Here is a 144,179-nt window from a genome sequence, read left to right as displayed (position 1 = left end):
ACACTGCCTGGGACATTCAGTCCATATCAGAATGCATTCCATTCCCTCTCTGCTTCTGATTCAGTGTCCTGTTTTTATTTTCTTTTTATTATTATTATTATTATTATTATTATTATTATTTTGACAGGCAGAGTGGACAGTGAGAGAGAGAAAGGTCCTCCTCTGCCATTGGTTCACCCTCCAATGGCCGCCACGGCCGGCGCATCGCGCTGATCTGAAGCCAGGAGCCAGGTGCTTCTCCTGGTCTCCCATGCGGGTGCAGGGCCCAAGGACTTGGGCCATCCTCCACTGCTCTCCCGGACCACAGCAGAGAGCTGGCCTGGAAGAGGGGCAACCAGGACAGAACCGGCGCCCCGACCGGGACTAGAACCCTGGGTGCCAGCACCGCAGGCAGAGGATTAGCCTATTGAGCCGCAGCGCCAGCCTATTCTTTTTATTTTCTTTCTTTTTTTTTTCAGCTTCCTGTTGATGCACACCCTAACAGGCATCAGATGCTGGCTCAAGTACTTGTCTCTGATTCCCACATGGGAAACCCAGGTAGAGCTTTGGGCTCCTACCTGTATATGGAGAGTAAATTAGCACATGGAAGATCTCTGTCTCTCTACTTTCCAGATTAATATAAATAAATAGGGGCCGGTGTTGCGGCTCATTAGGTTAATCCACCGCCTGTGGTGCCAGCATCCCATATGGGCACTGGTTCTAGTCCCGGTTCCTCCTCTTCCAGTCCAGCTCTCTGCTGTGGCCTAGGATAGCAGTGGAAGATGGCCCAAGTGGTTGGGCCCCTGCACCTGAATGGGAGACTGGGAAGAAGCACCCCGCTCCTGACTTCGGATCGGCACAGCTCCGGCCATTTCGGCCATTTGGGGAATGAACCAATGGAAGGAAGACTTTTTTCTCTGTCTCTCTCTCTCTCTCCCCTCTCCCTCTCACTGTCTCTAACTCTACCTGTCAAATATATATATATATATATATATATATAAAATGTATATAAATAAATAAGTAAATTTTAATGTGGTAGATATACACAAAGAAAACTAGTATGCTTAATGAAATAAGCCAATTCAAAAAGGACAAATGTCATCTGTTTCTCTGCTATGTGGTAATTCATATTGAATACAACAAAATGCATAGGGATGAAATGGGCATCTTGTGATTCGATGTTTGCATTTGGCCCTTGTCTACACTCCTGTGGAACTGTGGCCTTTCTACTCCCTACTTCTTGAATATTACGTCAGTAGGGCAGCAGCCTGTGGTGATGGAGTAGATTGAAATCACGTTTTTGCAAAAATTGAAGAAAAAAATAAAAGAAGGAAGAAGAGGGATTGAGAGAGAGAGTAAGGGATGGAAGTATGGTTATCTTCTTAGAATTTTACCTATGAGGGGCCAGCACTGTGGTATAGTGGGTAAAGCCTCTGCCTGAAATACCAGCATTGCATATGGGTGCTGGTTCATATCCCAGCTGCTCCATTTCTGATGCAGCTCTCTGCTATGGCCTGTGAAAGCAGTAGAAGATGGCTGAAATCCTTGAGCCCTTGCACCTGTGTGGGAAACCCAAAAGAAGCTCCTGGCTCCTGACTTCAGATCGGTGCAGCTCCGGCCATAGCAGCCAGTTGGGGAGTGAACCAGCGGATGGAAGACCTTTCTCTCTATCTCTGCCTCTCCTCTCTGTGTGTAACTCTGCCCTTCAAATAAATTAATAAATCTTTTTAAAAAGGGAATTATACCTATGAAATACATGAAATCTCTTTATATTAATAAAATTTTAAAAATTAATTTTTTCCTCAAGGACTTGGAAGGTGTTAATGAGGGGGAAAAAAAACCACAGGTCTATATAAATTGGTATGACCTAAACAGCACTCTGGCCTCAGAATCAGCCCTGAAGGCATTCGGATCCGGCTGAAAAGCCCATGAGAGTATTTCAGGCATGGAAATTCAAGACACTCTGGGGAAAAAAAAACTAAATGAAAGATCTCCGTGAGTGAGATCCCAGTGGAAAGAATGGGCCATCAAAGAAGGAGGTACCTTTCTCTGAAGGGAGGAAAGAACTTCCACTTTGACCATGGCCTTGTCTAAATATGATCAGAGTCAGTGAACTCAGGGGGCTTCCATAGCCTTGGCAGGTCATGACAAGAGGCTAGGGTGATTACTGAGGCCATAAACAAGAGTGTCAATTTGTTAAGTCAACAACAGGAGTCACTGTGCACTTACTCCTCATGTAGGATCTCTGTCCTTAGTGTGCTGTACATTGAGATTTAATGCTATAACTAGTACTCAAACAGTACTTTTCACTTTATGTTTCTGTGTGGGAGCAAACTGTTGAAATCTTTACTTAATGTATGCTAAACTGATCTTCTGTATATAAAGAGAATTGAAAATGAATCTTGATGTGAATGGAAAGGGAGAGGGAGTGGGAAAGGGGAGGGTAGCAGGTGGGAGGGATGTTATGGGGGGGAAGCCATTGTAATCCATAAGCTGTACTTTGGAAATTTATATTCACTAAATAAAAGTTAAAAAAAAAAGAAATAATAAAAAAAAGAAATTGAAACCAAGGTCAATATAAATTTTCCTGGATTCTAGTTCTTTATCTGCTTCTGAGTAAGCTTCCTGCTATTAAACATTTCAGAAGCCATCAGGTAATTGCTAAAGTACTTGGGTTCCAACTGTCCCCATGGGGACCCCAGGTTGAGTTCTGGGCTTCTGGCATTAACCTGGCCCAGGAGCAGCTACTGTGACCACTCAGAAAAGTAACCAATGGATCAAAACTTCCCTTTCTCTGTCTCTGTGCCTTTAAATTAACATAAACAAATAAACATTTTAAAAATATTTGAGAAGTAGAGTTACAGACACACATACACAGAGAGAGAGAGAGAGAGAAAGGTCTTCCATCTGCTGGTTCACTCCCAAAATGGCCACAAGCAGGGATCCAGGAGCTTCTTCCCTGGTCTCCCACTTGGGTGCATGGGACTAAGCACTTGGTCCATCTTCCACTGCTTTCTCAGGCCATCAGCAGAGAGCTGGATCTGAAGAGGGGCAGCTGGGACCTGAACCAAAAATTCAAGTTCAAGCCAGTCCTAATAAATAAAATTTTAAATGGTACACACACGTAATAGAATATGATTAAGCCACACAAGAATGAAATTCTGTCATTTTGTACATCATGAACGAACCTGGGGGATGGCAAGTGAAATGAATGAAGCGCGGAAGGACAACTACCATGTGAGCTCACTAGTAAGTAGACTCTACAGAGTTGACCTCTTAGAAGTGGACACTACTGAGGTTAGTGGTTAGCAAGGACCAGGGAGTGTGACCAGGGAGGATGGGTAGAGGTCAGTACTGGGTACAAAGTTTCTGATGGAGATTCCAAGATGGCTGATTTTGAGCCTGGGAAAATACCGGGAAAATTAGGGGATTTGTTCTTGGGAGATAGTTGAAGAGAAGTTTCTCCAGTGAAAATCTACAGTAGGAACAGCAAGGATCACACAGACATGCAGAAGCTCATGGGACACCACGGTGCCGCCCATGGCCAGCTGCTTCCATTGCTCGCTGACTGGGTGGGCATTTCCCTGGAGCGAGGTAACTGGGTTCTGCAGAAGTCTGTGCTCCACTGATGATCTTGTCTGGGGAAGAGACTCGTGGTCCCAGGCTTGGGAGCTGGTGAGGGGCGGGGTCCCCACCCAGGTGCCCAGCTCAGGGATGGAGTGGTTCTCTTTTTGGATGGAATGGCTCCCAGGGCAAAGAATGGATCCCCTACAGCCTGCAACTGCAGGAACCCTGCAACTGTGACACTGGGAATTCTGGGACTGTGCTATAAGCCAGGAGGACCCCACACTCACACTACAGAGCACATAGATTCTTAGTGTAGTTCATTTATCTGAGTGAGTGGATGGGCAGGGGGTGTGCAGGCAGAGAGGCTCACCTTGGCACAGAGGATGGAGCCGGGGCAGTCCCCCTCTATGCTACTGAGAGACACCACGCATGTTTCAGGTACTACCCTGGTCTTCTGCCCCAGCCAGCACACACCTCTGACTATCCCCTGAGGGTACAGGCATTCCAGTACACATGGGACACATTTCCAAGAACAAAGACTTCAGAGGAAACATCAACAAGTGTTTTTCCACATGCATAAACATCGAGAAATGTTTATGGTTTATAGATATAATGATTATATATATTTAGTGTGGTATACTACTCAGCCATAAAAAAGAATTGAAATCCTGTCATTTGCAACAAATTGTGTGGAACTAGAAAGCATTATACTTACTGACATAAGCCAGCCATGAAAATACAAATACCATATGTTTTCCCTGATCTGTGGTAGCTCATAGAGCCAAAAAATCTAAGGTATAGGAGCATAATTGACATTTTGAGAGTTGTTGATACTTGCCAGCCCTTGTCTCTACTTCTGATGAACAGAGTTATTTTCTGCTTACTATTTTAGACCTCTTTACTTAGTATAGGACTAATATTATGAGTATAAAACTGACTGATATTAGATCACCATAAAAATTAAAAGAAAGAATAAGAAAAGAAGGAGGAGGGAGGGAGGCACCTGGGTGGGAGGAGGGTGGGGTGGGAATTATCGCTATGTTCCTAAGTTTCTATATATGATACACATGATATTTGCTCACTAGCTAAATTAATTAATTTAAAAAATTGAGAAAGGAAGGAGGAGGAAGGGAAGGAGAGAGGGATGTATCACAATATTCTTAGAACTGTATCTACAAATGACATGAAATTAGCTCTCTTTATAGTAATAATTTTTTAAAAAAAAAGAATTGAAGAGCCTTTGGTTGTATTTCAGAGAAAGTTTTCCTTGATTTTGAAGAGGGAAATACCACTTTTCTGCAGCTGTGTTACCAAAAACACTCTTGGTTTGAGGATGCTACAGAGATCTTCAAGCTAAGTTCTTCTGCCATGACCTCAGATAAACTTCAGCTTGAGACTGATTAGATCTGGGGAGATCTGACCTCCTGGAGGCAGAAGAGTTCATAGACAAGGAATAATCAGAACAAGGTTCACTTGACTTCTAACCTGATCTGCTGGGAACAGAGAATCAGCAGGAAATTTCTTTCTGCCCAGACCAGTGTCCCCACAGGGAGATCAGATGTTTAGGGGCCTGGACCCCAAGAGGGACATGTGCCTAATGAGCAGAGACACATAGCTGTAAATTCACCTTCTGTGGATTTCTCTCACAGTGTGTAGTCAGGAGCTGCACAGGATGTGCTGGCTGCTTCTGGGATTCTGTTCTGACCAAGGAACTTCTGTTTAACTTCTCCCTACTCTCTTGTGTGTTGACAGAACTTCAGTCTCCATCATCAGCCATCCAGGGGACATTCTTCTGAGAGAAAAAGTGCAGGTGGGTCTGAGAGCCTGGTGCTTACTGTAAGAATTGCTTAGAAACAGTGAAAGTTGAGAAAGCTTCCCTGAGGTCACTGGATGATCAAACCCATCTAAATCTACTTATGTTTAAGGATCTATTTTATTTATTTGAGTAGGGGGTAATGGGGAGGGAGAGGGAGAAAGTGAGAGAAAGAGAGAGAGAGAGAAGTCTTGCATCTGCTGGTTCACTCCCGAAATGGCTGTAACAGTGCTGGGCCAGCCCAAAGCAAGAAGCCAGTACTCCATATACTTCTCCCACATGAGTGACAGGAGCCCAACTAATGAAGCCATCAGGTGCTGTATTCCAGGGAAGAATTAGGAGTTGAGCTGAGACAGAGACCAAGGCAAGCACCTGGTAGAAAAACCTACTCACAGACCCCAGTAGGGAATCCCCTAAAAAAATCACACCCATACACAATATACAAGAATCCATTTTCTTACCATTAAATATCAATCTTAACTTTTCACTTGTGTGATGAATGAGTGTGTGTGAAACTTGGTGATTTTTTCCATAGCCGGTGGTCACCTCAACTACATGGAACTGGGCAATGGAACACAACCTTCAGAATTCCTTCTCCTGGGATTCTCAGAGGACCCAGCACTGCAGCCCCTCATACTTGGTCTTTTCCTGTCCACATACCTGGTCACTGTGGCTGGGAACCTGCTCATCGTCCTGGCCATCCTCTCAGACCCCCACCTCCACACGCCCATGTACTTCTTCCTCTCCAACCTGTCCTTGGTGGACGTCTGCTTCACCTCCACCACCGTCCCCAAGATGCTGGTGAACATCCAGACGCAGAGCAAAGCCATCAGCTATGCAGGCTGCATCACCCAGATATATTTCTTCCTGCTTTTTGTAGAGTTGGACAACTTCCTCCTGACCATGATGGCTTATGACCGGTTCGTGGCCATTTGTCACCCCCTTCACTACACAGTCACCATGAACCCCCGGCTCTGTGTGCAGCTGGTACTGGTGTCCTGGGTCATCAGTGTCCTGCATGCCTTGTTGCAAAGCCTAATGGTGCTGCGGCTGTCCTTCTGCATACACCTGGAAATCCCTCATTTCTTCTGTGAGCTGAACCAGGTGGCCCAACTTGCCTGTTCTGATACTTTCCTTAATGACATGGTCATGTATATTACACTTATACTGTTGGCTGCGGGTCCCCTGGCTGGGATCTTTTACTCCTACTCCAAGATCGTCTCCTCCATCCGTGCAATCTCCTCAGCTCAGGGAAAGTATAGAGCATTCTCCACCTGTGCCTCTCACCTCTCTGTCGTCTCCTTATTCTATTGCACAGGCTTAGGCGTTTACCTTAGTTCTGCTGTAACCCATGACTCACACTCAACTGCAACAGCCTCGGTGATGTACACCGTTGTCACCCCCATGCTGAACCCCTTCATCTACAGTCTGAGGAACACAGATGTAAAGAGGGCTCTGACAAGACTCTTTGGAGGGAAACTGTAAGATTCATTTGTGTGCAGCGAAGTAAGTTCCCAGAAGTGTAGGGTTCATTGCCCCGAAGCTTGAAGCTGTGATTCCGTGGTCATATTGTGCTGTTGTGTTGTTTATTTCCTGGAGTCTTTCAACCTTTGTGTAGACTTGAAGTCACTTAGTAAGGCTTCTGCTCTTTGCAGTATCCAATATTTTCCCCTTCCTACCTTTCCTGATTTCCAAATGTCTTTCCAAACATTGGATCAGAAATATTTGCAAATATCCATGTTCTCAAGGGACCATAAAAATATCTTAGGAATCCTTCTTCCCACATGATATATGTTGTACTGAGTCACCTGTCTTTTATTTTCCTGACAAACATGTTCATTGTTTTATTACTGCTATAGGTAGGTGGCATGTAGCAACTAAGGCCATTTATAGCAGTTTAGTTCTGGAAAATTTGTAGCATGGGCCACAGCTTTTTCTCCTTTATGCTCACTGTTCATGTGAATGGAGTACTTCAGCTGCTGTCCCTGATAATGTGAAAACTAATACCTTTGTATGTGTTTAACTTGTCATTGGGTTTGCTTCTCACCTTTAGGGTCCAGTGTTTATTTCAGCTCCATGTCCACGGTGTCTGCCTTAGTGATTGCAATCAGGGTCCTGCAGGCATCTATCCCATCATTTTCTCAGGCAGACATACTCCATATAAAATTTTGAAATAATTTCAATACATAAATGGTGTGCTCTCGAGTGGTTGCTGGGCTTCAGAGTGAAGGGAGTTGATTTTGCCTGTAAAAGAACTACACTGAGGATCTTTCGCTGATGCACCTGCTTTGTATTCCATTTGCTCTTAGTGGTGCTATCCTGGGTGTGATGTTTTGATGGGTGTTGGTATTTGGGAACTGAGTCTATGTTGCTTTGTCCTTGCTGTATCATCTCATACAAATACTTGTCCATCTACAAGTATCTTCACAATGGTTGATCCCAGTGTTTGCAACCCTTGTCTGTACTATCAGGGGACAATGGTTTGTCTACTTACTACTTGTCAAATTCTTTATTTAGTGGAGGATTAAGATTGTGTTTTTCTTCATACTATTTGTTGAACCCTTACTTAGTGTACGGCTAACCTTATGTGTATTAAGTTAACTGAAAATAGATCTTTGGGAAAATTAAGAGTGGGAATGGGAGAGGGAGGAGGAGGAAGGGTAGGAGCATGGACAGGAGAGAAGGTAGGGTGGGAAGTATCACTACGTTCCTAAATCTGTATATATGAAATACACAAAACTTGTATACTTCAAATAAAATTAAAAGAAAGGATAATTGGCAAGCAAAAAAGAAAAAGCTTCATCATACAAATTGTGATTATGAAATAAAATGAAAGTATGTCTTTGTAAAAATTTAAAAAATAAGAAAGGAAGGAGAAGGCGGTTGGGAATGTAGGCATAAAATCTGTATATATGAAATACATGAAATGTGTTTACCTTACACAAATAAAAAATCTCTATATATTAATAAAAATAAAAACCAAAGTAAAACATTTGACAGTGTTGTTCTATCTGATTTATTTAATTTAATATCTTGAAGGGCATTCCCAGGTAGGCTTTGTTTAAAGTTGGTGAAGAGAATTGGTGCCCAGTGTAGAACATTTCAGTATGCTGGTCTTACCATTTCAGTGAAAAGTTCAGGTTCTGGAATTAAGCCTTTCCTGAAATAATGAATCTCTTTAAAAGATGTAATGGTCAAAGTACTAAAGGGCAAAGAAATGAACAAGATTTTTATCAGAGTAAAATCCTGACTTCTACTTTCTACTTTGTAGCACAGAAATTCGTGCTATCATAATCCAGCCTATGATTCACTTCATCTAAATGTATTTCCTTATAATGAAAACATAGAAATGAATGTTCTTCTTTCAGTGTGCTGTGTTGTTATGTCGCTCTGCCCAAGGTGGGGTCTCTTCATGTATAGCCATCTGCAATGCACCTGGCATTTCAGATCAGGGGAAGAATGTTGGGAGATGAAATACAGATTGGGGCAAGAAGGAGATGTCAGCCTCAGACTTATTCCGTTATTATTACTGTGAGTGCATTGGGGCAGTCAAGGCAGAGAATGGTGTGGACGGAAACATGATGTAGAAAAGTGACCTCTACAATAGATGACATCTTCTACTCCTCCATCCATTCACTCTTCTCAACTCTAGTGATTTTCCCTGAAAATGATCTCCTGCCCTTCTGCTAGGAGCACCTAAGAGTCCCAGTGTGGTGCTATTAACAGCACCAAATAGCTTCCTGACAATTAGTGTGCTGTGTAGCATTCCCATCCACATGATCAACACATTTCCTTTACTCAAATTTCTCACATTGATCTGGTATTTCAGGGTGACTTTACCAGTGCTTATAGACATTCCTGGGATGAGTTACACAGAGTAGATAATTTCAACTGTAGCTTTCTGTACCAAGAGTCTTATGTTAGGCTGATAACCCTGAGCTGGCCCCTGCCGACTGAAAACTGAAAGGGAGTTGATTTTTCTGTTTCTAAATTGACCCCTCACAGACTCCACCTGAAGCCACTTAAAAGCCACATCATTAGTGTGGTTCTGTGGCATAGTAAGGTGTTGTGCCTTTTCTATGGCAATAGACAAACCCAGGAATTGTAAATGTCTTACTCTCTCACTTAGGCCTTCAGAGTTGCTGTATTCTCGTGAGCAGGTAAGATATTATCCACATAATGTATGACCAAGCACTGATCTTTAAGTGTGCTGGTCGCATGAGAAATGTATCTTTGGCAAATGGCAGGGTTATTTTTCATGACTTGTGGGAGTACTGTCCACTGAAATCTTTTTGCAGGGAGCTGGAAATTAGGCTCCCATACTATAAAGGTGAAGTAGGCCTTATCCTCCTCCACGATGGGAATGGAAAAGAAACAATCTTTGCTATCAATGGTAACTATGTGGTATCCATTAGGAATGGCCCCTGGATGGGGAATGCCAGCCTGGAATGTTCACATCTTTTTTATAATTTTGTTGATGGCTCTCAAATCCTGTAGGAGCCTATATTTTCCCTGCCTTTTTTTGGTATCACAAAAATGGGCGTGTTGTGAGGGCTAGTGGAGGGCTCTATGTGTCCTTTTTCCAATTGTTCCTGTACCAATTCTCTAAGGATGCCAAGTTTGGGTTGTAATATTGGCCACTGCTCTACCCAGATATTTCCTTTTTTTCCCCATTCAATGGGGATTGGGCCTGACTTTTTTATGAGGTGAGCAGTGGCCCCTAGAATTGGGGGTGAATCATCCCACTCCTTGGAATTTACCCAAAGGAATTTAAATTGGCAAACAAAAAAGCTGTCTGCACCCTAATATTTATTGCAGCACAATTCACAATAGCCAAGACCTGGAACCAACCTAAATGCCCATCAACAGTAGACTGGATAAAGAAATTATGGGATATGTACTCTTTAGAATACTATACTGCAGTAAAAAAAATGAAATCCACTCATTTGCAACAAAATGGAGGAATCTGGAACACATCATACTGAGTGAAATAAGCCAGTCCCAAAGGGACAAATATCATATGTTCTCCCTGATCGGTGACAACTGACTGAACACCAAAAAGGAAACCTGTTGAAGTGAAATGGACACTATGAAAAACGGTGACTTGATCAGCATAGCCCTGACTGTTAATGAACAGCTTAATACATTATCCCTCTTAGTATTTTTTGACTGTTCTACTTAATACTACTGGTTTAATTCTGTAATTAATACACAGTTATTCTTAAGTGTTGAAATTTAATACACAGTTATTCTTCAGTGTTGAAATTTAACTGAAATGTGATCCCTGTTAAACATAAGAGTGGGAATAAGAGAGGGAAGAGATGTACAATTTGGGACATGCTCAAGCTGACTTGCCCCAAATGGTAGAGTTAGAAACATACCAGGGGATTCCAATTCAATCCCATCAAGGTGGCATGTACCAATGCCATCTCACTAGTCCAAGTGATCAATTTCAGCTCACAAATGATCATAATGAAAGGACTAAGAGTCAAAGGGAGCACATAAACAAGTCTAGTACCTGCTAATACTAACCGATAGAATAAATAAAGGGGAGAGTGATCCAACATAGGAAGCGAGATACTCAGCAGACTCATAGAATGGCAGATGTCCTAAACAGCACTCTGGCCTCAGAATCAGCCCTTAAGGCATTCGGATCTGGCTGAAAAGCCCATGAGAGTATTTTAGGCATGGAAAGCCAAGACACTCTGGCAAAAAAAAGGAACTAAATGAAAGATCTCTGTGAGTGAGATCCCAGTGGAAAGAACAGGTCTTCAAAGAAGGAAGTACCTTTCTCTGAAGGGAGGAGAGAACTTCCACTTTGACTATGACCTTGTCTAAATAAGATAAGAGTCGGTGAACTCAAAAGGCTTCCATAGGCTTGGAAACTCATGACTGGAGCATAGGGAGATTACTGATGCCATAGACAGGAGTGTCAGTTTGTAAAGTCAACAACAGGAGTCACTGTGCACTTACTCCTCATGTAGGATCTCTGTCCTTAATGTGCTGTACATTGAGATTTCATGCTATAACGAGTACTCAAACAGTATATTTCACTTTGTGTTTCTATGTGGGTGCAAACTGTTGAAATCTTTACTTAATGTATACTAAACTGATCTATATATATAGAAAATTGAAAATGAATCGTGATATGAATGGAAGAGGAGAGAGAGCGCGAAAGGGGAGGGTTGCAGGTGGGAGGGAAGTCATTGGGGGGTGGGGGGTAGCCAATGTAGTCCATAAGCTGTACTTTGGAAATCTATATTCATTAAATAAAAGTTAAAAAAAAAGAATTGGGGGTGAATCTTACTTGTAGGTTCTCCATTAAATCTGTTGGCTTGTGGAGATTTGTGATCTGTAGTAAGGACCACTTGCATTTTTGAGAGCACATCTCTCCCCCATAAGGTTGTGGAAACCTCAGCAATTAGCAGAAAGATGGTTCCAGTATCTCCACTGTCATCTCACCATGTTACAGGCGTGATGACCTGATCAGCCGATTTTAATCCTCTAACACCTTGGAGGTCGGGCCCGGGTGCTGTCTTCCAATGTTGCATTTTACTTGTGTCCCTAGCTTTTAAGATAGTGGCATCCACCCCTGTATCAATTAAACACACAAAGGCAATGTCATCTAAGTATAGGGTAGATTTTGGCTTCAGATAAAGATGAGCATTGACCAATTAATGGTGTTGGGACTCCCTCTTACTTGCCTGGCTGAGGGTCACCCTGCTGGGAGTTTAAAGGCTTGGTCTTGCAATCTTTTGCCCAATGAAAGCCTTTTTTACACCTGGGACATGGTGTTTTGGGCTTGCCCCATCTGTCAGCATTTGGGCAGTTTCACCATAGGTGTCCCGTTTCCTGACATCCCCAACAAACCAGAGGATCATTAGACTTCCTTGTGTTCAGTTTGTTAATGGCCACAGTTAGGGTCTGTATGGGTGTATCAGCAGGGTTTACCTCCTTTGTAGCTACTATCCATTTAGAAAGGTCTTCATTACAGACTGGGGCGATTGCAGCTTTTGCTTCTTTGGTAGCACCTTCCCAAGCTAATCGTTTGACCAAATGGTCTTGATCAAGGCCACGGTAATCTTTTCTCTACTGCCTCCAAGACTCTGGTGAGGAAATCAGGGAACCATTCGCCTGGGCCTTGAACTAGGTTTCTAAAGAGCTGACTATAATTAGGAGGATTCATATTTTTTAAGGCTCTAAGTGCCAAATCTCTGATCAAAATAGGCAACTACTCCAATGTGGGCCTGTTCATGAGGATATATGTAGGTGCTGTGGTCTATAAGCATATCAAAGGTTATTGCAATTCCATAGGCAGCATTGTTGCTTGCCATGGTCTTGGTCTCTTCCTCATAGGAGGCTTTCCACTGTAAGACTGTGGTCTTGACAAATATGCTTTGAGCAGTGTAACCCAGTCAAAATGAGTTTGCAGGTTCGCCGTCCATTGTGTGAGCACCTGTTCAAAGTAGGGAGAGTTGGGGCCTGACTCTTGAGAAGCCTTTTTTAGCATAGTAAGGTCATTTACAAGTGAACGACTCAACCTCAACATCTCGCACCCAACATGACTCAGAGACAGCATGTCAGACTGGGTAAGGACCCCAATTGATTTCAGCAAGTAGGCCCCTCAGTGTTTTGTGTGCTGTTTGGTTCTGTGAGGGTGAGCACAGAACCCCCTCCTTTGCCCATTTCCTTGTCCTTGTCCTCGGTTGAAGTGACCCCAGGTTAGGCACACACAAATTCACATAAGTGATAAGAGCATGTCACTCCAGACCTCTGCCTCACAGGCAACAGTTGATGACTTGGGGGAGAGCTCTGACAGTGAAAATGACATGACAGCAGACAACGCAGCAATGTCTGGTCATCCCCCTCCAAATATCCATGGAATGAACTTAGATGACCTCGAGGCAATAACCCATGGGAGGTCATCCCATCTGCACCCAGTGAGGGGCTGCAGTGCTGGGTCCTCTGAGAATCCCAGGAGAAGAAAATCTGAAGGTTGAGTCTCAATGCTTGGTTCCACGTATAGGACATCACTACCAGGAAACAGACAAATAACATGATTCAGGCTCACACATTGGGTTTTACTCATGTTGTTGAAAAGCTATATCATTTATATTTTGTGGTCAAAGAATTAGATTTCTGTGTGTACCCTGTTCATTTTAGTGGGTCCCTTGTCCCTGCTCTATATTTTTCTTATCCACCTCAGCATTTTGCCCACAATGTCATTGTTCTACAGCTTTAGGTAGAAAATCTATTATGAATTGGAAAAAATATATTCAGTGCCAGCCATGTTCCAAGTGCATTCAAGGAGATGAGTATCAGGTGCTGGACAAGCAGAGTCCCTACAGTCCAATCATGGAACTGGAAGAGAAGCACAGAAATAATCAGAGGTCCTGTTGGGGCATAGTAAGTTCTCTAAAGAAAGTGTAAGCTGACCAGAAGGAATGAGTGTTAGAGGATTGTACCCTCATGGGGTACCAGGCAAAAGCAGTGGACAAAATGACATTTGGAGAGAGATAGCAATAGGGAGAGTCTGGATGCCACAAGGTTATTGAAGGAGCTGCCTGACAGGAGGTCCAGGCAGGACAAAGGCTCTGAGAAAGGTGCTGGCTTCAGATGAGCAAGTCTATCAGGAAGCCAGCGTGCCCAAACCCCTAATGTGAGGACTGCCCACTCCCCACATCACACACACACACACACACACACACACCTTCTCTGACTGCCCACTCCCCACATCACACACATACACCCCCTGACCATGGCCTCTTGGGCTGCGGATGTTACTCCATATTCTTCTCTCTTCACACACACAGATTAGGGAAAGCATAGACAGTGGATGAGCTGTCAACATCAGATTCTGTTTCCCCTAAAGAATGAAAACAGGCTTTCCATTTCCCACAAGGCACAGACGTGGAAACTTGGGGTTCCATTAGAAAATGATTATTGTGTGCTCTGGATTTAAAGAAACACACAGAAAATCTGTTCAGTAAACAGAGAAGGAGCTTACATTGGCATTAGGGTGAGAAATTACTGCAACTGGCTTCTGAGGGACTGTGATGGAGAGGAGTCTTCTCTCCTCACTATCTCCTCTCTTCTGTCTCTCTCTCTCTTATACTCTCTTTCTCTTTTTCCCTTCTCTGCCCCTTCACTCCAGTCTGTTGGGTGTTCCCCAATAAACCCTTTCCCTTACTCCGGTGTTCGGTGTGTTTTGTGATGGCTAACATCAATATATAACATTGGTGCCGTGACTTGGATAGCCTTGCATTGTTAATCCAGCATCCCCCAGTGCTCTGAGGTCCTGGAATTCTGCCAGTCGCAAAGCACACCCCCAGAACTCCTTCCATGCCACCAAATGCTCTGCGATCTCCATCCACACATCGGCCTTCCAAATTTTGAGGTAAGACACAGAACGAAAATTCCTCACAGTGACTGCTATTTGAGTGGTGGTCTTCTGTCGTATACTTGCCTGACTCTCATAAAGGTCACAGCACTGGACTCTAGCCACCACTCCTACTTCTCCTACTTAAGACCTTTAGCTTCTACGGACACTGTGTCCGGGTGACAGTGGGTGCGAGTGATGACTCCATCTCTGTTCCCCTTTTTACAGGCTAGCCCCTGGGCCCCAGTGGGTGCTTGGGTAATGACCCCGCCTTCTGCTCCCATATTCTCTCACTAGTCAGATAGCTGGGATGCAAGGATGTGTGTAATCCACGGATCTGACTCTATAGGTCGCAATGGGAACTTTTCTCTAACTGCGTTCCATCTGATGGTCCCTCTCAAATTGGCTCCAGCCCTCAAAAAGTGGCCCCTACAAAGAGATGTGCAATTCGGGACATGCTCAAGCTGACTTACCTCAAGCAGTAGAGTTAGAAACATTCCAGGGGACTCCAATTCAATCCCATCAAGGTGGCATGTACCAATGCCATCTCACTAGTCCCAGTGATCAATTTCTGTTCACAATTGATCATAATGATAGGACTAAGAGTCAAAGGGAGCACATAAACAAAAATAGTGTCTGCAAATACTAGCTGATAGAATAAAAAAGGGAGAGACTGATCCAACATGGGAAGTGAGATACACAGCAGACCCATAGAATGGCAGATGTCCTAAACAGCACTCTGGACCTCAGAATCAGCCCTTAAGGCATGCGGATCCGGCTGAAAAGCCCATGAGAGTATTTCAGGCATGGAAAGCCAAGACACTCTGGGGAAAAAAAAAACCTAAATGAAAGATCTCTGCAAGTGAGATCCCAGTGGAAAGAATGGGTCATCAAAGAAGGAGGTACCTTTCTCTGAAGAGAGGAAAGAACTTCCACTTTGACCATGGCCTTGTCTAAATATGATCAGAGTCAGTGAACTCAGGGGGCTTCCAGAGCCTTGGCAGCTCATGACAAGAGCCTAGGGTGATTACTGAGGCCATAAACAAGAGTGTCAATTTGTTAAGTCAACAACAGGAGTCACTGTGCACTTACTCCTCATGTAGGATCTCTGTCCTTAGTGTGCTGTACATTGAGATTTAATGCTATAACTAGTACTCAAACAGTACTTTTCACTTTATGTTTCTGTGTGGGAGCAAACTGTTGAAATCTTTACTTAATGTATGCTAAACTGATCTTCTGTATATAAAGAGAATTGAAAATGAATCTTGATGTGAATGGAAGGGGAGAGGGAGTGGGAAAGGGGAGGGTAGCGGGTGGGAGGGATGTTATGGGGGCGAAGCCATTGTAATCCATAAGCTGTACTTTGGAAATTTATATTCATTAAATAAAAGTTTGAAAGCAAAAAAAAAAAAAAGTGGCCCCTCTATGGTGGCGCATTTGGCCCTGAGGGATCAGAAGTCAGAGTAGTTTGACCCTGATAATATTCAAGATCTTTATCACTTCCGTGAATGGGAAAATGGAAGGAGATTCCATATGTTCAAGCGTTTTCCTATCTTCAAACTATCTAACTTCCTACCTTCCCTGTGTACTTCCTGCTCTCCCACTCAAGTCCTTCTGGTCTCCAAGACTCGCACTAGGGGTCAGAGGCCTGAGCAAAAAGTCCTTCCTTCTACCCTTGATCCTGTTCCCGCCACTACCACAGCCTCCTTTGATCCTGCAGATGAACCTCCCCCTTATTGCTCCAATCTACAGGCACTGGCTCAGCTGCCTCCTGAGGCCTCAGAGGCTGAAGTTCCAGCGCCATTATCTCCCACGCAGCAGCTGCAGAATATCCACCATCGGCTTCGGCCCTGGCTTCGTCATCACCTCCCCCTCCTGCCGAATTCCAGGGGGTGGACCTCTCCTGTCCTATCTCAAGCTGCTTGCTCATCTATTCCTCAAAGCCATTCTCCGCCCGCATGTACTTCCTCCCTAGCTCCTACCCCCACTCTCACTATATGTCCCCCTCCCACCTAGGAATTCGGACTTTATCTCTGTCTTATTGGTTTGGAAAGGCTGTCTCCATGGTTTACAACTGGTCTTTTGTCCCTCTCTTGTCCCAGTCTTACCATAAGAATAGCAAGGGAGAAGTAATCCAATCCTTTTGGGCTCCCTGCTTATTGAGAAACAAATTAAGTATCCCACCCTTCTGATGGCTCCTTTTGTTTTATCATGAGCAAGCAGACAGGAAAATCAGGTTTCCTGCATGGACCTGGCCCACTATAACTAATTTTTCTTTAAATCTAGGAAGTTCGCTACCTTTGAAAACATTGCTTTGTAACTTGCTGAACATATTTTGCAATTTATTTTAACAGGTTTCCTGGTAATCAGTACTCAATGAAACAGCAATGGGTAATTAGTACTTGTTTTAGATGAATGCAATTATAATTTTAATTTAATTCAGATAGAGATATATAATATCAGCATCTTAAGTCATTTAGGTGTAACTGCTAATTGGGTAAAGACGAATGAAATAAATGCATATAAATCTAAACTTTTGTATACTCAGCATGTTATATTCTATAAAAACATTTGGGATAGTTCATAAACTATCTATGAAAATAGTTCATTGCTTGGAGTAGCTCAGGCTGAAATTTGATGTGTTACAATATTTAAAAATGTTATCTTAATTTGAAAATTTTTAACAGGTTATTTCAAAATGTAAATCAAGGACATTGGAAAATGGAAAACATCACAAGTATACTAATCTATTCCTCTTTAATGTAAAGTTAGAATCTGATCCTCTGTTAAAGCAGTAAGTTAAAGTAATCTATTATGTTCTCTTGATGTCTGTTAAATTCTAATTGTTTGAAAGCAGCTGAGTTTTTATTAAGAGCTATGAGTTATTTAAACCGATAGAATAAATAAAGGGGAGAGTGATCCAACATGGGAAGCGAGATACTCAGCAGACTCATAGAATGGCAGATGTCCTAAATAGCACTCTGGCATCAGAATCAGCCCTAAAGGCATTCAGATCTGGCTGAAAAGCCCATGAGAGTATTTCAGGCATGGAAAGCCAAGACACTCTGGCAAAAAGATCTCTGTGAGTGAGATCCCAGTGGAAAGAACATGTCTTCAAAGAAGGAGGTACCTTTCTCTGAAGGGAGGGGAGAATCTCCACTTTGACTATGACCCTGTCTAAACAAGATAAGAGTCGGTGAACTCAAAAGGCTTCCATAGCCTTGGAAACTCATGACTGGAGCATAGGGAGATTACTGATGCCATAGACAGGAGTGTCAATTGGTAAAGTCAACAACAGGAGTCACTGTGCACTTACTCCTCATGTAGGATCTCTGTCCTTAATGTGCTGTACATTGAGATTGAATGCTATAATGAGTACTCAAACAATATATTTCACTTTGTGTTTCTATGGGGGTGCAAACTGTTGAAATCTTTACTTAATGCATACTAAACTGATCTTTTGTAAAAAAAAAAAAAAAAAAAGAAAGAAAAAGAAAAGAAAAGAAATTATTAATTCCCAACTTGACTCTCACTGGGATTAGACATGACAATAGGTCTGATCTGATTTCAGCATCATTTAAAAAAATCATCTATTATTTTTCACTTTATGTTTCTGTGTGGGAGCAAACTGTTGAAATCCTTACTTAATGTATACTAAGTTGATCTTCTGTATATTAAGATAATTGAAAATGAATCTTGATGTGAATGGAAGGGGAGAGGGAGTGGGAAAGGGGAGGGTTGTGGGTGGGAGGGACGGTATGGGGGGAAGCCATTGTATTCCATAAGTCGTACTTTGGAAATTTATATTCATTAAATAAAAGTTTAAAAAAAGAGCTATGAGTTATTTAAATATGTGCTTATTTTCAAACATTTAAATAATTACCTTGTAACAATGATCACATTTGGTCTATATTATGTCATGATGTTAAATCCTATTTCAACCAGATATTTTGGATTTTGAGCCTTCTTGACATTCTTGACAGGCATTCAAAAAATCAAAAATCAAAGTTTCAAATAATTTGGACTCTGAAGTTTCCAGTAAATTCTGGACTTCGATTTTTCCAGTTCGGGCCCAGCTGAAAACATCAAAGGACCTATGTCTCTCATCTTGTCGAGACACCAACTAATCAGGCTATTTGGATTATATTAGAAGTACTGTCAAGATGTGAAGTGGTGCTAAATTTTAAGTCTCTATAATATAAAATACTACTGCTACAAAGGTCTAAATATTAAAAAGTCTAATTATCTTGTGTTACGAGACATGGTGGCTATCTTAATGAGAAAGCCCCAGAGGCCTAAAGGGTTAAATGCTTTATAAAATCCTACAGGTGCTTTCAAAAGTACTGTGAAGTAAGCAGGTGCCTCTTGTTGGTTAATGAGTTTATAATTTTAAATGTGGCAACTTAAAGTCCTTTGTCATCCACAGTTTTGTATATCAGACTTGCTGTTCATAAAACTAAAGCATTGTTGGTTCTGAGTTTAGCTGTCCTATAGGTTATGATGGACTTTTCCAGCCAATTCTATTGTATTCAGTACTTGGGGATGGCTCTGTAAACAGATGTAGCCAATATGTATTACAGGTACCAACTGAGAGAAAGTGTGGTTAACTGAGGTTACTAAAAACAAAAGTAATTCAAATCAATTGGTAATTTACAAACAGGAGTTAGATTCTCTTTTTAAAAAAGCTATTAAAACTGCTATATTGGTTTATTATGTTATGTTATGTGTGTATACATATTGTATGTCCACATGGGAAAATTTATTGAGTTTTATTTTGGTTGGCTTACAGATAAAATATTGCCCATAAATTCAAACTGCTAAAATTAGTCAAAGATACATTTTAATTCATGTGACCTAAATCTCTGTATCAGATGTTTTAAACGTGTTGGTAGAAAAAAAACTAGAAACATTTTATATGCTTGTCCTTAAGTTTGCTGGTTAAACAAGCTACACCATGATAGATATTTAAGAGATGTTTCCAAATATATGTATTCTTAAAATTTATGGAAGGCATTGGACCTTCTGGTAAGTGTTTTCTTAAGTAGTTATCTAATGGTTGAAACTGTTTGCTAAGTTTTCACTTGATACTGCTATTGTCAGTAAGCGATCTGGGACCGGCACCCCCATTTCTCTAGTCTAAGCCCAACTTGTTCTTTCATTTCTCTATTCTCTTCAAGGTAGGAAACTAATTCTGTTATGAAGGAATCTCAAAGATGCAACATTTGATTTTTAGATCTTATAAAAGGGATAGCTAACATTTTCTGTAATAATAGCATAGCTAAAATGAAAGCTTAAATTATAATTTCACAGCTAGATCTACATCACAATCAGTGAAGTAAATAGTAAACAGGGATAACCTCCCTTTCAGACCAAACAAAGAGAAAGAAAGTTTTAAAGTAAGAACATGACTTTCCTCATGGGCATTATCTACCTCAGAAAAACTACTACAGAACATGCCTGTGACTACAGACTTCTACTTTAGGCCATAAAGATTAGAGATGGGACTTGAGCACCCCCTTGACTTGCATCCTCTGGTCTGCTTTCACAAAAACCAGGAGGAAAAGAAACCTAGGCATCAGAAGAAATGTAAAGATAGGTGGCAGGCCTATTAGTGGCTGTTTTTGTACAAGGATCTGCCCTTGAAAAGACCCAACAGGCCAGTCCACTGCAGTGGCTTTCAATGAGGTAAGCCTGGGCTTTAGCAGAAGTCAGCTTATGAAGATCCCTGGCAGCTCTGCCAGCCAAGATTTGGAACACAGGAAATAGAACTGCCCTGAAGTCGAAGGACACCAAGGTCAGAGCCACAGATCTTATTGGCTCTAAGATAAAAAGCCCTTCACTCAACCCAGCTTCCAAAGTGACCACCGCTGTTGAGGGGATGGCCAAGTAGGGTCAGTAACATTGCAGGCAGAACTGTAAATTTCCTGTTAGAGATGCCACCTGCCTTTACCTGGCCAGCTCTCCTCCCAGGCCAGCTGGGTAATGAAAGTCAACAAATTTCCTGTTAGAGATGCCACATGCCACCTGCCTTTACCTGGCCAGCTCTCCTCCCAGGCCAGGTAGATAATGGAAGTCAACAGGGTGCCTTCCCTAAGGAGGTTCATACCTCCCTTAGGATGCACCCTATGTGAAGAGATAGATAGGTCTGGGCCTCTTAACTTACAAGGCCTAAAGCCCACCAGATTATTATCAAGCCCCTTTTTTCAGGCTCTACGTGCCTCTCAATCAGAGACACATACAATTTGTAACTTAGCACATTTCTTAGTTCCTCTAATAACAACTCTGTCCTTTGTATCTAGCCCACTTGAGCCTCATTCCTTTATAAGCAAAGCCTCTACTCTAACATCAATGGCTCTACTCCCAACCTGTATGTACTGATGGTTCTCTCCCCCACTTAATGCTGTTTAAGAGTGATTGAATTAGTAACTAAAAGTACCAATCTGGAATACAGACATTTCCTATTATGTTTTTAAATATTGTTGGAGATGCCAGGCATTTGTTGAAAAGGCTTTATTCCTTCTCAGAAAAGATAAATAGGAATTCTGTGTGATGAACAAGGTGTGCATCGAAAATAATGTTGCTGCTATTGGCTCACATAGAACCTGTTTGTGAAAACAGCCTCAGATGATGCAGGAAGATATGTGTTTCTGTCTGTGCTAATGTGTATGAAGTATCCATGTGTATAGTTTGTACCATGTCACTTGTACAGATGTTCCTTGTCTAGATATATGTGATATGAGATTTCTCAGTGTCTGGGTCTTGTTAGGGGAGATGAAGAGAGGACACATGTGGGAGAATTATATAGCTGGAAAGTGGTGCTTCCTTAAAATATAGACCCTCCACCCCCCAAAAAAAAAAACTGAAGTGATGCCGGGAAGGGATGGGCGTTGTGGGGCAGTGGATTGAACCACTATCTGGGAGGCCTGCATCCCATACTGGAGTGCCAGTTTGAGTTCCAGTTCCTCTGCTTCCAATCCAGCTCTCTGCCAATGCACCTGGGAAGCAGCCACCTATGTGGGACACCCAGATAAAATTCCAGGCTCCTGGTTTTGGGTCTGGTCCATCCCTGGCTTTGCAGCTTTTTGAGATGCCAACCAGAGGATGGAAGATCTCTCTCCCCCTCCCCCTCCCTCTCCCCCTTCCCTCCCTCTCCCCCTCCCTCTCCCTCTCCCCCCCCTCTCAAATAAATAAATAAATAAATAAATAAAATTAATTTTAGTGGCTGGCTGTATGGCATAGTGGGCTAAGCCTCCACTTGCAGTGCTGGGAGCCCCTGTGAGTGCTGGTTCATGTACCGGCTGCTCCTCTTCCAATCCAGCTCTCTTCTATGGCCTGGGAAGGCAGTAGAAGATGGCCAAAGTGCTTGGGCCCCTGTACCCATGAGAGAGACGTGGAAGAAGCTCCTGGCTCCTGGCTTCAGATCAGCCCAGCTCTAGCCATTGCAGCCATTTGAGGAGTGAACCAGTGGATGGAAGACCTCTCTCTCTCTCTCTCTCTCTGTCTCTCTGCCTCTCCCTCTCTCTGTAACTATGCCTCTCAAATAAATAAATAAAATCTTTTAAAAATGAGTTTTAATAATAAAGACTGAAAAGGGCATGATATAATGGTAACGATATCAATGCAATGGAAGGTATAACAATTGGAGGTCTGTGATTATGATTCATTAGGCTCAGGAAAAAATGAATTATGATTCATTAGGCTCAGGAAAAAATGAAATAATTAGGAGTAGGTATTTAGCATATTGATTAAGATACCCACATCCCACATCAGAGTGCCTGGATTTGATCACCCCAATTTACTGTTACAGAGAATTCTGGGAGCTCCCAGTGATGTCTCAGTAGCTGGGTTGCTGCTAACCAAATGAGAGACCTAACGTGTGCTTTTGGCTCCCTGCTCTGACCCTGGCCCTGCTGTGGTCACTGTGAGGATTTGAGGAGTAAAGTACCAGATGGGAGCCCTACCATTTGTCTGTATGTCTATCTGTTTATTTCTCTGTCTCTATGCCCCTCTAATACACTGAAAAAATATCTTAACATTTTATTTAAGTTTATTTAAGTGCAAACCAGTCATGAAACCCATGCTTGTTAATTTTATGCACTTACAAGAACTTTTTTTGAAGGCTCCTTGAGTATCCACCTAACAGTGGAGCACCAATATGATGTAGAAAGTAGATGTTAAGGGGCTGGTGCTGTGGCATATGGGGTAAAGCTGTTGCCTCTAGTGCCAGCATCCCATATGGGCACTGGTTTGAGTTGCAGCTTCTCCACTTCTGATCCAGCTCTCTGCTATGGCCTGAGAAAGCAGTAGAAGATTGCCCAGGTCCTTGGGCACCTACACCCATGTGGGAGATTCTGAAGAAGCTCCTGCATCCTGGCTTCAGGTTGGCTCAACTCCACCCATTGTGGCCATTTGGGGAGTGAAGCAGTGGATGGAGGACCTCTCTCTCTCTCTCTCTCTCTCTCTCTCTCTCTCTCTGTAACTCTTCCTTTCATATAAATAAAATGAATCTTTAAAAATCACATATAAAAGGATTACTGTCCAGATTACATAACCAAATGCTATAAGATACAATGGATGTTCAAATTCAAACCTCAACAAAGCCAACTTAACTCACTGGGAACTTCAAGATGCTGGAATTCTCCTGTTCTGGGTTTATCTCCCATGATGCATTGGCCTGGAAAGATAATATGTACAAAATTAAACACACAGCTTCTAAGAGTGGAGTTTGGTGATATTTGACTAACATTATCTGTGTAACTGCTGGACCCTGATCAGGACAGAGAATATTTAATGTCACTCCATAAGATTCCTTTTTATGCCACTTTCTGAGGCAATCTTTGTCCCCACCACACACTTTTGCAAATGGATCTGTATAGTATTAGCTTTTGGTTTTCTGACTGACCTAATATTTTGGAGTTCATCCGTTCTAGTTCAGAGATCATCGCTCTTTGTTTCTGAGTATAATTTAATCACAATTTTTATTTTCTGTTTCTTTTTTTATTTTTAAGGGAACAGATTTCATGTATTTCAAAAATACAATTCTAAGGTAACCATGCTTCCTTCCCTTCCTAACCCCTCCCTCCATCCCTCCCTCTCTTCCTCCCTTCCTTTCCTTCTTTTTTATTTATTTTTGCAATAATATAATTTTAATTTAATTTATAATTTCAGGCTTAATACACCACTATTTATTTAATGCTCAACAAGTAAAAAATAGAAAGACTATAGTTCCACAGCAATATAGACAAGGGCTACAAACAATAATCAGATCGTAAGATGTCAGTTTCATTCTTATACTTTTTTTCTATATTAGCTGCCACATATCAGAGAAAATATATGATGTTTGTCTTTTGGGACTGGCTTAGCACAATAAGTATGATGGTCTCCAGTTGCATCCATTGTGTTGTGAATGACAGGATTTCATTCTTTTTTATGGCTAGCTAGTATTCCATTGTATATACACAAACATTATGGAAGACAGTATGTAGAATCCTCATAAATCTGAAAATAGGTCTACCAAATGACACAGCCATCCTACTCCTGGGAATTTACCCAAGGGAGTCAAATCAAATATGAAAGAGTTATTTGTACCCTCACATTTAAGTCAGCTGAATTCACAATAGCAAAGATAAGGAATTAACCCAATGTCCATCAACAGATGACAAAGATGAAAGGAAGGAAGAAGGGGAATTGAGGGAGGGAGAGAGGAAAGGAAGGAAATATGTTTATCACCTTGGAATCATTCCTGTGAGGGGTCGAGTCGACATTGTGGAGTAATGGGTAAAGCCACCGCCTGCAATGCTGACATCCCGTATGGGTACTGGGTCATATTCCAGCTGCTCCACTTCTGATCCAGCTCTCTGCTATGGCCTGGGAAAGTAGTGGAAGATGTCCCAAGTCCTTGGGCCCCTGTACCCATATGGGAGACCCTGAGGAAGCTCCTGGCTCCTGGCTTCGGGTTGGCGCAGCTCCGGCCATTGCGGCCATTTTGGGAGTGAACCAGTGGATGGAAGACTCTCTCTCTCTCTCTCTCTCTCTCTCTCTCCTCTCTCTCTCTCTTTGCCTCTGACTCTCTGTAACTCTTTCAAATAAATAAATAAATATTTTTTAAAAAGATCTTCACATATAACATTGAGAAATGGAAATGTCTTGACGAGGTCCCAACCAAATCTTGATTCTGACATGGGTCATAATTTTTTAAGATCATTTAACCCTTCCAAGCCCAGACCATGAAGAACAGACTTTTGCAGAGAGTAAATAAGAGAATACAAAGAATACATCTTTTCATTACCAAATTTCTCAGTATTATAAAACTAACTGACAGCTCTTAGCTTGGGGTATAAATATGACATTTCTAATGTTTGAGCAAGGTCATAATGCAGCCAAGAAATGTAGTGTCCATGGATTTATACAAAGAGAAATAAATTCCATTTGTTCACCTCTTTGTTGAAAAAGGGGTTTCTTTCTGGGGATATCAAGCACTGTGTTCTCACTACGGGTGAGTGCTTTGGAAATCCAAGGATCCCAGTCAACCTAAGGAATCTTCAGACTTTACAAAAAATTACAACCTGGTGCTGGGATAAAGTATTAGGAGATTAAATCTTGGGAACACAAGCAAGTCTGTGGGGAAGGAGTAACAAAGACTGATTCGACCTCATGTTTAACCTGGTGTCTCGGGAACATAAAATCATCAAAAGAAAATTAATTGCAATGCAGAGCGATGTCTCACAGGGCAATGATGAGCTCAGGGTTGGAGTAGCAAGAGGGAAATGTGCCCAAGGGAAGGAGATGCACGGAGTTGTAAGTATCTCTTCTGCTGTTGTCAACCCTAGACTGAACAGAGTACAGTGGTTGCTTTAGGAGACTTGCCTGTGACTTGGGGATTAATGCTTTACTCCCTCCTGCTGTCTTCTCTGGGAGAGAGCTTTGGTCCCCAACATCAACCATCCAGGGAGGCATTCAGACTTCCACACAGAGACTGTCCTCTTGGAGAACCCATCCAGGTGAGCCCAAGGAACCACCAGTACTGCAGGCAAAGTTTAGATAGAATGGAAGCCAAGAATATTTACCTACAGTCACCTGAGAGCAAGTTCATCCCAAGTCACACCTTAGAGATTGCTGTGAGTGTTTGATTTATGGCTCAGCCAGTTGAAATATTTATTTATTTATGATGTTAAAGAGGGAAATGTTGAACACAGTGACACAGAGTGGTATTTCTGACGATTGCAATGAAAGAAGGAATGGGAGGCTTAAAGTGAATTCATTAAAAAAATCAGAAGGGACTTCATCAAGTTTTTGGAAAAGTAGAATTGGAAGGTAGTATACTGTGGTGCAAAAATTTTTGCCATCCATGTATTATTTTTCAGAGCACCCATTTTGCATGAACTTCTTGATGATCCAATGTATGTCTAAGGACCTCTAGAATCAGTAAGAGATATCATATATTTTTCTGTAGAGGATTAGACAGTGAAATGAGGCTATTTATTATTTCTGAGATGCAACACTATTTCAAAAATATCTTTAACAAATTTTAAGTTTATTTTAGCTTTATTTGAAAGACACACCACACAGAGAGAGAGAGAACATACACACACTGGTTAGTTCTCAAAATGCTTGCAGTAGCCAGAACTGCAGTAGACTGAAGCCAGGAGCTGGGAACACAATCTGGGTCTCCCATGTGCATGGCAGGGACAACACTACTTAAGCCATCACTGGCTGTCTCCTTCAGTGGCACTGGAATCAGCAGCAGAGCCCAGATTTGAGCAGAGACACCCAGATGTTGAATGTGGAAGCCCCAGATGGTGTCTTAACCCTTCACCAAATGCCCTCCCACCATCCTCTTTATTCCACAACTTCAAGTTGACTTCCTTTCCTGCAGAATGCACATGTGTTCACACAGCTCTGCGACAATACAGAGGGGATGAAGCAGGTGAGATCTTGCAAGATACAGGTGAAGACTGAGTGCTGTGTAATTAACATGATAATGACATCATGGCCCCAGGGATAACTCACTGTATATCCTGTTCAGTGTAGAAGGGACAGAGCTGTTGTGCAGGGCACAGGACCTTACAGAGTATGGTCTATGGAGCCCTTTACATTCTGGACAAAGAAGGGAAGCAGGACTTGAGTGCACTCCTAAGTTTTGTCACAAAGGAGATCTGAATTCAAAGTCCATGGCAGGCATTGTGGACACCTGCATCCCTAATATGAGGACCTAGGTTTAAGTATTGCCTCTGCTTCCAATTCCAGCTCCCTGCTAATGCACAGCTGGGAAGGTGCCAGGTGATGGGTCAATAGCATGGGTCCCTGCCACCCACATGGGAGACTCAGATGAAGTTCAGGGCTCCTGGCTTCTGACTAGCCCAGCACCAGCTGTTGTGGGCATTTGGGGAGTGAACCAGCAGCTGAGAGAAGATTCATTCTCTCTCTCTCTCTCTCTCTCTCTCTCTCTCTTCCTCTCCATTGCAAGTAACAAGGTTATATCATTTTGAATAATTTCTTTTGAATAGTTAAATAGACATCAGAAAAGAACATTGAGAAATGCACCTGACTCACCTGCTGTTGGGCCTTAGAAAACCCACTGAAGTTGGTCTTTCTGTGCATGGTTGTTTCACAGAAAGAAAAGCACCCATTTGCCTTTATTGTGCAGTACATATGAAAGCTGACCTCACAGAAGCACAGAAGAGTGGCCACCAGCCATGGGAGGGGTGGGGGCAGAGGTTAAAAACCTTGTCATTGGGGACAGATTTGCAGTTAGGCAGGCAGGGTGAGTCTGAGGCTCTATTTCAAGACCTGTAGGATGTCGAGGGCTAACCTTAATCACAATGGATTCTGAATTTCAACTTTGCTAGAAGAGGGTATTTTGAATATTCTCATCATAAAAACGATATTATTCTGTATCAAGACATCGCATTCTACCCATAAAAGTGTACATCATCTATGAGCATTTGCTGTGCACAGTGAAATTGGCATCTTTCATTTGATTGTTTTAGCTCTTGCCTACATTCCTGCAGATCTCTGGGATTTTACTTTTCATCTGCTGAACTTTTCGTTTAGGGAACATTAAACCTCGACTATAAGGGAAAGTGAAAAGGTGTTATCTCAAGAAAGTAAAAAATAGAAAAATAAAACTTAGAAAATTTGGTCCAATCAATATGGAATAATGCAGGGAAAACAACCCCAACACTTTCTGTAACAATGTCCTGATGTGTTGCTCTCTTGTGGGTTTCCCGTGTGAGTGTTTAGTTGATTCTTGTTGTTTCCCCACACACATGGAGGAGTCTCAGCACCCGAAGGACGTCTTCCTTCTTTCCTTAGAGGGTGTTTGTGTCCTCTGCTGGCTGCTTCTGGTCTCTGAGGCCATCCTGGGTGTTGGAAGGGTGCCAGGGCCAGGAGCTTGTTCTTCCTCAGAGTCTCTCAGGAGCTACCTGAGCTTGTTAGCGCTTTCCCCACTGGGAGCCACTGAATTCCTCACTTTTGGCTCAGGGAGCATTTATTTTTCACTTCTGCAAACATGGGCAGATTGTGGCCCCAGGGCACACAGGCAGGGGAGTCACAGACTAGAATTTTGAATACCATTTGTACATGCTATGGAGAAGGAACATTTGACACTGATGGTGTGCTTGGTACATGCTGTTTTCTGATGTTGTCCCTGGGGTTAGAAGAACACTGGATCAGCCCCAGAAGGCCACGGCATGTGGTGTGTGCATGTGTGTGCATGGTGTGCAGGTGTGTATGTGTGTGCACAGATATGCATGTGTTTGAATGTGTGTATGCATGTGCGAAAATGTTTTATGTGTGTATGTGTGCATGTATGTGCATGTGTGCATACTTGATAGGGTTGTATGTGTGCATCTGTGTATGTATGTGTGTGCATGTTTGTAGGCGTGCATGTGTGTGCATGTGTTGTGGGTGTATGTGTGTGCATGCATGTGGATTACATGTGTGGGTTGGTGCATACATGTGTGTACACTTGCTCATGTGTGTGTGAGTGTGTGCACATGTGTGTGTGTGTGTGTTTAGCAGTGAGATCAGATTTCAGAGAAATTGGACCTGAGCTCAATAGAAGGGTACCTCAAGATGTCCATGGAAAAATAGAATTAAAAGATGGCTTCATTTTGGTGCAAAAAGCCTTGGAATCTAGGCCTAGTTTTCAAAAACTGTGCATTTAAAAATAATTTCTTCCTTGTATTCACTTCCTTTCCTATTTATTTGAAGGGCGGAGGGACAGAGACAAAGAGAGAATCTTCCATCTACTGGTTCACTTCCCCAGTGCCTGCGTCAGCAGGTTCTGGGCCAGGCAGAAGCCTGGAGCTCCATCTGAGTCTCCCCCATGTGTGGCAGCAACACAAGCACTTGATCTCTCATCTGCTGCCTCCCAGGGTGTGCAACTGCAGGGAGCTGGATTGGCCACAGAGCCTGGATGCACACCCAGGGACTCTCCTTTAGGATGTGGGTTCTCAACCAGCATATGAATGGCTGCACCACATGCCCAGCCCCAGGCTATGCATTCTTCATAGAGCTTTTGGAAGGACTCTCAATGCACACATTTCAACTTTGTTTGCCTCAAAGTAGGTTTAACTCTTTATTCCATTTCCTCAGAAGTTCCTGAGTGGGCTTGTGTGTGTCAAGGGAAGAGATTAGAGCTCAGAGGAAGGGGTCTTGAGCTCCATATCCTTCCATACAGAGGTCAGAACATGGGGGAACAGACAGGGCTGAGGAGGAAGAGAGATGCCATCCGTCGCTGGGCACTTTTACAGCCGGTTTTACATCAAGTGCAAGGCAGTGACAGCTGCACCCAGGGACTCCTGGTGTCTTCAGGTCTGAGCAGCAATGAGGACCCCTTGTTTGTCACCACTCTCTGACCCCCTCGCTCATCACTCTCTCTCCCATGCCCCCACCCACATCCCAGCACAGCTGCTTCCTTGTCATCCTGGGACAACCAGAACCAGCACCCATGTGGGAGGCCTGGAGTGAGTTCTGGGATCCTGCCTGAGACCTGGCCCAGCTCCCACTGCTGAGAGCCTCTGGGGAGTGAAACAGTGGTGGAAAATTGATGTCAGTGCTGGAGGAAGGCTGAGAGTAGGGCATGGATTCCTGATCAGAGACGGCCTAGGGACTTCCAGCAAGGAGCAGATTTTAGACAACCTATAGGGATCCAGGACATTACTGGGGAAATAAATGGTGGCATTTCTGACAGATTAATATCACATGATGGGGCCGGCGCCGCGGCTCACTAGGCTAATCCTCCGCCTTGCGGCACCGGCACACCGGGTTCTAGTCCCAGTTGGGGCGCCGGATTCTGTCCCGGTTGCCCCTCTTCCAGGCCAGCTCTCTGCTGTGGCCAGGGAGTGCAGTGGAGGATGGCCCAGGTGCTTGGGCCCTGCACCCCATGGGAGACCAGGAAAAGCACCTGGCTCCTGGCTCCTGCCATCGGGTCAGCGCGGTGCGCCGGCCGCAGCGCGCCAGCCGCAGCGGCCATTGGAGGGTGAACCAACGGCAAAGGAAGACCTTTCTCTCTGTCTCTCTCTCACTGTCCACTCTGCCTGTCAAAAAAAAAAAATCACATGATTGTGCTATTTTTCTTTTCTTTTCCTGTTAGTCACATGGAGCCCAGGAATGGGACTCAGATAATTGAATTCCTTCTCCTGGGATTCTCAGAGGACCCAGCACTGCAGCCCCTCATATTTGGGCTCTTCCTCTCCATGTACCTGGTCACTGTGGCTGGGAACCTGCTCATCGTCCTGGCCATCCTCTCAGACCCCCACCTCCACACGCCCATGTACTTCTTCCTCTCCAACCTGTCCTTGGTGGACGTCTGCTTCACCTCCACCACCGTCCCCAAGATGCTGGTGAACATCCAGACGCAGAGCAAAGCCATCACCCATGCAGGCTGCCTCACCCAAATATACTTCTTCATACTCTTTGGAGTTTTGGACAACTTCCTCCTGACTGTGATGGCCTATGACAGGTTCGTGGCTATTTGTCACCCTCTGCACTACAAGGTCACCATGAACCCCCGACTCTGTGTGCAGCTGGTCCTGGTGTCCTGGGTCATCAGTGTCCTGAACTCCTTGTCACACAGCCTAATGGTGCTGCGGCTGTCCTTCTGCACACACCTGGAAATCCCCCACTTCTTCTGTGAACTGAAAAAGGTGGTTCTACTTGCTTGCTCTGACACCTTTCCCAACGACATGGTCATGTATTTTTCAGCAGGCCTGGTGTTCTGTGGTCCCCTGGCTGGGATCCTTTACTCCTACTCTAAGATCGTCTCCTCCATCCGTGCCATCTCCTCAGCTCAGGGGAAGTATAAAGCATTCTCCACCTGTGCCTCTCACCTCTCCGTGGTCTTCTTATTTTATTGCACCTGCCTGGGTGTTTACTTCAGTTCCTCTGCTACCCACAACTCACATTCCACTGCCACGGCCTCGGTGATGTACAGCGTGGTCACCCCCATGCTGAACCCCTTCATCTACAGCCTACGAAACAAGGACATGATGGGCGCACTGAAAAGACTGTTCACTGGGAAGCCATAAAACAACGCTGTTACAGGAAGTACCCACGACTGCCGAGCCCTAAGTCTCAGTAACAGACATTTCAACTCCTTTAATATAACGTCTATTATCCTCTTTGTTTACTTGAATGCCAGAGCAACAGAGATGAGACAAAGATATCACCCATCTGCTAGTCATTCCTTAAATGCCTACCAAAGCCAAGGCTGGACAGGGCCAAAACCAGGAGCCAGGGACTCTATCTTTGTCTCTCATAGAGTTTGTCAGGGACTAAATTCCTTGAGACAGCACCTGCTGCTTCCCAAGTGCATTGGCAGGAAGCTGTGTCAGAAGGCAGAGGGGAGATCTAAGTCCATCCGCTGTGATAAGGGTGTGGGGGTACCAATCACTAACCCATTGCACCTCATCTGCCACTAGCATTGCAATTCTTTTATCAGATCATGGAATGAGAACTTGCTCCTTTAACTTACTGTCCTGGCATTCCAATTTCCTTGAATTCCACAACTTTATTGAAATCAAGCTACCGCTTTTAAGTTTTCTGTTCCCTCAAAAGATGTCTGATGTTTCTCATTTTGTGGATTTCCTGCTTTCCCAAAGTTCTTTCCAGCCTGAGATCAGAAATTATTTGGTGTTCCCCATTCATCACACACACTGGTGTGTTTACTGCTGCTCCTATAGTTTCATCTATAGTTAACAGCTGAGGCCATTGCTATAAGTTTACCATCAAAGAAATTCTATGATCACAGTTCTACACTTTTGTCTCCACTGTTACTTTGTATTCCTCTGTAGCATCTGCAGTTTCTGACAATGTAGTGATGTAATGATTGATCACAAGAGCTTTGTCCTCTTGTGAAGATTCTGTTCCCATATTTAGCACACTGCTCACAGTGCTAACTCTACTCTGGAACACAGAACTAATGAAATACTGATTAGCATGTGTGTGTGTGTGTGTGTGTTAAAAGTGTAGTTCACACACAAAGACCAATTTACACTAATCAATGGATTTAACATGGTCTTGAAGTCAGAGATGACCTTCAACATGTAAACTTTTCAATTGCATGTTGAATTTTCTTTTTTAAAACTTTTATTTAATAAATACAAATTTCCAAAGTACAGCTTTTGGGTTACAGTGGCTTTCCCCCCCATAACCTCCCACCCACCTGCAACTATCCCATCTCCCACTCCCTCTCCCCTTCCATTCACATCAAGATTCATTTTCAATTCTCTTTATTTATAGAAGATCACTTTAGTATATACTAAGTAAAGATTTCAACAGTTTACACCCACACAGAAACACAAAGTGTAAAGTACTGTTTGAGTACTAGTTATACCAGTAATTCACATAGTACAATACATTAAGGACAGGGATCCTACATGGGGAATAAGTGCACAGTGACTCCTGTTGTTGATTTAACAATTGACACTCTTATTTATGGCGTCAGTAATCACCAGAGGCTCTTGTCATGAGTTGCCAAGGCTATGGAGGCCTTTTGAGTTTGGCTTTTGAGTTTGCCAACTCTGATCTTATTTCGACAAGGTCATAGTCAAAGTGGAAGTTCTCTCCTCCCTTCAGAGAAAGGTACCTCCTTCTTTGATGGCCCATTCCTTACGCTGGGCTCTCACTTGCAGAGATCTTTCATTTAGGTCATTTTTTTTTTGCCAGAGTGTCTTGGCTTTCCATGCACAAAATACTCTTATGGGCTTTTTAGCTGCATCCAAAAGCCTTTAGGGCTGATTCTGAGGCCAGAGCGCTGTTTAGGACATCTGCCATTCTATGGGAACTCCATTTTGGTCTCCAACATATATTGTCCAGGGTCCAAGCACATAGATCATTGTCTGCTGCTTTCCCAGTCATGTTAACAGGGAGCTGGATAAAAAGAGCACAGTTGAGACTTGATCTAGCATTCATATGAGATGCTGGTGTCATGAATAGTGCCCTAACTTGCTGGCCTTTCCATGAACTTTTTAATGACCCCTTGTATTTACAATTTCAAAATTTTCCACCAAGAAAAATATCTTTTAATTTTGTTTCATGAATATCTAAAATTATTTACTTATGCATTTGAGATACAGAGAGAGAGAGACAGAGACAGAGAGAGAGAGAGAGAGAGAGAGAGAAAGGACAAAGGGAGATATAGAATTCTCACCCACTGCTTCATTCTTCAAATGTTCAAAATGGCTGGGGGACCAGAGCTGGGAAGTGGAATTCCATCCTGATCTCATAAATACATGGCAGGGATCCAACTACTTGAGCCATCAGTGCTGCCTCCCGGGGTCGATATTGGCAGGAAGCTGGAGTCTGGAGCCTGAGTTAGGAATTGAACCCATGTTCTCTGATGTAGGTGGTGCATGTCTTAACCACTGGGACAAGCACCTAAGCACCTCCCTCCTAAACTTTTTGAAGTTCTCTTGTATATGGACATTTGTTATACAGAAGGGGTGTATCTCACATTAGCTTGAAAAACTTAGCTTGGTGAGTAAAACCTAGGAGAAATGGCCATCTATTAGGAACAACGTAATTTGGTCCTCAACACCACATCCTACAGATTAAAAAAAAAAAGTTTGAAGTTATCAGTGTAAAAGTAAGCAATATATTTCAGATGCACATCTAGAAATTTACATATAAAAGTTATTGAGAGGAGGGGTCGCTGCTGTGGCTTAGTAAGCTAAACATCTGCCTACTGTGCAGGCATACCATATGGGCACCAGTTCAAGTCCCAGCTGCTCCACTTCTAATCCAGCTTTCTGCTGATGGCCTGGGAAAAACAGCCAAAAATGGCCCAAGTGCTTTGGCTCCTGCACCTGCATAGGAGACCTAGAAGAAGCTCCTGGCTTTGGATGAGCCCTGCTCCAGCTGATGTGGCCATTTGGGGAGTGAACCAGTGGTAGAAGACCTCTCTCTCTGTGTCTCTCTTTCTCTCTCTCTCTCTCTCTCTCTCTCTCTCTATCTGTGTGTGTGTGTGTGTACAGAACTCTACCTCCCAAGTAAATAAATATATGTCCAAAAAAAATTAATAAACCTCAAGGGCAATTCACTCACCAAGACTGGATGCTTTGGCACCAACTGGAAGTTCATAAAGGCAGAATCCCTGAGAATCTGACATCTATAAAAAGTAATTAACAGGTACAAACCTCCAGGCAACCTATATAATAAGACTTAACATACCACCTATCATTACCAAGCTTTTAAATAAGCATATTTATTTGAAGGGCAAAGCAACAGAAAGAGGGAGATTCAGAGACAGAGAGAGGTCTTCAATCCACTTAGTCACCCCTCAAATGCCTGCATGACCAAGGAGAGAGGAAGCTGAAGCTGAGAACCCAGAACATCACCCAGGTCTCCCACATGGGTGGTAGTGACCTACGCAGTTTTACCATCGTCTGCTGCCTCCCAGGTGCACTAGCGGGAAGGTGGATTGGAAGTAGTACAGCCTGGACTCAAACCAGCTCTCTCAGAGGGGATGCAGACACAACATGGCCTGCCTCACCACATGTCTTACAAAGGACTCACTGGAAGTGTTTATTGTTTTTTGATTTATTTTATCCTTTTGAAATGGAGAGAGTAACACAGAGAGACACAGAGATGGATCTTTCAACCAAATGACTGCAAGGACTGGTGCCTGGGACAGGCCAAAACCCCGAGCCGGGAACTCCAACAGGCTCTCCCACGTGCACAGCTAAAGCTCTGCCGCTATCCTCGGTGCATAAGGAAGTATATGAATAAGAAGTGGATCATCCAGGATTTGAACCAGCACTCTAATAAGAAATGCTGGTGTTGTAAGCAGGGCATTAACACACTGCACTACCACACTGGCCCCCTCCATGGAAGTATTCAAACTGTGTTATAAGAACAGATTTTGTATTTCTTTTGACAAAAGTATTATGCAGTCATAAGTGCAGCATCAGAGTGTTGTTTGGTGCTGATATTATGATGCCACTGGGAACAGTTGTATCTCATAGTGCCTGGGTTCAAGTCCCAGCTTTTCTCCTAATTCCAAGTTCCTTCCAGTGTGCCCCCTGGGAGGCAGCAGATTATGATGTCCCAAGAAGTTGGGTCCCTGCCACCTATGTGGGAGACCCAAACTCAGTTCTGTGCTCCTAGCACATCCGTGGCTGTTGTAATCATTTGGGGAGTGATCCTGCAGATGGAGGATCTTTCTCTATCTCTATCTCTATCTCTATCTCTATCTCTATCTCCTTTTTTTCTTTTTTTTGACAGGCAGAGTGGACAGTTAAAGAGAGACAGAGAGAAAGGTCTTCCTTTTTCCATTGGTTCACCCCCCAATGGCCACTGTGGCTGGCGTGCTGTGGCCGGCGCACCATGCTGATCCGAAGCCAGGAGCCAGGTGCTTCTCCTGGTCTCCCATGCGAGTGCAGGGCCCAAGGACTTGGGCCATCCTCGAGGCACTGCACTCCCAGGCCACAGCAGAGAGCTAGACTGGAAGAGGAGCAACTGGGACAGAATCTGGCGCCCCGAGCAGGACTAGAACCCGGGGTGCTAAAGCCGTAGGCGGAGGATTAGCCTATAGAGCCGCAGCACCGGCCTCTATCTCTATCTCTACCTATCTCTATCTCTGTCTCTCTCTACATATACCTCTCCCCCCCTTTCCCTCTCCTTCTCTATCTCTACCGCTGCATTTCAAATAAACAATGATAATAAACAACTGTATCCTCCAATATAGTGTATCAAGGGAACATAGTTCACCCCACTATCAAAGAGGAGAAAGCAATTTTCTGAACACTACAGGAGCTGTTTCTCCACAACCTATGTATGCCTTCGTGATCCTTAGGAGCATGGTCAGGACCAGCTCAGCTCCCCATTGCTACACTTGGGAGGAAACTTTAGGGTGGGGAAAGATTTTAAAAGGTTACAAACAGGGGTCGGCCCTGTGGCTCAGTGGGTTAACCCCCTGGTCTGAAAAGCCGGCACCCCATATGGGCACCGGTTCTAGTCCTGGTTGCTCTACTTCCTTTCCAGCTCTCTGCTATGGCCTGGGAAAGCAGTAGAATATGGCCCAAGGCCTTGGGCCCTTGCACCCATGTGGGATACCTGGAAGAAGCTCCTGGCTTCTGGCTTCAGATCCGCACAGTTCCTGCTGTTGCGGCCAATTGGGGAGTGAACCATCGGATGGAAGACCTCTCTCTCTCTCTCTCTCTCTCTCTCTCTCCTCTCTATGTGTAACTCTGACTCTCAAGTAAAAAATAAAAAAATCTTTAAAAAAAAAAAAAAGGTTACACACCAAGAAGGCAAAACAAGCTTGTGGGGAAGGAGTAATAAAGACTAGATGCATCTGATTTCTCACTTGGCATCTTGGGCACAAAAGATAAATAGGAAAGAAAAAATTGGGTTTTTTTCCACACATAACCATGTCCCACAGGGAAGAGATGCGCCCAGGAGTTGCAGTTTTAAGAGAGAAGCAAGCTGTGCATATCTCTTCTACCATTGTCTCCCAGGATGAACCACCTTGGCTGCAGGGGACATAGTTGTGTCTTTGGGAACCCCAGGTCCAGCTCAAGGACATAAACTTAACCCCTTTTGGCTGTTTTGATTGGGGACAGGGTTTCAGTCTCCATCTTCAACCTCGCAGGAAAGACCTTGCAATTCCACACCAAGACCTTCCTCTCAGAAGTTACACATCCCAACAGGTGCTACAAGAAAGGTTCGGAGAATGGAACCCAAGAACATTGGCTTGTTGGGTCAGCCCAGAGCCAAACCAGCCTGGACCTCAGCCAACAGGTTGCAGTTGGAAGAGCGGGCCGTTGAGTCACTACCTCATTGATGTGTTTCTATCTGAGGCTAAAACAGGCAAGCATCCATGTAACTCAGAAGGGCAGGGTTGCTGTTGATGAGGACATCAATGTAACTGAAGCCCAGTGAGAAGAGGGGAATGGATGAGGTGAAGTAGCAGGTGCGATTCCAGGGACCTTTGCTATTAAGGGGAGTAGAGGAGAAAGGTGTTTGCCCTGCAGGGATGTCCAGTGACTTAAGAACATTTCATTTTTATTTGTAAGTTGTGCTGTCTTTGAGTATGTTTCCATACAACCAATGTGTTGCTTGTAAATCCTCCCTCATAGTCGCAGTTCACAGGCCAAACATATTGTAGCACCTCCCATGTTGCCAATTCACACGACAAATATATTTAATGGATAAAAAGGGGTGAATGCCTGAACTTTGCAGTGCAGTTATCTCAGAAAGCTCAAGGAAAATCCATCTTACAAAAAAGCTATGCATGGGCTTCAAAAAGTTTTCACACTACCATGTCTTTTAATTCTTTTTTAGGTCATAAAGTTTTTGGAGTACAATTGAATTTCCTTAGACATGAGGCTGAGTGTTTCTGTGGGCTTGTGAGACATTCCCTGTATTGCAAAGTTTCTGTGCAAATTCTTTGCTTTGGTGTGGGGATATGGAGTGCTTTCATTCTAGTTTTGGGTTGCAGTTCTTCAAATCTACTAATGACTAAATTTGATGCTTCACATTTTGTTCAACTATGTATGCATGCACACAGCTAGCAGGACTGTGTGAAAGTTTATAGGTGTGTATGGAGTCCAGTGCATTAGCTGCTTCTACTGTGTCAGGTGTTCTTTCCATCTAGAAAGTTCTCTGGCATCATTAGAGTGAATAGATCAGCTTTGATGCATACTTCCAACTTGTATTCATTTTTCTCTTATTCCTTTGCACCTTTTGTCATTTTGTGATCACACCTGTTTCTAAAGGTACACCACCTTCCTGTCACTGAGAAAACACTCTTCATTATTTTGGTAAGCATCACCCTTTTCTTTCATAAGCATACTTGAACCTTTTTATCCTTTAAAAAGATCTTTTATTTACTATTTGAAAGAGTTACAAAGAGAGAGGGAGACAGAGACAGAGGGAGAGAAAGAGAGAGAGAGACAGAATCTTCCATCTGCTGGTTAAGTCCCCAAATGGCTGCAGTCATTGGGGCTGGGCTAGGCTAAAGCCAGGAGACAGGAGCTTCTTCAGGGTCTCCCATGTAGATGCAGGGGTGCAAGCACTTAGATCATCCTCCTCTGCTTTCCCCAGGCCATTACAAGGGAGATGAGTAGAAAGTGGAGCATCCAGGACATGAACCAGCACTCATATGGGACCCTGGTATTGCAGGAGGTGGCTTCGCCTGCTATTCCACAGCACTAGCCCCATATCCTTTTATCTTTATTTTTTTAAATTTTTAAAAAATGTATCTATTTATTTGAAATTCAGGATTACACAGAGAGAGAAGAAGCAACAGGGGGCGGGGGGGGTCTTCCATCCCCTGGTTCACTCCCCAGCTGACCACAATGACCAGATCTGTGCTGATCTGAAGCCAGGAGCCAGGAGCTTCTTCTGGGTCTCCCACGTGGGTTCAGGGGCCCAAGAACTTGGGCCATCTTCCACTACCTTCACAGGCCATAGCAGAGAACTGTATTAGAAGTGGAGCAGCTGGGACTTGAGCTAGCGCCCATATGGGATGCTGGCACTGCAGGTGGCGGCTTTACCTGCTACGCCACAGTGCGGGCCCCTCCTTTGATCTTTATACAACCTGAAATTCCACCTTAGTTACTGTGTCCTTCTATCATTTTATATATTTTTAAAATGTTTGCGTGTTGAGAAAGAGAGGCAGAGAGACAAAGGAAACTCTCATCTGGTCACTGTAGCCCCCAAATGCTTGCAACAAACAGGGCTGGCTCAAGACTGAATTGGGGGCCGCTCCGGCTGCACTGCGCTCGCTCTGAGCTCCGGGCTCCTGCCAAGCTAGCGCCGCCGTCGTCGTCTCCTACCAGCCGCCATCATGATTATCTACCGGGACCTCATCAGCCACGATGAGATGTTCTCCGACATCTACAAGATCCGGGAGATCGCGGGCGGACTGTGCCTGGAGGTGGAGGGGAAGATGGTCAGTAGGACAGAGGGTAACATTGATGATTCGCTCATCGGTGGGAATGCCTCCGCCGAAGGCCGGGAGGGCGAAGGTACCGAAAGCACAGTGATCACTGGTGTTGATATTGTCATGAACCATCACCTGCAGGAAACCAGCTTAACAAAAGAAGCCTACAAGAAGTACATCAAAGATTACATGAAATCAATCAACGGCAAACTTGAAGAACAGAGACCAGAGAGAGTAAAACCTTTTATGACAGGGGCTGCAGAACAAATCAAGCACATCCTTGCTAATTTCAAAAACTACCAGTTCTATATTGGTGAAAACATGAATCCAGATGGCATGGTTGCTCTGCTGGACTACCGTGAGGATGGTGTGACCCCGTTTATGATTTTCTTTAAGGATGGTTTAGAGATGGAAAAATGTTAACAAAGTTGGCAATTTGGATCGATCACTGCTCATCGTAACTGGCTGCTGCTTGTCATCCACACAACACCAGGATTTACAGGAAGTGGGACTGATGTTATCTTGAGCTCCTCACTTATTTTGACCATGATTTACTTCAAGTGGAGGCATTGTTTTTAAGGCAAAAAACATTGTCATGTAGGTTGTCTAAAAATAAAATGCATTTAAATTTTAAAAAAAAGACTGAATTGGGACCAGGGACTCAATATGAGTCTCCCACTTGGGTGGGAGGAGCCCAGGTACCTGAGCCAGGATCCCAGGACCAGCACTAGTAGGAAGCAGGAACTGGACTCAGGAGCTAGAGACAGGAGAGGAAACCAGGCACTCTGTGATGGGACGCTGCTGCCTTAACCAGCTTCTTCACTGTGGGAAAAATGCCCATGTTCTACCCCTCCTACCCCAGCATTTTCAAAGACATTGATTTCCTTTGGAAATCTATTGAAATGTTATAACCTTGCATAAAGTCAGTGTAAGTTTTGCACACCATTTCATTCCGTGCACTTGTTTATTTTACTTAAAGCTCGAGACATGACATCGTACACATTTAAGGGGTGCAAGATGATGTTTGGATGATGCCTGCAGTACGTAGTGATCTAATCAGGATAACAAGTGTGCACATTGCCTCAAACTTGTATAATTTCTTTGTGGCCAGGACTCAGTTCTGGTGTTCATACAAGGGTATTGAAACCACTGTGCTTAGCTTAGTTGCATTGTCATCATCCTTTCTTCTGTCAAAGCATAAATGAATAGACCAAACATTATTAAATTAGCAAAAGTGACATCTAAAGAAAAGGTTTTAAAATTACAAATGAAGAGTAAAAAAATCAACACCATCCACCGTGATCATTAACTCTCCACCACATCGCCCAACATTAGGTGACCAATGAATCTGAAAGGAAGTCTTTCCAAATGAGGGCAAGAAGCAGCGTCTAAAGCTGTGGCTTTGTGTGATGGTGAGAGACACGGATTCAGCCTACGGAAGAGAAATTGATCATCAATGAAATGCTGAAAAGTAGTGTATTCTGATTGACAGCAGAGGTGATATGATTTTAGGGAAATGACCCAATCACATACAGCTAAGAGAAACCACAACTATCAGGAATATCAAGTTATAAGAATAATTTGGTAATATAAAAATTTAGCAGATTTTCCTTTTTCCCCATAACTATTAATTTTAAACTGCTCCGTTAGTAACTGATTAATGCACTTTGGTTTTTTTTTAGATTTATTTATTTATTTGACAGAATTACACAGAGAGGAGAGTCAGAGAGAGGGAGAGAGAGAGAGAGAGAGAGAGAGAGAGAGGTCTTCCATCCACTGGTTCACTCTTCAATTGGCCACAATGGCCAGAGCTGCACTGATCCAAAGCCAGGAGCCAGGAGCTTCTTCCGGATCTCCCATGTGGGTGCAGGAGCCCAAGGACTTGGGCCAATTTCCACTGCTTTCCTAGGCCATAACAGGGAGCTGGGTTGGAAATAGAGAAGCTGGGACTCGAACCGGTGCCCATATGGGATGCCGGCCCTGCAGGTGGCGGCTTTACCCTCTACACCACAGCGCCAGCCCCTGATTAATGCACTTTGAACATCTCCATAGTTAATTCTTTTAACTTGGCCTAGTTTAGACAGCTAAGAAGGCTGCTATCATAAATTTGACTTTATTGGCAATGAGATGAAGCCTAAGCCAGCAGTCCCTGTACTAACTGAACCCTGAAGACAGCCTTCTGACGCATGTAACAGAGATGCTGGTGTGTTTCAGTATGAGAGCATTAACAAGCAGCATTAACCCAAAAATTAGCAGAGAATAGCAGGCTTCTATTCCAGATAGAAAGAAAAATTACATTTGTTCCTAACTTCTCTTCCTGCTTACAAGCTAGAACAACCACAAAAACATTTTTTAACTTCATATCTGTCTCTAAGACACTGCCATCAAAAAGCAGAGACTTACATGGGTGAAAGGGTAGCCTGATTCAGAAATTCTCAGTGTAAATAGGAGGACTGGGCTCTCCCCAACACTCTTTGTTTTTTATTTCACATACCCCAGGAAAAGTACTAGGGTATAATAAAAGTCTAAAAGTCCTAGTTGTTTCCAAAATAGGTACTTTCTGCTTTTTTGGTGGGTAGATAGGGGAAATAATGATGTTGCTTCATCTTACAGAGTGAATTCTGCCAACTACCCATGTATGAGTCTGAACTTTGATAATATAAGGCTATGAAGATTAAGCCTTCTATTAAGACTTCCTGTTGTGTGAAAATGTATGAATATTACCCAGAAGGCTTTCTGCCCTATATTTTTAAAATACAGAATAGCTATATTTAAAGTAGTCCTGGCCCTAGTTCTACAGGGCTTGGCTATTTAATGTTTTTATGAAAGAAACATTTAGTTCTGGAAAAGGTAAATGCTTGTATATATTTTTGCAGCCTGGTATCTCCCCTACTCCATATTTTCCTTTAATTCAAGTGGCCACATTTGTGTGTTTTCCCTGATGTGTTAGGAAAAAGGGGGCTGGATATCTCAAGAATCAGAGGTTATATAAAATTATTATAAATAGACAGCTGAGGGCCGGCGCCGCGGCTCACTAGGCTAATCCTCCGCCTTGCGGCGCCGGCACACCGGGTTCTAGTCCCGGTCGGGGTGCCGGATTCTGTCCCGGTTGCCCCTCTTCCAGGCCAGCCCTCTGCTGTGGCCAGGGAGTGCAGTGGAGGATGGCCCAGGTGCTTGGGCCCTGCACCCCATGGGAGACCAGGAAAAGCACCTGGCTCCGGGCTCCTGCCATCGGATCAGCGCGGTGCGCCGGCCGCAGCGCGCCGGCCACGGCGGCCATTGGAGGGTGAACCAACGGCAAAGGAAGACCTTTCTCTCTGTCTCTCTCTCTCACTGTCCACTCTGCTCCACTCTGCCTGTCAAAAAAAATAAATAAATAAATAAATAGACAGCTGACATAAATTAAATTTTGGTCCAAACTGAATTTATTGTGTTTAATTAGAGCTTTTCTTTTTTATTTAATAAGCATAAATTTACAAAGTACACTTTTGCATAGTTGTGGCTTTTTCCCCCATAACCTCCCTCCCACCCGCAGCCATCCGATCTCCCACTTCCTCTCCCATCCCACTCTTCATCAAGATTAATTTTCATTTTTTTTTGACAGGCAGAGTGGACAGAGAGAGAGAGAAAGAGAGAGAAAGGTCTTCCTTCGCCGTTGGTTCACCCTCCAGTGCCCGCCACGGCTGGCGTGCTGCAGCCAGCGCACCGCGCTGATCTGATGGCAGGAGCCAGGTACTTATCCTGGTCTCCCATGGGGTGCAGGGCCCAAGCACTTGGGCCATCCTCCACTGCACTCCCTGGCCACAGCAGAGAGCTGGCCTGGAAGAGGGGCAACCAGGAGAGAATCCGGCGACCCGACTGGGAATAGAACCCGGTGTGCCTGTGCCGCAAGGCAGAGGATTAGCCTAGTGAGCCGCGGCGCCAGCCCAATTTTCATTTATTTTTATATACAGAAGATCAACTTGTATATACTAAGTAAAGATTTCAACAGACTGCATCCACCCAACCACACAAGATATAGAGTACTGTTCGACTAGTAGTTTTACTGTTAATTCTCATAGTACAACACATTAAGGACAGAGATTCTACATTGGGAGCATGTGCACAGTGACTCCCGCTGTTGATTTAACAATTGACACTCTTATTTATGACTTCAGTAATCACCCGAGGCTCTTGCTATGAGCTGTCAAGGCTATGGAAGCCTTTTGAGTTCACCAACTCTGAACTTATTTAGTCAAGGCCATATCACAGTGGAGGTCTTTACCAGTGGCATTCCCACTAACAGTGGGTTAGTGTCCCTTTTTCCCCACATCCTTGCCAGCATCTGTGTTTGTAGATTTCTGTATGTGAGCCATTCTAACCGGGGTGAGGTGAAACCTCATTGTGGTTTTGATTTGCATTTCCCTCATGGCTAGAGATCCTGAGCACTTTTTCATGTGTCTGTTGGCCATTTGGATTTCCTCTTTTGAAAAAGGTCTGTTAAGGTCCTTGGCTCATCTTTTTATTGGGTTGTTTGTTTTGTTGCTGTGGAGTTTCTTGATCATTTTTATAGATTCTAGTTGTTAATCCTTTATCAGTTGTGTAGTTTGAAAATAATCTCCCCCATTCTGTCAGTTGCCTCTTCACTCTCCTGACTGTTTCTTTTGCAGTACAGAAACTTCTCAATTTGATGTCATCCCAATTGTTAATTTTGATTTAACTGCCTGTGCCTTTGGAGTCTTCTCCAAGAAATATTTGCCGGTGCCTATATCTTGTAGGTTTCTCTGATGTTCTCTAAAAATTTGATGGTGTCATGTCTTAGATTTAGGTCTTTAATCCATGTGGAGTGGATTTTTGTGTAAGGTGTAAGATAGGGGTCTTGCTTCATGCTTCTGCATGTGGAAATCCAGTTTTCCCAGCACCATTTGTTGAATATACTGTCCTTGCGCCAGGAATTGGTTTTCGATACATGATCAAATATAAGTTGGCTATAGGTGTTTGGATTGATTTCTGGTGTTTCTATTCTGTTCCATTGGTCTATCCATCTGTGTTTTTTTTGACAGGCAGAGTTATACAGTGAGAGGGAAAGAGACAGAGAGAAGGGTTTCCTTCTGTTGGTTCACCCCCCAAATGACTGCTATGGCTGGGGCACTATGCTGACCTGAAGCCAGGAGCCAGGCGCTTCCTCTTGGTCTCCCATGTGGGTGCAGAGCCCAAGCACTTGGGCCATCCTCCACTGCCTTCCCAGGCCACAGCAGAGAGTTGGAATGGAAGAGGAGCAACCAGGACAGAATCCGGCGCCCCAACCAGGAGTAGAACCTGGGGTGCTTGTGCCACAGGTGGAGGATTAGCCAAGTGAGCTGCGGCGCCTGCCTATCCATCAATTTTTGTACCAGTACCAGGCTGTTTTGATTATAACTGCCCTGTAGTATGTCTGGAAGTATGGAATTTTGATGCCTCAGGCTTTGTTTTATTGTAAAGGATTGCTTTAGCTATTCGCAGTCTCCTGTTTCTCCATATGAATTTCAGCATCATTTTTTCTAGGTCTGGGAAGAATGACTGGCATTTTGATTGGTATTGCACTGAACCTGTAAATTGCTTTTGAGAGAATGGACATTTTGATGATATTGATTCTTCCAATCATGAGCATGGAAGATTTTTCCATTTTTTGTGTCTTCGTCTATTTCTTTCATTAATGTTTTGTAATTTTCATCATAAAGATCTTTGACATCCTTGGTTAAATTTATCCCAAGGTACTTGATTGTTTTTGTGGCTATTGTGAATGAGATTGATCTTAGAAGTTCTTTTTGGCCACAGCATTGTCTGTGTATACAAAGGCTGTTGATTTCTGAGCATTGACTTTGTATCCTGCTACTTTACCAAACTCTTCTATGAGTTCCAATAGTCTCTTAGAGGAATTTATTGGATTTCCTATATATAGGATCATGTCATCTGCAAATAGGGATAGTTTAACTTCCTCCTTTCCTATTTGTATCCCTTTAATTTCTTTTTCTTGCCTGATGGCCCTGGCTAACACTTCTAGGACTATATCAAATAGCAATGGTGAGAGTGGGCATCCCTGTCTGGTGCCAGTTTTCAATGGAAATGCCTCCAACTTTTCCCCATTCAATATGATGCTGGCCTTTGGTTTATCATAGACTGCCTTAATTGTGTTGAGGAATGTTCCTTCTAACCCCAATTTGCTTAGGGTTTTCATCATGAAAGGGTGTTGTATTTTGTCAAATGCTTTCTCTGCATCTATTAAGATAATCATATGATTTTTGTTTCTCAATTTGTTAATGTGATGTATCACATTGATTGATTTTCGAATATTGAGCCATCCCTGCATACCAGGGATAAATCCCACTTGGTCCGGGTGAATGATCTTTCTGATGTGTAGTTGGATTCTGTTTGCCAGGATTTTGTTGAGTATTTTTGCATCTGTGTTCATTAGGGAGATAGGTCTATAGTTTTTTTTCTTTCTCTGTTTTGTCTTTTCTGGGCTTAGGAATTAAGGTGATATTGGCTTCATAGAAAGAATTTAGGAGGATTCCCTCCCTTTCAATTGTTTTGAATAATTTGTGAAGAACTGGGTTAGTTGTTCCTTAAATGTCTGGTAGAATTCAGCGGTGAAACCATCGGTCTTGAGCTCTTCTTTTCTGGTAGTGCGTTTATTACTGATTCAATTTTTTGCATCGTTATGGGTCTATTTAGGTTTTCTATATCTTCACGGCTCAGTTTATGAACGTTGTATGTGTCCAGGAATCTATTCATTTCTTCCATGTTCCCAAATTTGTTACCATAGTAACAAATGTTACTTGGTTTTGTAGTGGTTTGAAGTGGTTTCTGGTTTCTGATGATTGCTTTTATTTCTGTTGTGTCTGTTGTTAGATTTCCATTACCATCTTTAATTTTACAGATTTGGGTCTTCTCTCTCCTTTTTTTGGTTAGTTGGGCCAATAGCATGTCTATTTTGTTTATTTTTCATAGAACCAGCTCTTGGTTTTGCTGATATTTTGTATTTTTTTGTTTCAATTCTGTTTATTTCTTCTCTATTCTTTAGTATTTCTTTTCTTCTGCTGGGTTTGGGCTTGATTTGCTGCTGTTTTTCAAAATCCTTGAGGTGCATAGAGAGGTCATTTGTTTGGTTCCTTTCCAGTTTCTTGATATGGGCACTAATTGCTATAAACTTTCCTCTTAGCACTGCTTTTCTGTATCCCACAAGTTTTGATAGGTTGTGTTGTCCATTTGTTTCCAGAAATCTTTTGGTTTCTCTTTTAATTTTTTCTATGACCCACTGTTCATTCAGAATCATGTTGTCCATTCTCCATGTGTTTGTATATGGTATAGAGATTCTTGGGTTATTGATTTCGAGTTTCACTGTGCTATGGTCCGAGAAGATGCATGGTATAGTTTCAATTTTTTTGAATTTGTTGAGGCTCCCTTTATGGCCTAGCATATGGTCAATCCTAGAGTATGTTCCATGCACTGGGGAGAAATATGTGAACTCTGTGGTTGTGGGGTGGAAGGCTCTGAAGATATCTACTAGGTCTATTTGGTCTATAGCATCAATTATCTCTGTTGTTTCCTTGTTGATTTTCTGTCTGGTCAATCTGTCCATTGGTGAGAGTAGGGTGTTGAAGTCCCCTGTTACTATTGTATTTGAGTCTATGTCCCCCTTTAAGTCCTTTAGTAATTCTTTCAAGTAGCCAGGTGCCCTGTAATTAGGTGCATATACATTTATAATAGTAATGTCTTCATGTTGGATTGATCCTTTAATCATTATATAATGCCCTTCTTTGTCTCTTTTAATAGTTTTTGTGTTAAAGTCTATTTTGTCTGATATTAGGATGGCCACACCACCTCTTTTTTTATTTCTGTTAGCTTGGAATATCTTTTTCCATCCTGTCACTTTCAGTCTGTGTGCATCTTTGCTGATAAGGTATGTTTCCTGAAGGCAGCATATAGATGGATTCTCTTTTTTGATCCAATCAGCTAGTCTGTGTCTCTTGGTAGTAGAGTTGAGGCCATTTACATTCAGTGAAACTATTGCTAAGTACTGTCTTTTTCCAGTCATGCTTCCTTAAACGAGCTATTTACGTATTTTGAGATTTGTTTGTAGCTTAGTCAGGTCATTTTCTACATTCGCTTTCTTTTGTAGTGAAGTGCTTGTTTTCGTATTTCTGTGTGCAGCATGTCTTTGAGCCAGTGTTGTAGAGCTGGACGTGAGGATACAAATTCTTTCAGTTTCTCTTTGTCGTGGAAGATCTTTATTTCCCCTTCATTCATAAATGATAGCTTTGCAGGGTATAGCATTCTAGGTTGGCATTGTTTGTCTTTTAAAACTTGGAATATATCATGCCATTGTCTTTCCTTGCCTGTAGTGTTTGCAATGAGAAGTCTGGGGTGAGTCTGATTAACTTACCCCTGAATGTGATTTTTTGTTTCTCTCTGGCACATTTTAGGATGTGTTCTTTGTGTTTCACTGAGCTGAGTGTTGCCACAATGTGTCGTGGTGAATTTCCCTTCTGGTCTAACTTGTTGGGGCTCCTGAGTATTTGTTGAATTTGGTTGTTATTATCAATCTGCCTCTGTTGGAAGTTTTCTGATATTATTTCATTGAAAATGCCTTCCAATCCATTCTCTCTTTCCACACCCTCAGGGACTGCTATTATCTGGACATTGCAACATTTGATTGCATCTTGTAGGTCTCCAACCATATTTTTTAATTTTCTAATTTCTTCTTTCTGCGTTTGAACTGACTGTATTATTTTTGGAAGTTTGTCTTCAAGTTCTGATATTCACTCTTCTATATCATCTCTTTGATTTTTGAGGGATTCCAACGGAGTTTTTTATATGGTCAATTGAGTTTTTCATTTCCAGTATTTCATTCTGGCTTCTCTTTGGGATCTCTAATCTTTGAGAGCGCTTTTTGTTCGGATCTTGAATCTGTTTCTCATTACTTCTAAGTAATCTGATTATTAATTTTCTGAATTCTTTTTCTGGTATGACTTCAAATCTTCTTCTTCAGCTTCTATTATGAATGGTTTAGCCCGCTCCATTGGCAAGTTCATAGGTTCTTCTATATTGTTATTCTGGATTTTTCCTTTGTTCTTTGGCATTTCTGTTTGGCTTAAATTTCAGGTTGATTTCCTGCTGCTATGGGCTGCTGTGGGTCTGTACCGATAACCAGTGTAAACAGGCAGCCCTACCTTCTAGCATTTATTTTGGTAACTTGAGTGGGCTGGTGCAAAGGCTTTGAGGTGCCAAGCTCCACCCCTTGGGGCCAGTTTCCCTGTTCCTTTGTTCACCCTAAAGTGCCTAGGCCTCGTTGGTCAGCTTCACGCGCATCCGTCACTGCACCCCCTGTGCAATGAGTGGGGAGTTGCTCCAAACCGCTTTTGTCCCCGCCACTGAAGTTCCTTCATTCAGAGGGCAGAAGCAGAGCCCACCCTCTTTGATGCCCGAATGTAAACAAACAAGATGGCTGCTCTCCGCCTGCTGCAGCTCTGATTGGGGGTGGGGGGCAGAGACACGGAGGGATCCTGGCATGTTCAATATCTCAGTACATCCCCCTGGATCACACCCTTTTCCCATGGGTGCTATTCACTTTATTTTTATTTTCTTCCCCACTCAATCGTGCATGTGTCTCACCTGTCTGTCCCAGGGTGGGTCAGTCGTGGCGGCATCAGCAGTAGAAGCTGCTTCAGTCGTCCCCGCTCTGGTTCTTTTTTTTTCCATTCTCTTTCTGCAGTTCTGGGCCCCTCTACCTGGCCCGGGGTGGACCCCTACACTCTCTGGCATGCTCCCATGTCATGTAAGCCAATCTTTTGTGGTTCCATCGCCTGACTGTCCCCTCTATTCATCAATTTCTCTCTGCACGACTCTGCACACCTTGCTGCTATACCGCCATCTTGACTAGAGCTTTTCTTAAATCTGAACTTAATTGCTTTTAAAAGTCCTTCTTCTTTGTAAGTATTGTAAATGCTAATAAATCCTGTTAATTTTTTAACTGCATGTTACATTGAAGTAAAAACAAGGTAAATAAAAAAAATTTGATATCAAACAATGGGGAAATATGTATACAAAGCAACTCATTAACAATAGGGCTTCAGAATCACTCTCTTGGTTTAAAAGCAATGGCGTGCAGACCTGCTATGAGCTAATGATATCTGACAACATGAAACTGCAAACTTGCACAACTCCCACCAAATATATCTATCAGGGTCCTAGAAAATGCAACAAAAAAGAAAGTTTATTTTGTTGCATAGATTTTTGCAGAATAGGCATTTTCCAAACTTTTGGAAGCTAATCTGCTTCCATTCAAAATTTCTTGGGCTTCCATCTGTTCTCCTGGAAGTCGCTTATTTCCCCCCTCTGTCTTGCACTTCGGCTTCCCTTACTGTCATCTCACCATCTGCAATGAACCTGCCTTGCACAGTCTGCTATTTCCTTGTCATTCTAGCATCACAACTGAACAAACTGAGTCATCAAGATGCAAACAAACAGGCTGAGCCATCTCCCAGGTCTGGGCTGAATTTGTTGAGCCCTGAGTTGACCTCAGACAAGCTTCAATTCCCTCTGAAGCATCCTGCATGGTCTGTAGGGCTTTTTGTTCACCTGCAGGTGCAGGCAGCATTTTTGTTTGCCAATTTAAATTCCTTTGGGTAAATTCCAAGGAGTGGGATGGCTGGCTTGAATGGTAGGGTTATATTCAGGTTTCTGAGGCATCTCCAGACTGTCTTCCATAGTGGCTTAACCAGTTTGCATTCCCACCAACAGTGAGTTAGTGTCCCTTTTTCCCCACATCCTCTCCAGCATCTATTGTTGGTACATTTCTGAATGTGAGCCATTTTAACAGGGTGAGGTGAAACCTCATTGTGGTTTTGATTTGCATTTCCCTGATTGCTAGTGATCTTACACATTTTTTCATGTGTCTGTTGGCCATTTGGATTTCCTCTTTTGAAAAATGTCTACTGAGGTCCTTGGCCCATCTCTTTTTTTTTTTAATGTGTTAAGTTGTTCATTAACAGTCAGGGCTATGCTGATCAAGTCACCGTTTCTCATAGTGTCCATTTCACTTCAACAGGTTTCCTTTTTGGTGTTCAGTCAGTTGTCACCGATCAGGGAGAACATATGGTATTTGTCCCTTTGGGACTGGCTACTTTCACTCAGCATGATGTGTTCCAGATTCCTCCATTTTGTTGCAAATGACTGGATTTCATTGTTTCTTACTGCGGTATAGTATTTTTTTTTTTATGAAAGTATAAATTTTTTTATTGTTTTTTTTTTATCTTTTGTTTAATGAATATAAATTTCCAAAGTACGACTCATGGGTTACAATGGCTTCCCCCCCATACCGTCCCTCCCACCCACAACCCTCCCCTTTCCCACTCCCTCTCCCCTTCCATTCACATCAAGATTCATTTTCGATTATCTTAATATACAGAAGATCAGCTTAGTATACCTTAAGTAAGTATTTCAACAGTTTGCTCCCACACAGAAACATAAAGTGAAAAATAATAGATGATTTTTTAAATGATGATGAAATCAGATCTGACCTATTGTCATGTTTAATCCCAGTGAGAGTCAAGTTGGGAATTGATAATTTCTTTCTTTCTTTTTTTTTTTTTTACAGAAGATCAGTTTAGTGTACATTAAGTAAAGATTTCAGTCGTTTGCACCCCCATAGAAACACAAAGTGAAATGTACTGTTTGAGTACTCGTTATAGCATTAAGCCTCAGTGTACAGCACATTAAGGACAGAGAACCTACATGAGGAGTAAGTGCACAGTGACTCCTGTTGTTGACTTTACAAATTGACACTCCTGTTTATGGCATCAGTAATATCCCTATGCACCAGTTATGAGTTTCCAAGGCTATGGAAGCCCCTTGAGTTCTCCGACTCTTATCTTGTTTAGACACGGTCATAGTCAAAGTGGAGGTTCTCTCCTCCCTTCAGAGAAAGGCACCTCCCTCTTTGAAGACCCGTTCTTTCCACTGGGATCTCACTCACAGAGATCTTTTTGCCAGAGTGTCTTGGCTTTCCATGCCTGAAATACTCTCATGGGCTTTTCAGCCAGATCCGAGTGCCTTTAGGGCTGATTCTGAGGCCAGACTGCTATTTAGGACATCCGCCATTCTATGAGTCTGCTGAGTATCTCACTTCCCATGTTGGATCACTCTCCCCTTTATTTATTCTATCGGTTGGTGTTAGCAGATACTAGACTTGTTTATGTGCTCCCTTTGACTCTTAGTCCTTTCACTATGATCAATTGTGAACTGAAATTGATCACTTGGACTAGTGAGATGGCATTGGCACATGCCACCTTGATGGGATTGAATTGGAATCCCCTGGTATGTTTCCAACTCTACCAATTGGGGCAAGTCAGCCCGAGCATGCCCCAAAGTATACATCTCTTCCCTCTCTTATTCCCACTCTTATGTTTAACAGGGATCACATTTCAGTTAATTTTCAACACTTAAGAATAACTGTGTGATAATTACAGAATTAAACCAGTCATATTAAGTAGAACAGACAAAAAAAATACTATGAGGTATAATGTATTAAGTTTTCCATTAGCAGTCAGGGCTATGCTGATCAAGTCACCATTTCTCATAGTGTCCATTTCACTTCAGGAGGTTTCCTTTTTGGTGTTGAGTCAGTTGTCACCGATCAGGGAGAACATATGGTATTTGTCCCTTTGGGACTGGCTTACTTCACTCAGCATGATGTGTTCCAGATTCCTCCATTTTGTTGCAAATGACTGGATTTCATTGTTTCTTACTGCGGTATAGTACTCTAAAGAATACATATCCCATAATTTCTTTATCCAGTCTACCATTGATGGGCATTTAGGTTGGTTCCAGGTCTTGGCTATTGTGAATTGTGCTGCAATAAACATTAGGGTGCAGACCGCTTTTTTGTTTATCAATTTAAACTCCTTTGGGTAAATTCCAAGGAGTGGGATGGCTGGGTCGAATGGTATGGTTATATTCAGGTTTCTGAGGAATCTCCAGACTGATTTCCATAGTGGCTTGACCAGTTTGCATTCCCACCAACAGTGGGTTAGTGTCCCTTTTTCCCCACATCCTCGCCAGCATCTGTTGTTGGTAGATTTCTGCATGTGAGCCATTCTAACCAGGGTGAGGTGAAACCTCATTGTGGTTTTGATTTGCATTTCCCTGATTGCTAGTGACCTTGAACATTTTTTCATGTGTCTGTTGGCCATTTGGATTTCCTCTTTTGAAAAATGTCTATTTAGGTCCTTGGCCCATCTCTCAAGTGGGTTGTTGGTTTTGTTTTTGTGGAGTTTCTTGATCTCTTTGTAGATTCTGGTTATTAACCCTTTATCTGTTGCATAGTTTACAAATATTTTTTCCCATTCTGTCGGTTGTCTCTTCACTCTCCTGACTGTTTCTTTTGCAGTACAGAAACTTCTCAATTTGATGCAATCCCAGTAGTTTATTTTGGCTTTGACTGCCTGTGCCTCCCGGGTCTTTTCCAGAAATTCTTTGCTTGTGCCAATATCTTGAAGGGTTTCTCCAATGTTCTCTAGTAACTTGATGGTGTCAGGTCGTAGATTTAGGTCTTTAATCCATGTTGAATGAATTTTTGTGTAAGGTGTAAGGTAGGGGTCTTGCTTCATGATTCTGCACGTGGAAATCCAATTTTCCCAGCACCATTTATTGAATAGACTGTCCTTGCTCCAGGAATTAGTTTTAGATCCTTGATCAAATATAAGTTGGCTGTAGATGTTTGGGTTGATTTCTGGTATTTCAATTCTGTTCCATTGGTCTATCCATCTGTTTCTGTACCAGTACCATGCTGTTTTGATTACAACTGCCCTGTAGTATGTCCTGAAATCTGGTATTGTGATGCCTCTGGCTTTGTTTTTGTTGTACAAGATTGCTTTAGCTATTCGAGGTCTCTTGTGCCTCCATATGAATTTCAGCACCATTTTTTCCAGATCTGAGAAGAAGGTCTTCAGCATCTTGATTGGTATTGCATTGAATCTATAAATTGCTTTTGGGAGAATGGACATTTTGATGATATTGATTCTTCCAATCCATGAGCATGGAAGATTTTTCCATTTCTTGGTATCCTCTTCTATTTCTTTCTTTAAGGTTTTGTAATTCTCATCGTAGAGATCTTTAACGTCCTTGGTTAAGTTTATTCCAAGGTATTTGATTGTTTTTGTAGCTATTGTGAATGGGATTGATCTTAGAAGTTCTTCCTCAGCCATGGCATTGTCTGTGTATACAAAGGCTGTTGATTTTTGTGCATTGATTTTATACCCTGCTACTTTGCCAAACTCTTCTATGAGTTCCAATAGTCTCTTAGTAGAGTTCTTTGCGTCCCCTAAATAAATAATCATGTCATCTGCAAAGAGGGATAGTTTGACTTCTTCCTTCCCAATTATCCCTTTGATTTCTATTTCTTGCCTAATAGCTCTGGCTAGAACTTCCAGAACTATATTGAATAGCAGTGGTGAGAGTGGACATCCCTGTCTGGTACCAGATCTCAGTGGAAATGCTTCCAACTTGTCCCCATTCAATAGGATGTTGGCTGTGGGTTTTTCATAGATTGCTTTGATTGTATTGAGGAATGTTCCTTCCAAACCCAGTTTGCTTAGAGTTTTCATCATGAACGAGTGTTGTATTTTATCAAATGCTTTCTCGGCATCTATTCAGATAATCATATGGTTTTTCTTCTGCAGTCTGTTAATGTGGTGTATCACATTGATTGTCTTGCGCACATTAAACCATCCCTGCATACATGGGATAAATCCCACTTGGTCTGGGTGGATGATCTTTCTGATGTGTTGTTGCATTCTATTGGCGAGATTTTTATTGAGAATTTTTGCATCTATGTACATCAGGGATATTGGTCTGTAATTCTCTTTCAGTGCTGCATCTTTTTCCGGCTTAGGAATTAAGGTGATGCTGGCTTCATAGAAAGAATTTGGGAGGATTCCCTCTTCTTCGATTGTTCTGAATAGTTTGAGAAGAATTGGAGTTAGTTCTTCTTTAAACGTCTGGTAGAATTCAGCAGTGAATCCATCTGGTCCTGGGCTTTTCTTTGTTGGGAGGGCCTTTATTACTGTTTCAATTTCTGTCTCAGTTATGGGTCTGTTTAGGTTTTCGATGTCTTCCTGGTTCAATTTAGGTAGTTTGCATGTGTCCAGGCATCTGTCCATTTCTGATAGGTTTCCCTGTTTGCTGGCATACAAGTCCTTGTAGTAATTACTGATGATTCTTTATTTCTGTGGTGTCTGTTGTTACATTTCCTTTTTCATCTCTGATTTTATTGATTTGGGTCTTTTCTCTTATTTTTTTAGTTAGTTGGGCCAATGGAGTGTCAATTTTGTTTATTTTTTCAAAAAACCAGCTCCTCGTTTGGCTGATTTTTTGGAATGTTTTTCTTGATTCAATCCTGTTGATTTCTTCTCTGATTTTAATTATTTCTCTTCTCCTACTAGATTTGGGTCTGGTTTGCTGTAGGTTTTCTAGATCCTTGAGGTGAATTGAAAACTCCTCTATTTGGTGCCTTTCCAATTTCTTGATGTAGGCACCTATTGATATAAACTTTCCTCTTAACACTGCTTTTGCTCTGTCCCATAAGTTTTAGTATGTTGTGCTGTTATCCTCATTTACTTCCAGAAAATTTTTGATTTCACTTTTGATTTCTTCTATGACCCATTGTTCATTCAGGAGCATGTTGTTCAATCTCCATGTGTTTGCGTATGCTCTAGGGATTCCTGAGTTGCTAATTTCCAACTTCATTCCTTTATGGTCTGAGAAGCTGCATGGTATGATTCTAATTCTTTTGAATTTGCTGAGACTTGCTTTATGGCCTAGTATGTGGTCAATCCTAGAGAAGGTTCCATGTACTGCTGAGAAGAATGTAAAGACTTTAGCTGTAGGATTGAAAGTTCTGTATATATCTGTTAGATCCATTTGGGCTATAGTGTTGTTTGAATCGACTGTCTCCTTGTTGATTTTCTGTCCTATTGATCTGTCTATTTCTGAGAGTGGAGTATTGAAGTCCCCCAGTACTATTGTATTGGGGTATAAGTCTCCCTTTAAGTCCGTTAACAAGTCTTTTAGATAAACTGGTGCCCTGTAGTTAGGTGCATATACATTGATAATTGTTATATCTTCTTGTTGTATTGATCCTTTAATCATGATATAGTGCCCCTATTTGTCCCTCTCAACAGTTTTTGTGGTAAAGTTTATGTTGTCCGATATTAAGATGGCTACGCCCACTCTTTTTTCATTTCTGTTGGCATGGTATATCTTTTTCCAGCCTTTCACTTTCAGTCTGTATGGATCTTTGTTGGAAAGATGTGTTTCTTGTAAGCAGCAAATAGATGGGTTTTGTTCCTTAACCCAATCAGCCAATCGGTGTCTTTTAACTGGACAGTTCAGGCCATTCACGTTCAATGTGACTGATGATAAGTGGTAACTTTGCCCTGCCATTTGCCAAAGATAAGTTCTAATATATGCTTTGAATTCCCTGTGATCTTTTGCTGTGAGCTTTCCTTCCTTGGTTTCCTTCCTTTACCTTCTTTCATATTGATGACCGTGTTTCTGAGTTTCTGTGTGTAACACATCTTTAAGCTTCTGTTGCAGGGCTGGACGAGTGGCAACAAATTCTTTCAATTTCTGTTTGCTATGAAAAGTCTTTATTTCACCTTCATTCACAAATGATAGCTTTGCCGGATATAATATTCTGGGCTGGCAGTTGTTCTCTCTTAGTACCTGGGCTATGTCTCGCCATTCCCTCCTAGTCTGTAGAGTTTCTGATGAGAAGTCAGCAGTGAGTCTGATTGGAGATCCTCTGAGAGTAATCTGACATTTCTCTCTTGCACATTTTAGGATCTTTTCTTTATGTTTCACTGTGGAGAGTTTAATTACAACATGTCGTGGTGAGGATCTCTTTTGGTCTTGTTTATTAGGGGTTCTGTGAGCTTCCTGTACTAGGATGTCTCTGTCCTTCTCCAAACCTGGGAAATTTTCTGCTACTATCTCACTAAAAAGGCCTTCTAATCCTTTCTCCCTCTCCATGCCTTCAGGAACTCCTAGAACCCAAATGTTGGGGTTTTTAATAGTATCCTGCAGACTCCTGACAATATGTTTTAGATTTCTAATTTCCTCTTCTTTTCTTTGGTCTGACTGTATCCTTTCCTGTTCTCTGTCTTCTACGTCCGATATTCTCTCTTCTGCTTCTCCCATTCTGTTTGTAAGGCTCTCTATTGTGTTTTTCATTTGATCTATTGAATTCTTCACTTCAGTCACTATCCCAGTTTCCTGTTGTACTAGTTGTTTCGTTTCATTTTGATTCCTCCTTAATATTTCATTTTCACGAGAGAGATTTTCTATCTTGTCCATTAAGGATTTCTGTAGTTCAAGAATTTGTTTTTGAGAACTTCTTAATGTTCTTATCAATTTTTTGAGATCTGCTTCTTGCATTTCTTCTATGTCATCATCTTCATAATCTTGAATTGGGGTGTCTTTTTCATTTGAGGGCGTCATGGTGACTTCCTTGTTTCTATTACCTCGGTTTTTGCATTTGTTATTTGGCATATTGGAGATATTTGGTTTCTTCACTGTGGTGCTTTTTCTTGTTATACTATGACTCTAGATTAAGTGGACTATCTGTTTTTGATGGAGCCTTAGGGCTTGAGATGGGTGTGGCCTGAGAGCTCTGTTTGGTGTGCCAAAGGTGACACTCCCAGGTTAGGCGTGGTAAACCTCTCTCTCTCTCTCTCTTTTTTTTTTTGATTCAAATGGGAAGTAATTCCACACAGCTGAACGAAGTTGGAGGTAGTTAGCAGGCAAATGATATACCCACAGGAGCCAGAGATCAGAAGCTCTTTCCCAAGGACCACACAGGGAATCTGTTCGGCCCTCAGAGTGGGCTCAAAGTCTCCTTCAGTCTCCCACTGGGTTGCCAAAGTTACGGAATTGTAGCGTCTCTGGAGAGTGCTCACGTGAATTCCATGAGTTCTCTCCCCCACCGTCTCTTTTTTCACAGTCTCAGTTCAGTAGCACCACAAATTTACTAGGTCCTAATCTCCTGTTAATTCGCCCCACCCAGAGTCAGGTTTTTCTGCTAGGATCAGGGCCGGTGCAGACCTGAGGTCACTCTGCTTATGACGTATGTCCAAGATGGTGCCTGCTCTTTGTCTTGCTCGCCCTCGCATTCCAGCACTGGTGTGTTGAGTCTGCCGCTGGTGTCCCGAACTGTGGGCTCCCACGCTCTCCACGCAGGTCCACTGTGTATCACGCATTCCGGAAGAGTTTCTTCTGCTGTTTCCTCCCCTACTCTTCCTTGAACCTGCAGTATCTCCACTTTTATTAAACTATCTCTCCCGGGACTATCACTGTGCTCCCTTCCTATTCCACCATCTTGACCGAAAGCCGGCCCATCTCTTAAGGGGGTTGTTTGTTTTGATGTTGTGGAGTTTCTTGATTTCTTTGTAGATTCTGGTTATCAACCCTTTATCTGTTCCATAGATTGCAAATATTTTTTCCCATTCTGTCGGTTGCCTCTTCACTCTCCTGACTGTTTCTTTTGCAGTGCAGAAATTTCTCAATTCAATGCAATCCCAATAGTTAGAAGAGGAATTTAGAAATCTAAAAAAATATTGTTGGGAATCTACAGGATACTATTAAAAAAAAACAGCATTTGGGTTCTAGGAGTTCCTGAAGGCATGGAGAGAGAGAAAGGATTAGAAGGCCTTTTTAGTGAGATAGTAGCAGAAAATTTCCCAGGTTTGGAGAAGGACAGAGAAATCCTAGTACAGGAAGCTCATAGAACCCCTAGTAAACATGACCAAAAGAGATCCTCACCATGACACGTTGTAATCAAACTCTCCACAGTGAAACATAAAGAAAAGATCCTAAAATGTGCAAGAGAGAAATGTCAGATTACTCTCAGAGGATCTCCAATCAGACTCACAGCAGACTTCTCATCAGAAACCCCACAAGCTAGAAGGGAATGGCGAGACATAGCCCAGGTACTAAGAGAGAACAACTGCCAGCCCAGAATATTATATCCTGCAAAGCTATCATTTGTGAATGAAGGTGAAATAAAGACCTTTCACAGCAAACGGAAACTGAAAGAATTTGTCGCCACTGTCCAGCCCTGCAAAAGAAGCTTAAAGATGTGTTACACACAGAAACACAGAAACACGATTATCAATATGAAAGAAGATAAAGGAAGGAAACCTCACACCAAAAGATCACAGGGAATTCAAAGCATGTATTAGAAAATCTCTTTGGCAAATGGCATGGCTAAATTACTACTTATCAATAGTAACATTGAACGTTAATGGCCTGAACTGGCTAGTTAAAAGACACCGATTGGCTGACTGGGTTAAGGAACAAAACCCATCTATTTGAGGCTTACAAGAAACACATCTTTCCAACAAAGATCCATACAAACTGAAAGTGAAAGGCTGGAAAGAGATATACCATGCCAACAGAAATGAAAAAAGAGTGGGCGTAGCCATCTTAATATCAGAAGACATAAACATTACCACAAAAACTGTTAGGAGACAAAGAGGGACACTATATAATGATTAAGGGATCAATTCAACAGGAAGATATAACGATTATCAATGTATATGCACCTAATTAAAGGGCACCGGTCTATTTAAAATATTTGTTAAGAGACTTAAAGGGAGACTTAGACCCCAATACAACAGTACTGGGGGACTTCAATACTCCACTCTCAGAAATAGACAGATCAACAGGACAGAAGATCAACAAGGAGACAGTAGATTCAAACAACACTATAGCCCATATGGATCTAACACAAATCTACAGAACTTTTCATCCTAGACATAAAGAATTTACATTCTTCTCAGCAGTACATGGAACCTTCTCTAGGATTGACCACATACTAGGCCATAAAGCAAGTCTCAGCAAATTCAAAAGAATTAGAATCATACCATGCAGCTTCTCAGACCATAAAGGAATGAAGTTGGAAATTAGCAACTCAGGAATCCCTAGAGCATACGCAAACACATGGAGATTAAACAACATGCTCCTGAATGAACACTGGGTCATAGAAGAAATCAAAAGAGAAATAAAAAACTTTCTGGAAGCAAATGAGTATAACAGCACAACATACCAAAACTTATGGGACAGAGCAAAAGCAGTGTTAAGAGGAAAGTTTATATCAATAGGTGCCTACATCAAGAAATTGGAAAGGCACCAAATAGATGAGCTTTCAATTCACCTCAAGGATCTAGAAAACCTACAGCAAACCAGACCCAAATCTAGTAGGAGAAGAGAAATAATTAAAATCAGAGAAATCAACAGGATTGAATCCAAAAAAAAATTACAAAGAATCAGCCAAAGAGGAGCTGGTTTTTTGAAAAAATAAACAAAATTGACACCCCATTGGCGAAACTAACTAAAAAAAAGAAGAGAAAAGACCCAAATCAATAAAATCAGAGATGAAAAAGGAAACGTAACAACAGACACCACAGAAATAAAAGGAATCATCAGAACTTACTACAAGGACTTGTATGCCAGCAAACAGAGAAACCTATCAGAAATGGATAGATTCCTGGACACATGCAAACTACCTAAATTGAACCAGGAAGACATCAAAAACCTAAACAGACCCATAACTGAGACAGAAATTGAAACAGTAATAAAGGCCCTCCCAACAAAGAAAAGCCCAGGACCAGATGGATTCACTGCTGAATTCTACCAGATGTTTAAAAAGAACTAACTCCAATTCTTCTCAAACTATTCAGAACAATCAAAAAAGAGGGAGTCCTCCCAAATTCTTTCAATGAAGCCAGTATCACCTTAACTCCTAAGCCGGAAAAAGATGCAACATTGAAAGAGAAATACAGACCAATATCCCTGATGAACATAGATGCAAAAATCCTCAATAAAATTCTCGCCAATAGAATGCAACAACACATCAGAAAGATCGTCCACCCAGACCAAGTGGGATTAATCCCAGGTATGCAGGAATGGTTCAATGTTCGCAAAACAATCAACGTGATACACCACATTAACAGACTGCAGAAGAAAAACCATATGATTATCTCAATAGATGCCGAGAAAGCATTTGATAAAATACAACACCCGTTCATGATGAAAACTCTAAGCAAACTGGGTATGGAAGGAACATTCCTCAATACAATCAAAGCAATTTATGAAAAACCCACAGCCAACATCCTATTGAATGGGGACAAGTTGGAAGCATTTCCACTGAGATCTGGTACCAGACAGGGATGTCCACTCTCACCACTGCTATTCAATATAGTTCTGGAGGTTCTAGCCAGAGCTATTAGGCAAGAAAAAGAAATTAAAGGGATAATTGGGAAGGAAGAAGTCAAACTATCCCTCTTTGCAGATGACATGATTCTTTATTTAGGGGATCCAAAGAACTCTACTAAGAGACTATTGGAACTCATAGAAGAGTTTGGCAAAGTAGCCGGATATAAAATCAATGCACAAAAATCAACAGCCTTTGTATACACAGGCAATACAATGGCTGAGAAAGAACTGCTGAGATCAATCCCATTCACAATAGCTACAAAAACAATCAAATACCTTGGAATAAACTTAACCAAGGACGTTAAAGATCTCTACGATGAGAATTACAAAACCTTAAAGAAAGAAATAGAAGAGGATACCAAGAAATGGAAAAATCTTCCATGCTCATGGATTGGAAGAATCAATATCATCAAAATGTCCATTCTCCCAAAAGCAATTTATACATTCAAAGCAATACCAATCAAGATACCAAAGACATTCTTCTCAGATCTTGAAAAAATGATGCTGAAATTCATGTGGAGACACAGGAGACCTCGAATAGCTAAAGCAATCTTGTACAACAAAAACAAAGCCAGAGGCATCACAATACCAGATTTCAGGACATACTACAGGGCAGTTGTAATCAAAACAGCATGGTACTGGTACAGAAACAGATGGATAGACCAATGGAACAGCATTGAAACACCAGAAATCAACCCAAACATCTACAGCCAACTTATATTTGATCAAGGATCTAAAACCAATTCCTGGAGTAAGGACAGTCTATTCAATAAATGGTGCTGGGAAAATTGGATTAACACGTGCAGAACCATGAAGCAAGACCCATACTTTTCACCTTCCACAAAAATTCATTCAACATGGATTAAAGACTTAAATCTATGACCTGACACCATCAAATTATTAGAGAGCATTGGAGAAACCCTGCAAGATATAGGTACTGGCAAAGACTTCCTGGAAAAGACCCTGGAGGTGCAGGCAGTCAAAGCCAAAATTAACTGTTGTTAGCTTTTAATTTCCGAATAGAATTAAATTTACAATGTAAAAGTTCTGAAGTAGCACAAAGAGTTCGTATCCACTCCACACCCAGCTTCTCCCTGTATTAGTATGTTTCATTTGTCACACTCTATAAACCATCCCCAGTTTCCCCTATTATGAATGCCTCCTATGGGATAATATATTGTCACAATTAATCAACCACACCCAGCTTCCCCTAATGTTTTAATCAAACTCCCTTCTTCACTCCATTTTTCCTTCTTCCCCTCCAGACCCTAGCAGTCAAATTTCTGTGTTCAGAATCCTTTTTATTCTATGACCTATGAGGGAGAACATGTGGTATTTTTAAGGAAGAAAATCCACAAAACCACATAAAGACACATCATCACTCAATTCTTCACCCAATGACCAAACCCCCCACACCTGGACAACCACATCCTCACTCCAGTGTTCATGGGCACAATATAATGGAATATTATTCAATCATAATGGCATCTATGTTTGAAAACCTTGATGCCTTTATTGAAAGTTGTTTCTGAGGCTTGCCCATAGTAAAACAATCTATGTTTTATTTTTTCTTAGAAAAGATTTGTTTGTTTATTTGAAAGGCAGAGTTAGAGAGAGAGAGAGAGAGAGAGAGAGAGAAGAGAGAATCTTCCGCCTGCTGGCTCACCCCTAAATGACAGCAATGGCTGGAGCTGGGCTGATCTGAAGTCAGGAGCCAGAGGCCTCCATAGGTCTCCCACCTGCATGCAGGGGCCCAAGCACTTGGGCCATCTTCTATTGTCTTCCAAGGTGCATTAGCAGGGAGCTGAATTAGAACTGGGGGAGCCTGTTCTTGAACTGGCACCCTTATGGGATGCTGGTACAGCATGCTGCAGCTTTACCCACAATGCCATAGCACTGGCCTCGACAAGCTACAGTTTCAATCTCCTCTTTGGATGTAAACTCTACTTGGAGACAAGTCAGTCATGAGATCAATTGGAGTAATGAACATTCAATTTTGCCAGTGAATTCTGCTGGCCCTGCAGATAGCAATCTGAATCAAAGAGAAGGGTCCTAGGGGAAAATGGAACATAATGACTACCACTTACAAAATAGACAGCTGTGGTACAGTCTGGGTTGTCGGGAGCTCAGGGGGAGAAATGCCAGGAATGAGAGACACAAAGTGAGCGCCTGTGGGCTAGGGGTTTGTTCTTCTCTACCTTAAAGGTGTTAGTTGCTAAATGCAGATACCTGAAGAAGCAGCGTGGACATGACTGCCTTTATGTGAAAAGAGACTATTTAATCAGCATATTGTATTCTACAGAGAAGAAACTACCCCTGATAAATCATCACTGTGCCATGAGCTACACAGAAATTGTCAATGAGAGAGTGCTTCCAGGAGTTCCTGGGGAAGCTGACTGAGGGCTGAACTTGGGTGTGGATCTGAATGCTGTGAACTCCAACAAAAACTCTTTTATATCCATTATTCACCAGTCTTTGAAGTCATTTCCTGTTTTGGATAGGATGCTGCTAGCAAGACTCAGTTGCTTTATTTTGCACTTTTAAAATTCACAAACCACCTTACAGTATCTGCTTTCCTGTTGATCATCGTGGGCTTTGGAGTCAGACAATGGCAATTTTATCACTGGGCATACTAAAAACAATGGTTTACAAGCGAATCTCTGTAATTCAGAATGCTTTGCAAAATATACAGTGGTACACAACTGAATTGCCCTATGCTAAAATTAGGATTTAAAAGGCAGCTCAAAAACCCCTGAGGGATTTAACACTGACACCCACAGAACAATGCTGGCAGTGAGCTATAAAAAGCTATAGGTGCTACATGGAATTTGGAGAAAAGGGAGGTGGCAGCATCTGTTACTGAGACTTCTCGAGCTGAATGAGTTCCCACTGTCACTGGTAGCTTCTCAAGCAGATGTAATATTCAGATGTAATAAATTTTAATAAATTGAGCCACAAGCTGTATACAGAAGTTTAAGTCAAAGGAACAGAAAGCCTTGGGAAAGCAGAAATGAAACAAGTTTCAATTCTACAAATCTGATCAAGGAATCACAGATTCTGGCTGGGGAGATCAAAGCTGTGCATTCATGGGCACTTCGTCAACCCCAGAGCCTCAGGTCATTTCATAATTTTCCACCTAAAGAGTCTTTCCAGAGCCCTCTTCATGTCACAGGTGGAGAAAGCTTTACGCTTCCCCTGAGCTGAGGGGATTGCACGGATGGAGATGTGTTGCTGTTGATTTCTCAACAATGTTGTAGCGGATTAGTTTCTGAGAGGAGCAGCATGGTGGGGCAAGAGGCACAGAGTCACCACACAGACCCTGGGAGTCAGGTGAAAGCAGGCTTGAGGCGAGCAACGCGCAGACTCGTTTATTTCAGTTGGTACAACATCTTATATAGCCAAGACCAGCCAATCTGGTCAAGGGGTGGTCTACGCCCCAACCAATCACAGCCTGTTGCCAGGCAGTTTCCAAAGCCATCCAATCACAGCCTGTTGCCAGGCAGTTTCTAAAGCCATCCAATCACAGCCTGTTGCCAGGCAGTTCCCAAAGCCATCCCTGAGTAACTGACGTTCACTTGCCAGTGGCCACCTTGGCATGGCCTTCTCATTCCACCACAGAGATGATCTTAGAGTACAAGTAAAGGATCCCAGGCAGAGCACCTCTACCCAACAGCACAACTGTGAGATACATGAACACGTGATTAGGGAAAGTGTCAGAGCAGGCACTGTGCATCACCTGATTCACTTCACAGAAGAAGTGGGATATTTCCAGGTGTGTGCAGAAGGACAGCCACAGCATCATTAGGCTGTGCAACAAAGCATGAAGGACACTGATGACCCAGGACACCAGGACCAACTGCACACAGAGCAGGGGATTCATGCTGATGGTCTAGTTCAGGGGTATCAGATGGCCACAAACCTGTCATAGGCCAACACAGACAGGAGAATGTCATCCAAGCTGCCAAAGATCACAAAAATACATCTGGGTGATACAGCCTGCATGGGTGATGGCATTGCTCTGCGTCTGGATGTTCACCAGCATCTTGGGGATGGTGGTAGAGGTGAAGCAGACGTCCACCAAGGACAGGTTGGAGAAGAAGAAGTACATGGGTGTGTGGAGGTGGGGGTCTGAGAGGATGGCCAGGATGATGAGCAGGTTACCACCCACAGTGACCAGGTATGTGGACAGGAAAAGACCAAGTATGAGGGGCTGCAGTGCTGGGTCCTCTGAGAATCTCAGGAGAAGGAATTCTGACAGCTGTGTTCCATTGCCCAGTTCCATGTATAGGACATCATTGCTGGGAAAGAGACAAATACATGTCACATCACCAGGCATCACAAGCATAGTTGAGATGCACTAATTCGTATTAGGCATCTCTGGAGCTGAATCCTGTGTTTGATGTGGATCTCTCCTGTGCCATTGGAACTGTGACCCTCTCAATACCTTCCCAAAGATGTCATTAGTTATACAGAATTTTTTAACTTTTATTTAGTAAATATAAATTTCCAGAATGCAGCTTATGGATTACAATGGCTTTTTCCCTCCCCATAACTTCCCTCCCACCCGCAATCCTTCCAACTCCCACTCCCTCTCTCATTCCATTCACATCAAGATTCATTTTCAATTATCTTTATATATAGAAGATCAATTTAATATATATTAAGTAAAGATTTCAACAGTTTGCACCCACACAGATAAAGTGTAAAATACTGTTTGAGTACTAGTTATAGCATTAATTTACAATAGAAAACACATTAAGGACAGAGATCCTACAAGAGGAGTAAGTAGTGACTCCTGTTGTTGACTAAACAAATTGACATTCTTTTTTATGGCGTCAGTAATCTCCCTATGCTCCAGTCATGAGTTTCCAAGGCTATGGAAGCTTTTTGAGTTCTCCAACTTTGACCTTATTTAGACAAGATCATAGTCAAAGTGGAAGTTCTCTCCTCCCTTCAAAGAAAGGTCCCTCCTTTGATGGCCCATTCTTTCTACTGGGATCTCACTTGCAGAGATCTTTCATTTAGGTCTTTTTTTGTTTTTTTTTGTTTGTTTGTTTGTTTGGGTTTTTTTTGCTAGAGTGTCTTGGCTTTCCATGCCTAAAATACTCTCATGGGCTCTTCAGCCAGATCTGAATGCCTTAAGGGCTGATTCTGAGGCCAGAGTGCTGTTTAGGACATCTGCCATTCTATGAGTCTGCTGTGTATCCCGCTTCCCATATTTGATCGTTCTCTCCCTTTTTGATTCTATCAGTTAGTATTAGCAGACACTAGTCTTGTTTATGTTATCCCTTTGACACTTAGACCTATCAGTATGATCAATTGTGAACTCAAATTGATCGCTTCAACTAGTGAGATGGCATTGGTACATGCCAACTTGATGGGATAGAATTGGAATCCCCCGGCACATTTCTAGCTCTACCATTTGGGGCAAGTCAACTTGAGCATATACATGTATTCTTAAAATTTATAGAAGGCATTGGACCTTCTGGTAAATGTTTTCCTAAGTTGTTATCTAATGGTTGAAATTGCTTGCAAAGTTTTCATTTGATATTGCTATTGTCATTAAGCGATCTGGGACCTGCTCCCTCATTTCTCTATTCTAAGCCTGACTTGTTCTCTCATTTCTCTATTCTCTTCAAGGTAGGAAATTGACTATACTGAAGGACTCTCTAGGATGCACAATTTAATCTTTACACCTTATAAAAGGGATGGTTAACATTCTTATTTCATAGACAAAATGAAAGCTTAAATTATAATTTCACAACTAGAGTTACTTCATCATGGGCATAGTCAACAGGCAAAACCTCCCTTTCAGACCAAAAAGGGAGACAAAGTTTTAAAGTAAGGATGTATCTTTCCTTATGGGCATTGTCTACTTCAGACAAGCCACTTCCAGAACATACCTGTGACTATAGACTCCTAATTTAGGCCACAAAGGTTAGAGATGGGACTTGAGCACCCCCTTGACTTGCATCCTCTGGTCTGCTTTAACAAAAACCAGGAGGAAAAGAAAGCTGGGCATCAGAAGAAATGTAAAGATAAGTGGCAGGCCTATTAAAAGCAACTCTGTACAGTGATCTACCCTCAGGGAGACCCAACAGGCCAGTCCACTACAGTGGCTTTCGACGTGGTAAGCCTGGGCTTCAGCAGAAGTCAGTTTGTGAAGATCCCTGGCAGCTCTGCCAGCCAAGAGTTGGATCACTAGAAATGGAACTGCCTTGGAGTCAAAGGATGCCCAGGTCAGAGCCACAGATCTTGCTGGCTCCAAGCTGAAAAGCCCTTCACTCAGCCCAGCTTCCAAAGTGGCCAGCGCTGTTGAGGGGATGGCCAAGTAGAGTCAGTAACATTGCAGGCAGAACTGTAAATTTCCTGTTAGAGATGCCACCTGCCTTTCTCTGGCCAGCTCTCCTCCCAGGCCAGCTGGGTAATGAAAGTCAACAGGGTGTCTTCCCCAAGGAGGTTCATACCTCCCTTACGATGTACCCTATGTGAAGAGATAGATGAGTCTGGGGTTCATAACATACAAGGCCTTAAAACCCACCTGATTATTATCAAGCCCCTTCTGTCAGTTTCTATTTGCCTCTCAATCAGAGAACTTATTCGTGGCTGAGACAGTACCTTTCTAGGTCCTCTAATAATGACTCTGTCCTTTGTATCTAGCCCACTTAGCTAGCCTCTACTCTAACATCAATGGCTCTACTCCAACCTGTCTGTACTGATGGTCCTCTCCCCCACTTAATGTTGTATGATTGTTCAGAATTTCTCTACAGACAAAACCGCTACCTGTAAAAGTTAAGTGGCCTTTCTCTTGGTCTTGGTTGGGATCAGCTTTAAACCATGTTCATTTAACTGTCCGCACAAGGGTCCAGAGATTCCCCTCATTTCCTCTCCTCTATGAAGTCCTCTCATTACCTGGTTAATGCCACTCTTAGGATCATTGGTTACTATTTTCACCCTGTCTTTATACTAGAGTGTCTGTTTAAGTGTTTACACTGGTGAAACAGAATGAACCAAGGCCTTCAGCAACCAGGTGGTCAACCAAATGCTGCTACAAGGATCCCCACCAGGAGACAGCGGTTTGAGACATCACCCCACGCCAGTGAAGAGTACCTCATTGCCCCATGTCAGCAGGAAGTAGCTCTAAAGACAGATCATCATCCCTCTACCCCTCCTGGACTTTTGGGACTAATGTAATCCCATACAAATCCTGCTTTATAAAAAACAAAAGAGGGTAATGTTAGAAACATGGTGCAGTTTTATCTATGGTGCAATCCACACCCTGACACCATCCTAGGCTCTCCTAGGCTCTAGCCCCTGCCACTATTGCTGGAAGCCAGGTGGCCACATGGCCCAACTGCTGAAGTCAAGCTCCACCCCCGTACTAATGGGATTCACTGCTCCTGCTTCCCTGCCCGCCCTCCAGCAAAGTTTTAAAAGGACCTGTTCCTAGGAGTCACTGTGCACTTACTCCTCATGTAGGATCTCTGTCCTTAATGTGCTGTACACTGAGGCTTAATGCTATAACGAGTACTCAAACAGTATATTTCACTTTGTGTTTCTATGGGGGTGCAAACGATTGAAATCTTTACTTAATGTACACTAAACTGATCTTCTGTAAAAAAAAAAAAAAAAAGAAAAGAAATTATCAATTCCCAACTTGACTCTCACTGGGATTAAACATGACAATAGGTCTGATCTGATTTCATCATCATTTAAAAAAAATCATCTATTATTTTTCACTTTATGTTTCTGTGTGGGAACAAACTGTTGAAATCCTTACTTAAGGTATACTAAGCTGATCTTCTGTATATTAAGATAATCGAAAATGAATCTTGATGTGAATGGAAGGGGAGAGGGAGTGGGAAAGGGGAGGGTTGTGGGTGGGAGGGACGGTATGGGGGGGAAAGCCATTGTAACCCATGAGTCGTACTTTGGAAATTTATATTCATTAAATAAAAGATAAAAAAAAAAAATAAAAGGACCTGTTCCTGAACATGTGACTCTCTCTCTCTTCTCTGCGCTCTCTGCTCTCCTCCCCTCTCCCCCTCTTGTCTCTCTTCTCTCTGCTCTCTCTCTCTTACACTCTCCTTCTCTCTCTTTTCCTTCTTCACCCCTTCCCTCCAGTCTGCTGGGTTTTCCCCAATAAACCCTTTCCCTTAAAAAAATATTCTGGATGGCATTGCAGTGTCAACATTACATTTATCTTCACTTTCTACACATTGCTGAAGGTCATTCCTGTCGTATTTGTAATATTTTGTGCTCTCAACAAAACTTTTGAGGCTGGAAACTCTCACGGTGTTGGATTTGGGAGCCTTTTGGATGTCAGCATTAAAGGACTTAATTTGCAAGGCAAGGAGGTGACAGGGGATAGTCTGAGAGATTTCTTTGGGTGACCACGCCAGACCACTGCAGAAGAGGACATTTGCACATGAACCTGGTGGTAAGTGGGCTCCTAATGCCCCAGATTGTCTGCAGAGGTGAGGTCCTTCCAAAGGCAACACCAGCATAAAGGACTGAGGAAGGTACTTGTGCCCAAAACTCAGGAGTGAAAAGAAAACCGCTGTGGGTGGCAGAAGGAACTGGGTAGGAGCTGTTGAGATGTGGGCAGAGGATGGAGAGGCAATTGGAGGTTTCCTGTGGAAACCACAAGGTGCAGGGCGCACAACTCTCTATAACTTCGTGCAACTGATGGATTAGTAGTGGTGCATTGATGCAGATCCCCATGTCAGCACCGTGTGTGCACCTAGTGCTGGGTCTGCGGATTAAGAGTCATCTTAGAATCTCCAGGATGAGTGCAGAAACTGCTGCTGTGAGCACAGCTGTCCCTACACACACACACACACACACACACAACACACACCTGGCTGAGTTCACAGAGCCCACACTCTGCCTCCTCAGCTGTGCCACCTCCACGTCCTTCTAACCCAGCCACACTGATGGGACTAGTGGCATATAGCACAGCTTGCAAAACAGGTGCATCCTTCAGACAAGCACGAGGGACTATTAAAGAGTTTCTGAAGGTGGATTTCAAAATCAGATCGGTTTTCTGCAAAATAACTGAAGTGTATGACTAGATTTTCCGTGGTGCACAGTTTCCATGAACTTTGCAAATACCCCTGTATTTAGAATGAGTACACAATAATTCTAATCCACAATCTTGTCCTGTAGAAATATGATTAAACTATGCCTTTTTTCAATGATTAAGCCTGAAATTGATTGCTGTTTTGTTTTGGCTTTGGGTGACATGTGACAGCTGGATATATTTATATGGGGCTATGGGGCAGAGGGATACATCACACAGTGAACAAGCAAGACTGATCATTACTGTGGGGCTGACACTCAGAAACCTCTTTTCTAGCTATTTTGAGCCATGCAAAATACTACTATTTTGCACATGCTTCTGTGCAAAATTTTACAACTTATCTTCCAGAAACATGGAGAGGGAGAGGGAAAAGGAGAGAGAGAGGATGTAGACATGGGAGAAGCCAAGATATAACAATCCCAGGAATTCCAGGGTTGGGCAGGATCCTAACCTTGGCTGTGTCCCCTTGTTATTAATGGGACAAAAATTGCAGAGAGATTGCAGTTAAACACAAATGTATCTAAGAAATGGAATTATTCGATCCAAAATCACAGCTGCAAGAAAAGGTAGAAGCATTTTAAGAATTAAAATTTAAAAATAGTAACAATTCCATAACATCAACAAGAGTCACAATTTACCATCAAATTGGCAAAGCCTTGGAAATAAAAGAATTTCACAGGAAGTTTTTTTATATAAAAACAGATGGAAAGACAGAGTGAGTAAGTAGAGTTATGAGTTCATCTTGCATAGAGAGCCGTGCACTAAAAAATGCTGTAGGAGGTAAAGCGATCTTTAGTCCAATGGTGAAAGACTCTGCAATCTGAGTGAGGAGAGAGGTGGTGTGGCTGTACGGAAACATCTAATCCTCAAGGCTCAGAGGAACAAAAAGGGATATCACGTTACAGAAATCATGTAATGAGAAAACAAGTTGCTGACAGGACTATGAAATGTCTTACCAACACTGAGGATTCAGAATCACCACCTAGATTTAAAATCAACGGGTTTGGGACATGGGATGAATGACTGATAGTCAATTTCAGAAAATGTACAAACTGGTACAAACTGGCATGCCCACTCCACTAAATATATCCACAAATGTATTTCAAGATGTTCATGTAAAATGGAACTAAAATACATTTATTTTGGTGCATATTTTCTCCAGAAGACGCATTTTTCTCCAAAAATTTTGGAAGATCTCTTGTAAGCATGGATTAAAATTTTTTTGCACGCTTGGTTTAAAAACTTTGTTGCACTATACATAATCTTGTATTTTAATTCCATTTTAGACTGTTGTCCATATACTCCGATGTAGATAGTGACATCAACAGTAGGAAAAAGGTTATGACAAAACGTCAGTTCTAGGTATCAATTTCTATCAATAAAAGAAATAAAAGCCTTTGAGTTTCCTGCAGAAAAAGAAAGCAAAGAGAATGTACCAGAAACACAGAAAATGGCTGAGAAATCCATGCGTGTAGTCAATGTCACAGGCACTGAAGAAACTGCAAAGAAGCCCCATTCACTCACCTCTCTTCACCTAATGATTCGAAATATTTCACGTGAGCGCTCAGCGTGAGAGAAGACACTGAGGTGTGTGTCTCACGAGCTGCTGCTGTGAGGGAAGTTGTACATGCCTTCCCCTCATCCTGGCCTTTCTTCTCCATAGGGAAGTGGTGAAACAATCCTCCTCTTAAAACCCACATTGAGGAAGATGGAGACTGAGCATGGGAACACACCCCCAGGACCACGAGCTTTTCTTATCCCCTCCTCTAAGCCACTTACAGTCAAATTTTCTTGGACTTCACTCTATTTTCCTGGAAGCATTTTACTTTCCCCTTCTGTCTTAGAATTTTCTTCCCACATCAGCATTTCCCCACTAGCAAAGCCCCCTGCAATGCACAGCCTAATATTTAGTTCCCTTTCTAGCATTGGGAATGCAAAAAGAAATCAGTGACAAAGGAGCAAACAGCCTAAAACATCTCTCAGGTCTGGACTGAGTTTCTTAGCTCTGAGTTGACGTTAGGCAGACTCTGAGCTTCCATTGCCTTGTGACCCTTGTAAAGTGTCTGTCGGGCTCTGGGGCTCCCCTGCATTGGATCTCTTAGAGGAAGGTCTCTGTGTGGAAGCCCAGATTTCTCCCTGGATTTTGGATGATGGAGACTGAAGCTCTGTCCCACACGAGGCAGCAGGAGGGAGGGATGCATCAGTGCCTGAGCCAGACCTGACTCCAACAGCAAACACCAGGTTTCTTCTAGACCCGAGTTGTGCAATCAGAGTGTTAGCAGCAGAGGAGAAATTTACCTCCTCATCAGGCAGCCCCTCTTACTTTGACCTTGCAGCATCTGATGTCCCTGGGGGACACTGGTCTGGACAGGAAGCAGTTTTCTTGGCAGGTGGCTCCCAAGAGACCATGACAAAATCAGGCAAATCCTCCTTCAGTATCCCTGGCTCTAGGTCAAATGTTAAGAGCTGTCATTAAGTTCCCCGTCTTAAAGTGTTTGCTGATTAAAGTAGCTACAGAGAGATGTAGCAACTACCCAGCTGAGCTAAGCATGTTCTAGGGATTGTCTGATTTAATATATACCAGAGACTCTCAGATGAGGTCTTAGGGTTAAAACCTTCATTGGCCCAAAAGGGCTCAGAGGAGCAGATGATCTTCCCACCATGATAAAGCAGGTAGTGGATGCTGCTTTGATGGATACTTTCAGGAAGATTCTGGTTCCCAACCTCTGCCCAGTGGGATCAGACATGGATGTGTGCTTGGGGGCATTTGCAATGTGAAGGATGCTCCTGAACTCCTGTGTCCCACAGGGCAGCATCCAGCACCTGTCAGTGCTCTTGCACCAAATGTCTAGAGTAGGAGGTCGTGAAAGCCGACTTTACACCAACAATTCCAGCGTCAGTGTGCACAGAGACCACCAAGGACTCAAGTGCAATGGCCGCTTCTGATTCAGAAGCTCTCCTTGGTGTTCAGAAACTCCTTCTTTCCCTATTGTTGGCTTTTACTTCAGAATATATTTTAGAGATATATTGATTTCTTTGAAAGAGAGAGAGAGAAAGAGAAAGAGAGAGAGAGTCTTCCACCTGTGGTTCATTCTCCAAATGGCTGCAATGGCTGCAGCTGGCTCGATACAAAGCCAGGAGCCTCAAGCTTATTCCAGGTCTCCCACTCAGGTGCAGGGTCCAAGCACTTGGGTCATCTTCCATTGCTTTCCCATGCACAACTAGCAGGGAGCAGGATCAGAAGTGGAGCAGCAAGGACTCAAACCAATGCCCATATGGAATGCCAGGACCACAGGCAGTTTGCTTGCTATGCCACAATGCCCATCCCAGAACAGTTTTAAACTTCAGAAACAAAAGTTCGAAGCAGTAGAAAGAATTTCCATACCAGCTCCCCCTATTGTTAACATCTCACATTACTGTGATACATTGTCATAATCTATAAAGCTCACCCAGTTGTCCCTATCTTTGTACTCTAATCTCCCCCATCTCCCTACTGCTCACAGCCTCTAGAAACCCCAGATCTATGATGTCATTGAGTTTAGGTTCAGGTCCCACAAATGGGCAAAAACCTGCAGTACCTGTTTTGCGTGTCTGGCTTATTTCACTTACCACTCAATCATATCCAAAAATTAACTCCTGTCATTTGCATCCAAATGGGTGTAACTTGAAGAAACTCTGCTTATATTTTTCATAATGTACTTATTGGAGAAGCAGGAAGCTGGAGTGGATGTTGGGACTCAAACGTGATATCCCAACACAACACATTGGCATCTTAACCACTAGACTAAACTCATGCCATGATATTTTAGATTAATTGAAACACAGGATGTAAATATTATACAGTGGATGATGTGACATCTCTTTATTCATACCGAATGTGCAATGATCCAATAAGGGTCATCATCATGACAGACATTTGTCACCTCTTTTTGCTGGGGACACCCCACATCTCTCATTTCTACTATGTCTCCAGGTGGTGTTGGTGATGTGGGTCCTAGCCTTTATAATGCATTGTGGAGCAAGGTTGTGAGCATCCTTGATGTCACATGTAGGTAATGTGAGGATCGTGTCAACAGGAATATCTCTGCATGAAATTATGAGGAAATGTGCATCCACTCCCTGTGAACCTATGACACATTTTGGATTTTCCTATTTTACCTAAGTGTCTGGGGTGACATCAAATGCTGTGCAAATGAAAAACATAGACTCAGCACAAGAAACAACTCCTAAAGACATACTGTCGATCCTCAAAACATGCACGTGCATCAGCTTCCATGGCAGAAGGTGGAGTGGGTCAAATTTCAGGTACTAGTCAAGAAAAAGATGATTCTAAAATCTCCAGGAGGGACGACTGTGATCACCATGGTCCTTTGAATGTGGACGAGGAAGACACAAGAGGTGGACTCAGAGAGAGGCTGGGAGAGGTTGCACTGCTGGCCTTGGAAGACAGAGAAAGGCCATGAAGCAGGGATAGCACTTGGTCAGCAGGAGCTGGAATAGGAGAGGAAATGGTTTCCCTGTGTGGTCCCCAGAAGAAATGCAGGCTCCGTGGATTTGACCTAAAGAGACCCATTCCATGCTTCTGCCCTCCAGACTTGTAAGAGCTACAACTGGTTGAAGTCACAAGTCATTAGCTTTGACAGAAATGGTAATACAACATGCACAATAATATGAGCACATTTGCATTTCTATCATGAAATACCTAAGGGTGGGTGCCATAATAAGAAAAAGGTTCCTTCAGCTCAGCCGTAGTGTTCAAGGGCGTGCACCAGCCTTGACACTGGCAGGAGAACTTCGTGGTCTAACCCAGGCTGGAGAAAGACTTCACAGCCCAGGCCAGGAAAGCTGAGAGAAAATCACTACAGCCACACATAGAAGCATGGCTGGGATTCAGAGCCATGACCTAGGACTCACAGCTGCCTGCAGAAGTGGGAGAAGCTGAGCTTCAGAACAATTCTCCAGAGTCCCATCCCAGCCTACAGAAAGTTATTTCATTAAACTATTTTAGGGGTCAACGTTGTGGTGTAATAAGTTAAGTTGAAGTCCAGGATGCTGGCATGCCATATGGGTGCCATTTCAAGACTTGGCTCCTCTACTTCTGATACAGCAGCCAGCTAAGCACCTGATAAAAGCAGCAGGAATTGGCCCAAGTACTTGGGCCCCTGCTGACCATGAGGGAGAACTGGATAGAGCTTCTGGCTCTTGGCTTTGGCTGTTGCATCCTTCTGGAGAGCGAAACAGTGGATTGAGGATCTCTCCCTCCCTCTCTCTCTGTAACTCTGAATTTCAAAACAATGATGGCTGATTTTGCACCAAAGGCCAATGTATACAATAACCAGACTGAATAGAACAGGCAGAGATCACAAACATATGAGACCTGATTGCTTTTTGCATTGTTTGGTTCATGTATTGGAAGGCAACATTTATAAATGATGTGTTGCTCCAGGTTACTTCAGTGCTGCTGTTATGAAGTTGTGATGTGGAGACTGTCTTTGAGGGAATCAGAGCCATTGAAAGAATGGAAACATCTGAACAAGAACATGGGTGGTACTAGTACTGAAACAGTATTTTTCACTTTGTGTTTCTATGTGGGTGCAAACTGTTGAAATCTTTACTTGATATACGCTAAACTGATCCTTTGTATATAAAGAGAATTGAAAATGTATCTTGATGTGAATGGAAGGGGAGAGGGAGTGGGAAAGGGGAGGGTTGCGGGTGGGAGGGAAGTTATGGTGGGGGAAGCTATTGTAATCCATAAGCTGTACTTTGGAAATTTATATTCATTAAATAAAAGTTAAAAAAAATGAATAAAAGTGGAGATACTGCAGGTTCAAGGAAGAGTAGGGGAGGAAACAGCAGAAGAAACTCTTCCGGAACGCGTGATTCACAGCGGACCTGCGTGGAGAGCGTGGGAGCCCACAGTTCGGGACACCAGCAGCAGACTCAACACACCAGCGCTGGAACGCGAGGTGAGCCGAACCTCAATAGCCCGAGACACCGGCAGGCAAGCGGAGAGAGGAGACTAGAGGGAACGACCCCCCGGGGGGGAAGTTAACCAGGCTAACTGGAAGAGAGAGAGAGAGAAAAAAAAAAGGTGACTGGTACGGACACGGGTTTCTCTCTCTCCGCTCACCTCTCAAGGGCGAGCAAGACAAAGAGCAGGCGCCATCTTGGACATACGTCATAAGCAGAGCGACCTCAGGTCTGCACCGGCCCTGAGCCTAGCAGAAAAACCTGACTCTGGGTGGGGCGAATTAACAGGAGATTAGGACCTAGTAAATTTGTGGTGCTACTGAAATGAGACTGTGAAAAAAGAGACGGTGGGGGAGAGAACTCACGGAATTCATGTGAGCACTCTCCAGAGACGCTACAATTCCGTAACTTTGGCAACTCAGTGGGATACTGAAGGAGAATTTGAGCCCACTCTGAGGGCAGAACAGATTCCCTGTGTGCTCCTTGGGAAAGAGCTTCCGATCTCTGGCTCCTGTGGGTATATCATTTGCCTGCTAACTACCTCCAACTTCGTTCAGCTGTGCAGAATAACTTCCCTTTTGAATCAAAAAAAAAAAAGAGAGAGAGAGAGAGAGGTTTACCACGCCTAACCTGGGAGTGTCACCTTTGGCACACCAAACAGAGCTCTCAGGCCACACCCATCTCAAGCCCTAAGGCTCCATCAAAAACAGATAGTCCACTTAATCTAGAGTCATAGTATAACAAGAAAAAGCACCACAGTGAAGAAACCAAATATCTCCAATATGACAAATAACAAACGCAAAAACCGAGGTAATAAAAACAAGGAAGTCACCATGACGCACTCAAATGAAAAAGACACCCCAATTCAAGATTATGAAGATGATGACATAGAAGAAATGCAAGAAGCAGATCTCAAAAAATTGATAAGAACATTAAGAAGTTCTCAAAAACAAATTCTTGAACTACAGAAATCCTTAATGGACAAGATAGAAAATCTCTCTCGTGAAAATGAAATATTAAGGAGGAATCAAAATGAAACGAAACAACTAGTACAACAGGAAACTGGGATAGTGACTGAAGTGAAGAATTCAATAGATCAAATGAAAAACACAATAGAGAGCCTTACAAACAGAATGGGTGAAGCAGAAGAGAGAATATCGGACTTAGAAGACAGAGAACAGGAAAGGATACAGTCAGACCAAAGAGAAGAAGAGGAAATTAGAAATCTAAAACATATTGTCAGGAGTCTGCAGGATACTATTAAAAACCCCAACATTCGGGTTCTAGGAGTTCCTGAAGGCATGGAGAGGGAGAAAGGATTAGAAGGCCTTTTTAGTGAGATAGTAGCAGAAAATTTCCCAGGTTTGGAGAAGGACAGAGAAATCCTAGTACAGGAAGCTCACAGAACCCCCAATAAACACGACCAAAAGAGATCCTCACCACGACATGTTGTAATTAAACTCTCCACAGTGAAACATAAAGAAAAGATCCTAAAATGTGCAAGAGAGAAATGTCAGATTACTCTCAGAGGATCTCCAATCAGACTCACAGCTGACTTCTCATCAGAAACTCTACAAGCTAGGAGGGAATGGCAAGATATAGCCCAGGTACTAAGAGAGAACAACTGCCAGCCCAGAATATTATATCCTGCAAAGCTATCATTTGTGAATGAAGGTGAAATAAAGACTCTTCATAGCAAACAGAAATTGAAAGAATTTGTTGCCACCCGTCCAGCCCTGCAAAAGATGCTTAAAGATGTGTTACACACAGAAACACAGAAACACGGTCATCAATATGAAAGAAGGTAAAGGAAGGAAACCAAGGAAGGAAACCTCACAGCAAAAGATCACAGGGAATTCAAAGCATATATTAGAACTTATCTTTGGCAAATGGCAGGGCAAAGTTACCACTTATCATCAGTCACATTGAACGTGAATGGCCTGAACTGTCCAGTTAAAAGACACCGATTGGCTGATTGGGTTAAGGAACAAAACCCATCTATTTGAGGCTTACAAGAAACACATCTTTCCAACAAAGATCCATACAGACTGAAAGTGAAAGGCTGGAAAAAGATATACCATGCCAACAGAAATGAAAAAAGAGTGGGCGTAGCCATCTTAATTTCAGACAACATAAACTTTACCACAAAAACTGTTAAGAGAGACAAAGAGGGGCACTATATAATGATTAAGGGATCAATTCAACAGGAAGATATAACAATTATCAATGTATATGCACCTAACTACAGGGCACCAGTTTATCTAAAAGATTTATTAACGGACTTAAAGGGAGACTTAGACCCCAATACAATAGTACTGGGGGACTTCAATACTCCACTCTCAGAAATAGACAGATCAATAGGACAGAAGATCAACAAGGATACAGTAGATTTAAACGACACTATAGCCCAAGTGGATCTAACAGATATATACAGAACTTTCAATCTACAGCAAAAGATTTTACATTCTTCTCAGCAGTACATGGAACCTTCTCTAGGATTGACCACATACTAGGCCATAAAGCAAGTCTCAGCAAATTCAAAAGAATTAGAATCATACCATGCAGCTTCTCAGACCATAAAGGAATGAAGTTGGAAATTAGCAACTCAGGAATCCCTAGAGCATACGCAAACACATGGAGATTGAACAACATGCTCCTGAATGAACAATGGGTCATAGAAGAAATCAAAAGAGAAATCAAAAACTTTCTGGAAGTAAATGAGGATAACAGCACAACATACCAAAACTTATGGGACGCAGCAAAAGCAGTGTTAAGAGGAAAATTTATATCAATAGGTGCCTACATCAAGAAATTGGAAAGGCATCAAATAGATGAGCTTTCTATTCACCTCAAGGATCTAGAAAACCTACAGCAAACCAGACCCAAATCTAGTAGGAGAAGAGAAATAATTAAAATCAGAGAAGAAATCAACAGGATTGAATCAAGAAAAAAATTACAAAGAATCAGCCAAACGAGGAGCTGGTTTTTTGAAAAAATAAACAAAATTGACACCCCATTGGCCCAACTAACTAAAAAAAGAAGAGAAAAGACCCAAATCAATAAAATCAGAGATGAAAAAGGAAACATAACAACAGACACCACAGAAATAAAAAGAATCATCAGAAATTACTACAAGGACTTGTATGCCAGCAAACAGGGAAACCTATCAGAAATGGACAGATGCCTGGACACATGCAACCCACCTAAATTGAACCAGGAAGACATCGAAAACCTAAACAGACCCATAACTGAGACAGAAATTGAAACAGTAATAAAGGCCCTCCCAACAATGAAAAGCCCAGGACCAGATAGATTCACTGCTGAATTCTACCAGACATTTAAAGAAGAACTAACTCCAATTCTTCTCAAACTATTCAGAACAATCGAAGAAGAGGGAATCCTCCCAAATTCTTTCTATGAAGCCAGCATCACCTTAATTCCTAAGCCGGAAAAAGATGCAGCATTGAAAGAGAATTACAGACCAATATCCCTGATGAACATAGATGCAAAACTCCTCAATAAAATTCTCGCCAATAGAATGCAACAACACATCAGAAAGATCATCCACCCAGACCAAGTGGGATTTATCCCAGGTATGCAGGGATGGTTTAATGTGGGCAAGACAATCAATGTGATACACCACATTAACAGACTGCAGAAGAAAAACCATATGATTATCTCAATAGATGCCAAGAAAGCATTTGATAAAATACAACACCCGTTCATGATGAAAACTCTAAGCAAACTGGGTTTGGAAGGAACATTCCTCAATACAATCAAAGCAATCTATGAAAAACCCACAGCCAACATCCTATTGAATGGGGAAAAGTTGGAAGCATTTCCACTGAGATCTGGCACCAGACAGGGATGTCCACTCTCACCACTGCTTTTCAATATAGTTCTGGAGGTTCTAGCCAGAGCTATTAGGCAAGAAAAAGAAATTAAAGGGATACAAATTGGGAAGGAAGAACTCAAACTATCCCTCTTTGCAGATGACATGATTCTTTATTTAGGGGACCCAAAGAACTCTACCAAGAGACTATTGGAACTCATAGAAGAGTTTGGCAAAGTAGCCGGATATAAAATCAATGCACAAAAATCAACAGCCTTTGTATACACAGACAATGCCATGGCTGAGGAAGAACTTCTAAGATCAATCCCATTCACAATAGCTACAAAAACAATCAAATACCTTGGAATAAACTTAACCAAGGACGTTAAAGATCTCTAAGATGAAAATTACAAAACCTTAAAGAAAGAAATAGAAGAGGATACCAAGAAATGGAAAAATCTTCCATGCTCATGGATTGGAAGAATCAATATCATCAAAATGTCCATTCTCCCAAAAGCAATTTATAGATTCAATGCAATACCAATCAAGATACCAAAGACATTCTTCTCAGATCTGGAAAAATTTGTGCTGAAATTTATATGGAGGCACAAGAGACCTCGAATAGCTAAAGCAATCTTGTACAACAAAAACAAAGCTGGAGGCATCACAATACCAGATTTCAGGACATACTACAGGGCAGTTGTAATCAAAACAGCATGGTACTGGTACAGAAACAGATGGATAGACCAATGGAACAGAATTGAAATACCAGAAATCAACCCAAACATCTACAGCCAACTTATATTTGATCAAGGATCTAAAACTAATTCCTGGAGCAAGGACAGTCTATTCAATAAATGGTGCTGGGAAAATTGGATTTCGACGTGCAGAATCATGAAGCAAGACCCCTACCTTACACCTTACACAAAAATCCACTCAACATGGATTAAAGACCTAAATCTACGACCTGACACCATCACATTACTAGAGAACATTGGAGAAACCCTTCAAGATATTGGCACAGGCAAAGAGTTTCTGGAAAAGACCCGGGAGGCACAGGCAGTCAAATCCAAAATTAACTATTGGGATTGCATCAAATTGAGAAGTTTCTGTACTGCAAAAGAAACAGTCAGGAGAGTGAAGAGACAACCGTCAGAATGGGAAAAAATATTTGCAAACTATGCAACAGATAAAGGGTTAATAACCAGAATCTACAAAGAGATCAAGAAACTCCACAAAAACAAAACCAACAACCCACTTAAGAGATGGGCCAAGGACCTCAATAGACATTTTTCAAAAGAGGAAATCCAAATGGCCAACAGGCACATGAAAAAATGTTCAAGGTCATTAGCAATCAGAGAAATGCAAATCAAAACCACAATGAGGTTCCACCTCACCCCGGTTAGAATGGCTCACATTCAGAAATCTACCAACAACAGATGCTGGCGAGGATGTGGGGAAAAAGGGACACTAACCCACTGTTGGTGGGAATGCAAACTGGTCAAGCCACTATGGAAGTCAGTCTGGAGATTCCTCAGAAACCTGAAGATAACCCTACCGTTCGACCCAGCCATCCCACTCCTTGGAATTTACCCAAAGGAATTTAAATTGGCAAACAAAAAAGCGGTCTGCAGCCTAATGTTTATTGCAGCTCAATTCACAATAGCCAAGACCTGGAACCAACCTAAATGCCCATCAACGGTAGACTGGATAAAGAAATTATGGGATATGTACTCTTTAGAATACTATACCGCAGTAAGAAACAACGAAATCCAGTCATTTGCAACAAAATGGAGGAATCTGGAACACATCAGGCTGAGTGAAATAAGCCAGTCCCAAAGGGACAAATACCATATGTTCTCCCTGATCGGTGACAACTGACTGAACACCAAAAAGGAAACCTGTTGAAGTGGAATGGACACTATGGGAAACGGTGACTTGATCAGCATAGCCCTGACTGTTAATGAACAACTTAATACATTATCCCTCTTAGTAGTTTTTTTGTCTGTTCTACTTAATATGACTGGTTTAATTCTGTAATTAATACACAGTTATTCTTAAGTGTTGAAATTTAACTGAAATGTGATCCCTGTTAAACATAAGAGTAGGAATAAGAGAGGGAAGAGATATATAATTTGGGACATGCTCAAGCTGACTTGCCCCAAATGGTAGAGTTAGAAACATACCAGGAGACTCCAATTTAATCCCATCAAGGTGGCATGTACCAATGCCATCTCACTAGTCCAAGTGATCAATTTCAGTTCGCAATTGATCATAATGAAAGGACTAAGAGTCAAAGGGAGCACATAAACAAGTCTAGTACCTGCTAACACTAACCGATAGAATAAATAAAGGGGAGAGTGATCCAACATGGGAAGTGAGATACATAGCAGACTCATAGAATGGCAGATGCCCTAAATAGCACTCTGGCCTCAGAATCAGCCCTAAAGGCATTCAGATCTGGCTGAAAAGACCATGAGAGTATTTCAGGCATGGAAAGCCAAGACACTCTGGCAAAAGATCTCTGTGAGTGAGATCTCAGTGGAAAGAACAGGTCTTCAAAGAAGGAGGTACCTTTCTCTGAAGGGAGGAGAGAACCTCCACTTTGACTATGACCGTGTCTAAACAAGATAAGAGTCGGAGAACTCAGAGGGCTTCCATAGCCTTGGAAACTCATGACTGGAGCATAGGGAGATTACTGATGCCATAGACAGGAGTGTCAATTGGTAAAGTCAACAACAGGAGTCACTGTGCACTTACTCCTCATGTAGGATCTCTGTCCTTAATGTGCTGTGCATTGAGATTTAATGCTATAACGAGTACTCAAACAATATATTTCACTTTGTGTTTCTATGGGGGTGCAAACTGTTGAAAGCTTTACTTAATGCATACTAAACTGATCCTCTGTAAAAAAAAAAAAAGAAAGAAAGAAAAGAAAAGAAACTATCAACTCCCAACTTGACTCTCACTGGGATTAAACATGACAATAGGTCTGATCTGATTTCATCATCATTAAAAAAAAATCATCTATTATTTTTCACTTTATGTTTCTGTGTGGGAGCAAACTGTTGAAATCCTTACTTAATGTATACTAAGCTGATCTTCTGTATATTAAGATAATCAAAAATGAATCTTGATGTGAATGGAAGGGGAGAGGGAGTGGGAAAGGGGAGGGTTGTGGGTGGGAGGGACGGTATGGGGGGGAAGCCATAGTAATCCATTATTCGTACTTTGGAAACGTATATTCATTAAATAAAAGTTAAAAAAAAAAAAAAGAAACTCCACATCAACAAAACCAACAACCCACTTAAGAGATGGGCCAAGGACCTCAATAGACATTTTTCAAAAGAGGAAATCCAAATGGCCAACAGGCACATGAAAAAATGTTCAAGGTCACTAGCAATCAGGGAAATGCAAATCAAAACCACAATGAGGTTTCACCTCACCCCGGTTAGAATGGCTCACATGCAGAAATCTACCAACAACAGATGCTGGCGAGGATGTGGGGGAAAAGGGATACTAACCCACTGTTGGTGGGAATGCAAACTGGTCAAGCCACTATGGAAGTCAGTCTGGAGATTCCTCAGAAACCTGAAGATAACCCTACCGTTCGACCCAGCCATCCCACTCCTTGGAATTTACCCAAAGGAATTTAAATTGGCCAACAAACAAGCGGTCGGCATATTAATGTTTATTGCAGCTCAATTCACAATAGCCAAGACCTGGAACCAACCTAAATGCCCATCAACGGTAGACTGGATAAAGAAATTATGGGATATGTACTCTTTAGAATACTATACCGCAGTAAGAAACAACGAAATCCAGTCATTTGCAACAAAATGGAGGAATCTGGAACACATCATGCTGAGTGAAATAAGCCAGTCCCAAAGGGACAAATACCATATGTTCTCCCTGATCGGTGACTGTCGCTCCCCGTCTTCGTGGGGGAACGACACAGGACCCTGCGCTGTTCTTTCGTCTGCTCGGCCCTCCCCGGGTTTGCTGCTGGTTCTTCCCGGGTTGGCTACTATCCCTTCCACCTCCGTGGAAGGGCAGTTCCCCCTAGCCACATTCCCCACTTCCGCAGGGGAGCGGCACACCGCCGGCCGGCTTTCTCGGGGGCTGCACGGGTTCCCTTAGATGTTCCCCATAGATGTTCCTGGTGCATGCCGTCTCTCTCCTCCTTTATAGTCCTCCTCCGCCAATCCCAACTCGGCTGAGTACGCTGCTCTCCAATCAGGAGCAAGTCCTACAGTTAATTGGTTGAACTGGAGGCAGCTGTGCGGAAGCTGTTTACTTCTCTCCCAGCGCCATATTGTGGGAGAGCAGATGCATAGAATAAGTCCTAATTCGAGTAACTTAGTCCAGTCCGGATTGCTCCCCACAGATCCCCCTTTCTTTTTATTTTTTGGCGTTGATACGCGCCTGTCTTCGGTGTCCCGCAGCACACACTCTGCTGTACTTGCTAGAGTTGCCACAGGCTCTTACAAGTCCTATCAATCAGGAAAACCGAATCCGGGTCCTCTCTTCGCCATTGTGAGGAGGTTTTTAGGCGCTGATGCGTGCCTGTGTTCGGTGCCCTGCAGCGCATGCTCTGCTAGAACTGCCTGCAGGTGTTTACAAAACCTATCAGGCAAACCGAATCCAAGCCTTCTCATTGCCGTATTGTGGGGGAGACTTATTAGTGTTGGTTTGTGCCTATCTTCGGTGACCTGCAGCTCATACTCTGGTCGAGCTTTGCTGGCGCTTACCGCCTTAAATCAGGCAGACCGAATCCAAGCCTCCTAATTGGCATGTTGAGGGGAGGCCTTATTTTTCTCTATTTCTCTATCTCCGGGCATTTCTATTTCTCCCATTTTACTTCTGTCTGCCAACATTCCTATTTCTCTTTTACTTCTAAACTTCTGTTTCTCTTATCCCCGCAGCTTTCCGGCACCTCGCCCCGCCGGCGGGTTCCCGGCTCTGCGCCGCTTCAGCCCGCGCGCCTCTCTCATCTGCGCAGCTTCCCGGCTTTGCGCGGCTCGGCTTTGCGCGCTCCGCGGTCTCCACGCTTAACCCTTTCGCGTCTGAACCACGGCCTACGCCAGCGTTCCCTATCTATTCACGCCCCGTGCTCTCTCTGCACGCGGCGGCTTCCGCGAGTAACACAGCGTAGCTTGCGTCTCCGCCACTAGGATTCAATCTAAGTTCCCCGGGCTAGCCTGGCGAATTCAACCCAGCGTACGTCTCCGCCCCACGATTTGGCTTCCCGTCCTTTGCTCCCCGGGCTAATCAGACGGATCCCAATCTGGCTTACGTCTCAGCTTCTGGCTTCAACTTTTCGCCCCCTATTCCCGGGCTAACTTGAGAACCCCAAAGTGGCTTTCGTTTCCGCCTCGGCCTGCCCCCCGCGGCTTCAATTTCCCTAACACTTTTCTCTACCCGGTGTGTTTCCCCAAGCTTTCCTCCAACGATATTCCTCCCTCATTTCTCCTGGCCTCTCCCCACAGTCCGCGTCCGAGTCTGTTTGTTCTAGCTTTCACTTTCGCTTTCGACCTTAGAGATTTCTCCCAGCTTCCCCCCGTAGTCCGTATCCGAGTCTATGCCTAGGCTTTCAATAGCTTCTTCCGGCTCCTTTTTCGTCCGGCTTTTCCCTAGGCTGTTTGCTAGTCTCTCTCTCCGATATTTTCCCTAGTTCTTCCCGTTTCTTCCCTCCTAAGTTTTTTATCCGTCCTAGGTTTCCTATCCGAGTCACGGCACCATTATGTCGCTCCCCGTCTTCGTGGGGGAACGACACAGGACCCTGCGCTGTTCTTTCGTCTGCTCGGCCCTCCCCGGGTTTGCTGCTGGTTCTTCCCGGGTTGGCTACTATCCCTTCCACCTCCGTGGAAGGGCAGTTCCCCCTAGCCACATTCCCCACTTCCGCAGGGGAGCGGCACACCGCCGGCCGGCTTTCTCGGGGGCTGCACGGGTTCCCTTAGATGTTCCCCATAGATGTTCCTGGTGCATGCCGTCTCTCTCCTCCTTTATAGTCCTCCTCCGCCAATCCCAACTCGGCTGAGTACGCTGCTCTCCAATCAGGAGCAAGTCCTACAGTTAATTGGTTGAACTGGAGGCAGCTGTGCGGAAGCTGTTTACTTCTCTCCCAGCGCCATATTGTGGGAGAGCAGATGCATAGAATAAGTCCTAATTCGAGTAACTTAGTCCAGTCCGGATTGCTCCCCACAGGTGACAACTGACTGAACACCAAAAAGGAAACCTCCTGAAGTGAAATGGACACTATGGGAAATGGTGACTTGATCAGCATAGCCCTGACTGCTAATGGACAACTTAATATATTATCCCTCATAGTATTTTTTTTTGTCTGTTCTACTTAATATGACTGGTTTAATTCTGTAATTAATATACAGTTATTCTTAAGTGTTGAAAATTAACTGAAAGCGGGCGGAGCCAAGATGGCGGAATAGTGAGGGCGCGCACCGATAGTCCGGGAAAATTTAGTTTAATAAAAGGGGAGTTACAGTAGCCGCAGAAAAAAGAACCCGGAAAATACTGCAGGGGAAACTCTTCTGGATCCAGTGGCCGTGAATCGGAGGACCTACTGGGAGAACAAGGTCGCCCACCGCGTGGAAGCCAAGCTGCGGGACCGAGCCGCAGAAGCCCAAGGGTCTGCACGCCAGTGCTCGAAGGGGAGTGCATGCCACACAGACAACAGCGGGGAGACTTGGGACGCTCAGGGCTCCGAGTCCACACATCGGCGCTGGAAGGGGAGGTGAGCTCAATAACCCGAGACATTGGTGGGGAAACGGGGGTCAGAATCTAGAGGGGGGCCGGAAAGTGCAGCAAACTCACTACCAGAAAGAAGGAAAAAAAAGCTTCGGGGTTTCTCTTCCCCCTTTTTTTTTTTTTTTACAGAAGATCAGTTTAGTGTACATTAAGTAAAGATTTCAGTCGTTTGCACCCCCATAGAAACACAAAGTGAAATATACTGTTTGAGTACTCGTTATAGCATTAAGCCTCAGTGTACAGCACATTAAGGACAGAGATCCTACATGAGGAGTAAGTGCACAGTGACTCCTGTTGTTGACTTTACAAATTGACACTCCTGTTTATGGCATCAGTAATCTCCCTATGCACCAGTCATGAGTTTCCAAGGCTATGGAAGCCCCTTGAGTTCTCCGACTCTTATCTTGTTTAGACACGGTCATAGTCAAAGTGGAGGTTCTCTCCTCCCTTCAGAGAAAGGCACCTCCCTCTTTGAAGACCTGTTCTTTCCACTGGGATCTCACTCACAGAGATACAGAGATCTTTTTGCCAGAGTGTCTTGGCTTTCCATGCCTGAAATACTCTCATGGGCTTTTCAGCCAGATCCGAGTGCCTTTAGGGCTGATTCTGAGGCCAGAGTGCTATTTAGGACATCCGCCATTCTATGAGTCTGCTGAGTATCTCACTTCCCATGTTGGATCACTCTCCCCTTTATTTATTCTATCGGTTGGTGTTAGCAGATACTAGACTTGTTTATGTGCTCCCTTTGACTCTTAGTCCTTTCATTATGATCAATTGTGAACTGAAATTGATCACTTGAAGTAGTGAGATGGCATTGGCACATGCCACCTTGATGGGATTGAATTGGAATCCCCTGGTATGTTTCCAACTCTACCAATTGGGGCAAGTCAGCCCGAGCATGCCCCAAATTATACATCTCTTCCCTCTCTTATTCCCACTCTTATGTTTAACAGGGATCACATTTCAGTTAGCTTCAGAACAATTCTCCAGAGCCCCATCCCAGCCTACAGAAAGTTATTTCATTAAACTATTTTAGGAGTCAACATCGTGGTGTAATAAGTTAAGCTGCAGTCCAGGATGCTGGCATGCCATATGGGTGCCTTTTCAAGACTTGGCTCCTCCACTTCTGATACAGCAGCCAGCTAAGCACCTGATAAAAGCAGCAGGAATTGGCCCAAGTACTTGGGCCCCTGCTGACCATGAGGGAGACCTGGATAGAGCTTCTGGCTCTTGGCTTTGGCCAGACGCAGAGTTGGCTGTTGCATCCTTCTGGAGAGTGAAACAGTGGATTGAGGATCTCTCCCTCCCTCTCTCTCTGTAACTCTGAATTTCAAAACAATGATGGCTGATTTTGCACCAAAGGCCAATGTATACAATAACCAGACTGAATAGAACAGGCAGAGATCACAAACATATGAGACCTGATTGCTTTGGTATTGTTTGGTTCATGTATTGGAAGGCAACATTTATAAATGATGTGTTGCTCCAGGTCACTTCAGTGCTGGTGTTATGAAGTTGTGACGTGGAGACTGCCTTTGAGGGAATCAGAGCCATTGAAAGAATGGAAACATCTGAACAAGAACATGGGTGGTCCCAACTCACGTGGCTGGATCAGCAACCGTGTTCTCTGTGAGTCACAGTTGAGGGGATCCCTGAGCATGGAGGGGAAATGAGTGGGTGGGAACGATGCTGTTCACTCAGCCCCACATTCAGCCCCTACAATGGGAGACAAGGGAGGGAGGTTTCCTTTTGCTGATGAGGGGAGTCGAGTTCAGAGGCAGCGCTGAAAATTTTTGGCAGAAACAGTAAGAAAATTCAATGCAATGACATAAAACACATCAACCAATCAATCAACCAGAAACTATGTACACAAAACAGTGAAATACAATGACATCACAATGCTACCTATGATTGACAGCCTGGCTGCCTTTTATTGAAGGTCATTTGACTCTTGCTCATACCAAGACAATCTACATTTCCAAACTTCTCTCTCCTTGGCACCTGTACTGGAGGATGTGAGTGTGATGAGCTACCCTGAAGGAATAGACTCAGGTTGTTCCAGTGACTGAGTCTTGCACTGCAGATCCTATGATGGTTCCAGGAGCAGGAAACCCGGTGCCCACACACGCAGCACGCTGGTGCTGGAGTCTGCGGTGTCTGCAGCAATCCTGCAAGGTCAGATGCAGGCAGGGAGGGGGGACAAAGAGCAAACTATGATCTGATGATTTGTTCTACTCTGAAGTTGCAGAAATGGCTTCAATGCCAAGGGTAGGTGCCCACAGGACCGGAATAGCACCTTTAAGTGTTTCACTGTAATGTTGATTTAAAATATTTTCTTTCAAAAATAAACTACTAACCTAAAAAATATGTCATAAGCATGGTATTGTGATTTGACAAGAAACTGCTTCTCAGAAATACACATATTACACCACAAGAAATGTGGCTTTTTGATTGAGTTATTTTATAGAAAGCTTTTATTGAATAAATATAAATTTCATAGGTACAACTTTTGGATGATAGCAGTTCTTCCTTCCATATCCACCCTCCCACCTGCAAACCATCCCATCTCCTACTTCCTCTCCCATCCCATTCTTCATTAAGATTCATTTTTAATTATCTTTATATACAGAAGATCAACTCTATGCTAAGTAAAGATTTCAATAGTTTGCACCCACACAGACACACAAGTATAAAGTACTGTTTGAGTACTAGTTTTACTATTAATTCTCATAATAGAACACATTAAGGACAGAGGTCCTTCACAGGGAGCAAGTGCAAAGTGACTCTTGTTGTTGATTTAACAATTGACACTCTTATTTATGGATGTGTGTCTTTTTGAATTCTTCATACTTAATTGCATAAGGAGCAGGTGCATTGCAAAAAGAAAAATACAATGTAACTCAAAGTTGCTCAACACCACATAAACTAACTCCTCTTTCACCTCCATTTTTCATGAAATTTTTTAAGCACCCTTTTATTTCAGGAACAACATTGGTAAGAAAACTGGAAAGGAAAATTGGAAAGAAAATACATTGAGATAACACTAAGCACAACAGGTCAATCGTTGAAAATGATAATGTGATTAAAAAAAAATACAGAGGACATACTAAGTGAGTTCTGTTCCTCCAATCTGATCAAAGAATCCCATTGTCTGGTCTGAGGCTTGAAACCCTGAAGTCCTAGACTCTTCTTCAGCTCCAATGCCATGGGTTCCTCTATGGCTCACGGACCAAGAGTCTTTTCAGAGCCCTCTTCATGTCTGTGTTCCTCAGGCTGTAGATGAAGGGGTTCAGCATGGGGGTGACCACTGTGTACATCACAGAGGCTGTGGCAGTGGAGGCTGAGCTGGGGGCTGCACCAGCACTGAGGTACACACCTATGCTCGTGCCGTAAAATAAGGAGATGACAGAGAGGTGAGAGGCACAGGTGGAGAAAGCCTTATCCTTCCCCTGAGCTGTTGAGATTGCACGGATGGAAGAAATGACCTTAGAGTAGGAGTACAGGATCCCAGCCAGCGGACCCCCAGCCAGCAGGACAGCAGCAAAATATAAGACCAGATCATTTAGAAAGGTGTCAGAACAGGCGCTGTGGATCACCTGATTCACTTCACAGAAAAACTGGGGGATTTCTAGGTTTGCACAGAAGGACAGCTGCAGCACCAGGAGGCTGTGTAACAAGCCATGCAGGACAGTGATGATCCAGCACATCAGGACCAGCTGCACACAGAGCCGGGGGTTCATGATGACTGTGTAGTGCAGAGGGTGACAGATGGCCACAAACCTGTCATAGGCCATCACAGTCAGGAGAAAGTCATCCAAACCTGCAAAGGCTATGAAAAAGTACATCTGGGTGATGCAGCCTGCATAGCTGATGGCTTGGCTCTGCATCTGGATGTTCACCAGCATCTTGGGGATGGTGGTGGAGGTGAAGCAGATGTCCACCAAGGAGAGGTTGGAGAGGAAGAAGTACATGGGCGTGTGGAGCTGGGGGTCTGAGAGGATGGCCAGGATGATGAGCAGGTTCCCAGCTACAGTGACTAGGTACATGGAGAGGAAGAGCCCAAATATGAGGGGCTGCAGTTCTGGGTCCTCTGAGAATCCCCAGAGACTGAATTCTGCAAGGTGTGTTTTGTTGCCTGGTTCCATGTGGTGTAAGTCACTAAAGAATAAGAAAAATTACATGAGATAGAGTGACAGATATAGATATAGATATTGATAGGTAGAGGATAGATAGCTGATAGACATCTGATAGATGATAGACATATGATGGATAGATGATACAGATAGATGACAGATATATACATAGAAACATAGATAAATACATAGTTAGATACATGAATTATAGAAATTACATGGACATTAGGGAAGCAAAGTTTAAAAGTCTCATGTGCCCCTGCATCTGGCAGCATCATAACACTGAATGTCTCTCCTTTTAATTCATGCAAAACTGGTAGTCAGAATGCAATTATGGACTTAGGAATAAAAAAGGTAGAACACAAAACACTTGATAGAAAAGGGCTAATATTTTGAAAAATTGAAAAGCAAAATCATAACAATTAAATGGAATCAACAACAGTCACTAATTCACCATCATATTGACAAATACCTGCAGAGAGAACATAACAGCAAGATGTTTTGGGCTAGCAGGTTAAGCTACCACCTGCAGCACCAGCACCACATGTGCGCACCAGTTCAAGCCGTGGATGCTCCATTTCCCATCCAGGTCCCTGTGAATGTGCCTAGGAAAGTAGCAAAAATGGCCAATGTGCTTGGGTCCCTTCACCCACATTAGAGACCCGGATGTAGTTTCTGGCTTCTGACTTCAGCCTCAACCAGCCCTGGCTGTCGTAGCCATTGGAGGAGTAACTTACTGAATAGCAGGTCTCTTTCTCTCTCTCTCTCTCTCTCTCTCTCTCTCTCTCTCTCCCCCTATCTCTCCCTATCTCTCCCTCTCACTCTTTCTCTCTTTCTCTCTATTTTTGAAATAGAAAAAGACTTTTCATACTAGTTGAAGGTGTATCTTAAGGTATAGTTTATCTTGTATCAACTTTTGTGGACTCAATTTTTCTTACAGAAGATAAAGTGGCCGGCATCGTGGCTCATCCTCCGCCTTGCGGCACCGGCACACCGGGTTCTAGTCCCGGTCGGGGCGCCGGATTCTGTCCCGGTTGCCCCTCTTCCAGGCCAGCTCTCTGCTGTGGCCAGGGAGTGCAGTGGAGGATGGCCCAAGTCCTTGGGCCCTGCACCCCATGGGAGAACAGGATAAGTACCTGGCTCCTGCCATCAGATCAGCGCAGTGCGACGGCTGCAGTGCACCAGCTGTGGCGGCCATGGGAGGGTGAACCAACGGCAAAGGAAGACCTTTCTCTCTGTCTCTCCCTCTCACTGTCCACTCTGCCTGTCAAAAAAAATTTAAAAAAAATAAAATAAAATAGAAGATAAAGTGATCCTTAGTTAAATGATGGGTGACAACAAACTCTACAGGAGGATGCAAAGTGACACATGACTTTTGACTAATAGGAACTCCAAGGACATCTAGTTGCAGGAATAATTGAATGAGAAAACAAGTTGGAAACACGTATAAAGCAAATGATCAACACTAAAAAATCAGAACACCCTTCTATATTTAAAAACAGTGTGGGGGGAACATAGGAAGATTTACGTTTATTTCGCAATAGAAAATCACAAATTTTTCCAACCCCTAAATAAAGCTACCAGGGTACTTAAGGAAGGGGGTGGAACATAGAACTTAAAGGCACATCCATTTTGGTGCATATCTGTTGCAAAATATGCATTTCTTTTTATTAACTTTTTGATCAACTCTCATAAACACGGAGGGAAAATTTTTACATCATGATTTTCAAAATTTCCACACCCTGAATTCATTGTACTACAAAAGCTTTGGAATACCCTTACATATGTACAGGAAACAATTTAGTGGAATTCAAAAGGTAGTGAAAATTTGCTAATACTTTCTAAGAAGGATGCAATAAAAGACGGGACTAATAAAAGACGGGACTGCACTAAAGGAATGACTTGCACAGTTAATGAGAGAGTGAGAGAATGCAATTAATGAGAGAGAGAGAGAATGCAATTAATGAATTAGGCTCAAGAAGTTCAGCCTCAAGGCATTGACTTGCAGTGAGGCCACTGTAACCTATCTGGTTTCACCTAATGATGAATTCTTCATTGCTCATGCAAGTGTCCAATGTGAGACAAGACATGGAGACACGTGTGGCTCATAGGCATACATTGCAGTGTCACTCCTGCTGGCACTTCTCCATTCTGCATTTTTCTTCTCAGTAAGGAGCATTCAAATATGCCCCTCTTACAAACAGCTCTGGGGAAGGTGGGGACTGAGTGTGGGACGCAGTCCCAAGAGCTGGAGCTGGCATTTTCCCTCAATGATCCATTTAAATACAAAATTTCTTATACTTAATTCTATTTTCCTGAAAGCACTTTATTTCCCTGCTACTGTCTTATAGTTGGATTCCCCACACCATTAGCAATGCCACTGCCTTGCGCAGTCTGATGCTTTCCAGCAACTCAGTTATCTAGGAGCAAGCAAGCACCCCCAGCTGTCTTTCAGGCATGGGCTAAGCTGGTGAAGAGCTCCACTGACCTTGAGAAAATTCTCTGCTTCCATTTCCTCTTCCCCCTGACCTTGGCAGTGCCTGGTGGGCTCTCGGGCTCACCAGGATGGGACAACTAAGAGAATGGTTTTTGTGTGGAAGCTCCAGTTCCTCCCTGGATGGTAGATGATGGAGGCTGAAGCTCTGTCCCAGATGAAGCCGCAAGAAGAAGAGAAGCATCAGTCCCTGAGCCGGACTCAGGACTCTGAAAGCAAAAGCCAGGTCCTTCTAGACCGAGGTTGTGCAAGCTGAGGGATAGAGGCAGAGGAGAGATTTACCGCTCCCTGCACCTGCTCCTTAGGCACCTCCCTCCCTGCTATTCTGACCTATAAGCTCCTGATATATCTGAGGACACTGGACTGGACATGAAACTATTTCTTCTTGCAAGTGGTTCCCCAGAGACCAGGTTGGCAGGCAGGGGAGTCCTCTGTCTCCACACCAAGTGCTGTCACTAAGTCCCTCGACAGAAAATCCTTGTTAGTAGTGACATGGAGATGCTGGAGATATTATCAGTTACCCTCACCAGAGCTTATGAATGAGCTTAGGGCTTTCTAAGAATGGTCTGATTGGTTCATACTGAATCTGTTATATGAGTTATTACTGTTATCATCTTGATTGTTGAAGCCAAGCTCAGAGGGTGATGTGACCTGCCCAGCAGGATCTAGAAGTAAGAGTCAGTGCCTTCTTGTAGTGTCAGGGTCTTCCTGTTCTCAACCAAAGTTCTCCACTGCAGAGGACTACACCCTGGGAATATTTGCAATTGGATGATGCCCCTGAACTTCTTTTTTTTAACTTTTATTTAATGAATATAGATTTCCAAAGTACAGCTTATGGACTACATTGGCTTCCCCCCCCCCAATGACTTCCCTCCCACCCACAACCCTCCCCTTTCCTGCTCTCTCTCCCCTTACATTCATATCAAGATTCATTTTCAATTTTTTATACATATACAGAAGATCAGTTTGGTATACATTAAGTAAAGATTTCAACAGTTTGCACCCACATAGAAACGCAAAGTGAAAAATACTGTTTGAGTACTCGTTATAGCATTAAATCACAATGCACAGCACATTAAGGACAGAGATCCTACATGAGGAGTAAGTGCACAGTGACTCCTGTTGTTGACTTTACAAATTGACACTCCTGTTTATGGCATCAGTAATCTCCCTATGCTCCAGTCATGAGTTTCCAAGGCTATGGGAGCCTTTTGAGTTCTCCGACTCTTATCTTATTTAGACAAGGTTATAGTCAAAGTGGAAGTTCTCTCCTCCCTTCAGAGAAAGGTACCTCCTTCTTTGAAGACCTGTGCTTTCCACTGGGATCTCACTCACAGAGATCTTTCATTTAGGTCCTTTTTTTGCCTGAGTGTCTTGGCTTTCCATGCCTGAAATACTCTCATGGGCTTTTCAGCTGGATCCGAATGCCTTTAGGGCTGATTCTGAGGCCAGAGTGCTGTTTAGGACATCTACCATTCTATGAGTCTGCTATGTATCTCACTTCCCATGTTGGATCGCTCTCCCCTTTATTTATTCTATCAGTTAGTATTAGCAGATGCCCCTGAACTTCTATAAAGCTCAGGATGGCACCCAGTGCACTTGAGTGCTATGCCCCAGATGTCAACTTTCAGATGACAAGAAAATCTATTTTACACCAGCCATTCCAATTCCAATGGGCACACAGAGAATCAACGATGCAAGTTCAAATGTGATTTCTGCTTTATAGCTTTCTTTTGGATTTAGAAAATCTGGGTGTCTTTTAACATGTCATAGCATACTAGTTTTGAATGTACTATACAAAAATTGTGAAGCAGTACACAGAGTTCCCATGTCCGTCCCACTGATTTTTTGTCTGAATGACATCTACAAATGTAAATAGCTGAATTATGGAGTTTGTCAAAATTCGTGAGCCACACAGAGCTCCTTTATTCTGTTTCATCAAAACTCCCTCCACCATTCTTGCTTCCTCCCCTCCCAGCATCCACCAATCAGCCTTTTGGGTTCAGAATCAGTTTTTTTAGCTATCACACAGAAAGCAGAACTGGAAGGCACACACCAGAAGAAATTCTGTAAAACCACCTAAAACATATCAACCAACCCTCAACCAATGATGAAATCCCTTGCTCCTGGACAACACAGACTGTGTGACCATCACAATGAGATCTTACTGCATCACGGTGCTGTCAATGGTAAGAAATCTTTCCTCCTTTCTTTAAAGTTGTTTCAAGGCTTAGCCATCGCAAGACACCTACACTTCTTTTTCACTTCTTTTTTTTAACTTTTATTTAATGAATATAAATTTCCAAAGTACAGAATATTGATTACAATGGCTTCCCCCCAATAACATCCCTCCAACCCGCAACCCTTCCCTTTCCCACTCCCTCTCCCCTTCCATTCATATCAAGATTCATTTTTTATTCTCTTTATATACAGAAGATCAGTTTAGCATACATTAAGTAGAGATTTCAACAGTTTGCTCCCACACAGAAACATAAAGTGAAAAATACTGTTTGAGTACTAGTTATAGCATTAGATCTCAATGTACAGCACACTAAGGACAAAGATCCTACATGAGGAGTAAGTGCACAGTGACTCCTGTTGTTGACTTAACAAATTGACACTCTTGTTTATGGCATCAGTAATCACCCTAGGCTCTTGTCATGAGTTGCCAAGGCTATGGAAGCCCCCTGAGTTCACTGACTCTGATCATTTTTAGACAAGGCCATGGTCAAAGTGGAAGTTCTCTCCTCCCTTCAGAGAAAGGTACCTCCTTCTTTGATGACCCATTCTTTCCACTGGGATCTCACTCACAGAGATCTTTCATTTAGGTTTTTTTTCCCCCAGAGTGTCTTGGCTTTCCATGCTTTTCAGCCGGATCCACATGCCTTAAGGGCTGATTATGAGGCCAGAGTGCTATTAGGACATTAGCCATTCTAAGGGTCTGCTGTGTATCTCACTTCCCATGTTGGATCATTCTCTCCCTTTTTGATTCTATCAGCTAGTATTTGCAGACGCTAGTCTTGTTTATGTGATCCCTTTGGTTCTTAGTCCTATCATTACAATCAATTGTGAACAGAAATTGATCACTGGGACTAGTGAGATGGCATTGGTACATGCCACCTCGATGGGACACCTACACTTCTGACTTTGTCTCCTCATGGAGACACTACGCGGAGATGATTTAAGGAGCAGGTAAGTTGGTGGCGACAAAGACGCTCGGTGTTTGCCAGTGATGAACGCTGACTCTGCAGAGCCCAATATGAAGAAAAGAGCAGGATCCTACAGGAGAAGCCCACTCAGTCACCACTTATACAGCACACTGGCATGGGGAAGTCGACCTCGTCTGGAGAAGTTCAGGGGAGAAATATACAAGAAGGATGGCAACAAAAGAGATCCCTGGAGGTCTTTGGTTTTGTTCTACTCTCAAATAATACAAGTGGGGGCCAGTGCTGGGGTATAGTGGGTTAAGCTGCTATATGCCATGCCAGCATCCCATATGGGTGCAGGTTTGAGTCGGCTGCTCCTCATCTGATCCACCCTTCTGCAAATGCCCCCTGTGAAATCAATGGAAGATGGCTCACGTTCTTTGGCCCCTGCACTGGTGTTGGAGATCCAGTAGAAGCTCCTGGCACCTGGCATTGGATCAGGCGAGCTCTGGACATCATGGCCATTTGGGGAGTGAACCAGTGGACGGAAGACCTCTCTTTCACTCTCTCTCTCTCTCTCTCTCTCTCTCTAATTGTGCCTTTCAAATAGATAAATAAATCTTGAAAAAAAGTTTAAAATTATACAAGTGGCTTTAGATATCAAATACAGATGTCCATAGGAGCAGAATGAATATGCCTTTCTTTATATAAAAACAGCTGTTTAATCAGCATGATGGATTTGATTAAGGAGAAGTTTTCCTAGCTGAACAATTCCAGTAGCCTGGGAGGAGAGGGCCAGACCAGCTCCTGCTGCTTCCCTGCAGGTACACACTAAACAATTCAGGATGAGAGCCCCTGGTAACAGACACTGATCAACAATCACAGGATCTGTGTCACCATAAACACAGTCTAGAAAGGGACTAACATTAACCACTGCCTTTGTTCCTTGAAAAGACACACAAATACCCAGTAGACTGCAAGCCCCCCGGGCTAGGTCTCTCTTTCTCCCAGGCCCTTGGATCCTACTGTCTAGAGCTTCGCTTGTTCTTACTTTAAAAAAAAAAAAACTTCACCTGTTCTCTCATGGCCGTGTCCAGTCTCATAAATCAACAACACCGGGACACGAACCCAGACTCATCTCACCCATTTTCCTGCAACATAATGAGCTGCATAGAAATTCTAGACACAGGAGTATTGCCAGGGGCTGTCACTGTGGCACAGTAGGCTAAGCCTCCACCTGCAGTGCCAGCATCACATATGGGTGCTGGTTCGAGTCCCAGCTCCTTCATTCCTCATCCAGCTCCCTGTTGATGCACGTGGGAAAGTAGTGGAGGATGGCCCAGGTGCTTGGACCCTGCACCCATGTGGGAGACCTGGATAGACCTCCTGGCTCCTGGCTTTTACCTGGCCCAACACTAGCTGTTGGGCCATCTGGGAATGAACCAGTAGATGCCAATCTGTGTGTGTGTGTGTGCGTGTGTGTGTGTCTCCCCCGCTCATTCTCCCCCACCCCATAATTCTGACTTTCAAATACATTTTAAAAACTTAAAAAAAAATAAGAGTGCTTCCAAAAGGACATGAGGGTGGATCTAAAAGTTATTTCACAATAAAATTAGCTAATTTTAAAAAAAAGAGGATTCATTTATATTTTTGAAAGCCTGAGTTACAAAGGAGAGATAGAGAGGGAGAGAGAGAGAGAGAGAGAGAGAGAGAGAGAAAGAAAGAAAGGGAGAGACATCTTCCATCTGCTGGTTCACTTCCAAGATGGCCAAAATGGCTGGGGCTGGGCCAGGCCAAAGCCAGGAGGCAGGAGCTTCTTCCAGGTCTCCCAAGTGGGTGCAGGGGCCCAAACACTTGGGCCATAATTCTGCTGCTTTCCCAGGCCATGGCAGAGAGCTGGATCAGAAATGGAGCAGCCGGGACATGAACCGGTGCCCATATGGGATGCTGGCACTGCAGACGGCAACTTTACCTACTACACCTCAATGCTGGCCCCATGAGTTCATATTTTCCTTGAAAATGTTTAAGTCTCTTTTATTTCTAATAAAATGTTGTTATGGAAATGAGAAAAGAAAATGGAAAAGACTCTATCTCTTGACATCCACAGATATCAGCACTGTTGTAACAACCTGAGTCTCACAGTCCCTACACAGAGAAAGTAAAAGAGACAGAAAACACCAGAAAGCATGGAAGAAGCAAGTGCCAGTTCTACCATCTGATCAATGAGTCAGGACTTCTGGCCAGGAGACTTGGAGCCGCATGTTCATGGGCACTTTCTCATCACCACAGCACTGGGTCATTTAATTGTCTCACACCTCAAGAGTCTCTCCAGAGCCCTCTTCATGTCTGTGTTCCTCAGGCTGTAGATGAAGGGGTTCAGCATGGGGGTGACCACCGTGTACATCACAGAGGCTGTGGCAGTGGAGGCTGAGCTGGGGGCAGAATGAGCACTGAGGTACACACCTGTGATTGTGCAATAAAACAAGGAGACGACAGAGAGGTGAGAGGCACAGGTGGAGACTGCTTTATACTTCCCCTGAGCTGAGGAGATGGCACGGATGGAGGAGACGATCCTAGAGTAGGAATAAAGGATCCCAGCCAGGGGACCCCCACCAAGCAGCATAACTGTAACATAGATGACTACATCGTTAAGGAAGGTGTCAGAGCAGGCAGTGTGAACCAACTGGTTAAGTTCACAGAAGAAATGGGGGATTTCCAGGTGTGTGCAGAAGGACAGCCGCAGCACCAGGAGGCTGTGTAACAAGCCATGCAGGACAGTGATGATCCAGCACACCAGGACCAGCTGCACACAGAGCCTGGGGTTCATGATGACCGTGTAGTGCAGGGGATGACAGATGGCCATGAACCTATCATAGGCCATTACAGCCAGGAGAAAGTCATCCAACCCTGTGAAGAGTATGAAGAAGAACATCTGGGTGATGCAGCCTGCATAGCTGATGGCTTTGCTCTGCGTCTGGATGTTCACCAGCATCTTGGGAACGGTGGTGGAGGTGAAGCAGACGTCCACCAAGGACAGGTTGGAGAGGAAGAAGTACATGGGCGTGTGGAGGTGGGGGTCTGAGAGGATGGCCAGGATGATGAGCAGGTTCCCAGCCACAGTGACCAGGTACATGGAGAGGAAGAGCCCACATATGAGGGGCTGCAATGCTGGGTCCTCTGAGAATCCCAGGAGAAGGAATTCTGCAAGGTGTGTTTTGTTGCCTTGTTTCATGTGTTGGAGGTCACTACCAGGAAAGAAAAAAACAAGTTGATTTATGTTCATAACAATAGGCATCGCAAACACTATGGACATGCGGTGATTTGCATATTGTGTTCAAGAATCTGCATTCTGCCTTTGTGCATGAATTTGTTTTCAGGGCTCTCAGACCCAACAACGATCTCAAAAGTTTTTGGGATAGTGAGTTAAGCCACCATGTGTACCGCCGGCATCCCATATAGGTACCAGTTCGAGTCCCACCAGCTGCTCCACCTCCAATCCAGGTCTCTGTAAATGAACCAGGGAAAGCAGTGGAAGATGGCTCAAGAGCTCGGGCCCCTGCACCCTCATAGGAGACCTGGATGGGGCTCCTGACTCCTGGTTTCAGCCTGGCTCAGCTCCAGCCTTCGCAGCCATTTGTGAAGGAAACTAGCACTGGCAGATCCTTCTCTCTGTCTCTCCCGCTGTCTCTCAATCTTCAACTCTGCCTTTCAAATAATTAAAATGAATTTTAAAATGTTTGTGACTCCCAGATGAAGGGGCTGGAGGGTTCCCTTCTGCTTGTGGGACAAGGCACAAACTGCCCTCAGCTGCGGCTGCACCTGCTACCGGGTGTCAGGTGTGGATTTTCCACCTGTGGCCTCAGATCAGGGCTCAACACCATGGATCTGGGAGTACTTAGGGTGTCGCCATTCAGGAAAATTTATCTGCAGGAAGGTGCAAAGGGATGAGGAGCATTATTTCCTATGTGTGACAGAGACAACTGGCACCAAGGGGACATTTGGAAACAGCTCAAGTAGGGAGGACTCAGAAGACATCATGAAGTCCTTTCAGGAGAATTTTCTGTGCAAAGACCTGAGGAAGCTGTGTGTATCAGAAGATTGAGGGGAAAGGAATGAGCAAGGGGTGGGTAATGAGATGCAGACAGGGAGGGGTGTGGAGGGAGCCAGAGATCTCCCTGCTACGGTGTGGACTGCAAGGTGCAGGGATCCCTCATCCTTTTTCTGTACCTTCCATTCCTCTCCTGCTGTGTTAATTTCATTGTGCATCATCCTATGGGATGATGGAGATCCACTCTTGAGTGCCATGTCTGCGTTGACAGCCTGGTCTGTATCGAGGGAGTCCCCTGGGAATCTCCTCATGGGAGCCCAGGAAGCCCTGAGCTGGGCCTGGCTCTCTCTGCCCACAGGACACACACCCACCTGGACAAGCTCCCTGCCTCTGGGGCTGTGCCATCTCTGTGTCTTTCCAGCTTAGGCATCTTAATATTGAGCATGGATACAACACAGCTGGCAAAATCAGATTTGTGCCTCTCCCCAAAAAAAGTGGATGCTTCAAAGAGTTTGTGTAAATGCATTTATAATATTTTATTTTAGTGCAAAATATAAAGTATATTTATACCTTTGTCATGGCCCGTGTTTGCCATATATTTTATGAATACCCCTTGTATTTAGAAATACTGCAAATAAAATCAGATCCATAATACCCCCTGTACAGTAGGATTGAAGTAGACTGGGTTTTTTTTTTTTTTTGAGTGCTGTAACTTAAATTTTTTGCACTAATTTTTAAAAATTTTGATAAGCACATTTAATTATACGTATTTCTAGGGAGCCCATATCAAAATTCAAAGACATCATCAAACTCTAGGAAATAAGGCTATCAAGGAAGGTTTTTTTAATAATGGGAAGAAAAAATAGATTTTTAATAAATTAAATATATAAGAAAACTAAAAAAGTAATAAAATGATGAAAAGGAGGAGTGTGTTGTTATGGTTCTGAGAAGAGTTCTGAGGATTCAAATATGCTTGTGTAGATAAAGTGATCTTCCATCAAAGAGAGAAAAACAATGCCCCCGAAATGACAACAGAGATAATCTGGCTTTTCCAGAATGTTCTAATCACAAAAGGCTAAGAGAAACTGTTAGTGGAGATAGGTGAGCTGGGCTCTTGTCTGCATGCAAGAAAGAATTCGGACATGAGACAGAGCAGTGGTCAGCAAGGTAGCAAAGTTTATTGTGGCGGGGCATCTGTCAGAACGAGTGGGGCAGAATCAGAGAGATGACGTCCAGTCACCCAGACTGGGGAAGGCAAGATGATGTGGTTAAATGGAGAGAACGCACCTGGGAGGCCAGACGGGCGGCTCAGCAGAGAGCTCAGTGCTAAGTGTGCATTCTGTATTCAGGATGGGGCTTATAAGGGGAAGGGGTCCAGTTCTTCCCCTCCTCCTCCTCCTGCTCCTCCTCCTCCTCCTCCTCCTTCTGCTCCAAGCAAAACAAAGCATCTGCAGAAGCTCACCTTGGAAGCAGCCCAGGATTTCACACTGCAAAGTCCTGCCCAGACCTGATAACCTTCCAGGTGGTCAAAGGCTTGCTGAGTGTGAATTGGGTGAAATTCCTCCCAAGGTTTCATCACTCACTGGGGAGCCCCCTGGCACCGGGCAGAGAAGCCTCCCCTAGGGCGCCTGCCTTGGAGGAAGGAGGTAAAGGTTTATTGCTCAGTGTTACCAGGCCAGGTAGCCCATTTGGTGCTGGGGAGAGAGGATTGTCCTGAGGAGCTTTCCTTGGAGGGAGGGCTGAGACCACCTGGAAGGTTATCAGGTCTGGGCAGGACTTTGCAGCGTGAAATCCTGGGCTGCTTCCAAGGTGAGCTTCTGCAGATGCTCTGTTTTCCTTGGGCTCTCACACACCACAGACTAATTTCTGACGTCCTACCTAACAGACCCATAAGGATATCAAGTTACAGGAATACTTTTATGTGAAAAACTGACTCAATCCTCAGTTTACAGAATCACTTTCTAGATTTACAAACAGTGACAATCAACTGATGTTTGAAAACAGAAAAATTACAGGATCACATCTCCCCCTAAAACTGACTAGGAGGATCGTCTGAAACATTTATGAGAAATGCAACTAAAGATAAGTTAATTTGTGGGCATGGATTTTGCAGAATATGCATTTGCATAAAATTTGGATGACCTCTGTGAAGTATGCAACAGAAAATTTTTTGGATCAAGGATTTAAAAATATTTTTGCACCATAAAAAACCTGATTGTTTAATTCCATTTTTCTATCAACTTTGAAGCAGAACTTAATGAGAGAAAAAATGTAGTAAGAAATGCAAGTCCCGTATGCCCCCCTTAAACACCAAGATGGGGAGGGGGTGCCGAGTCTGCAGGTGCCACCCCAGGAGCAGGAGATGTCATCTGCCCTCCTGTAACCCACTTTGAGGTGTAACCATTAAAATGCTGTTTGTCACATCCCTCTGCACCTAACTCTCCTTCTCTACTCCCCCAACTTCCAAAATTCACTGGGACTCGTCCTCTCTTTTTTTTTATTTTTGACAGGCAGAGTGGACAGTGAGAGAGAGAGACAGAGAGAAAGGTCTTCCTTTTGCTGTTGGTTCACCCTCCAATGGCCGCCACAGCCAGCGTGCTGTGGCCAGCACACCACGCTGATCCGATGGCAGGAGCCAGGTACTTATCCTGGTCTCCCATGGGGTGCAGGGCCCAAGCACTTGGGCCATCCTCCACTGCACTCCCTGGCCACAGCAGAGAGCTGGCCTGAAAGAGGGGAAACCGGGACAGAATCCGGCTCCCCGAACGGGACTAGAACCCGGTGTGCCGGTGCCGCAAGGTGGAGGATTAGCCTAGTGAGCTGCAGCGCCGGCCCTGACTTGTCCTCTCTTATCCTGGTACTGCAGGTCTCCCATGGCCTCTGAGAACTGTGTCCCCTCCCTTACCACCACGTCTTCCTCTGCAGTGAGCATTGTCCTGGGCAACCCAGCATGCATGTGAGCTTTGCACGCCCCACAAAAGCCCTTTGTGAATTAAGCAAATGGGCCGATGCCCACCCACAGGCATCTCCCAGGTCTGGGATAAGTTTGTGTGGCTCTCACTGACCTGAAGTAAACTCTCTCCACCTGCATTGCCTCTGATGCAGCTTGCAGGGGTCTGGGCGGTTCTCATGGGGACTTTGAGAGGCAGGTCTCTGTGCGGAATCCCAGATTCCTTCCCGGATGGTGGTGGGTGCTGGAGATGGGAGCTCCGTCCCCAACAAGGAGGCAGGAAGGAGGGAAGCATCGGTCCCCGAGCCACAGTCTGACCTCCAAATGCAACAACCAGGCTCTGTCCATGCAGGTTGTACACTCTGAGAGAGGTATTTACAGCTCCCTGCACCTGCTCATTAGCATCTCCCTGCCTGCTCACCCTGACCTCCAGACACCTGATGTCCCTGGAGGACACTGGCCTGGATGCAGAGAAATGTTTCCTGCTGGGGGCTCCCAAGAGATGGCATTAGAAGTCAGCATACTCCTGTCTACAGCCCCAGGCACTGCTTGATCAATGAGTGTAGGGTGAAATAAAACTGAATACTTCCAGTACCAAGATGGAGAAAGGAGACAAGGAAACCAACCACATCCCATAGCACACCATGTGCTAGCAGTCACTGTGAAGACAAATGAAGCATTTACACGCTTCCAGAGAAGGAAACGATTCTGGCCTGTGTTGTGTGGCAAGTAGAGTTAACGAGAGTGCATTGCCCAGCTCACCATAGCTAGAGGTGAGGACTTCCTTCATAAAGAAATGGTGAAAGTTTAGGGGTGGGTATTCTAGCTACTCTGATGGGATCATCCCACGGCATGTACAAGAAGCAAAACATCACACTGTGAACCATTCATGTGGTTGGCTTCTTCTAGACAACTGTTAAGTGCCAATCAAATACAAAACCATGGGCAGGAGTTGGGTTGAGTGTTGAAGAAACTGATGAAGGTTCCTGTATCCCACATCCGTGTGGCAGGGTCTGACTCCCAGCTCTGGCTCCTGACTCCAGCTTCCTGGTCGTGCAGATCTAGGCAAGAAACAGTAATGGCTCCAGTGCTTGGATTCCTGATACCTATGTGGAAGACCAAGATGGAGTTCCATTTCTAGCTCTGGCCTGGCCCAGTTCCAGATGTTGTAGGCATTTGGAGAGTGAACCAACAGACCAAATCTCTATCTATCTATCTATCTATCTATCTATCTATCTATCTATCTCTTTCTCTCTTCCATCACTCTCTCCTTTTCCATCTCCCTCTTCTTTCCTTTCCTCTATGCCTTTCAAATAAATAAAAGCTATGAAACAAAACCAGGCAGACATGCAGGTGTAGGGGCCAGCGCTGCGGTGTAGCAGGTAAAGCCACTGCCTGCAGTGCCAGCATGTCATATGGGCACTGGTTCATGTCCTGGCTGCTCCACTTCCAATTCAGCTCTCTGCAATGGCCTGGGAAAGCAGTAGAAGATGGCCCAAGTCCTTAGGTCCCTGCACCTGCATGGAAGACCTAGAAGCCAAGCTCCTGGTCCCTGGCTTCAGATCAGCCCAGCTCCAGACATGGCAGCCATTTGGGGAGTGAACTAGTGGATGGAAGACCATTCCATCTATCTCTCCCTTTCTCTGTAACTCTGCTTTTCAAGTAAATAAAAAAATGCAGGTGTAAGGAGAGTGTGAAGCAAGTGGTTTTTCTTTTTAGTGGGTGACTCCACAGGATCACAGACGATGGCATTTGCACAGAGATCTCAAGGCAGACAAGGCTTGGGAGCCTCAGAATTATCTTCAGAAGTGTGGTCCTTGTGAGGAAAGCACCAGAGCCAAGGCCCTGAGGTTGGAAGCTCTGTTATAAAACAGGCGCCAAATGCATCGAGGGCAAAGGAGCAAAAGGGAAAATGGAGAGGCGGCAGCAGGGGGCGCTGTCAAGAGAAGCTGCCCTCCTGTGACTGTGAAGCTGCAGACGTATGGAGACTTCACCCGTGCTCTGCGCCTCCTGCACGTGGCTGATTCGGCTGAGAAGGCGTCCTGCGGATGGAGACGAATCTCCCATTGGGCATCGTCTGCGATTCGAGTTCTGGTCTCTGTATCCTAAGAGTCAACTTGGATGATAAGACCTGGAGAAGACCCAAGGTAATCAGAGCTCTTGCTGCAAGGGGGCAGGACCCCAGTGGAAACACACAGTGCACCCTCACCTCCGGGCTGCGTCACCAGCTGGAGCCTCATACTCCCAGCCACACCACGCAGGCCAGGAGCGGACCCAGCACAAGCTGTTGACGCCAGAATATTCTGTCCTAAGGAAAACACAAATGGAGCACACATTCTCACTTCTTAAACCTCCTTATAAAGATATTCACTTAGTTTGCATTCCATTTCATTATAGCCAGATTATATTCTGTGTTTAAAGGGACCGACAAGTGTGTTTTGGGGGCAGGTGTTGTGGCATAGCCGGTAAATTTGAAGCCTGCAATGCCACCATCTCATATAGGCGCTGGTTCAAGAACAGGCTACTCCACTTCTGATCCAGCTCCCTGCTGATGCACCTGAGAAAGCAGTGGAGGATGGACCAAGTGCTTGGGTCCCTGACACTGATATGGGAGTCCTGGGAGGAATTTCTGGCTCCTGGCTCATGGTTTCAGCCTACCCAGCCCTGACATCATGGACATTTGGGGAGTAAACCAGCTGATGGAAGAGCTCTTTCTGTGTCTCCCTCTCTCTTTGTCAATCTGCCTGTCATGTAAAATAGTTTTTTTTTTTAAATAATGTTTTGTGTGATTTGTTACATGGAAAGCTCTACATGCAAGTCCTCTCATCTTCAAATCCATCTTCACAGCATCTTCTGATCTTTCTCTGAGTCCAACACTTGTGCCTCCCTCTTCAAATTTAGAGAAACATCGTGTTCACTAGTCCATCCTGGATAATGCAGAATGATCTTTTTACTTATTAACAACCTAAATCTTCCCACTCCCACTCTATACCATGGCAGCTTACATGTTCAAAAATTTGAAGATTATAAAGGCATTTTTTAAATTATTATTTGTACCTACCACATGTCTTTTACCAAAGTGCAGTATTTTTTTTGCTGTCACTCCATTCTCTAAGTGAGAGAATGCATTTTATTTCCCATTACATTCTTAATAGAGCATATGCAAAATATCCTACACATGATTTCAAATGGAATCACTGGCTTCTCCCATATTCACATATAAAGGGAGGCTCTCCATCATCAACAACACCTTGGAGCTCGTTATAGACAAGAGAACATTGGGGTCCAATGTTACCATACAGCGGGCTAAGCCACTGCTTGTGACACCTGCATCCCATATTGGAGTTGCAGTGTGAGTTACAGCTGCTCCATTTCTGATCCAGTTTCCTGCTAATGTACCTTGAAAGGCAGCGCAGGATGGCCCAAGTGTTTGGGTACCTGCCACCCACCAAGGAGACCAGGATAGAGTTCCTGACCTCTGGCTCCAGCCTGCCCCAATTCAACTATTGCAGGCATTTGGGGAGTGATCCAGGAAATGGAAAATTTCCCCCTGACTCTTACTCTCTGTCACTCTGCCAGTCAACTAAATACATGAATAAATCTTTATGAAAAGGAGATGAGAGGGTGTTGAACATCCAACACAAAGGAATGACCCATGTCTGAGGTGGCACAGGTGTCAGTTACCCTTACCTGAGCATCTCACATTGGATACTTGATTGAAAAGCCACACAGTGTCCCCTACATATGCATGGCTGCCATGTGTCAATTAAAGACACACACAAGAATAAGAAATTCGAAAAAAGTTCCATTGTGTTTATGCTTCAGTTTGAATCCCTGCTGGTTTCTGGCCATGATGATGTGGAGTTTCTTGTCTGCAGTAGTCTTTCTCATCGCTCACTGTCAACATTTGGGACAGAACACACACACACACACACACACACACACACGTGTTCAGGGAGCTGCCCTGTGCATTACAGGAGTGTGGGGTCATTCTTCTCATTGCCCAGTATTCCAAGGTCACCATCGCTGCTGAGAAGCCAGGGGTCTTGGTTGAGAACTGGCAGCCCCTGACAGATTCCATCAAGGGAGCCTCCCTCATGTTTCTAGCAGGGAGCTGATGCCTCTGTCATCCTGAGCCCTATTTCTGCAATCACCATTCCAAGAGTAGAACCTGATACACTTCCTACAAGGAGCTGAGCTCCAGTTATGGCAAAACAGACTATCTCAACATAGCACGGATGATAAAGCTTTCTTGGGCAGGGATGAAATGACAGCTGGCCAGCGGGGACATAGTGGGAGCTTCCTGGATTGTGACAAACATTTTGTGGAGCCCAGAGCACAAACCCAAGAAATGCAGTGTTCGATCTGTTTTTAAGGAGAGATTTTCCAGTGCTTTCAGGTCTGTGTCTCTTCTACAAAGCCATGCTTTGAACATCCCATGGACCTAGTGCAGACAGGTGCCTCTGTCATGGGCTATGGAGAAAGACACCTTTGCAGCAGGTTAGACCTGGGGGAGTTAGACCAGGAAACAGAAATAGGAGCAGGGTTCACCTGACTTCTAACCTGATCTCCCAGGAACAACCTGCCAGCATCACTTCTGTCCAGGTCAGTGTCCCACAGGGAACTCAGATGCTGAAGGTCTGGGTATGAGGCAGGGAGGGGCCTAATAAGCAGGTTCAGGGAGCTGTAAATACCTCCTCTGCTGCTGTCCCTCAGACTGTGCAACCCTGGTCTAGAAGGAGCCTGGTTGTTGCTTTCAGAGTCCTGAGTCTGGCTCAGGGACCCATGCGTCCCTCCTTCCTGCTGTCTTGTCTGGAACAGAGCTTCAGTTTCCATCATCCACCACCCAGGGAAGAATTTGGGCTTCCATACTGAGACCATCCTCTCAGAGATTCCATGCAGGTGAGCCCGAGAGCCTGGCCTACACAGCAGGAGGAGTCCAAAGAAATGGAAGCAGAGAGTGTTTGCCTAAGGTCAAACATTTATCCCCCATTTAGAGGAGATACTGAGAGACACTGAGTTCATTTGCTTGCACTTTGTTTGTTGAATTTGTTTATTCTGATGCTAGAAAGGTAATGAACTATTAGGCTATGCAGGGCAGGGGCATGGCTGGTGGCGAAATGCTGGTGTGGGAATGTCAAGTCTAAGACCGACTGAGAAAATAAATTGCTTAAAGAAGAATAGAATGGCGTCCAAGAAAAGCTGTCTTTAAATGACTTAGAGGAGGGGAAATGACATGGTCCTGGGGCAGCATCACCAGACTCAACCATCACTCTCCCCAATTTTGTTTTTTTAAGGTTCATTTACTGTTTTATATATTTCTTTAATTTTTATTAATTGAAAGAATACATTTCATGTATTTCATTCTTGAGAGCCAGAGTTGCAGAGAGACAAAGAGATATTCTGAGAGAGAGAGATTTTTCCACTTGCCAATTCACTCCCCAAATGACCACGGCAGCCAGGGCTGAGCCAGGCTGAATCCAGGAGCCAGGAACTCCATCTGGGCTTCACACATGGACGCTGGGGCCATGGACCTGAGCCACGTTCTGTGGCTTTTCCAGGCCCATTAGCAGGGAGCTTGGACCAGAAGCAGAGCAGCAAGAATAGGAACCTGCATCCAAATGGGACACCAGCATTGCAAGAAGCACCTTAGGCTGCTGCACCATCGTGCCAGCTGCGAGAGGTTATTTTAAAGGGGAACACGTTTGGAGGCTTCCCTGTTGGTGAGAAAGGAGCAGATAAGGGCAATGCATGCACACATGACCCTGCAGTAGGAGCTCCTGAGACACGCACACTTCTCAGTGTCTTCCCTTACACCAAGCACTCCCTTGGAATGTGTCTGATGAATCATTAAAAGAGGAAAGGAAGTTAAAGGGGTCTACTTTGCTGTCTGTCTACTTTGTTATCTGTGAGATGGATGCACTCACGGCTTTCTCAGCTGCTTCCTCGCTGGCCAATTCTGTGCTGCCCAGTCTCTGCCCTTTATTTTTAAGCATCCAAGTCTATTTTATTCTTGTCCTTTGTAGACTCATTCATGCAAAGAATGGACTTTTCCTCACAGCCTTTCTGTTGCTACTGATTGTATTTACATGCATATCAGTATACTTCAAAGGGTTTCTAGAAAAAGGGAACTCAAGGATGATGCTACTGTGGTGCAAAAATAGATTTGAAATCCAGAGCTCAGCAAAGTTATCCATGTTTACAAGCGGTCTCCAATGTGTGAAACATGTGTCATGTGCAAAAGCTGTGTGCCAAAGTAAATGTATCTTCATTTCCACTTTTATGACTGTTCTGTTTCTTTAAAAGATTTTACTTACGTTAGTAAAATCCAAAATTCTCAGGTGTACAGCCTAAGGAATGTTTCTGTGTGTAGACAACCATGTAGGCACAGCTGTAACAGAGGATAAACACACTCTGACTTCAATAACTGTGGACTAATTTCACTCATTCGCATAAGGCTTCTTTCCTTCAACATAATGTTTTTGAGATTCACACTCATTTCATGAACGTTTTGAAGGAGCCTTGTAGCTATATTAAGATAGAGAGGTTGCAACAGTTTGCAAGCTTTCTATTCCAAGTATCAGTCTCTTTGGTTTATTCAAATTCCTTGCCTTTAAGTCTTGTTAGTCACTCTGATAACTTTGCATTGCTAAGTTGTTTTTAGACTTGTTGTCAAAACCACTGCTCCTCTTAGTTTCATGTGATTAGATCACTAACTACAAGTCACAGCTGCTCCTGTCCTCATTTGAAACACACGGTCGTTCACCATTTCACTAAGATTGCTTTATCTTCTAGAAGCCAACCTGAAGGCACGTACATCTATACAAGATGAAATCAGAGCTTCCAAGCCTCCTACCTCTCAGCTGAAAAGACTTCATGGTGTCATTCTCTTTCCAAGTGTCTGTCAGTTCGCTGGTGCATTAATGACTTTTTTTTACCATGAAAATACATTTTTTTAAAAAAGTTTTCAGGTATTATACACAAAAGCAAACAAGTTTATCTTAAAAAATATCAAGTATCACATCCATAGCCTATTCCTAATTATAATTATTTCTTAAAGCAACATTTGTCTTTGTTTACAAATACAGCAGCAGGTGATAAACCTAACATCTCCAAACAGATTCTTACACTTCATAATACAAATGTATATGTCTCAAATCACATTTTAGGCAATTTAACTTAAAATGCATAGACAATTACATACATTAAATTTGTTAAGTCAATGAAAAATCACAAGACTTCTGTAATGTCATTTCTAGACTACGAGCCTCTTAAGGACAGGATTCTCTTTCATCTGTATTTCTGGCATCTGGTGTAGCACCTAATGACTATTTTCAATGTCACTGAGTTATCACTCTTGTTCTATTTTAATTTTTTGTGTACTGTGTCTTTTGTTTCATTGGTCAGTCTGGGATTAACATTCAATGATCTGGACATTAGTCCCTAATTCATGCTGACTGCAGCTTTTTCTTCCATGAGCAACAAGGAGACACAGCCAGGGTTAGGGTCCTGCAGATACAGGGGATGATCTTCTTCCCAGCCCCTCAGGAACCCCCTGCTAATGTTGGATCTTGGTTTCCCTCGTGTCCCCTTCAATTCTCTCATCCTCTCTTCCTCTAGCACTCTCTCTCTTTCTCTCTCTCATGTTATTTGTCTCTTTCCTAGCAGTGACTTGTACCACATGCAACCAGACAACGAAACTCAACCTTCAGAATTCCTTCTCCTGGGATTCTCAGAGGACCCAGCACTGCAGCCCCTCATATTTGGGCTCTTCCTCTCCATGTACCTGGTCACTGTGGCTGGGAACCTGCTCATCATCCTGGCCATCCTCTCAGACCCCCACCTCCACACGCCCATGTACTTCTTCCTCTCCAACCTGTCCTTGGTGGACATCTGCTTCACCTCCACCACCATCCCCAAGATGCTGGTGAACATCCAGACGCAGAGCAAAGCCATCAGCTATGCAGGCTGCATCACCCAGATGTTCTTCTTCCTGCTTTTTGCAGGGCTGGACAACTTTCTCCTGGCCGTGATGGCCTATGACAGGTTTGTGGCCATCTGTCACCCCCTGCACTACATGGCCATCATGAACCCCAGGCTCTGTATGCAGCTGGTCCTGATGTCCTGGATCATCAGTGTCCTGCATGCCTTGTTGCACAGCCTAATGGTGCTGCAGCTGTCTTTCTGTGCAAACCTGGAAATCCCCCACTTCTTCTGTGAGCTGAGTCAGGTGATCCACACCTCCTGTTCTGACACTTTTCTTAATGATGTGTTGCTATTTCTTGCAGCAATGCTCCTTGGTGGAGGTCCCCTGGCTGGGATCCTGTACTCCTACTCTAAGATCACCTCCTCCATCTATGCAATCTCCTCAGCTCAGGGGAAGCAAAAAGCATTCTCCACCTGTGCCTCTCACCTCTCTGTCGTCTCCTTATTTTATGGCACGAGCTTAGGTGTGTACCTCAGTGCTGGTGCAGCCCCCAGCTCAGCCTCCACTGCCACAGCCTCTGTGATGTACACGGTGGTCACCCCCATGCTGAACCCCTTCATCTACAGCCTGAGGAACACAGACATCAAAAGAGCTTTGAAAGGAATCTTTGCCCAGAAACTATAAAGTAGTCCATTGAGATGGGGCTGAAGATGTGTCTATGACTGCAGGGCCCCGAGCTCCAGAGCCACACACTGAGAAGATTTACCAGATGTGGAAGTAGAACGTGCTTATCCCATTCACTGCAGTGTTTTTCTTTCTTTTCTTTCTTTTTTAAGTCAACTGTTGTGTCAAAAAGGACTCATCCATTACACTTTATGTTACCTGTGACATCTAACAAAAACGTCTTATGTCACTTTCCTTTCCCCCAGTTTTATTACCAACTTTGTCAAGTAAGCAAAAGAGCTTCAGACTTTTCATGGAAACATGGAAGCAAGAGAAGAGTTAGTTTCTGTGCTAAGCAACTTGGAAATTCATGTGTGGTTCTTATACCACACTAGCCCATGAACTGTGTGAAGTATTGAACATTTCCACATGCCTTATGCTACAATGTGTATGTATCTTTTAGGAATGATTTCATGTCAAATAACATGTATAATGTTCAATAGTCTCCTTTTTAACTTCATAGTTTTTTGAGATAACATATGTTTATTTTACATTGCAAAGACTTCATGTTCTATGCTAATTCTGTGTACACCTATGCTTGGCAATTAAATCCAATCATATAATTTTTAGGATTTTATTTATTTGAGAAATAAAGTTATAGACAGAGGGAGAGACAAAGAGAAAGGACTTCCATCTACTGGTTCATTCCACAAATGGATGCAATGGCCAGAGCTGGGCTGATCTGAAGCCAGGAGCCAGGAGCTCCCTCTGGATCTCCAACATGGTTACGGGGGCCCAAGCACTTGGACCGTCTTTCACTGCTTTCCCCAGCCATAGCAGAGATCTGGATCAGAAGTGGAGCATCCAGGACACAAACTAGCACCCATATGGGATGCCAGCACCACAGGCAGAGGCTTAGCCTACTATGTCACAGTGCCAGCTCCTATTTATATGATTTTAAAGTAGAACGAATCCTCAAAGCAAACTTTACTTTTTTGTCCCTGCTATTCCTGAAAATACTCTTCCCCAATCACCACCTCTGGACCATGCAGATGATAGCACTAGTGAAGCGTGTAAACTGAGTCTCTACTACTCCAATGTATTCCGCCACTGTCTTATAACCAGGTAGAATCTCCAAGGAAAGACAAATGGCAATATAGATTGCTTTGACATGGGTGATAGTCAGAGACAACCTTCAATTTAGGAAGCAAGGTTTTCAATCATAGGTGTTATCATAAAGCAATGATATTTTTTAAACTTTTATTTAGTAAATATAAATTTCCAAAGTACAGTTTATGGATTACAATGGCTTTCTCTCCCCCATAACTTCCCTCTCACCCACATCCCTCCCATCTCCCACTCCCTCTCCCCTTCCATTCACATCAAGATTCATTTTCAATTGTCTTTATATACAGAAGATCGATTTAGTATATATTAAGTAAAGATTTCATCAGTTTGCACCCACACAGAAACACAAAGTGTAAAATACTGTTTCAGTACTAGTTATAGCATTAATTCACATTGGAAAACACATTAAGGACAGATGTACCACATGAGGAGTAAGTACACAGTGACTCCTGTTGTTGACTTAACAATTTGACACTCTTGTTTATGGCATCAGTAATCTCCCTAGGCTTTTGTCATGAGTTGCCAAGGCTATGGAAGCCTTTTGAGTTCGCCGACTTTGACCTTATTTATACAAGGCCATAGTCAAAGTGGAAGTTTTCTCCTCCCTTCAGAGAAAGGTACCTCCTTCTTTGATGGCCCGTTCTTTCTACTGGGATCTCACTCACAGAGATCTTTCATTTAGGTCCTCTTATTTTTTTCATACTTGCCCCAAATGGTGGAGTTAGAAATGTGCCAGGGGATTCCAATACAATCCCATCAAAGTGGCATGTATCAATGCCATCTCACTAGTCCGAGTGATCAATTTCAGTTCACAATTGATCACACTGATAGGTCTAAGAGTCAAAGGGATCACACAAACAGGACTAATGTCTGCTAATACTAACTGATAGAATAAAAAAGGGAGAGAACGATCCAACATGGGAAACAGGATACACAGCAGACTCATAGAATGGCAGATGTCCTAAACAGCACTCTGGCCTCAGAATCAGCCCTTAAGGCATTCAGATCTGGCTGAAGAGCCCATGAGAGTATTTTAGGCATGGAAAGCCAAGACACTCTGGCAAAAAAAAAGAGAGAGAGCAATGATATTTCATTGTCAGGTGCACAAGGGCATATGACAGGGTGTGGTCATCAACCAGGTGAAGGGGGTCTGATTGTTGGGTGAAGGCTTGGTTGCTTTTATGTTTTGCTTCATTGAATTGACACCTTGCCTGCACTAAAGGAAGCATTGCTCCTTTTTCTGCAGTAGGAACATCCAAGGGAATGGTGTGAATGGACGTCAACACTATCCACTCCACTCCATTTCTCCTTCATTCCCAGGAATCTCTCCAGCGAGGACTTTCAGAGACCTTGAACCACCATCCATCACATGCATCAGGGTCACACATCTTCTTGTTCAAAGGCACATGCTCTGTCAATGCTTCTGACTCCCTAGAGGGCAGCTTCAACATGCTGACTTGGGAAACACCAGATGTGAAGTGAACTTGAACAGCAATTACACGTCAATGTTGTCTCCCAATATGCGAACCAATGCCAAAAACAAGATGCATCAGATGATTGCCATCTCTTTCTGTTCCATCCCCTCGGGTTATTGTACACATTAGGCTTTCTTGAAAATAAACCATCCTGAAATAAAGTCATTTAATAAAACAACTCTTTATAGAGTAGAACAGGGCTATAGGGAGTTGCTATGAAGCTCAGCTTCTACTGATTCTGCACTTGACTGTGAGATTCTCTGTCATCACTCTGAGGCTCATCCATGATTCTATGTGTAGCTATAGTGGTTTTCTCTCAGCCTTTCTGTCCTGGGACTGTTGTGGGCCAGGTTGGGCCTGAATCTCCAGTCCAGACACCTGCCTTTTATTGAGAGAAGAATTCTAAGTGCAGGCACAAACACGACGTGCATGCAGTGTGATAAGTTTTATTTGTGGAGTAAGAAGAAGGCACAGGGACATGAGCACCTTATTAAGGGAGAGTAGGCCAGGAAGTGTAGAGAGTGGGCCATGCCAGTCTTCCCTTGGTGTGAGAGCCCCCTCCCCTCCACCGGAATGAGCTTTGTAATGGGGAGTGGTTACATAGTATTGCCCCCAGGTCCCAGGTAAGGGGAGAGGCCATCTTGTTGACAGGTGGGTTGATTGGATTACATGGGAGTGGGGGAGGTGTGGCTTCCAGCTCATGAACTTCATCTATCTCCCTGACTTTTCCCACATCAGGGTGCCACCTGTTCCTCCGGCCTGGGTGAGACCTGTGCCATTTGCTGTGAAATTCTCATACAGGTGTCAATGCCTGTGAGCTACCTGGAACCTCCATGATTGAGCTAAATTCACATCTTTTTGGTACATACATTCAGATATTTCCTTATAATGCCCATGTGCACATCACTTTAACATCTCTGTCAAAACAAATCACCCTACACATGATTTAGGAGAAATAAATTGGTGCTCTTACAAGTCCAGGGCTCAGAAGCATGGAGTGGGTTCTCCTTGGGCCAAAAGGACAGAGTATCTCAGCATGCATTGCTTCTGGGGGTTCCACAGTGAAACCCATTTCCTCTCCTATTCCAGCTCTTGGTGACCAAGTGCAGTCCTGGGTTCTCTGCCCATCTTTGAGGCCAGTAGGGCAGCACCAACCAGTCTCTCCCCAAGTCCAAGTCTGTACCTTCCTCTTCCAGGTCTACAGAACAACTGTGATCACACCAGTCCCTCCTGGATAATCTAGAATCATCTTTTCATTGATCAGTAACTTAAATCTACCACTAGTACACCATCTGCCATGGAAGCTAACACATTCACACCACACTCAATTTAAAGAACAATATAATGGTGTTTTTAGGGAGCATTTATTTTGCCTATTTATTTACTTATTTATTTATTTTGAGAGGCATAATGAACAGTGAGAGAGAGAGACAGAGAGAAAGGTCTTCCTTTGCCATTGGTTCACCCTCCAATGGCCACTGTGGCCAGTGCACCGCGCTGATCCAAAGCCAGGAGCCAGGTGCTTCTCCTGGTCTCCCATGGGGTGCAGGGCCCAAACACTTGGGCCATCCTCCACTGCACTCCCGGGCCATAGCAGAGAGCTGGCCTGGAAGAGGGGCAACCGGGACAGAATCTGGCGCCCCAACGGGGACTAGAACCTGGTGTGCCAGCGCTGCAGGCAGAGGATTAGCCTATTGAGCCATGGCACCAGCCTATTTTGCCTACTTTTTAGATATGCAGTGTTTGATATCACCTGGAGCACATTGGTAAAACAGACCAACGCAGCATTTGTCACAGCTCTGCAGTGAGTGAATGCATTTTTTTCTTCAAAATTTTATGCAAAGACATTCTTCTGGTGCAGTCCTGAAATTACCTATACTTGACATCAAGGGCAGATCACAGCCTGGATCTACAATCCCTTAAGAGACCAGGATGTACATCAACAACGCCATATGAGGATTTAGTAGAAGTGAGAGGATGTTGGATAATCCCAACACACACCAAAAAATGATAACTGTCTGACATAATACATAAGTCATTTTCTTTATCAGAGCCTTGCATGTTAGGTATGAGTATTGAAATGCCGCACTGTGCCAAACTAAATATATATTTACTGTGTTTCAAGTAAACTAAAAATGTTGGGGCAAAGGGTTTTCTAGTGGTTAAGATCCAGTTCAGATGCCAACATCTCATATCGGAATGCTTGGATTAGAGTCCAGGCTTTCACTGCTGACTCCAGCTTCCTCATGATGTAGACCCTAGGGGACAGCAGTGATAGCCCAAGTAATTGAGTTCCAGCCTCCTCCATGAGGTTCTGGCTTTAGTCTTCACACTGCCAAGCCACTGAGGGCATCAATGGGTGAAGAAGCAGATCTAAGTGTGTCCTCTCTTATAAATAAATCATGAAAACCATAACAATTAAGAAGTTCATAGTTTCTTACTGTTGCAATCATTTTGCTGCAAATGACAGGATTTTGTTGCTGTATATGACAGAAAGTTAAGTGAAATAAGCCAAATCAGAAGACATGCTTTCTCGAAGTTGTCATCAAAGGAGGTAATTTGCTCTAATGGGAAGAGAGAACTTCCACTTTGTTTATGGCCCTGCCTAAATACCGATGGAGTTTGTAGATTCAAAAGGCTTCCATAGCTTTGGCAACTCATGTCAAGAGCCTCAGGTGATCACTGACGTCATACACAAGAGTGTTAATTGTTAAATGAACAACAGCAGTCACTGTGCACCAAATTCCCACGCAGGACCTCTGTTCTCAAAGAGTTGTATTATAATTATGTCTAAGTGCTTGAAAAAGATACATCAAGGCCGGCGCCGCAGCTCACTAGGCTAATCCTCCGCCTTGCGGCGCCAGAACATGGGGTTCTAGTCCCGGTCGGGGCGCCGGATTCTGTCCCGGTTGCCCCTCTTCCAGGCCAGCTCTCTGCTGTGGCCAGGGAGTACAGTGGAGGATGGCCCAAGTCCTTGGGCCCTGCACCCCATGGGAGACCAGGATAAGTACCTGGCTCCTGCCATCGGATCGGCGTGGTGCCCTGGTTGCAGCACGCCGGCCGCGGCGGCCATTGGAAGGTGAACCAATGGCAAAGGAAGACCTTTCTCTCTCTCTCTCTCTCACTGTCCACTCTGCCTCTCAAAAAAAATTTTTTTAACTTTTATTTAATGAATATAAATTTCCAAAGTACGACTTATGGATTACAATGGCTTCCCCCCCAAAACATCCCTCCCACCCACAACCCTCCCCTTTCCCACTCCCTCTCCCCTTCCATTCACATCAAGATTCATTTTCGATTATCTTAATATACAGAAGATCAGCTTAGTATACATTAAGTAAGGATTTCAACAGTTTGCTCCCACACAGAAACAGAAAGTGAAAAATAATAGATGATTTTTTTAAATGATGATGAAATCAGATCAGACCTATTGTCATGTTTAATCCCAGTGAGAGTCAAGTTGGGAATTGATAATTTCTTTTTTTTTTTACAGAAGATCAGTTTAATATACATTAAGTAAAGATTTCAACAGTTTGCACCCTCATAGAAACACAAAGTGAAATATACTGTTTGAGTACTCGTTATAGCATTAAGGCTCAATGTACAGCACGCTAAGGACAGAGATCCTACATGAGGAGTAAGTGCACAGTGACTCCTGTTGTTGACTTTACAAATTGACACTCCTGTTTATGGCATCAGTAATCTCCCTATGCACCGGTCATGAGTTTCCAAGGCTATGGAAGCCCCTTGAGTTCTCCGACTCTTATCTTGTTTAGACAAGGTCATAGTCAAAGTGGAGGTTCTCTCCTCCCTTCAGAGAAAGGTACCTCCTTCTTTGAAGACCTGTTCTTTCCACTGGGATCTCACTCACAGAGATCTTTTTGCCAGAGTGTCTTGGCTTTCCATGCCTGAAATACTCTCATGGGCTTTTCAGCCAGATCTGAATGCCTTTAGGGCTGATTCTGAGGCTAGAGTGCTGTTTAGGACATCTGCCATTCTATGAGTCTGCTGAGTATCTCACTTCCCATGTTGGATCACTCTCCCCTTTATTTATTCTATCAGTTAGTGTTAGCAGGTACTAGACTTGTTTATGTGCTCCCTTTGACTCTTAGTCCTTTCATTATGATCAATTGTGAACTGAAAATGATCACTTGGACTAGTGAGATGGCATTGGTACATGCCACCTTGATGGGATTGAATTGGAATCCCCTGGTATGTTTCTAACTCTACCATTTGGGGGCAAGTCAGCTTGAGCATGTCCCAAATTATACATCTCTTCCCTCTCTTATTCCCACTCTTATGTTTAACAGGGATCACATTTCAGTTAATTTTCACCACTTAAGAATAACTGTGTATTAATTACAGAATTAAAAAAATTCTGAAAAAGATACATCATTCTAGGGGCAGGCACTGTAGCCTAATGGGTAAAGCCTCCACCTGCAGTGCTGGCATCCCATATGGGCACAAGTTCGAGACCCAGCTGCTCCACTTCTGACCCAGCTCTCTACTATGGCCTGGGAAAGCAGTAGAAGATGGCCCAAGTTCTTGGGCCCCTGCACCCATGTGGGAGACTTGGAAGAAGCTCCTGGCTCCTAGCTTCAGATGGGCACAGCTCCAGACATTGCAGTCAATTTTGGAGTGAACCAACGGATGGAAGACTCTCTCTCTCTCTCTCTCTCTCTCTCTCTCTCTCTCCCCTCTCCTCTCCTCTCCTTGAGTAACTCTGACTTTCAAATAAATAAATAAATATTTAAACAGAGGTATCATTCATGGGTGCTTCCTTAAAGTTAATTAAGTTTCTTTAAAAAAAGAAATGAAATTAACTTCATGATGCAATCACTTTGAACAGCCCTTGTCTCAACTGTTGAGGAACAGAGGTTTTATGTTTGTTTCGTTTTTGTTTTTGTTGTCGTGCAAGTGGTGGACCTCTTTACTTAGTATAGAGTTGGTCTTCTGTGTATAAAGTTAACTGAAACCTTAGTGGAGAATAGGACTGGGTATGGGAGAGGGAGGAGGAAGAGGGGTGGGAGGGCGGGTGTGGTCAAGAGAATCACTATATTCCTAAAGTTGCAGTTACGAAATGCAAAAAAATACATGCTTTCTCTCATTTTGGAGAGCTGGAAAAAATTCAGTAAGAACCTAGGGGCTGGAATTGTAATGCAGCTGTTCAAGCCATCACCTGCAGCACCAGTATCCCATATGGGTGCCAGTTCAAGTCCTCATCCTGCCCTTCTGATCCAGCTTCCTGCTAATGTGCTTAGGAAATCAGAGAGGGATTTTGCAAGAGTTTGGGGCCCTGGAAGACCAGGAGGAAGCTCCTGACTCCTGTCTTCTGCCTAGCCCAATGCCACATGGTGCAACCATTTGGAGGTGAACTAGTGGATAGAATCTCTCTCTCTCTCTCTCTCTCTCTCTCTATATATATATATATATATATATCTCCCCCTCTCTTGTGTCACTCTGCCTTTCAAATAAATTAACAAATGTTTTAAAAAAGAACCTTGAACATTGGTTACTAGAGGATGGGAGATATTATGCAGTTAAAAGGAGATTAGATTACAAAAACAGAGCAAGTCAGGTGAGTTTTGTAGATTGTGATAAATATATCATACTAATGTGAGGTGTTAACAACAGGGGGCTGGATGTGGGTTGTAAGGAGACTATTTGTACTGTTTCACAATCTTGTTTTCTCTATTTAAAATGATTCTGAAATAAAAACTGGAAAAAAAGAAAAGCAAGATTTCTGAAGACAAAGGAGAACTTCTGAATGAGACATAGCATTTGAACTTGGATCTCTGGTGATCTGTGTGCACACTGACGTTGGAATTGCTGGTGTGAATAGATTTTCTCATCCTCTCACTCTCGACATTTGGTGAAGGGCATGGATAGTTGTTGGATGACGAACAGTGCAACAGAGAAGCTCAGGAGCATCCTTCACATTGCAAATATCCCCAAGCGCACAGCCTTCCCTGTCGAGAACCACTGGTGCAGAGTTGAGAACGGGGAGCCTCCTTCAAGGCACCAACCCTTACATGCTTTATAATGGGGGTCAGATCGGTGTCCACCCCTCTGAGTCCTATTTTGGTAATCAAGATTCTAACACTGAGCCCTCACATAACAGACTTCGGCATGTATTAAATCAGACAACTGCTAGAACGTGCTACTCTGAGCCCATGTTCTAATATCTCCCTGTGATTATTCTAATTATCAAGCAGCTACAATGAGGAACTGAACGGCAGCTCTTAACATTTGATACAGAGCAGGAGAAACAGAATGAGGATTCACCTAATTCTTCCTGGTCTCTCGGGAGCCACCAACAAAACTGTGTTCTGTCCAGGGAAATATCCCTCAGGGGAATCAGGAGCTTAGAGATCAGAGTCACAGGCAGGGGGGTGCCTAATGAGCAGGTGCAGGTTGTGGTAAATACCCCCTCTGCTGCCATCCCTCGGATTCTGAAACCTTGGGTGAGAAGGAACCTGGTTGCATTTGGATGCCTTAGTCTGGCTCAGGGACTGATGTCTCCCTCCTTCCTGCTGCCTTGTCTGGGACAGAGCTTCAGTCTCCATCATCCACCATCCAGGGTGGAATTTGAGCTTCCACCTGGAGACCTTCCTCCCAGAAACCCCATGTAGGTGAGTCTGGCTGACACTGTGGGAGGAGAGTCCCAGGCAGTGGACACAGAGGGTTTTTCCTGGGATCCACTAAGTGTTGCACCAACTTAGCTCACACCTAAGAGAGGACTGGGATCGCTTGTTTACTTGACTAACAGGTGCATTTGTGATGATAAAGGGGCATTGGCCATTGGCTAAAGAAGAAATGCAGGTGAGGGAAGGCCAATTTCTACAGGCAATGAGAGGCATTAGTGCCTAACAGACATGGAGCCAAATTCATAGCATTCTGAAATATGAGGCAGTAGAGGAGTTTCATTTTCTCCATGTGAGTGCCTTTATTGTTGACAACTCAAAACTGATTCATGCAGGGGATAAAATGGCTCCTGACGCTGGAGACCTGGTCACCACCCTTCGTATTCTGGTTGTTGTTTTTTTTGTTGTTGTTGTTGTTGTTGTTGTTGACAGGTAGAGTGGACAGAGAGAGACAGAGAGAAAGGTCTTCCTTTGCCGTTGGTTCACCCTCCAATGGCCGCCGCAGCTGGCGCGCTGCGGCCGGTGCACCGCGTTGATCCGAAACCAGGAGCCAGGTGCTTCTCCTGGTCGCCCATACGGGTGCAGGGCCCAAGGACTTGAGCCATCCTCCACTGCACTCCCAGGCCATAGCAGAGAGCTGGCCTGGAAGAGGGGTAACCGGGACAGAATCCAGTGCCCCGACCGGGACTAGAACCCGGTATGCCGGTGCTGCAAGGCAGAGGATTAGCCTAGTGAGCCGCGGCGCTGGCCCCTATTCTGGTTTTTAAGGCAGGACATAGCTGACTTCCTCTCTGTGAGAAAGAAAGGCCCAGATGGGGATAAATACTTGCATGTGTATCATTACAGTAGCAGCTGCAGAGAAAGCACGTCCCAGTGTCTTCCACACTTGGTGCTCACATGACAAAATGTCCTATCAGAGACGCAGTAAGAACGGGTCCATCAAGACACCTGCTCAGCAGGGAGCTCACTGCCTGTGAGCTTGAGTGCACTCAGTGGTTTCTCAACCCATTGCCCTCTCTCCTGCTTCATCCCGGACCTTTTGTTGTGTGCATTCAGGTGAGATTGCTTTATTCCTGTCTGCCACTGTCACCTTTTCTACAGTGAACTGGCCATGTTCACCACCTTTTTCTGCCCTGAAATTCTTTTATGTGTAGTGGGAGAGTACGTCAAAGTCATAGAAAAATGTATTTGAATGGTAAGTTTTTTATGGCCCAAAATATTCAGTGCAAGAAAAGGTCTTAATCCATGCTTCTGATAGGTCGTTCAAATTTGGGGAAATCCTTATTTTGCAACATTTATGCACCCAAATAAAGCATATGTTTTACCTTTACTTTCCAAGATGTTTGTAAGGACTGTCTTTGATGTATGTAGGGCGACATGTGAAAGCTTGCAATTTTCTATTGTCAAAATTAGTAATTCATCCTTGGTCCACATCCTATTGTCTTAAACCTCGAAAGTAATTCTGCAACCTTAGTGTGAATAAGTCATCCGTACATATATTTCCAACATGTTGCACATCAAATTGTTCTGATAACTCAATATGTTTTGTTATTATCCTTTGCCTTTGTCACTGGAACACGTCACTTCCGTTGCCCTCTGGAATGTCCCACTGTTCACCATGTGTCTATAGATCACCTTCCCTCTCTTAAGGAAACTGGGATCCATCTGTCTCTTATAACACACACAGTACTGCTTCTTCCCCTCATTCAAGAAAATTCTGTTCAGCTCCATTCATTACCCAGTGTTTCAAAAGTTGATAGTGACTGGCACTGATGTCATTGTAGTGTTATACATTTCAATTTTAATTTTTAAAATGCTGTGTCTTTGCTTTTGTGTGCTCATTTATTTATTTTCCCTTTCTACTTTTATTCATTTATCTATTTAAAAGTTTTAAGAAGTTTATTGATACATTATATTCCCAGGACAGAGCAATTACATGAGAGTATCCACCACATTTTTAATAGTACATCACTAAGACTATCTCATAATTACTCTCATATCATTAACGTCTCATGTTAATGTACTATTAATACAAAAATTTCATTCATGGATACAGTTTTTATTTTATTATTTTTTCATAGATTCAATTCTAAAATTAAGATGCTTCCATCTCTTTTCCCTTTCTTTCTGTTTGAATTTTTGAGCTAACATTTTAGTTGACATTATAGTTGAAGGCTTAACACTTCACCAAATAGAGAGTTCAACCAGTAAAAAACAAAAAAGAGAAACATAGACAAGGGCTATAAGCCACAGAGGCAGTACTAGATGATGTTTCGATTTTGGTTACATGTGTGCCTGGCTGCGCTCTCTGTGCCGTTTTTTATTCTAAAATACCAAAGGGACAGAGGCATGGTTAGGATCCTGCCAGATACAGGGGGGACTTTTGACCTCACAGTCCTTCAGCAAACAGCTAGTGCTCTCAGATCTTGGCTTCCCTCATGTCCATTTCATATTCTCTCTCTCTCTCTCTTCTTTCTCAAACATATCTTCCATGTTGCTTTAAATAGAGAATAAATTATTCCCCATTAGGGTGCTGAATTCTGCCTCATATAAACATAATCAATTATGATCTGTCAACAATGGTTAAAACAAAATAGCTATAAAAATAATTAAATCTCAAAAAAGTCAAGTTGAATTATTTTGTATATGAGAGGATTATAGATTTGGATTTTTGTGTACTGTTTTCCTTTTGTGTGTGTACTGTTTTTCAAATACAAGTAGTTTGGCACAGTTTCCACAATATATATGTCTATGCATGCTTTCAACTTTTTATACTAAAATAATTTTTTAAATCTATTTTCTACAGACTTCCATACGCCCTTGTATTTGGGGGAAAGTTAACCCTATTGTGACTCCTTGGCATGGCTGTGTTAGCAGGACATGAGCTGACACAACAGAGGAGGCAGCTCTGTGAGCCCGTCCAGGTGGTTGTGTGTCCTGTGTGAAGTGGGAAGCCAGGCTCAGCTGGGGTTCCCAGGCTCATTGAGTAGATGCAAGGGGACTCTAACAATACAGACCCAGCACTCGATGAACACACGGTGCTGGGCATTGGATCTGGTGCCATCCGCAGATGCCTGCTTATAAAGAAACACAGTGCAGGAGGAGCTTGGTGAGGGGGAGGGTCCTCTGGATCACAGCATCCTCTGGACCACCAACTCATCAGCCCTCTCTTACTCATCTCCCTCCCCTCATCAGCTGCCTTTGGACCCTGGATACCACGTTTACTTTCCTCTCCCATCCGTCCTTCTACACCCCTCCTTCCTTCATTTTTAATTGTTCTTTAACTTTCTAAAAAAAAAAAAAAAAACTACAGTCCACTCTATGATCTCAGGCTTAATGCACCACTCAACATATTTAAAAAGTAAAAAGTTGAAAGATCACAGTTCCACATCGGTATAAATAATGGCTAAAATCAACAATCAGATCACATGACAACAATCAGATCACATGACATCTGTTTCATCCCTATGTACTTTTTGTATTCTGTATTAATTCCCACATGTCAGAGAAAACATATGATATTTGTGTTTTGGTACTGGTCTTTTTTACTAAGCATAATGGTCCCCAGTTGCATCTGTTTGGTTGCAAAAGACAGGATCTCATTCTTTTTTTACAGTTGAGTAGTATTCCATAGTGTATATATGCACTATATTTTCTTTATCCAGTCATAAGTTGACGGACATGAGGGTTGATTCCACATCTTAGTTTTTGGGAATTGACCTGCAATAAACAGGGGACTACAGATAACTCTTTCATAGGCTGCTTTCATTTTTATTTGGGGAGAAGGTTCCCTATTACACTGTTGGTGGTAATATGAATATCTGAACTCTGAAGCACTTTCATTCCCAACCCTTGGCATAAGGGATACAAACCAGTATCTTTCTCTATCACATATTTCGATATCTGACTCAGATGATGTTGTCTGTGTTTATTTATATTCTTCCTCCTTTTTCAGAAGGTAGGGATTCTGTATTTTATCACTGTAAACCAGTGGTTTATTTCCTGTCCAGAGCCATTTTGGATAGTTGTAACATCTTTTGCAGGCCATACAAATTATCAACTTAAAAATTGCACTGCAGTAGATTAATTGATTTTTAGCCCCACCTGCAGTAGCCTTGGCATAGCCAGACCCAGTGACAGTGGGCCTTACATAGCCCATGGGCCAGATATCCCAATGCCTGCATGTTAATCGCTGTGGAAAGAATTGAATTAATAATTTTCTCACCAAAACTTACAAATATTTGATGTCTTGGGGAAGGATTGAGGGTGAGGCAGAAATTCTTGGTCAGAGACGGCACAGGGAGCTGCCCAAACTGGAACAATTCCATTCACAAATATGGGTGCTAAATTTTCAACTGCAAAACATGGATTTTGGATTCCCACTCTACTGCTAATGTCTGTTTGTGTGACTATTCCTCATGTTATTTTTCTTTTTATTGGTAGTGACACCTCATGGAGCCAAGAAATGAAACCCAACCTTCAGAATTCTTCCTCCTGGGATTCTCAGAGGACCCAGAACTGCAGCCCCTCATATTTGGGCTCTTCCTCTTCATGTACCTGGTCACTGTGGCTGGGAACCTGCTCATCGTCCTGGCCATCCTCTCAGACCCCCACCTCCACACGCCCATGTACTTCTTCCTCTCCAACCTGTCTTTGATGGACGTCTGCTTCACCTCCACCACCATCCCCAAGATGTTGGTGAACATCCAGAAGCAGAGTAAAGCCATCAGCTATGCAGGCTGCATCACCCAGATGTTTTTCTTCATACTCTTTGCAGGGCTGGATGACCTTCTGCTTGCCGTGATGGCTTATGACAGGTTTGTGGCCATCTGTCACCCTCTGCACTACATGGTCATCATGAACCCCCAGCTCTGTGTGCAGCTGGTCCTGGTGTCCTGGGTCATCAATTCCCTAAATGCCCTGTCACATAGCCTCCTGGTGCTGCGGCTGTCCTTCTGCACACACCTGGGAATCCCCCAGTTTTTCTGTGAACTGAGTCAAGTGATCCACAGCGCCTGTTCAGACACCTTTCCTAATGACATGTTGATATTTTCTACTGCAGTGCTACTAGGTGGGGGTCCCCTAGCTGGCATCCTTTACTCCTACTCTAAGATTCTTTCTTCTATTCGTGCAATCTCATCAGCTCAAGGGAAGCATAAGGCATTTTCCACCTGTGCCTCTCACCTCTCTGTCGTCTCCTTATTTTATGGCACGAGCATAGGTGTGTATCTCAGTGCTGGTGCAGCCCCCAGCTCAGCTTCCACTGCCACAGCCTCTGTGATGTACACCGTAGTCACCCCCATGCTGAACCCCTTCATCTACAGCCTGAGGAACACAGACATGAAGAGGGCTCTGAAAAGACTCTTGGTCAATGAGGACCCCTTAGAGGAACAGAGATTCAGGTAGAGGAACCCATGGCACTGGGGCTGAAGAAGAGTCTAGGATGGCAGGGTTCCTAACCTCAGAGCCAGACAACGGGATTCTTTGATCAGATTGGAGGAGCATAACTTGTTTAGTATGTCCACTGTGGTTTATTTTATAACATCTTCCCTGAACATTTTCAATGATAGACCTGTTGTACTTAGTATTATCTCTAGTATCTTAATGTATTTTCTTTCAAATTTTCTTTCCCCCAGTTTTCTTACCATTGTTTCTGAAATACAAGGGTACTTCAAAAACTTCATGGAAAAATGGAACTGAAAGAGGAGTTAGTTTATGTATTAAAAAACTTTTAGTTACATTGTATTTTTCTTTTTGCAATGCCCCTGCTCCTTATTCAATTAAGTATGAAGAAATTAAAATAGCCACATGTCTCGTGGTAGAAAATGTGTATGTCTTAGGAGTAATTTCTTGTCAAAACGTAAATACCATGCTCACAAAATATTCTCTTTTTTAAGTTAGTAGTTTATTTTTGATTAAAGTATTTCAAATTAACATTACACTGAGAGGCTTAAAGGTCCTATTCTGACCTGTGGGCACCTACACTGGGTATCTGAAGCCATTTCTGCAACTTCAGAGTAGAACAAATCATCAGACTGTAGTTTGCTTTTCTTTGTCCCCCTCCCTGCCTGCATCCGACCCTACAGGCCTCTTGCAGACACCGCAGACTCCAGCACCAGTGTGCTGTGTGGGTGGGCACTGCGTTCCTTCCCTCCCTCATTCCTGCTCCTGGAACCAGTGTAGGATCCACAGTGCCAGACTGGGTCACTGATACAACCTGGGTCTCTCTTCCTCCATGGTAGCTCATCACACTCATACCCCCCAATACAGGCACCAAGGAAAGAGAAGTTTGGAAATGTAGACTGTCTTGTGGGCAAGAGTCATAAATCACCTTCAATAAAAGCAGCCAGGCTGTCAATCACAGGTAGCATTGTGATGTCATTGTATTCCTTTGTCATGTATACATGGTCACTGTGGAAAATGGGTGCTCTTATCCAGATGTAGGATCCAAATCTGTGTCTTTTTTCCCATAGCACCTATCACCATCTGACTGGATGATTTTTAACTTTATTACCTTATATTCTGTCTCCATCTTTAGACTGTAGGGTTAAACATTGTATTTTATCACCCAATACCTGGGGTGGGCAAACCTTTCTTTGTCATGGGTCATTTGGATATTTATAGCATCAATCGCAGGTCATACAAAATTATCAGTTTAAGAATTACCCTTCTATGTACAGCTAAAAACTTGCCATGGGACTCAAAAACCATTAAGCTGGGTGGTAATAATGCCATCTTAAGTGTTAAAGTCATCCCATTTAGTGTTAAGTTAATCATATAGATAGGATTAAGTGTTAAAGGGATCATATAAAAATGATCAAGTGTCTGGTAATAATAATATACAGAATTTAAAAAGAGAAAATGTTCCAACATGGGAAGCAGTCCACACAGCAGACTCATAGAGACAATCACCTTAGTAGCACTCTAACCTCAGAAAAATCCCTCAAGACTTCCTGGTTTGACTAAAAAGCCCGTGAGAGCATTTCAGGTGCAGAAAGCCAAGATGCTGTGGCAAAAATAAGTTCTATTTGAAGGATCTCTGTGAGTGAGACGTCAGGGAAAAGAAGGGGCCATCAAAGGAGGTACTTTTCTCTGAAGGGAGGAGAGAACTTCCACTTTTCTTATGGCCCTGTCAAAATACTAACAGAGATTGTGAACTCAAAAGGCTTCCATAGCCTTGGCAGATCATGTCAAAAGCCTTGGTGATCACAGATGTCATACAAAAGAATGTTAATTGTTAAATGAACAACAAGAGTCACTGTGCACTTGCTCCCCATGAAGGACCTCTGTCCTTAATGAGTTATACTATGAAAATTAATGGTAAAACTAGTACTCAAACAGTACTTTATACTTTGTCTGTGTGGATGCAAACTGTTGAAATCTTTACTTAGTATAGAGTTTTTCTTCTGTATATAAAGATAATTAAAAATTAATCTTAATGAAGCATGGGATGGGAGAGGGAGTAGGAGGTGGGATGGTTTGGGGAGTGGGAGGGTGGACATGGGGGGAAGAACTGTGATAATCCAAAGTTCTACTTATAAAATTTATATTTATTAAGTTGCACTCTGAATCAGAATGTGTGAGATACTAGTCAGGAGTATCACAGGGGCCATGCTGCATACCACTGCTCTTGGTCATTTTGTGATCCCCCCTGTAATCACACCAAGTATGTATCTCCTCATAGTATGATTCATCATTCTTCAGAAGAGCTGACTACGGAGCTTAGAACTCACTAGAACTGTCCACTCTACTGTCCACTCTGCCTGTCAAAAAAAAATAGTTAAAAAAAAAAAAAGAACTCACTAGAGTCTGTGCAGACAAACTGTGCTTGTGAGTTCCAGAAACTGGCCCTCCCAGGTCAGCATGAGCAGAGTATTGAATTTTTTCTAACAGAATGTAAAGGGGTGTGAGTAACTAGGGGAGCAATTAGCATGGGCTCTAGGCTGAGTGGACTTCATCCTGGTTATGAAGCCCTGGAATCTCTAACACAATCAAATCCCTCTTTCAGATCCCAGCCAGATAACATTTTGTAGACACTTAGTTGTGTGAAAACCTCATGTTGCCATGCCCTCAACCAGCTTCAACCCCTGAAGATCTGCTCCTGACTTGCCATTGGCCACACCCTCCACAGGTTTTTTGAATCGTTTTTTGAACTCCTTAAAATCTGCATTCTGCCCACACTGAGTGAGATGAAAATGTGAGAACCTCCCCCATGCTGCCATCATCCCCATCTTTCTCTTATTTTCTAACCTTGTCCTCCCGATTCTGATAAAGAGATAAGGATTGGATTGGATTTTTGGGAGCACTGATAAGGATTGGATTTTGGGAGCACTCTTATACATCCCCTTTTTTGGCCCAAATTCTCATCCCACTGCTTATCACCAACAATCGGCCCAGGAGAATTCCCTCTCTGGCCTCTCCCATCCTCCACACTAATGAAAGGGACCTAGCAACTCTGGTTACCTCATATTCATGCAGAGATATAAGTGATGTGAAAAGGCTGTAGAAAATGAGTTAGCTGAACTGGGGAACTGTATCTTCCCACATCTCCTGATTTCTACATCACACCTCAGTTCTAGGTGCCAACATTCTAATGGTATCCATGGCCTTTGGTCGCTCTGCCTACTGATAGGTCAAGTACATATTATCCCAAGAAGAAGGACTATCATATAGACCCATTTCTTCTCTGTCCTATTTGCCTTGATTATTCTTGAACCTATGCCATGGAACCATTTCCCTGATGGGTGGGGCTATTCACTGCCCAGATGGGTGGGGCTTGTTTATGTCATAAGGGACACTGTGACATGGACTGGCCTGTAAAAGCAGCTGTAGTCCTGGACCCTTACCAGTCACTAGTTCTGACTGCTAGGAGCTTCTCCTATCAACATGACAGATAAGTCCCAAATAATTTTTGCCTTCTAACGCCATCTTCCCCCTTATTCCTTATCTTCCAACCCGGCCTGACCCTCCTGATCCTGTAGCCCGGCCCCCCCTGTCTGGTCCTCCACCCTAGCCTGACCCCACTAGCTCTGTATTTGAGCCTTACCATCCTGCTTTTCCACACTGGCCTCATCCTCCTCTGGGCCCTCCACTCCAGCCCAACTATCCGAGTTGGCCATACCATTTTTACTTCCATTCTGTCCCTTCACACCAGGCAAAAACCCTGGATCCTGCATCTTGGACTCACCCTCCTCCAGTGCCCTCCCTACATCTGACTCTCCTTTTCTTCTCCCAGACCCTCCTCCCTGTCCAGTATTTGAGCCTTTTCCTCTACCTGCTCCTCCATACTGGCCCCACCCTCCCTCTGATCCTGCACCCCAGCCTAGCCCTGCTCCTGCACCACCAGCTCACCCTCCTGGGCTTCCCCAAAAGTCTCATCCTACTACTAATTCCTCACTCAAACCTCATCCCCCTTCTCATGCTGAACACCAACCTTGCCCTTCTCTGTCTCTAAACATAAGCCCCACCCACCCCCTGCTCCCAAGCACAAGCCTCACCCTCCTGCATCTACACAAGTCCCAACCTCCTCCAGATGTTCCTCTCTACCTTCTTTTCTCTTGTGGCCATGATCTCCACAAATGCCTTCTAGCACTTGCACAAAAGCCTCACCCTTCTCCTAGCCTTTTACACAGACACCACCTTCCTGTCACTGCTCTCCACAAGCCTCGCCTTTCCTCCAGCTTTTCTCCCCCGCACCACCTTCCTTCTGTCTGGTCAACATGGCGCCAGCCTCTCATTGCACCTGTACACCAACCTCACCCTCCTCCTGGTCCCCCACCCCGCTCTCAGTGTCTGCTGCTTCTCTGCTCCATCCTCGCCTTTCCTCCTTTTCTTTCTCTTTATCAGCCATCTCCTCTTTCTGTTCAACTCCAGCCTCAAGTTTCTGCTGTTCCCACCCCTCAGCCTGTCTTCCTTCTGGTCTGTCATTCCAGCCTCACCCTCCTCCTTATCCTCCATCTCAGCCTTGTGCTGCTCCTCCTTCTCACACTCCTGGCCATCCTTGCCTTTACTCTGTACCTTGATGCTTGCCTTGCCCTCCTGCTCATCTGTCCCAGCCTGACCTTCCTTCTGGTCTTTCCTTCCCTCCCCACCCTCCTTCTGGTCCTACTCCCTAGCCTCAACCTCCTCTTCCTCCACATCCCTCTTCCTCCACCTCCTTCCTCTCATTCCTCCATAGCAACCTCAACCTTCTGTGAGATACTTAGGTGGAAAGGCCCCCTGACAGGAGAATGGAAAGGACCACACCCTCTGCTAACCAAGGGTCAAGGATATGCTTGTGTCTTTCCAGAGAATGCGGAACAGCCCATTTGGGTACCAGCCAGAAACATCAAGCCTGCAACTGACAGCCAACCAGAATCAGCTGAACAAGACTGAAAGTCTACCTTGTTAGCAGATGCACCTGCCCTATCATCCTATCCTGAGAAACTGCCCGTAGCCACATCTGTTACTGTTTTATGCTCCACTAGCTCTGGTCAGCCACTCAAATGGCCCATAGCCTGTGTGCGGTCATTCCATTCCTAATTAGCATTGTTCCTCATTCCCACCCCTATCTGAGCAAGCACTCCTATGGCCTCCTGTTTTGAGTGCTGGTTAGTCAATGACAGGTAAGATCCCCTGGGGGACAACCTAAGACAGGCACAGCTGCATACAGAGACCACATGGAAACGGGGTCAACAATAGTATGGCCAAGAATCATGCCTCCCATTGCTCAAAAATAAATGAAAAGGAGGAAATGTGGTGGAATGAGGTGAAAAGGTCATGATAAGATGGCCACTGAGGTGAAAAGGTCATGCCAAGATGGCCACTGACAACAGAAACTGCCAGGCAACAGGCCGTGATTGGATGGCTTCGGAAATCACATGACAACAGAGGAAACCACATGAAAACAGAACCTGACTGATGGCAGGCCATGATTGGATGGTTTCAGAAACTGCCTGGCAACAAGAGCCTGACTGGCAACAGGCTGTGATTGGATGGCTTTGGAAACTGCCTGGCAACAGCCTGTGATTGGTTAGGGCATAGACCACCCCTTGACCAGATTGGCTTCCTTGGCTATATATGCAACTGTAGCAACTGAAATAAACTAGTCTGTGGGCTGCTCGCCTCAGGCCTGCTTTCACCCGACTCCTGGGGTCTGTGTGATGACTCCGTGCCTCTTGCTCCCACCATGCTCCTCCTCTCAGAATAAATCCTCTCAGAAGAAATCAACTTCAACACTCCACCTCCTTCCTCTCATTCCTTGATAGCAACCTCAACCTTCTGTGCCTACATCCTGTCTGCCCATTTGTCTCCCACACCAGCCTGATCTTCTACACTGTCCTTACCTTCATATGACCTCTCACCTCACTCTTGCCCTGCCTCAGGCCCATCAAATTATAATCCTCTAATCTACCCTCCTCCCAGCTCTCCTCACTTTGTCACCTTTTTCCTTCCCTGACAAATGACACCCTTTCTCTGTCCTGACCTTATTCACTCCATGCCCAGCTCTTCATGACTCTATTCCTATCATACCTAACCTGCTCATCATCCTGTGTTATCCTACTTGTTCCTATTCAGCCTCTATGTTATCCCCAACTCCTAACAACCCTACTTACTAGTCCTCTATACCCCAACACACCCCCGCCCACTTGTGATCCAGTCACCCCATCCGTACCTACTGGTTCACAAATATAATCCCGGAAGGAAGTTTCCTTCCCACTGTGACAGATCTGGTGAAGCTCACAGTTGTGAAGACTGGACTCCCAGAAACTCGGTGGTGGGTATAGGGGATGTGGCACAATGGCACATCACCCCTCAGCCTGAAATACTACTTGGTTCATTGCAGGATCCTTTACCATGAGCAAATCCTGGTTATGTGACTGAAGTATTTTGCCTTCATCCCCACTTGGTTCCTCTTAATAGACTAGAGCACCTTTAACAATTTCCTTTTCTCTGAACAGGCAGGTAGATCCTCTCCCACCTGATCAATGTGCTTGCATCAGCCTTTAACTTACAACATGGCTGGAGCAGAGCAAACTGCAGGACCATAGTGGAGTGATGAATGAGGGGGATTCATCCCCTCTGTTCTCCAGGAGGGTAAGTTCTTTGATCTGCCCTGAGTTAAAGTGAGTGAAAGAAATGGGGAGCCCAGAGAACTCACCTACAGGGCAAGAGGATTCCACTGTAGGCAGTTGGGGACCCGTGTGGTTTTTGTTTGTTGTTGGTTTGCGGGGAGGGGGGTGTTTGGAGTTGGAGGGTGGTAGTTGTAGTTGACTTGATCTGGTTGTGCTCAAACTTTGTTGTTCCTTTTAATCCCCAAATATTTTATAACAAAGTACATGGTCCATAGACTGCTTTCCAATAATCTTGAATATACACATTGTTGAATAAGCATGGCACAGTCTCTGGCATTGCCCACAGGAATCTAACTTTTATAGTAACTTCCATCTCGTTGGCATTTCAGAAAATCCCTGTAGCATGTGTGTAATGGAGAGAAGGTGTCACTGATTGGCTGGTGAACAATGACATTGTTATCTCCAGGGGCTGACTCTATTTCCATGGATGACAGCCTTCCAAACATGGGACTCAAATGTGTGCAGACAGGTGAGAACAAGTCTGGACAATCCTGATGCCTCTGACCTCTAAGCTGTAGCTCTTCTGCTCCCTTATGCAGGAAAATGCAGTCTTTCCTTGAGGGATTTAAAAAAACGCCTGTCCCTTGGACCAGTCATAGCTGCAAGGATAGGCAGGGCTGTTTCCATTGTGATTGAGTCCGCAAGTTGCCCTGTGATTGAGCTGTCCTGAAGCTTTAGTTTTCTTTTGACATCTCTGTCCCAGAATTGACAAAACAGGTCCCACAGTTGCAAGGGTGCTAACGCCAAGATGGATTGAAATTCCATTTACTCCATAGAGAACTTGAAGCACTGAAGTGTTGATTCCATTGTATAGATGACACTTAGAGATGCAGTTATCTTTGGCTGGATTTGCAAGATTGATATAATGAATAGCAACTCTGCATGCAATACTTCCCAGGGCAAAACCAGTTGGCTTGTTCTGTTTGTTTATAAAAATAGCCACACGTCAATGCTGATGTTTCAGTGGAGATTTCAATTCCCCTGAATTCAGAAGGTTGATTCTCTTACTGATAGTCATCCTGTCTCCACAGCTGCAACCATGGTCATACTGTATCACATCAGTACAGTAAAACTCTTCAGGGTGTTGCAACATCATCATAGGATTTGATGAACAGGCATTCCAAAACTTGAGAGTCTCATCCAAGCAACTGTTCATCACACATCACATAACTGTAGTCTGGGGCTTTGATCAAATGTTTGCTTCTAACAGGAATATCATTCTGTGCAATCTGTAGCACTTGGTTGCTATTGAGGTCCTGAATTTTGTCATTGCAATATCAAAATACAATACACTGATATATAGAAAAATGTATTTTGCACAATACAGAAACCTTAGACCCAAGGATTATCATCAGTGCTGACATGGCTGCATGAAATCCCCAAATTCCTTGAAATGTTACTGTTTTCCTCCTTTGGTATTTTAATAATTAAATAAAACTAAAAGTATGTGCTATTTAGGAAATTCATATCCTACCATTATTATGTTGGTACATAAATGTTGCTGGTGGTAATGGCCTCAGCTGCTGTGGTGTAGGCTGTGGTACATAAGGCAGGGGAAATTCTCCTTGATTTGAGGAATGCATCAGTTCAGGGCCTGTGGATACATAGGAGAGAGATAGTATGAACTTTGGTACTTACATCAAAACAGTGTGGACACATGACATTGTCTGAGGCACAATGTGAATTTTACAAATCCAATTGTCTTCCACAGTCTGAGACATGTATCCAGGAGGAAGATATATAGGTGGCAGAGTACCATGATATCAGAAGCACATAGGCAGCCCGTTGAATATTCTGAATGTTCCCATCTTTAGTGTTGATAGCAAGAGTCTCCCCAGGAATAATTTGTACCAGTATAATCTGTTGTATCCACTATTGAGGAAAGGAAGGCCATCTGGCATCTCTCTTGGGATGTCATCGTTTGTGAGTAATTAGTAGTATACTGGGTTGCAATGGTGGTGTTCACATGATGGCTCTCCATGTCCTCGAGTGGGCCCCAGCAGCCTTATGACCTCCATTCACTTGTTTATAAAATGATTCTCCACATGACAGAGCTGAGCAGCAACCAATGGCCAGGCCATGCAGGAATATAAACAAATAACACATAGTCATATATATTTTGTGTGTGAGACAAGCAGACGGTTTATATTCTGGGCATCTGTTTTAAAGTGTGAGATGTTTGACTTCCTCCAAAATCTTTTTCAGTAGACTGGCCTACTTGAGGTCCAGTCAGCAGGTAACTGCTTCCTGCTTCTGCCACACAATCCCAAGCCCTGTCCTGGTGATATCCAGAAGTGGCCCAATGGCAGAGTCAAATCTGAGGTGCTGGATCAGGTGTGTTCAGAGCTGGAATGGGACAGGGGATGGAATGGGACACTCAGAGGCATGACATGGGGTAGAGGTGGGACAAAGACAGATTGGCAGTTATAGAATCTGGAATGGATTTTGAAAGATTACATGTGAGCTCATAAAAACCTTGGGCAGATGTTATCAGATTAGGGGGATGAGCCTTTCAGACCCTGGAATGTGAGCTAAAGCTAAAGCAAGGAACTCAGGAAACTGAAAGGGCCACACAGCTGTGATGTCCAAGGCCACACTGTCCCCAGCATGAACGGTCCTGAAATCCTTGTACCTAATGAGTGAGTGGATGAGGAATGAAGGATACACAATGGGTAGAAACCAGGCCTCAGGGTCAGTGTGTAGATGCTTCCTAAACCCAGGACTGGTGGAGGGGGGGTTCTTTCTATTCCAGGACTGTGTCTATTGCTTTAAAATAAAGTATATCAAGCAATGCATGTAGTGGAGTTAAATTCAAAGAAGTAAACTTAGCCCTCCTGAACTATACTCTTACTAAAATTGATGTGTATGTTTCCATGGTTACAAGTCAACATTTATGTGTATGTTACCACAGTTACAAGCCAACAAACTGTAAAATTACCAAGTTGGTTAGGTTAGCAAAGGGTGATTTTTTTCTCACTGGTGATTCAGGACACCTTGGTTCAGATAGCTTTCTCAAATGTGTGAAACATTCATTTTTGTGCTTGAGACAAAGAGGGTTTTGACTGTGGCCATCTACTTTAATGTAGGAGAAGATTCTGGCTTCTTCCAACATCTTCTTTTAAGAAGTGATTGGCCCAGATGAAGTCTGGTCATGAAGTCCTCTCTTCCTGGGTCTGCCAATGACAGCAGGGAGTTGAATGCAAAGTGGATCCAGATACACTTGGGCAGGTGAGCCAGTGTTGGAATGGGTGGAAGAGGAATCCTAAACATATGAGTTTTATGTTCAAACATGGTACGGCACAAACCAGGACTTTAAGCTACAGAGCAGAGAATGGTTTTTGAAAAGTGATATGTGTGTGCTCATGTAAATGTTGGGTAGGTATCCTCAAACAGAAAGAAAAATAGTAAGAACCTTCTAGCTAACAGAAGGAATGATTAAATAGGAAATTGCAGAAATGTCCAAACAACTAGCTTGCTCCACACTGTCTGTTCCTGATGTTAACACAGCCTGAAACACACTGTCCCTGAATGAAAGGATGAATGCAGTCCATAAGAGGGTGGGGACGGCATTCTATGCTGTGTGTAAGACACCATTTGGGATGCCTGTGTTCCTTATCAGTGTGCCTAAACATTTGTGAAGTATGCAGTGGGGAAGAGTGCAGGCTTTAGAGTCAGTGTTTAACTGCTTACAAAGACCAGGGCTGGTTGCACTCCCGTGCAAGGCCTTTGTTCATTCCTTTCTCCTATTTAAGGTATGTGTAGGGGTCCGTATCACAGAAATAGAAAATAAAATGCTGATTGCCAGGGAGTAGAGGGGAAGAGAAATGAAGATGAGGTTAAAGCTTGATTAAAAACTTCTGGAGACTGCATACAATACGAATCTACTTTAAACAGTCCTCAAAATGACCGCAATGTAGAATTTCAAGTTGTGTTCTACCCCCAATTAAAAAATCAAAATATAGCTAAACTGCAACAGCATATGTTAGATTATGAAAGGTTTATTTTATGTAACTACATTGGCCACATTACGCTGAATTATTCATCACATGTGAAACACTGTGTGTGTGTGAGAGGGAGAGAAAGATGCTGTGTTTCCAATAGTGTCAAGGAGGCTATTGACTCCTTCTAAAATGTTTTAATAGACAATTTACCTAGATGAAATACAATAATCAGGGTGAGTCTGCCATGTACAGGATGGCCAACCCCTTGCTAGCAGTATCCAGATTAATCTAGTTCCCTTGTTGGACAGAGAAGAGCTGAGTGAGGTGAGTTCAATCCTGCAATGCATCAGCTACAAAATAAGGTCATGACAGGAGGCATTTTCAGTAAAACAGTGCACAAAATATATGCCACTAGGGATGGCAGAGGACAGAATGGTTTTTTTAAATGCCTATTTGCTTACATTTACTTCAAACACCAACTGACAATGAGGTAGAGAATGAGATAGAGAGTTCCAGCTGCCAGTTTACTCCCCCAAAGTACAACAACTAGGGCCAAGCCAGGCTGAAGCCAGAAGCCTGGAACTCCATACGAGTGTCCAAGGTACGTTACAGGGGTTAGGGGACTGCATCAGAAGAAGATGAGCTTGAAAGGAAGATGGACCTCTGAAAACTCCATGTGAGCATCAAAACATTGAGTGGGTGTTCTCAGGAAGAAAGGCAAAAAGATGTCACACCACAGGGCTGGCCACAAAGAAAGGAATTCTGAAGGAGTTGTTCCAGACAAATAACGTGTTCAACAGTGCTTCTCCCAAATGGAAAGCACATGGAATCAAACATGTCCATTGCAACCAAGTGAGGAAAAGCATTAACAAGTACATAATGAGGAAGAACCACAGGCTTAGAGTCAGTGTTTAAGGGCTTACTAAAAGCTGGTTTGGTTCCTCGCTACCTAGCAGTCCCAGTGCTGTTTCCTTTACAATGACCTGTTTTACACACAGTATGTGGATCGGCTAAGGTCACCAAAATACAAAGAAAATGGAATGTCCCAGAAACACAAAGAAAACAAAAATGGAGAGTCATTGAATGGTGTGAAAATCACACTGAGTGGTCGAGAGCCAAAGGAGTGTTCTATGTGGATTGTTTCAAAATCATTGGAAAAATTGTTTGGAATGTTTGCACAGATGAAATATATCAATATTGAAATATATCAATGGCATTTTTTGAGTGTGGGCACATTCAAATACCAGTAATTAATGGTCTATATGACAGATGTGGAGGGATCCACTACCCAGAAACAGAAAGGAAACTGAAGATTTCAGGGGGTAATTTAGAGTAGATGAATGGATGTGAAAAATGCCAAGTTACAGAGAATAGGAACAGGAAAAGATTATGCTCTCTTTGTTGTTGCATAATAAGATCATTATAAACTGGGTATTAATGTTGTGACAGAAGGGAAACAGTCTAGATTTGTGTGTGTTTGTTTGTGTGTGTGTATGTGCGTGTATGTGCACTTGTGTTGACAGCAGGCAAAGGGGACTTGGGATATGGGAACCTGACTTGAAGATAAGGTAACTTCTGACTCTTTTGCAAATCATTTATAGCCCATTACTGATGCTTGTGAGTATCAGCAATAAAGTAGTCCCACCAGTGTTGTATGATGGAAAAGTATTCTGTGGTGGGATCCAAGGTGGGCCACTCTACAACATAGAGGCTAACATGAAGCCAGGCTTAATGTCACACGGGAGGCTACCTTATAGTCCCCAAAGACAAAACTGAGAGGTGAAATGTCAGGGTAGAAGCTTAATATAGAGAAGAATGAGGGTGCAGTGGGGTGTAGAATATGTTTTGAAAGATTTCATATGAGCTCCTGTAAGCAAATACTGGGAAGCCATCCTCAATCAGGTTCCTAGGAGGCATGCTGTGGAGTTGTACTCAATGGATAGAATTAGAGTTGCTTCATACAGTGCAAGTTTCAAGTGCATTCCTCCCTGATGTAAGGACGTCCTGAACTAGACTTGTTCTTCACAGCTGTGTGAGGAAAGAACTGAGTGGAGTACATAGTGAGAAAGGACACACAATGGTTGATGTTTAGGGGTTTATTAACCCAGGGCTGGTCCACCCCTTCATAGCAGTGTACTGGTGCTAGCATTAAAATAACCTCTTTTTAAACATATGTATTTACATAAAGAGAACAGATTTCATGTATTTCATATATTTAATTTTAAGCCTGCAATGATTCTTCCCATCTTTGCTGCCTCCTCCTTTCCCTCCCTCATTCCTCCTGTGTTTTTTCCTTTTAATATTGTTTATTTTTTGAAAGCAAGAGTTAGGAAGAGAGAGAGAGAGATCTTCCATCTAATGGGTCACTTCCCAGATGGCCACAATAGCCAGGCTGAGCCAGGCCAAATGCAGGAGCCAGGAGCTTCATCCAGGCCTCGCACATGGGATACTGTAATCCAAACACCTGAGCCAATCTCTGCTGGTTTTCCCAGGCCTTTAGAAGTTGTGCACAGAACATAAACCAGCACCCATATGGGATGCTGGTAGCCACACAACACTGAACCCCATACATTCAATTCACTTCATACTTACAGGTTTAATCCTACACTAAATTAAGAATTCAACAAGGAAATATACAAAGATCACTATTGTGCAATAGTAGACAAGGGCCATAAAAATATCAAATATAAAGATGTCAGTTTCACTCATATACATTAAATTGGGGGGTACAGATCAACCTTTCATATGCTGATTTCATTTCCTGTGGGTAAATTCCCATGAGTGCAATGGCTGGGTCATATGGTAGATCTATTTTCAGATTTTTGAAGAATCTCCATACTGTCTTCCACAGTGGCTGTACTAGTTTACATTCCCACCAACAGTGGGCTAGGTACCTTTTCTCCCACATATTCACAAGCATTTCTCTTTCTTTTTATTTTTAATTTTTGGATGATAGCCATTCTAACTTAGGTGACATGAAGTTCATTGTGGTTTTTATTTGCATTTCCATGATGGTTAGGGACCCTGAGCATTTGTCCATGTGTCTGTTGGCCATTTGTGTTTCATCCTTTGAAGAATGCCTGTTCATCTCTGTTGCCCATTTATTCACTGGGTTGTTTGTTTTGTTGTGGTTCAGTTTCTTGAGCTCCTTATATGTTTTATGTCTTAATTGTTTATCAAAATAGTTTGCAAATATTTTCTACCATTCAGTCTGATTCCTTTTCTCTTTGTCCAGTGTTTCCTTTGCTGTTCATAAACTTCTTGGCTTGAGCTAAGAAGCTTAGAGCTTCTTCTGGGTCTCACACATGGGTACTGGGGACCAAGGACTTGGGTGATCTGCTGCTTTCCCTGGTGCATTAGAAGGGAGCTGGATCAGAAGCAAAGCAGCTGGGTCTCCAACCAGCATGCATATGGGATACTAGCATCACAGACAGAGGCTTAACCTGCTACACTACAATGCTGGCCTCATCTATTGGCGCTTTGTAATTAATCCTTTGAAAAATGTCTATTTATGTCCTTTACCCATTTCTTCACTGGATTGCTTGTTTTGTGTATACTGAGTTTCATGGGCTCCTTAATATTCCTATGTACTAATCCTTTATACGCTGACTAGTTTGCAGATATTTTCTCCCATTCTGTCAGTTGCCTCTTTGCTGTTTCCTTTGCTGCTCAAAAGCTCCTTAGTTTGATGTAATCATGTTTGCCTATTTTTCTTTTATTATCTGTGCTTCTGGCTTCATAATGACATAGAACATGGCTTTTACGTTGTGACAGATTGAAAAAAATCTACATTGTACATGTATGTCGGGGGGGGGCAGGTATGGGTGTGTTCCATACATGCATGTTGACAATAGGCAAACAGGTTTGGGAGAGTTTTCAAGATGGAGAAATTTCTGACTCTTTCTCAAATCTTTTATAGGAAATGAATGATACAGGTGAATGTTACCAATGAAGCACCTATCACCTGTACGGTATGAAGGAAAAGCATTCTGAGGTGATAGAAAGGTGTTACACTGTGCAACTCAGAGATTGGCAAGCTGCAGGATGTACAAAAGATCAAGCATTCAGACAGAACTCAGAAGTAAGATATTGGTGGTCAAGGTTGCATAAAGGAAAGCGAGAGTGGTGGAGTAGGGTTACTATGAGTTTTGGAAATTTCATGTGAGCTCATGTAAGCAAACACTGGGAAGACGTTCTCCGAAACCAGCACAATGTTAGAAAGTGAACTCAAAATTTTTTCTTAAAAGCAAAAGAGAAGTTCAAGAGACCTCTGGGAGAAACAGGTGTTAAATACTACACACAGGAAAACTGAGAGAACTCTTGTGTATAAAATATTAGATGTTGGCTGGCGCTGCGGCTCACTAGGCTAATCCTCCACCTGTGGCACCAGCACCACAGGTTCTAGTCCCAGTTGGGGTGCTGGATTCTGTCCCAGTTGCTCCTCTTCCAGTCCAGCTCTCTGTTGTGGCCCGGGAAGGCAGTGGAGGATGGCCCAAGTGCTTGGGCCCTGCACCTGCATGGGAGACCAGGAGGAAGCACCTGGCTCCTGGCTTTGGATCGGCGCAGTGCCGTCCATAGCAGCCGTTTGGGGGGTGAACCAATGGAAGAAAGACCTTTCTCTCCATCTCTCTCTCTCTCTCACTGTCTAACTCTGTCAAAAATATATATATCAGATGTCAGGCCATACATAAGATTCTATGTGGAAAATGCACATCAAATATTAGAATTTTTAATAACAGGTCTCAAATCAGCTTACTTAGGAAATAGATAATAAGACATACAATGATAATATAAATAAAATAAATGTAACAGGTCTAGGAGGAATAATAACACTAGCATATGAAACTAACATATAAATTTTAAATGATAATAGTGATCTAATACGATGTAAAGTGTTTACCTCTGAGCCAGTAGAAAATATTCTGAGGATGGACATAATTCCAAAATTGTTCAAGGAGTTCATTCCACTATAAATGTTAAAGGAAGTAAATGAAAGACTAGCATCAATCAAAATAACTCCTACAAAATTGCCACAGACATTAAAGGTTACATTTACTCAACAATGTCCCTTGAAGGGAGGACACAGAAAATAACTTAAAAATATTTGAGTTACAAAAATACAGCATAATTGAAAAAGGAGGAGTCACCTATATAATCATCCAGTAAGGCCAATTATCAAGTGAAATGGACAATATAGATTGACTGCAGGCCATAGAAGTTTAAATCAAGTCAGCCCAAAACTGCCTGGAGCCTTGCCAGAGGTGGAGGACATTATAAATAAAATTACTAGTAGTAATAGTGAATTTTTCACAATTGTTGATATGTCAGTTATATATTCTTTGCCATGGCTTTGAATAAAGGATATACTACATGTATGTGGGAATGTGTGCAATTCCATTTTAACAGACTTCCTCAGAGTTATTTAAATTTAAAAACTCATGTTGTGGCTCATTTAATATTCTTAGGTTTTCAGGGATGATTTAAAATATAGATCAACCATCATTTCTTCTACAGATGATATAATAATGCATGGACTAAGGAGCAACAGACTGCTTTTGAGCAACTAAAGAATTCTATAATAACTTTTCAAAAATTAAATTATCCAGCTAAGGGAGATGATTTGAGACTAGACCTAGTATAATCCAGTGATATTGTCACATGGGCATTACATTCTGACTAAGAAACAGACTGACAAATTATTTAAGCCTTGTGGTTTCTGAACCAAAAAATTCCCACATTCTTCTGTTAAAGACACATACTTTGAAAAAGGAACATAATTTATAAATTATGCACAAAAAATTACCATAATCTCTTACTGACAACACTAAAATAGCTGTCAAAACTGCTGTGCCTCGGCCGGCGCCGTGGCTCACTAAGCTAATCCTCCACCTGTGGCGCTGGCACACGGGGTTCTAGTCCCGGTCGGGGCACCAGATTCTGTCCCGGTCACTCCTCTTCCAGTCCAGCTCTCTGCTGTGGCCTGGGAGTGCAGTGGAGGACGGCCCAAGTCCTTGGGCCCTGTACCCGCATGAGAGATCAGGAGAAGCACCTGGCTCCTGGCTTCGGATCAGCACAGTGCGCTGGCCACAGCAGCCATTAGGGGGTGAACCAGTGGAAAAAGGAAGATCTTTCTCTCTGTCTCTCTCTCACTGTCCACTCTGCCTGCCAAAAAAAAAAAAAAAAACCTGCTGTGCCTCTTCTACGTAGGACAACAATAACACCAGAAGTGGTGGGAATCCCAATGGACCTATGGTTGTTGACCTGTAAGTGGTATATCTCAAAAGGGCTATGGTCGTCAGGTACAACTTGGGTTCCTCACAGAGGAAATTCATCAGGCAGAGGCTTGCCAGAAAACATTCTAAGGGAGGAGCAAATCCATTTCCCTAAAAGAAAAGACTACTTTTGTGTCACCATGAGTTGGAGATTCCTTTGGGCAAGATAGGCAGAGACATTGTGTCATGCTAAATTAAGCACATTGGTGCTTAGAATTGGTGGCAGATTGCCAGATGCATATGTCTTATTTATAAGAGACTATGTCGACTATTTTGTGTCACCACAATGAGTTGGTGACTCCTTTGGGCAAGATAGGCAGAGACATTGTGTCATGCCAGATTAGGCACATTGGTGTCTACACCTCAGCTGGCAGTTTTGCAGTGGTGTGACTGGTATCTTGACCAGAACATGGTAATGACCATCAGTGCTTCAACTGTTGATATCATTGTGATAACCAAGCTGAAATCATGGAACTCAATGATACTCTAAGATAATATTGCTTGCAGTTTGACCCAGTACTTTATAGAGGGGAGCCACATATTCCTCTTTATACCTGGACAGTATACTACTCCTCATGAGAGTATCATGGCTGCCCTCAGACCCCTTGTGAAGCCTAAGATTGACAAAAAGAGGACCAACAAGCTCATCCTTCACCATCAGACTAATAAGGAGCTGGAGGTGTTGCTGATACACAACAGATCTTACCGTGTGAGATTGCTCAGTGTTTCCTCCATGAACCACCAAGCCATCATGGAAAGCAGCCCAGCTGGCCATCAGTCACCAATCCCAATGCCAGGCTGAACAGTGAAGAAAATGGATAGCTCCTGTGCACATTTCATTTGTGTTTAAATAAACCATTAAAACTGCAAAAAAAAAAAAAAAACCTGCTGAAAGTAGCTGTTTGGTCCAGAAAGCTGAAAATTACAAATGACTAGTCCTTCATCTGTCGCCAGCTGAATATGAAAGAGTCTGTGGCTGAGTCCATGAACTACTTGGGTGCAGATAGGAACAGGAAGATTTCAAGATTCTACAAGGTGCTGTGTGCATCTCCTTCCAAAAATCAGGGAGGAAAAAACTAAGAGGAAGCCCATGATTTTTTAAAGGTTATTTGAAGGGCAGAGTGACAGAGAAAATATGTGTTTTCACATGCAGCAAAAAAAAAAAAACATATA

General features: G+C 43.4%; 7 protein-coding genes and 2 pseudogenes across 8 annotated transcripts; 5 read left to right on the top strand and 4 right to left on the bottom strand.

Annotated features, from left to right (window-relative positions):
- The first annotated feature begins 5,914 nt into the window (after positions 1–5,914).
- Positions 5,915–6,844, top strand: LOC100342410 (olfactory receptor 1078-like). Its single transcript, XM_002722086.4, has one exon. It carries the CDS (start codon positions 5,915–5,917, stop codon positions 6,842–6,844), a length of 930 nt encoding a protein of 309 aa, XP_002722132.4.
- Positions 6,845–30,337: 23,493 nt separating this feature from the next.
- LOC100347700 (olfactory receptor 7A17-like) lies at positions 30,338–31,270 on the top strand. The gene has a single exon (XM_002722103.6). The coding sequence runs from the start codon at positions 30,341–30,343 to the stop codon at positions 31,268–31,270; it is 930 nt and encodes a 309-aa protein (XP_002722149.4). The 5' UTR covers positions 30,338–30,340.
- A 7,678-nt stretch (positions 31,271–38,948) lies between these two features.
- Positions 38,949–39,776, top strand: LOC138845654 (translationally-controlled tumor protein-like). Its single transcript, XM_089316518.1, has one exon. It carries the CDS (start codon positions 39,034–39,036, stop codon positions 39,550–39,552), a length of 519 nt encoding a protein of 172 aa, XP_089172644.1. The 5' UTR covers positions 38,949–39,033; the 3' UTR covers positions 39,553–39,776.
- A 23,761-nt stretch (positions 39,777–63,537) lies between these two features.
- Positions 63,538–64,702, bottom strand: LOC149121581 (olfactory receptor 7A17-like; annotated as a pseudogene).
- Positions 64,703–80,291: 15,589 nt separating this feature from the next.
- On the bottom strand, positions 80,292–90,217 carry LOC138845759 (olfactory receptor 7A17-like). The gene is made up of 2 exons (XM_070059327.2): positions 89,303–90,217; positions 80,292–80,342 (listed from the first exon to the last, which is right to left on the bottom strand). The coding sequence occupies exons 1-2, from the start codon at positions 90,215–90,217 to the stop codon at positions 80,292–80,294; spliced, it is 966 nt and encodes a 321-aa protein (XP_069915428.2).
- A 7,924-nt stretch (positions 90,218–98,141) lies between these two features.
- On the bottom strand, positions 98,142–99,098 carry LOC100348441 (olfactory receptor 7A10-like). Its single transcript, XM_070059328.2, has one exon. It carries the CDS (start codon positions 99,075–99,077, stop codon positions 98,142–98,144), a length of 936 nt encoding a protein of 311 aa, XP_069915429.1. The 5' UTR covers positions 99,078–99,098.
- Positions 99,099–107,790: 8,692 nt separating this feature from the next.
- Positions 107,791–111,454, top strand: LOC100342667 (olfactory receptor 7A10-like). Of its 2 annotated transcripts, XM_089316022.1 has the most exons (2): positions 107,791–107,803; positions 110,535–111,454. In XM_089316022.1, exons 1-2 carry the CDS (start codon positions 107,791–107,793, stop codon positions 111,452–111,454), a joined length of 933 nt encoding a protein of 310 aa, XP_089172148.1. The 2 variants fall into 2 exon arrangements, with proteins under 2 accessions (XP_089172148.1, XP_002722133.3); XM_002722087.3 differs by lacking the exon at positions 107,791–107,803 and having other exon boundaries at positions 110,525–111,454.
- A 13,678-nt stretch (positions 111,455–125,132) lies between these two features.
- LOC100348697 (olfactory receptor 7A17-like) lies at positions 125,133–126,086 on the top strand. Its single transcript, XM_089315596.1, has one exon. The coding sequence runs from the start codon at positions 125,133–125,135 to the stop codon at positions 126,084–126,086; it is 954 nt and encodes a 317-aa protein (XP_089171722.1).
- Positions 126,087–133,083: 6,997 nt separating this feature from the next.
- On the bottom strand, positions 133,084–143,756 carry LOC149121580 (mRNA export factor pseudogene; annotated as a pseudogene).
- Positions 143,757–144,179: the final 423 nt, after the last annotated feature.

This window comes from Oryctolagus cuniculus, chromosome 16 (genome assembly GCF_051225735.1).
Source record: "Oryctolagus cuniculus isolate XC-2025 breed Fujian yellow rabbit chromosome 16, ASM5122573v1, whole genome shotgun sequence".
NCBI lineage: Eukaryota > Metazoa > Chordata > Mammalia > Lagomorpha > Leporidae > Oryctolagus > Oryctolagus cuniculus.
Note: the sequence above shows the minus strand (reverse complement) of the source record. Positions and strands in the feature narration are given on the sequence as shown.

Excerpts from the sequence above, each read along its gene's own strand:
- LOC100342410 (XM_002722086.4), top strand. The coding sequence starts at position 5,915 with ATGGAACTGGGCAATGGAACACAACCTTCAGAATTCCTTCTCCTGGGA.
- LOC100347700 (XM_002722103.6), top strand. The coding sequence starts at position 30,341 with ATGGAGCCCAGGAATGGGACTCAGATAATTGAATTCCTTCTCCTGGGA.
- LOC138845654 (XM_089316518.1), top strand. The coding sequence starts at position 39,034 with ATGATTATCTACCGGGACCTCATCAGCCACGATGAGATGTTCTCCGAC.
- LOC138845759 (XM_070059327.2), bottom strand. The coding sequence starts at position 90,217 with ATGGAACCAGGCAACAAAACACACCTTGCAGAATTCAGTCTCTGGGGA. Across the intron at positions 80,343-89,302 it reads GGGCTCTGAAAAGACTCTTG|AAACTCTTTGCCTGTGCCAA; the intron begins GTCCGTGAGCCA and ends GGTCTTTTCCAG.
- LOC100348441 (XM_070059328.2), bottom strand. The coding sequence starts at position 99,077 with ATGAAACAAGGCAACAAAACACACCTTGCAGAATTCCTTCTCCTGGGA.
- LOC100348697 (XM_089315596.1), top strand. The coding sequence starts at position 125,133 with ATGGAGCCAAGAAATGAAACCCAACCTTCAGAATTCTTCCTCCTGGGA.